The sequence below is a fragment of the Dermochelys coriacea genome, chromosome 7, assembly GCF_009764565.3.
Source record: "Dermochelys coriacea isolate rDerCor1 chromosome 7, rDerCor1.pri.v4, whole genome shotgun sequence".
Taxonomy (NCBI): Eukaryota; Metazoa; Chordata; order Testudines; family Dermochelyidae; genus Dermochelys; species Dermochelys coriacea.
In genome coordinates, this window is record NC_050074.1 from 91,256,637 (window position 1) to 91,390,625 (window position 133,989).

At 41.2% G+C, this 133,989-nt stretch overlaps 2 protein-coding genes across 8 annotated transcripts; one reads left to right on the forward strand and one right to left on the reverse strand.

Annotated features, from left to right (window-relative positions):
• The first annotated feature begins 7,825 nt into the window (after window positions 1–7,825).
• PAPSS2 (3'-phosphoadenosine 5'-phosphosulfate synthase 2) lies at window positions 7,826–46,568 on the forward strand. Its single transcript, XM_043519370.1, has 12 exons — window positions 7,826–7,852; window positions 9,176–9,281; window positions 11,600–11,835; window positions 20,298–20,436; window positions 25,572–25,690; window positions 25,811–25,924; window positions 27,058–27,169; window positions 31,608–31,813; window positions 37,729–37,864; window positions 41,725–41,993; window positions 44,647–44,876; window positions 45,472–46,568. The coding sequence occupies exons 1-12, from the start codon at window positions 7,826–7,828 to the stop codon at window positions 45,641–45,643; spliced, it is 1,866 nt and encodes a 621-aa protein (XP_043375305.1). The 3' UTR covers window positions 45,644–46,568.
• Window positions 46,569–53,758: 7,190 nt separating this feature from the next.
• ATAD1 (ATPase family AAA domain containing 1) lies at window positions 53,759–107,127 on the reverse strand. Of its 7 annotated transcripts, XM_043519128.1 has the most exons (11): window positions 84,198–84,786; window positions 82,297–84,067; window positions 76,132–76,305; window positions 72,255–72,353; window positions 71,681–71,801; window positions 69,045–69,245; window positions 64,344–64,450; window positions 59,839–59,928; window positions 57,901–57,951; window positions 55,462–55,595; window positions 53,759–54,372 (listed from the first exon to the last, which is right to left on the reverse strand). In XM_043519128.1, exons 3-11 carry the CDS (start codon window positions 76,291–76,293, stop codon window positions 54,252–54,254), a joined length of 1,086 nt encoding a protein of 361 aa, XP_043375063.1. In that variant the 5' UTR covers window positions 76,294–76,305; window positions 82,297–84,067; window positions 84,198–84,786; the 3' UTR covers window positions 53,759–54,251. The 7 variants fall into 7 exon arrangements, with proteins under 7 accessions (XP_043375063.1, XP_043375062.1, XP_038266572.1 ...); XM_043519127.1 differs by lacking the exons at window positions 82,297–84,067; window positions 84,198–84,786 and adding an exon at window positions 107,028–107,127; XM_038410644.2 differs by lacking the exon at window positions 82,297–84,067 and having other exon boundaries at window positions 84,737–88,443.
• Between the last annotated feature and the right edge of the window lie 26,862 nt (window positions 107,128–133,989).

Here is a 133,989-nt window from a genome sequence, read left to right on the forward strand (position 1 = left end):
TTAGTCTCTGAAAAACAACTTTCCTCTTCACTAAGTCAAGCAGAGTAGGTATGAACTGTTGCTTCTTCATTACAGGAAGTCAGAAATGGTAGTCACATCAGGCTTGCCATCCAGCTGCAGCATAGATCAGCATAATCACCTTGCTTCACGCTCAGATTCCAGCAGCGTCAGGACATCCCCCTCACAGACAGGCCCCTTTACGTTAGAAGGCAGATATATTAGTCCCAGATTAAGCAGGTCCATTTTCCCTGGATAAGGTAACAGGGGCAGTTCCAGAACAAGAAGGAACTTGCTGGAACAAATTCAGGCAGGCAGGCTAATTAGGACACATGGGGCCAATTAAGAAGCTGCTAGAATCAATTAGGGCAGGCTGGCTAATCAGGGCACCTGAGTTTAAAAAGGAGCTCACTTTAATTTGTGGCCTGTGTGCAAGGAGCTGGGAGTAAGAGGCACTAGGAGCAGAGAAGAGGAAGGCATACTGTTGGAAGACTGAGGAGTACAAGCATTATCAGACACCAGGAGGAAGATCCTGTGGTGAGGATAAAGAAGGTGTTGAGAGGAGGCCATGGGGAAGTAGCCCAGGGAGTTGTAGCCGTCGCACAGCTGTTCCAGGAGGCACTCTAGACAGCTGCAGTCCACAGAGCCCTGGGCTGGAACCTGGAGTAGAGGGTGGGCCTGGGTTCCCCCCCAAACCTCCCAACTCCTGATCAGACACAGGAGGAGCTGACCTGGACTATGGGTTCCACCAGAGTGGAAGGTCTCTGGGCTGTTCCCTGACCCACATCGTGGATCAGCAGAGACTGCGGGGATTATTCTCCTTCCTTTTCCCCATGCTGGCCAGTGATGAGGTTAGCTGACTGAACGGCAGGTTTGAGCCACTGGCAAAAGTGGCCAAACTGAGGGCTGCCATGAATCTCTGATCCACCAATAAGCGCAGGACCCACCAAGGCAGAAGAGGAACTTTGTCACAATGCATCACCAGTTACCAATTATGTGTAAAATATATCCTTACAAGGTTGATACTTTTTTCTCCCAAGATAGATGCACAACTAATGTGGTGTTAATATTATGCTGCAAAGAATATTTCTCTGCTGGCCTAGTTCTGGAACAGCTGTGTAACATATTTTCATGAGGGAGAGCTTATTTGGAATAGATTTTCTTAGACTGCCACTATTGTCTGGATCCTTTCCATGCCCTGCACATGAGCCAGATATAACATGCTGAGATATGCAGAGGGGTGTTACTGTTGGAATGAGGGAAATTATAGAACTGTTCCGCATTTTTTTTTAAAAAAAAATCCTATCTCTCTAAACTAATGAGGGAAAAAAAACAAACGTTTTCTAATTACAAATATTTTCCTTCCAAAATGAAAAGGATTTTTTCCTCAGAAACACTTGTGCTTTTTAGGTAACTAAACCAATATTGGATTTAGGATTTTGCAATGGGGATGGTGGACAGAGAGATGGGCTCACTATGAGCCCGGTTATTTCTGACACTCTGACTCCCATCGAATAGTATCTTTCTTTGAGATGGGACTTCTCATGAAGAAAGGTACTATTCAATGTGATTAAGGATGGCAGAAGCGGGCCCTATGCAGATTAGTTTGTGAAAAACCAATTATGCATCTAATGCTTCTCACCAGTGATAAGCTTCCAGGTCCAGGCTGCCTTGAAAAGCAGCTAATGCATTTTCTTATGCATCAGGTCAACTCTCAATAAATATCAGAGGACTTGTTCAAAGATCCTCAGATATTGTAGGTGTATTAATCATTTGTCAGTGAAGAGTATAATATTAGTCCATTTTCCCTACTCATATGCCAAGTAGAAATTATCCTTAGCAGTATATGGATATTGTACAAAAACAAAAACAACCCAGGAATGTTACCTGTCTTAACCATTTTGTTAAAAAGAGATGGTAGTTTGTTTTGGGGACATGAGTTAAGAAAAAAAGACTCAAAATAATCAGTCTGAAATCAGCCAATTCTCAATTGGCAAACTAGCAAGTTCACTTTTAAAATCTAAGCCCACAGACATTTGAAACTTTGACATCATACAGTTTCTGCCAGTGGCTTCTTGTAAATGTTAAATAGAATGGGAGGAGAAAATGGAGCCTTATGGGTCTCCCCAAGTAAGCAGTTTGGTGACAAAAGAGAATTTGCCTATTGGCACTCTGCAGTCTAACTAACGCACCATGAAACCAACGATACACCTGAGATACATCAATGATATTTTCAATGCTATGTTTGTGTTAGCTAACTCAGTTGTTTGCAACATTATGCAAACGTGGTAAAATTGTTTAATACAGGCAAGGCCCAGATAGGCTGTGTGTCTTCAGGTCCCAATATTGGCTCCTTGCGCTCAGGTCTCCTGGGATTTGAAGTGAAAGGCTCAGGTCCTCAATCCTGCCTCCACTATCTAGACTGTGAAATAAATGTTTAACGCCACTGACATAAAATTGTCCTCCTGCAGTAGTTAGAGTTCAGAGTTAACACTGCTTAGAGATGATGGTTGGAAGTTCATGCCTCTCCTACACAGTTATTGTTTTGGGTGCGTTTTCTCTCTCTCTCTGTGACTCAGCCTGCACTGCATAGGTTACCTCCGAGTCTCATTTAAAAGATTTACTTGGCCATTTTAAGAGCTAGAAATGAAAGTGTTTTAAAATAGCTTAGATTCTCATTAAACTATCTCTCTTCCCCACCCCCAAGGTGCACCACTGACCTGAACATGAGTGTCAAGAAACCTTTTTTTGTCAGTGTCCACTTTCTGTGGCTAAGAATTTGGGTTTAGAATCTTTTCAAAAATTTGTTCTGAAGATGTCAATGTTTGACTTCTGGCGACGACATTCTTGGTTTTGCTCTGCTTGTTAATGTTTCAGATCTGACTTCCCAAGCCAGTTTTAAGATGATGAATCATTCTGAATTAAATCCAGTATTTCCTGGTGAACAGTCTGTCTTGTCATGTCCTCTCAATCTACCCAACTAGGAAAAGTTTTGTATTACTTTACTGTACTTGTGCTGTATTTATCTTCTGTATGTTTGACAGCAAGAATTTTACCCTGTGTGTGTTGAAACTCCAGAGGGAAGGATTACCAAGGGGGACTTCGGGAGGGGAGATGGGGGAGCTTTTGAATTCTCTCAATACATAATACAGTTTCAAAAGTTTTTTTTTTCTCTTTAAGAATGAGTCAGCTAAACATGAACAAAAAATATATGCAAGACAAAGTAAAACAGGATTTTGGTCTCAGGCTGTAATTTCCTGTATTTACTGTAAATGGGCTGCAGAATTTTCCAAGTACGTTTCATGGTGCTTTGGGTACACAGTTCTTATAGAATCTTGGGGAGCAAAGAAATGCTGTTTGATGGGTATGCAGTAGAGATTACTAGCTCACCAACAAGCAATTTTCCCTACTTTTTGTTCTTACTTATATAAGATGTCCAGGAATCTACTTTAGTTCTTGAGCCTCTGTGAAATATAGTCAAGGTTTGTCTCGAGCAGGATCGTTCTACCATATTAACATGCTGAAAAACTATTTTATAAAATTTTGTGTAACAGACAAGCTGTTACTAAAGAGAGTGGTACAAAATTCTGAAGAACATATTCTATTTTGCAAAGATAGTCAACATATTTTTTCCTCACTTACCTTTCACATGCAAACAATCTGTTGTGTGTCCTTCAGTCTGCAAACAATCCTTCACAATATCTGTACTCTTGTTTTGGTGTAGGAGTGTTTTGAAGTCTAGGTGTATGTAACAAGCTGGCAGACTAGGGCTACATCTGTGTGTGATTCCCTGCTCACGCACATGCTTGTGGTAGCTCTCATTTGAGAATGCTAAGAATAGTGTAGTAGCAGTAGCATGAATAGTGGCACCAGAGGCTAGCTGCCACAGAGTTTTTGGGGGGTTGTACTTCAGGTGGCTAATCTGTGCCACTGCCTGGGCTGACATGGCTACACTACTATTTTTAGCGTGCTAGCACAAGTCTGTCTGTGCGAGCTGGGAATTGCATCCAGCTCCAAGTGTAGACGTAGCCTATAAGACACTGTATAGGAGTGCAGGGTTTTTCTGTTGAATGACCCTAGGCTCTGTTGCTAAGTACAATTAGATGCAGCGAGGATGTGCAGGTTGTGGGAATATTTCTTTTTGAGTAAGAAGAAACTAGGGCTCTAGAATGGAGGAGGTCCTGAAAGGAAACCATACTAACAGCCTGGCTTGAGGAGGAAGCATCAGCAGAGGTTTATGTTCTGGGTTTTTTGTTTTTTTTTCCCCCTGGGTTACCAGAAAAGCCAAACCCTAGAAAAGGGGTTTCTTTGGACACTGAGAGTCTCTGTGTTCTGTAGGGTTAGTCATTAGCAATTTGATTCTGCATTTTTAAATTATGCTACATCATAAATACTGCTTTTTATCTTTAATCATTCTGACAGACTTCTCTCTTGAATACTCTGATGCCATGTCCATTTAGCACTTGCTCAAATGCTGCAGCCTGAAGCTAAGGGATGACCAAAGTTGCACTGCTATGATACATTCTCAGTACTGTCAAATGTTATATATTCACAAGTAAGGCCCCAAAAAATCGTTCAATTGGATTAAAAACCAGGATTTTAAAAAATACATTCTGAGTTCTTATATTTGCCTTAATTACACTCAGGTTACAATTTTCAAGCTTTTCTCCTCAACCATGAGGGCTAAGAATGTGGTTTAGAAAAATGAAAACCTAAGATTCTCATGCATTCACATGACTCCAGCAGCTGGGGCTCTAAAGGAAAAAAAATAACTTTTTATGAGACTCGTGCTAAAATCATGAGAGTTGGTGAAACTGCTTACTACAGTATTGCCAATCCCAGGTGTTTAAAGATCATGAGTCAGGCTGCCAAAAATCATGAGGTTGGCTTAGAAATCACAAGATCTTTAAAAATAAAGATTTATAATTTTTTTTTTTTAAACTTCTGGTTTCTGGGCTTCTTGGGTACACTCGGATCAGTCACATCTTCGTGCTTTCCTCCTCAACTGTGAGAGCTAAAAATTTAATTTCTTTTTAAATGAAAGCCTAGGTTCTCACGTAATTGCCTGATAATAGGAGTTTGGGCTTTAAGAAAAACACCTCATATTATTAAACGTGTGATAAAATTGCAAGAGTTGGCAACACTATGTCTGTGTTTCAAATGCTGCCTCACCTGCCCAACTAACAAGCTCAGAATAGATCAATCCATAACTGACTGATTTCACTGGTGCCTTTGTACCCAAAAGCTATGCTGAACTGATACTCGCGTTCCAGGAGATGATGCTAGGTGAGGGCCTTATTTTAGAGCAACTAATGTGTGTCAGTGTAGGGGGAACCAGTGCATTTAATTTGGCCAGAAGTTGGTTCTTGTCAGATGGTGGTGCTTGCTCGTTTGTCCCTACCATGGGAACATAATAGCAGCAAAGAGCTGCTTTTAAAAATGGCAAATGTACTTAGGCTGAGTAGTAGCAAAAAAAAAAAAAAAAGAACCTATCCTAACCAATGAATGATTGCTGAGTCAGTCCCTGAGAACCACTCTGGCAGCAGCAGCAGCAGTTAAAATGAGAAGTGGGAGTTGGGGCTGTGGATTCCCAGAAGGGATAAAATGTATCACCTGCTGTGGTTGAGACAGGAGCCCTCAAAACTTTTTAGCTTTGGGATTTCCCATCAAGATGTGATGGTGACATGGATGCAAGAATGGGAATTTATTACTACTTGTAAATCTGGAGAATTTTTTTTTTTTTTTTTTTTTTTTTTTTTTTTATAATTGGGCCTGACTTTCAGCTCTGCTTACCTTGGGCTGCCCTATGTGAGGCTGCAAATAAACTTGGGGCATTTTTAGATTCACAATTGCACATACACTCAATTATTGTCGCTGGGATATTTAAGTACCTAATAGTACATGAAAATCAGGTACCTGGAGATCTCGGTTTCCATAAGTAAATGGGAGTACAAACTTGCAGCCACAGTTTTTATACACAGAAATAGAGCCCAATTTTTGAAAATTTAGATCAATACTTTTAAAATTAGCATGAAACTTGGAATACAGTAACTAAGTGTTTCTCTGTGAGGATGATCTCACTGGAAAGGCTGACCTGTCCCGTGGAAGGCAATAGCAAGAACAGGGTAGCGTGAATAATTTTTCACTTAAAATTCTACAGAAGCCAATACCTCAGTAGTTTAGTAAATACTGATTTTTTTTTTTCAATACATGCTTATTTGTTTGCTGAGTCCCAAGAATGTTAATGACCCAACAAGCAGGAACAATAGACAGACTGCCTCGCCAATATGTTTAAAATACTCTTCCCATTTTATTCTCTCTCCCATTCCTAGTTTTTTTTGTCTTCTCTTACAACTTTTCTAGGGCAAGTGAAATATTATTACTTCCCTTCTCTAACCTCAGGAAAAGAGTAAATATTTTATAGCATGGGGTGGAATGCCATGGCAAAGTTTAAGAACCCTCTCATAAACCCAGCTATCATGCAGAATTTGTTTGGGCAGAAAATATTTGTACTTTTTTTCCTATCAGACTCTTGAAGCCATTCTTCAGCTGGATCAGTAGGAAACCAACCGTTCTGAGACAGCAAAGCTCAGTGGTATCCAGACAGTTGTTTCAAATCTATTAGTTTACCATGAGCCAATTAATAGAACAGCAACAAAGCAAGTTTATACAGAGGATAGACAAAGGCCTAGTTTCTACAATGGCTGCAACATAGCCTCTGACTTTTGGTAGAAGGATAGTATATGGACAGGAAGATGTTCTGGAATCCAAAGCCCTTTTTAGTGGGAGAGACATGTATTTTACACACACACACACACACACACACAAACTATGTCAAAAGACTATTATTAAGGTTGCAACGTCAAGCACTCAAATGTTAGAAAATGCCAGAACTAAGGTTGCCAGTACGACTAATTTGTACCTATGCATTGTGATAGTGTCTATAAGTACATGATCAGATACTATTTTTTTTCTCCTCAGGCTTCTCATCCTAGTCCCAGAGTGCTTGCACAACAAGTTCTAGTCTCCCCACTCTGGATTCCCCATCCAAATCTCTGTCTTCCTCCTTAGTCCCAGTTCCCATTTCATTACCCTCTTTCCTCCCCCTCCCACTGCCTCTTTGTCCCCAGTCCTGTTACTGTCTAGTTCTAGTTCCAGTATCCCCCCCGCTTCCTCCTGACTCCTCTCCAATCTGACTCTGACCCCTTCCTGAGCTCCAGTGTCACACCCACACAAACACACACACCCATGCCGTTCCTCATCTCCACTTGCTTGCAATCCCAGTTTCCATCCCCAGGCTCTTTGTCCAATCTTCACCCCTCCTCTACAGCTTCTTGTCCTAGTCTCTTTGCCCAGCTGGTCCAGGTTCTTCCCCCATACCTGTTCCTCATCAGATCTGGCTACCCTCCCACTACACCACCTTCCCCCCTACTCCACGGCTTCCTATGCATGGAAAATGTGATCCTAAATGATTACAGTTTGGCAAAGTTATAAGTAACTGGAAACAGGTTCATATAATAGGAAATGTCAAGCAACTTTAATAACAGGCAGTAGTACCAACCTATAATCACTACCAGCAAAAGGCAGTTTATTTTGCGTGTGCACACGTGTGTGTGTGTGTGTGTGTGTGTGTGTGTGTGTGTGTGTGTGTGAGTGAGAGAGAGAATGGGTGATGTGAAGTGAAATACTTCTGCAATTTAACCAAAACTTGAATGTATGAACATTTCTAAACCACAGTTTAAGTATAAATGTGATTTACGCAAAAATGAACATTGCTGTTCAAAGTAAAATCCACCCTACCCTACCCTCTGAGCCTAGATGATCCTAAATGCAACACAGCCACCAATATTCCATGGTAAAGTGGGTGCAGACTACGGAGAGGCTGAGCAAGAGAACTCTTGACAGTGGGAAAAGGGGGTAAAAGCATGGCCAGTGGCTTCAGAATTATGCAGAGACACTGGCCAAAGAAGCGGCTCCTCTAGGGCTGAGTCGAGGAGGATTCTCTCCTTTGACCTTAGCACAGTAAAGTATTATTTTAATTGTTTACATAATGTAAACCATTTAAAGCTGTCAACTTACTTGATATGAGTGTTAACAATTTAAGCTGTTTAAGTTTAACACTCATATCAAGTAAGTTGACAGCTTTAAATGGTTCACATCAGGGGTTCTCAAACTTCATTGCACCACTACCCCCTTCTGCCAACAAAAATTGCTACACAATCCCAAGAGAGGGGACCGAAGCCTGAGCCCTCCCAAGCCCTGTTTTCTTGGGCAGGGGAGCCAGGGCCAAAGCCAGAGACGCTCCGCTCTTGGCGGGGGGCCTAAAGCCGAATCCCAAGGGCTTCAGCCCCAGGTGGGGAGGCCTGTAATCTGAGCCTTCACCACACACACACACACACACACACACACACACACACACACACACACACGCGGTTGAAGTGCTTGGGCTTTGGCCCTGAGCAGTGGGGCTCTGGCTTCAGTCCTAGGCCCCAGCAAGGCTAATGCCAGGCCTTGGAGACCCCATTAAAACAGGGTAGTGACCCACCGTTTGAGAACTGCTGGTTTACATTATGTAAACAATTACAAGTGTGCTTTACACATGCACAGAATTTGAGAACTAAGAGAGAAAACATGGTGAGTGTGTAGTTTGCATCCACATTTCCTTTTTTGTATGCAGTGCATGTGCCTGAGGGCAAGTTAGCCACCTCAGAGTGCCCTGTCTACAACAATTCATATGCAGATTAAATTTCGTATCAGCTTTAACAGGAAATTCCTTCTATACTCATAGTCGGAGGCAACATATAAAAATGCACCAGTATGATAGGCTCGAAATGAAGGGTTCAAAGATAAAAAGCAACTTAAAGAAGAATTGAGTTACAGATCTTGGAAAAACAATTGTATTGAATTAAGTCCATCTGAAACCAAAGACAGCCATCTTATTTGGTTATTTGTCCCCCTTTTCGACCAGTTGCTTGAGTTCCATGTAAAGCTATCCACTGTTTGTTCAGAAACAGGTAGTACTGCAAACATACTTCCTTTGTGCTTTACTGTAAATAACCTCTTTTTATTTTGAATCTTTTGAATTTGAATTTTCTCCTCTTCTCAGTTCCCCTTGGATTTTAATATTCTGCAGTATGAAACAAACTTTTTGTTTTGTTTTTTTGTGTCGAATATCTAGAGAGCCACTAATGTTGTATATCAAGCTCATCATGTCAGCAGAAGTAAAAGAGGCCAAGTTGTGGGTACAAGAGGTGGATTTCGAGGCTGCACAGCCTGGCTAACAGGTATTTTAAGCCTTATTGAGACTGCAAATGGATGTGTGAAATGTGTTGCTCACTGGTGCTGGATGAGCATAGCTTGAAATTTATTTGTGTGTCAATAATCCAAGTAGAGCTTAGTGCAAGGTGTAAAGCAGGGGTGGGCAAACTACAGCCCGCCAACCAGATCCAATCCCTCAGGGCTTTGGATCCGGCCTGCGGGACTGCCCCCCATGGCGCCGTGGGCCCTGCACCGCTCTCAGAAGCGGCTGGCACCACGTCCTGGAGGGGCGGCGGAGAGGGCTCCATGTGTGCCTCCAGGCACCCGCCCCCCCGCAGCTCCCATTGGCCGGGAATGGGGAACCACGGCCAATGGGAGCTGCGGGGGAGGTACGGCAAGGGCAGCTCTCGGGGTGTGGTGTCAGATTCTTCCCGGCGTGGCGCGGAGCCAGGGCAGGCATGCAGAGAGCCTGCCCTGGCCCCAGTGTGCACCACTGCCACCCCGGAGCCGCTTTAGGTACGCAGTGCCAGGCTGGAGCCTGCACCCCAACCCCTTGCCCTGAGCCCCCTGTCGCATCCTGCACCCCTCCTACACCCAACCCCCTGCCCTGCACCCCATCTCACCCCACACGCCTCCTGTACCCCAACCCCCTGCTCTGAGCCCCCTCCCACAGTCTGCACCCAACCCCCTTACCTGAGCTCCTTCATACTCCCTGCACCCCTCCTCTTCCCTGAGCCCCTTTCTGCAAACCCTGCACACTATCCCGCACCCCAGCCCCCTGCCCTGGCCCTGCATACAATTTCCCCACCCAGATGTGGCCCTCAGGTCAAAAAATTTGCCCACCCTTGGTGTAAAGAGATCTATTTCAACTTGACCTGCATAAACTGATACTAATGGGACCTAGGAAACTCTTCTGACGTGGATACACAGATGAAATAAGTACAGTTTCCTGGGATTTAAAATATCTTTTTATATGATATAACAGGGTGGACTTTGTATATATAGAGAATAAATAATGCTTACAACATGAGTCACACTGTATTCGTTTCATGAATCTTTGGGGAAGGGTTTACTTTTCCCCCTTTCTTCCAGGTTTTCTCTCTCCAGGGCAAAACTTCCCTCACAGGTTAGGGTAAGTCACAACCACACTCCATACACTGTTCCAGTTATGTTTACACAATTCTCTTACATGATAAACAAGTAGCATGTTTGCTTGGTAACTCTTGGTATATTTTGTTTGGCAGCTGGAATATGGGAAAACACACATTCCATAATGTTTGGAGAACCACTTTATCTTACGATCATATCAGCTTGTGTGCTGACCATTCTATTAAAAAAAGTTTAGTTTTAAAAAAGTTACTCAATACCAATCATTTAGGTGAAAGACTAAATTAGTTTAAAGTTATTCCTGAAGCTGTTTATTCCCTTTCATATATAATTTTATATGTACTGTATGTGAAGCATTTTAATTTCATTTGGTGACATTTCTTCTTTGAAATATATAGGGATCTTACCATAACTTTATATTTTAATTTTTAAAGGATTAGGCAATAATGAAAGTACATTTGAGGGTTTCTAGGTAACTTTCCTAGATCATCAGTTAATGACTAACTTTGTTGTCTTACATAAATTGAAGTGCTCCTGTCCCTAGCTAGCCCTCCTGTTCTGATTCCGTTCCTGGAGCAGTCTCCAGTGCATGGATCTGAACCTTCCTGGAAAGAAAAGAGGTTTGGATGCCTCCACAGAACTGTCTTTCCTCCAACACAGACCTCATGGACTGCTCTTTGTGCAGTCTAAGGTCCGTGCAGGGGATTGGGACATGAGGTATGGCCAGTAATGGGAGTATGATCTTGGCCCTTTGATTTTTTTCAGAAGACAGCAGGCTCCCAGGCTCTGTATCCCACCAACTGTCACAGCCCAGTGAGGGTACAGGGGTCTCCACATGATGGCCTGGCCCCCAACATATCCCCTGGGACTTGCCAAGTTTGTGTATCTATTTCACAGGAGAAAAGAGGGGACCAAACCCTGTGTTCTCCCCTGAGAGAGAGATGTGAGAGTCTCCATGAGGATTTCCTCATGGAATTAGTCTGCTTGCAAAAAAAAATCCCATTCTTCAGCTTCAGTACAAGAGATTAGCAGGGCCTAGGTATGCAACTGTTCTTCTATGGCTATTGTTGTCTGTCTCATGCCTCTAATCTACTTCAAATATCTAATCTGTTTTCTCAAATCTATATTTATATTTTAGGAGCTGACGTTTAATTACTTGTAACCAGTAATTAATTGGATTACTGTTAGTTAATACTCCGGATGAACCTCGGTATGCCTTACTTGTCCTCTCTAACAGGTCTTTCTGGTGCTGGTAAAACAACTATTGGCTTTGCTCTGGAAGAATACCTGCTGTCTCGTGGCATGCCTTGCTACTCGCTGGATGGGGATAACATTCGGCATGGTCTGAACAAAAACCTAGGTTTCTCAACTGATGACCGAGAAGAAAACATCCGCCGTGTTGCTGAGGTTGCCAAACTGTTTGCCGATGCTGGTCTTGTTTGCATAACTAGTTTCATTTCCCCTTTTGCAAAGGTAAACCTATTTAAGATTATTCTGATATTTATTCAGCAAAATTGGGTCTCTGCAGAGAGTCCATTGGCTCTCTCACTACCAGAATTTGTTACTAGAATTTTTAGGAAAAAAGGCGCTTTTAAAGAGTATAATTTATATCTCGTATTTCAGACACTATGGTTATGGAGTGTACTCGCCACCAGCCGTATTTCAGGGTCTGATGCTACTGGGATGTTTATCTCTGGAGTTCCCTGCAAGCCATCTGTCTTTACACACCATGTAGCCCTCCAGCTGAGAACCAGCTTGTTGAACCCTTTCTGTGGGAACAGATCTCACATTGTAATCTAAAGTCCCCAAGAATCAACCTCTCTTCTGGGTCTTGTGTGCACCCCCTTTCCATTGCCTCTCCTCAGCTCTGGTATCAAACACTCTTGATCCCACCAAAGTCTTACTAAGGCCTCCAGCCCCCAATAATCTCTGGCACTTCAGCCCTTCACAGGAACTTTCCTTCCTATCTGCTCCCTCTAGCTTCCTACTTCAGATTAAACTCTTCTCCCTTTTATAGGGCCTGAGTGTCCATTAAGTTATCACCTGATGCCTCCCAATCCTGCCCCCTGTGGCTGAGAAGCAGCTAATTAGGTACTGTGACAGGGTCAGGCCAGATGGCTACAGGAGAGTGTTCCTATTGAGATCCGGGAAGCCCGCACACTGCTAAAGAATTCCCCCACCCCCGACTAAGAGGGGGATCCACAGGACCTGGACACCAAATAAATATGGGGGACAACTAATGAAATAACAGGGACAGGAAAGTGTGGTCAACGGGTCAAACGAAGGGAACCAGACGGGGACACTGAACAGAGAACCACAGACAGCACCCACTGCTCCTCAAAGGCTTCGAGAGTCAGTGGACGCTGCCTAGAGGAACTCTGCCCGGATACATGAACGGACCGAGGATCGGAAATAGGCCCCACAGTCACGGGAGACTCCATCAGCCAACCTCCTCACTCTGGTTTTATAGACAGCCATTTTAGCTAGGGCCAGGGGGAGGCTGACCAGGAGATCCCCTGACTTTGTGGGACCACGGATAGGTAGTGCATAAATAAGAAGGTAAGGGGAAGAGTGCAACCAAAAACATAATAAAATATTCGTGAGGAGCCGGAATAGGGGCTGCAGCCTGGCACACTCCAAAAATGTGTGTGCCAGGGTTTTCTTCATGCCACAAAAGGGGCAGGTGTCTGGGATGGGGTGAACCGCGCCAAGAACATGCCTATGCTCATGGCTCCATGAAGGAGCCACCAACTGATATCCCTGACAGGCCTTGGGACTAAGGTGGAATATAGGCTGGTCCACCAGGGCTCCTCCCCCTCCAGAGGTGGCAGGAGGTCCCACCATTTTGTATCAGGGCAGGACGTGAGGGTGAGGACGTGAAGGATGTGAAGCATGAGCGTGTACAGATGTTTCCTTGGCGCGGTCTGGAAACAGACCGGTTGCAGCCGGCTCACAGTGAAGGGGTGGGGGTGGGTCAGTTGGGTCCACGGGGCAGGGGCCCAATTAAAAGGTCCGGCGGGCCTGGGGTGGAGCGTGGGTGGGGTGCATCCTTGTGCAGGTAAAGGAAACCCGAGCAGCGGGCGGCAAAGCGGCCCTCACCTCCTGAAGTACGTACCGGGAAGTACCAGGTCTGGAGAGCCCCATGTGCTGAGCGAGTGTCGGGGATCCAGCCAGGCTTCCTGGTCGTAGTCCAGGAGGTCTCCAACTTTTGTGACTTCTGCCAGGACCAACCTCTGGCATACTGAAGGGGACTCCGCCACCTGTACGCGAAGCTGGGGGTTGTGTAGCAGGTGCTCCGCAAGGAGATCTGCCCCCTCAATGGCCGCCAGACCCGGTCACTGAAAGCAGTTTCCAGGTCCGGAGGAGGTCCTGGTAGAAGACCGGCAGACCAGAGACGTCTCGTGGAAGACCTCTCGGATGGAGATAAAGGAGCTGCCGGTCGTATCGGAGCCCTTGGAAGCGGTGCAGGAAGGTGTGCGCCAGTATGCTCCATGCTGGACTACCTGCACCAAAAAGGAGCCTCTGCAGGGCCTGGAGGCGGAAGACATGGACCTGAGTGTGCAGACACTTCAGGCCCTGCCCTCCCTCTTCCAGGGGTAGATGGAGAATCCCTGCAGGGACCCAGTGAAGTCCTGACCAAAAGAACTCCAGAATCGATGTCCGAAGGTTGGTCCCCAGGGCCGGGACCAGGGTATTGAGCCGGTACCAGAGCATGGACAGGACTAGTTGATTAAGCACCAGCGTTCTCCCTTGAAGGGAGAAGCACCGGAGCAGTCCTCTCCATTTCCGGAGCCACTCTATCACCCTGTCCTCTAAATCGTGCCAGTTCTCCGGTGGAGAGGGATGCGTAGCAGAAAGGTAAACACCGAGATAGAGCAGCAGACCCGGGCTCTACTGGATGGCCTGAAGCGTGGGTGGGAGCTCCAGCTGTCCCTGAGCACCAGGCCAGAGCTTTTGACCCGGGCGGAGGAGGCTGCTGAATAGATTGCCTGGCAAGCTTCCACCTGTGCCAAGTTGTCCAGGTCCTGGACTACGAGGAGCATGTCATCTGCGTATGCAGACAGGACCAGCCGCAGCTCCGGCTCCCACAGCACCAACCCTGTCAACCTCCTGCAGAGGAGACAGAAGAAGGGCTCGATGGCCAGAGCATACAGCTGGCCCGAGAGGGGTACCTCTGCTGTACTCCTCGCCCAAAGCTGACCAGTTTGGTCAGGGTCCAATTGAGCCTGACCAGACACTCTGTGGAGGTGTACAGCACCCGGAGAAAGCCCACAAACTGGGATCCGAAGCCAAACGTTTGCAGAGTGTTCAGGAGATACTTGTGGTCCACCCATCAAACGCCTTCTCCTGATCCAAGGACAGGAGGACGAATGACAGATCATCCCTACACTCGAGTTCCAAGAGGTCCCAGACCAGATACAGATGCTGCAGCCTGGGATGGTGTAGGTCTGGTCTGGATGGACCACATCCGCGAGCACGGACCCTAGCCATAGCGAGACTGCTTTTGCCACGACTTTGTAGTCCGTGCTGAGGAGCGAGACATGATGCCAATTTCTTAAATCGTGGAGGTCCCCCTTCTTCGGCAATAAGGCGAGCACGGCTCACCTGCACAAAAGAGGGAGGACCCTGCTCTGCAAAGACTCGGCCCAGACAATGATTAGGTCTGGGCCGAAGATGTCCCAGAACATGCAGTAGAACTCCATGGTCAGCCCATCCAGGCCTGGAGATTTATTAGTGGGCATGCGACAGAGGGCTTCCAAGAACTCTGCCAGAGTGAGAGGCAGCTCTAGCTGGTCTCGGTTGCCTGCGCTGAACGTAGGGAGCTCCTCCCCAGAGCACTCTGCAAGCATTAGGATCGGTTGGATCCGGGAGAAGGCTTCCGTAGAAGGCTCTCGCCCTCCCTCACATCTCCACCAGATCCATGACGGGGGGGGGGGGGGGTACCGTCTTCTGCCAGAAGGCAGGTAACGTGTTTCTTGGCCTCCCTCCTTTTCTCCAGGGCGTAGAAGAAGCAGGAGCCATGATCCGTCTCCCGCAGGAGACGGATGCGGGATCGAACAAAGGCACCCGAGGCCCAATGGTCCTCGAGGGCCCGGAGCTCCTCCCACTTCTCCCAGCACACTCCATCAAGGGGTGGATTCTCAGTGCTGGTGGCCAGACGCCTCTCCAGCTCTATCACTGCATCCCTCTGTCGGCTGGCGCTCTGGGTGTAGTCGCGGCAGAAGAGCCAGGCGCGCACCTTCCCCAGGTCCCACCACTGCCGCGCCGAGGGAAAGGTACGCCGCTGCCCTTGCCAGGTGAGCCACAACTCCCGGAAGGATGTCAAGAAGCCCACATCCTACAACAAGCTGTTGTTGAAATGCCAATAGGCCGGCCCCGGCCTCTCCGCGCAAAGGGAGGCCGTCACGGTGGCTAAATGATGGTCAGAGAATGGGGCCAGCCGGATGCTGGAGAAGTGGGCTAGTGAAAGGTGGAAGCGTGATAAATAAATGCGGTCCAACCGGGAGTGGCGCGACCGATGGGCCTCCACCCGGACAAAGGTGAACGTGGAAGTGTCATCCGGGTGGTGGTCGTGCCAGACGTCCACCATGGAGTGATGTTACACTATCTTCCGGAGGATGTCCACGGCTCAATGTCGGGGCATAGACATTAACGAGTTTGACCACGAACCCCTCTGTACGGACCCGGAGGTGCAGCAGGTGGCCCAGCACATCCTTGGCGACTCCCCCAGCACCTCGTGCTGTAGGTCGGGGGAGAACAGGGTCACCTCTCCAGCCATACAAACTGTGAGATGGCTAAAGTAGACCCTCTTCCCCCCAATCCAGCCACCAGCTGTCTTTGGCGGCCGGCTCCGTATGGGTCTCCTGCAGGAAGACCACAGAGTACCCCCCTTCCCCGAAGGAAGGAGAGCACCTGGGACCTGTGGAGACCCATCCTACAGCCCCGGGTGTTCAATGTCGCAAAGATGAGCGGTGCCATGAGGAAGGCTGGGGGGAATCCTCGCCAGCAGGGTTGCTCGCGGCCCCCATTGGGCCACGCAGCAAACCGTGATCTACCCCGTAGGTGAGCAATGAGCTGCGGACCCGCTGGTAGGCTGCAGCAGCCTGCTTCCCGGTCCTTTTACCCTCCCCCATAAGGACCCTTGCGGCCTGGAGGATCTGATGGAAGTCCCCCCCATTGCTGGAGAGCAAGCTGTACCTTGTTGCGGGAGCCATGGACATCTTCTAAAAACTCCCACAGCTCCTCTCGCAGTGCATGGGGGGGGGGGGTGGGATTATTAACCCCTGATCATCCTCTAGGGGGGCCCCTGACACAGCCCTGTGGCCAACCGAGATGGGCAGGCAAGATGCAGGCCCCCAACATGCCACCCGATGGGCTGGTGCCATGCGGCCCACCTCAAACCCTGGGTCAATAGGGGGCGGCGGAGGGAAGATAGCGGCCTCTAGTGGGTTGGGACAGGGAAACACACAGGCCCCTCCCTGGGGGTCATTTGCTGGAAAAGGGAAGGAGACAGCCCAAGGGGCGGCAATAACATCGCAGGAGGTGGAGGGGATAGGGACAGGGTCGGCATCAGGGGCAGGGCTGGGGTCGGGGACAGGCAGAGGTGAGAGTCTGGGTTCCAGAAGCCAAGCAGCTGGGTGGTGGCACCTCCCAGTCAGGCTCAAGGGTTCAGAGGGTGGGGAGGGGGCTCTCAGCAATGCCGGGCGCAGGCTCTATGGAGCACGGCATCAGGAGGTGGACTATCTTCTATAGGTCCCCCACCCAGAAAGGAGGTCGATTGCTCTACACCAACGAGGGGTGCCCCTGGTGGCTCGGGTCCTGGCCGCGTGGCACTGGCTGTTGCCTCAGCAGGCTCGGTGGCTGTCAGTGGGGTGCCTTCTGTGGCCAGGTTCATGGAGGAGTTTTCCAGGGGGCCTCCGCGTCGGATGGGAGGAGCAGACCTCGAGCCTTTGGGGTGCAGTGAAGAGGGTTTAAACTAAAATGGGGAGTGGTATAAGTGCATGGGTGCAAGGGGCTAAGCGGGCTGGAGTTAGGGCAGGGAAACCAAGGGGCTAGCTTCAGAGGCTGGACAAACAAAGGCTGCAGAGGGAAATGAGTGGGGCAGGCAAACAAACTGAAGCTAGTAAGGGGGGCTGGGGTAAAAAGGGGGGGAAGGCTGCAAGGGGCAAATGGGGCAGGTAGCAAAGGGCAAAGCTGTGGGGTGGGTAGTCCGGCGGGGGGGGGGGGTGCCTATGTGCGCTTGTACAAAGTCAGTTTGGGCTGGCTGCTGCTTCTGGCTGAAATGGTGGAAATAGGGCGTAGCAAACCAAGCAAGCAGCTGAGTCCAGAGGCAGGAGCTGAGGCAGATGGTAAACAGCCAGTGGGGGTGGTGGAGAGGGCAGCAGTGATGGTAATGGTGGGGGTTGGGGGTGACACAGATGGAGTGGGGGGTAGCTCCACGTTATACCCCCATGTCCCTACAAACACAGTCAAAACCCCCACCAAAAGAGCACAGTTTGAAAGTTACTCAGTCCGTGATAGCCCCCTCCACAGTGGTCTGCAAAGTCTCTAGGTGCTCCCCCACTGGTAGATGGTCCTCTTCTTCTCCTCATAGCTTCAGCAAACTCCACAGCAGCAGCTCCAGGAACTCCAAGTGATGGTCCAGGCAGGCAGAAAGGACCCCTCTGAGGTGGTGGTGGTGGTGTCCACAGCAGCAACGGCTGGGGCTGGGGTCCCTCACTCCCCTCCTCTGGGGAGCAGGCCAACAGGCCCCCACAAGGGGCTGCAGTTGGAGCAGTAGCAGCACCCGAGGCTGGGGGATCCAGCAGCCAGGTAGCAAAGAAGTGGGGGTGGTGTCTGGCCCAGCCAGAGAAGCAGCTGGAGGGAGAGCCCAGGGCCTATCAGGAGCAGCAGCCCTCTCCCTCCTTCTCTCTCCAGGCCGGACAGCTACAGGAGAGTAGTCTTACTGGGATCCGGGAAGTGGGCGGGCGAAGCCCGTCCACCGCTAAAGGATCCCCCCCCAGCCTAAAAGGGGATCCCCCCAGCCTAAAAGGGGGATCCACAGGACCTAGATACCCAAAAAATTCCAGGGGACAACTAATAAAATAACAGGGACAGGAGTGCAGTCAAAGGGTCAAACGCAGGGAACCAGACAGGGATACGGAGCAGAGAACCCCGGACAGCGCCCACTGCTCCTCAAAGGCGTCAAGGGAGTCAGAGGATGCCGCCCAGAGGAACTCTGCCCGGATATGTGAACATACTGAGGATCAGAAATAGGCCCCACAGTCACAGGAGACTCCATGGGCCACCTCCTCACTCTGGTTTTGTAGATGGCCATTTTAGCTAGGGCCAGGAGGAGGTTGACCAGGAGATCCCATGACTTACAGGAGAGTAGTTGAAGGTAGATAAATTAGTTCCAGGTTAAGCAGGTCCCTTTTCCCTGGGTAAGATAACAGGGGTAGTTCCATAACAAGAAGGAACTTGTTGGAACAAATTCAGGCTGGCAGGCTAATTAGGACACCTGGAGCCAATTAAAAAGCTGCTAGAATCAATTAGGGCAGGCTGGCTAATCAGGGCACCTGAGTTTAAAAAGGAGCTCACTTCAGTTTGTGGTGTGCCTGTGAGGAGCCGGGAGCAAGAGGCACTAGGAGCTGAGAATAGGAAGGCATACTGTTGGAAGACTGAGGAGTACAAGTATTATCAGACACCAGGAGGAAGACCCTGTGGTGAGGTTAAAGAAGATGTTGGGAGGAGGCCATGGGGAAGTAGCCCAGGGAGTTGTAGCTATCACACAGCTGTTCTAGGAGGCACTCTAGACAGCTGCAGTCCACAGGGCCCCCTGGGCTGAACCTGGAGTAGAGGGTGGGCCCAGTTTCCCCCAAATCCTGATCTGACACAGGAGGAGTTGACGTGGACTGTGGGTTCCACCAGAGGGGAAGATCACTGGGCTGTTCTCTGACCCACATGGTGGATCAGCAGAGGCTGTGGGGATTGTTCTCTTTCCTTTTCCCTATGCTGGCCAGTGATGAGGTTAGCTGAGTGAACAGTAGGTTTGAGCCACTAGCAAAAGTGGCCAAACTGAGGGCTGCTGTGAATCTCTGAGGTGAGCAAATCTGCCAATAAATGCAGGACCCACCAAGGCAGAGGAACTTTATCACAGTACATACATTGTATCTGTTCCATAATTATTAACCCCTTTCCAGCCTGTGATGGGGTTTTACCACATCACACACTCACTTTATTTTTTCCCCTATTCTTCTTCTTTTTTTTTTTTTTTTTTTTTTTTTTTTTTTAAATCACAAGTATATTAAAATAAGTTCCCTTGGTCTCTTATTGCTCAGATGCAAACTGGCCTGACACATTGATGTTCAAAAATGTGTAGAAAACTAGGTTTCAGTTAATATGTGTTAAAAGTAAAAATTTCACTCAAGAGATTCATAATCACTAGTTCCCTGAAAAATAGAAAACTGGAGGAAGGCAGGCATATAGGGCTTTAGTGGTATAATTAAGCTGATAAATGCTGTTCTAAGAAGTTTTGATATCCTGTTATACTTGTGATTTGGTTTGCTTCATAATAATGACAGTAATCTGCTAATATCAGGTCAATACAATTGGTTATCAATAACTTTTTGTTTCAAAGCAAGGATTAGTTAATAGTCATTCAAAGTATAAGATTCTGCTAGCCTGCTAAGTGAAAATAGATGTTCTTAAACTGTTAAGCTGAATCTAGATCAAACTAGTAATTTTTATTAAATATTATGTGAAAAGGAACTTTTTCTTAGTAAGAATATATTTGGAATAGGTAACATTTTACAATGGATGAATATGGCTTGTACCCTTCTTTTGGAAAAAGCCAACTATAGGCAGGTGTTGGTGACCAGATAAAACATTTAGCAACACCCCACTGAGAATTCAGTTGTGGAATTGCTTATGATTTCTCCCCTTGCTTCTTGCAGGATCGTCAAAATGCAAGGGAAATTCATGAAATGGCTGGTCTTCCTTTCTTTGAAATCTTTGTAGATGCTCCTCTAAATGTTTGTGAAAGCAGAGATGTGAAAGGCCTTTACAAAAAAGCAAGGGCTGGAGAAATCAAAGGTGAGGTTTGTTTAATGATATCTCAGTATCTTCTTTTTATCTGCCTTCCTTTTCTCTTCTCATCAACAGTGAACAGTGCTAATGAGAGCCAGCATTGCTGCTACTTTAAATAAAAGGGAAAAAAACCCAGCTATCTCTTGGAAGGTGGTGGAAACAAGGGGCATAGAAACAGACTAATTTCTGCGCTTTTAAGTGGTACAAACCCCTTGAGTATGTTAGCAGTATTCACTTACACAGAAACTTCTTATAAGTAACCATTTCAAAACTGTCAAAATGACTTAGGGGCTAGATACACAAAGGGGACTTAGACTCAGCATCGCAATGCCTAAGGTTTAGCCACCCTGCTGCCTTGGAGCACCCAGAGTCCTGAGTTAATCACCCAGGCTCCCTATAAAATGCATGGGGAGAGTTAAGCACCTAAGAATGGGATCCACAAAAGCGGGCATGATGAGCTGCCCAAGTTAGCCAGGAGGAAATGCCAAGGAGAGGAGTGAGGCCTAAGCTCTACACTTCAAAGGGACTTAGGCCTGGTCTACACTTAAATTTAGATCAACATAGTTGTGTCACTCAGCAGTGAGGAAAAATTCACACCCCTGACCACCACAGCTATTCTGACCTTATCCCCAGTGTAGATGTGGCTAGGTCAACGAAAGAATGCTGCTGTTAACCTAGCTACCACCACTCTGAGTGGTGGATTGTCTACAGCAATGGAAAAATATCCTTTGTCGTTGTAGGAAGCATCTACGTTATGGTGCTACAGCAGCACAGCTACAGCACCACAACTATGCCATTGTAGCATTAGTAGTGTAGACATGGCCACGGACACCTAAACCCAGGCTGCAGGGAACACCTCCTACCAGTTTTGGATTCACAGCTGTGGAAATGGTGTTGGTGATATACTAAATAGTCCAATAGTTAAGGCACTCATCTAGGATGTGGGAAACCTGGGTTCAAATCCCCCCTCTGCTTCATGTATGGCAGGGGTTTGAACTCCAAGCCTTGCTATCTCCCCTGTTGAAGCTGTTCTGCTTTTTTTTTTTTTTTTTTTTTAAATATGTATTGGATCAGGGTCTTGAAGGTGGGTCTCCCACATCCCAGCCAAGTGCATTAACCACTGACCTATTGAGTCATTGTCATTCATTCTCTGACCCAATGACTAATTATTTATAAATAGAAAAGGAGTACTTGTGGCACCTTAGAGACTAACAAATTTATTAGAGCATAAGCTTTTGTGAGCTACAGCTCACTTCATCGGATGCATTTGGTGGAAAAAACGGAGGAGAGATTTATTTTTATATATATATATATACACACACACACTTTCCATCCCACCATCAACCTCAGCCTGGACCAGTCCACACAAGAGATCCACTTCCTGGACACTACGGTGCTAATAAGCGATGGTCACATAAACACCACCCTATATCGGAAACCTACTGGCCGCTATTCCTACCTACATGCCTCTAGCTTTCATCCAGATCATACCACTCGATCCATTGTCTACAGCCAAGCGCTACGATATAACCGCATTTGCTCCAACCCCTCAGACAGAGACAAACACCTACAAGATCTCTATCATGCATTCCTACAACTACAATACCCACCTGCTGAAGTGAGAAACAGATTGACAGAGCCAGAAGAGTACCCAGAAGTCACCTACTACAGGACAGGCCCAACAAAGAAAACAACAGAACGCCACTAGCCATCACCTTCAGCCCCCAACTAAAACCTCTCCAACGCATCATCAAGGATCTACAACCTATCCTGAAGGACGAGCCATCGCTCTCTCAGATCTTGGGAGACAGACCAGTCCTTGCTTACAGACAGCCCCCCAATCTGAAGCAAATACTCACCAGCAACCACACACCACACAACAGAACCACTAACCCAGGAACCTATCCTTGCAACAAAGCCCGTTGCCAACTCTGTCCGCATATCTATTCAGGGGACACCATCATAGGGTCTAATCACATCAGCCACACTATCAGAGGCTCGTTCACCTGCGCATCTACCAATGTGATATATGCCATCATGTGCCAGCAATGCCCCTCTGCCATGTACATTGGCCAAACTGGACAGTCTCTACGTAAAAGAATGAATGGACACAAATCAGACGTCAAGAATTATAACATTCAAAAACCAGTTGGAGAACACTTCAATCTCTCTGGTCACTCGATCACAGACCTAAGAGTGGCTATACTTCAACAAAAAAGCTTCAAAAACAGACTGCAACGAGAGACTGCTGAATTGGAATTAATTTGCAAACTGGATACAATTAACTTAGGCTTGAATAGAGACTGGGAATGGATGAGTCATTACACAAAGTAAAACTATTTCCCCATGGTATTTCTCCCCCCACCCCACTGTTCCTCTGATATTCTTGTTAACTGCTGGAATTAGCCTACCTTGCTTGTCACCGTGAAAGGTTTTCCTCCTCTCCCCCCTCCCCCGTTGCTGGTGATGGCTTATCTTAAGTGATCACTCTCCTTACAGTGTGTATGATAAACCCATTGTTTCATGTTCTCTGTGTGTGTGTGTATATAAATCTCTCCTCTGTTTTTTCCACCAAATGCATCCGATGAAGTGAGCTGTAGCTCACGAAAGCTTATGCTCTAATAAATTTGTTAGTCTCTAAGGTGCCACAAGTACTCCTTTTCTTTTTTGCGAATACAGACTAACACGGCTGCTACTCTGAAACCTCTATTTATAAATAGTGGAACAGCTTCAATAGGAAAGATTGAGGGGAAACCCAAATCAGAGTATCTTATAGCCCAGTGGTTAGAGTACTCACTTGAGAGGTGGGAGACTTGAGTTCATATAGCTGCTCCACATCAAGCACAGGGAGGATTTGAATCTGGGTCTTCCACGTCCTGAATGAGTGCTCTAACAACTGGGCTATTGAGTATAACAGGGCAATAGTATCACCACCACCCTAGTCATCTTGTGTGAGAACTTATCCATCGGGTCCAGTGACATAGGTGAGGAAACACCTAGTGTGAGGATCTCTGAGGTTTAGGTGTGAGCTAGCCACCTGAGTGTCAGGAGGTTGGTGGCTGGCTGTGTGTGTGTGTGTGTGTGTGTGTGTGTGTGTGTGTGTGTGCCCAATGGCAGATGCCTAGGCCCCACGGGGACTTCACTAGCGGAAATGTAGGTGCTTACAGGGTTGGCAGCAGCAGGTTAGGGGGATCTAAATTTTGGACTTGGGCACTTTAAGTGCCCGTTAGGTTCCTAAAGGCTAGATCCACAAAGGGATTTATGTGCCTAAGTCCCATTTTCAGAAGTTACCAGGCACTTACACACATGTCTCTTTAAACTGAATGGGACTTAGTCTTCTAAGTGCCCAAGTCACTTTCAAAAATGGGACTTAAGTTCCTGAGTCACTTAGGTGCTTTTGTAAATTTTAAAATTCAAAAATTTAAATCCATTCAAGCATGCCTGCTGGATTTGATAATGACACTTTGGAAGAAAAATATGGACACATCCTTTAACTATTGAAATCTATTGAGCTAGAAGAGGTGCCTTTTTAACTTTTAATGAAGAAACTGGTAAATATTTCACTGAAATATATGTTTCGGGGAGTTCCTTTCACCTTAATTCATCTAGTCAATGTTAAAATCTTTACTTACCAATGTACTTATTCCTATGTTCATTTAATGCTGGGTGAAGTCACACAAGATGCATTATAGCTAGTGTGATTGGGAATCTGCAATATTTTGATAAACTAATCTGGAACACTTTTAAAGTCTCAAAGTTCTAACTTTCTTTTTGAACTCCATCCTTCTGTGCAGGGTACAGGAGAAGCTCCAGAGCAGAGATGCTGGAACTAGAGGTGCTGTCGCACCCCCTGGCTTGAAGTGATTTCCATTATATCCAGTGTTTACAGTTTGGTTCAATGACTCCTAGCACCCCCACTATACGAATTGTTCCAGCATCCTGCTCCGAATGGAGTAAAAAGGGGGAAAAGACAATAAGCCTCTCCCCAGAAGGAGAGATTCTCTTAAAGTGTGAGGCTTTCCATAGCAGGACAAGAAATCACATAATATCGCACCCTACGTAACATCTGTGCTTAGAGTGAGGTTACTTTTTTTTTTTTTTTTTTTTTTTTTGTGGCAAAGAGACTATTGTTGAATTGCCCAACAATAACATGCTGAGGAACAGAAATGTAGGAGTGAGAAGGGTGAACAGGGGTGAAACATAGAACATCTGCATTGGGAAAGAGACCAGTACTGAAAACAGGTAGAATTTCTACCTTGTACTAAAGGAATATCCACGTAGTCCAAACTTAACCTCTTTCTGGGGTTTGATTTTATTGCTATCTCAAATAACAACCAAATGTAAACCTCAGCCTTAGCTTTCCCTAAGTTTGGTTGTTACTACAGCTTTCTCTCCAGGAAATTTCTGTCCAAAGAAGGATTCCCCAGCCTCTCTTCTTTCTTGATTTGAACTAAGAAGATCCACCTGCTAGTATGATTCAGTTACACTTGTACTGCCCATCATTCAGCGTTCAGGTATATGACATGAAGATTATTCAAAACAGGAGTTGTGCATCTCTATGCAGCTTGCTAGTCTTCCACCCAGTTACAACTATATATTACAAGCCAGCTGAATCTTCTCTGCAACAACACTGCTTGAAGGCCTGAAAAGTAAAGTTAATGTTGACAAGCTTCTGTATAAAAGTGGGCATGCCAATTTTTTGAAATGGCAAATACATTCCCTTCCTACCCTAAACAACTGCTCATGGACCCTAAACAACTGCTCTTGGACTCTTGTTATTTGGAGACCACCTTCTTTGTTGAGCTTCTTTAGCCCTCGCTCTGATAGTAAACACATCCCTTTTTTCTCTCTCTGGCATTAAGGGCTGTATAAATGGTATTTGCAGTGTTGCCATCAACGCATCCCCATAGGTGGGCAAAGGAAGGTTGCTCCTGTAACACAGAGCATCTTATTGCTATAACCCTATTGTCAAGTCCATTATTGATGGACCAAATAGGAAGTCTCAATGCCATTTCTGAGCATGGTTTCTCTGAATGAAAGAATGTTTTCTTGCCATTTGTACACTAGCTAACTATTTTATTGATCCGTAGGCTGTTGACTATTACACTCACTAAATTTGGCTTGGGTTTAATTGTATATAGGATTCACTGGGATTGATTCAGAGTACGAAAAACCAGAATCTCCTGAACTAGTGTTGAAAACAAACATTGCTACAGTGAATGAATGTATCCAGCAGGTTGTGGAGCTGCTACAAGCACAAGTAGGTAGTTTTATACCAAAAAACGCCTGCCGTTTGTAAAGTATAATTTCAAATGTTAGCCTTTTGGTATATTTTGTTTAAAAATTAATGTGGCAACTGGGATCTTTCTTTTCTTTTTAGAATATTGTTCCCAAAACTGTGATTAAGGATGTTCTTGAACTCTTTGTACCTGAAAATAAGATTGACCGGGCCCAAGCTGATACTAACATGCTGCCTATTCTAGAGATTACCAAGGTGGGAGAATAAAGAAAATGGCATTGTATAGTACCTTGATTAAACCCTTTTATCAAAGTACTACATAAGTTACAATAAGACCTCTCCAAAGTGTGTGGAACCCTGTTGCTTTCTGATTACTGCAAGCCCTAATACTACACAAATATCAATGGCTCAAGAGTTACTATGAGTTAAAAGCAACACAACAGCAACATGTAAACTATACAGTACTATCTGTACAACATTTTTCCATTCGTTATTTGCTTTTTGACATTAATCATGTACCACTAATGTTGCATCATTAGTGTTTGGATGCCTTGCTGTAGGACTCCTTGTGAGATGAAATTGAGGACTTTGAAATCCAGATTTAGTCCGTTTGTTCTGATTAGCATTCTAGAAGTGATTCTTATGGTAACTGTACTCCAGTCTTAATTTTATCTTCTGAAGATTGTAAAATGTCCTGGGAGGCATGTACTAAATGTAGAAATATAATTTTATATTGCCACCTAACTGCAGTAAAACACAGTTAATTAGACTTTAAAAGAACAGCATATATTTCATCCTCTAAAAGTTTAAAAATCACTCTATTAATATTTATAGCCAAGATTCATACAGTCTTTGAAATAAAATTGAAAAATTGGTTGTCTGTAATAGCCTTCTCTATTGACTTATTTTATATTGAAATATAACTGAGAGATTATTTTAAGGAATTTACCCAATGGACAAATATTTGTGAATAGCCTTTATCAGACCATACAACTTGCTGTGTTTGTGCTATGGCCTATGTGCAACATGAAACTTCAGTAAATACTGTGGCCAAAATTTTCATCTGGGCTCAGCTTGGTGTCTTACATTGGATGCATTTTGTCTCTGCAAAATTGCACCCATTCCTTTTGTGACTTCAAGTGGAGTACAGGTGCAAATGTTAACAGCATCATTAAGGTGCAGGGATGTAAGAGAGGTGAAGATTTCTGCTTAACAATCTTGAAAAGAAACACTTTTTTGGAATCCTTCTGAATGAAAGATGTTTATAAATGTACTATATTAAAGTGGTACACTTGTGTACAAGATTGTGCTTAGATTTCTTTAGCCTTCAGTTCTATCTTTGAAGCATTATCTGGAAATACAAGTAATATCTGATTCTCTTTTTTCAGTTGGATCTACAGTGGGTCCAAGTCCTGAGTGAAGGCTGGGCCACACCACTGAAAGGATTTATGCGTGAGACAGAATATTTGCAAGTTATCCATTTTGGCACCCTGAATGATGGTATGATTCCCTGCTTCAACATTTTTTGTTTTAAAACTTCCAAACAGACTTAAAATTGTTTGAAACAATTAAATGAAATATGATTGTCAATTATATACCAAAGATTAATCTACACTTAATGAAAAGGAGTACTTGTGATGCATCCGATGAAGTGAGCTGTAGCTCACGAAAGCTTATGCTCTAATAAATTTGTTAGTCTCTAAGGTGCCACAAGTACTCCTTTTCTTTTTGCGAATACAGACTAACACGGCTGCTACTCTGAAACCTACACTTAATGTTTGAGTTTTTTTAATTCCTCTCTTGATGGATGTGCACCTGAGTAAATAGCCTTATAAAGAACCTTGAGAATAGCAAGTGGATGCATTTAACTGTGCGGAAGAATATGAAAACTGACAGTCTATTTTATTATGGAAGGGCTCCCAATGCCACATGCACAGATTCCATTAACTGGCAGTTCAAATATTTTAATACCATTATGTAAACTTTCCCTGTTCAATTGTACTCAATTAAATATAAATGCAATATCAAGGCCAATGCCTAAGGATATTGCCAGATTGAGTTTGTAGTCCCCTGTAGGAAAGAAGACCTGTACATTGGAAACAGAAGCCTGTATATGTCTTCAGATATTTTTAGGTCGTCTTTCTTAAGGCTTAAAAGCATAACTATGGACCTGAAATTTCATCTCTCATTAGCAATATACTGAAAGGTTAACCTTCCTTGGTTTTGAAGAAGGTAATCAAAGAGATGATGGTGAAGGAACTAGAGTTACATCTTGGCCTGGGAACAGTAGACGGTCCTGTCCCTGATTTTAGTTATGGGTTTAGTAGTCACTTCCTAACCATGCTTGCAGTTAAGATGTCCATGTTGATTTTGTTAGGTCTTTTAGCAGCTGTTTACATAACTGACCATAAGGTTTTGTTTACTTGCTTTTGGAAGCTTGAAAGAATGGCTGGAGATAGTGAATTTGATCTTTTGTGTCTGAGGCCCAAACGCTCATGTAGAGTAATAACTCACTTTCGCTGACTGAGATTACTCGGAGTAAGGTATTGCTCAAAGTAAATAAGGAATGAAAAATCAGACCCAACAGACTAAAAAGGGGGCTAATTAATTCTTCCACTGTAAAAGCTTTCCTCTGTAGAATTCTGTACTGTCACCACTCCTGTTCAACATGTACATACCACCAACATTTTGACTTGCAGCATTGCTAACATGCAGGTGACCCTCAAAACCATATCTCCTGTTCATCAAATCCACAACTGTCATCTTTTTGCTGATCCCAGTGCCTGATAAGCTAATTTGGTCTCATCAATCTTTATATTTAACCTCATGAGACAAAAGTGTTGAAGCTGGGAACAGGGCAAGTGTAGCTTTGTCAATACATTTTGAAGTCTAAAGATCGCATTGCTGTAATCCCTGCTTTTGGATTCCCAGGTGGCTCTTGTGGCCCCAAGCGCCTTTTGACAACTGCTGGCCTGGTGGTTGTAACTCTTTCCCTCTGATGCAGACTTCACGGCAATAATCCACACCTCTAACTTCCAGGTTAAACTGCTGTTTTGTTGCTACACTTGAATATCACCATGCAGCACCATTTGGATCAGATTGCAGAGGTTCATCACTTGAGCGGGATGCCCCATGATGAGTTCACAGCACCAGTGCTCTGTTTCTTGTACTGAATGTCTTGTTTTGTGTTTTATACTGTTGGTTACTATGTGTAGAGCCCTAACTGGCCTGGGACCCACTTATCGCAGCACTTGCTTTTTTTCATTGTGTGTGAACTTCTCCACAACGGGCAGCAAAGGTATTGTCAGTTGCAGTCCCATGCCACTGGCATCTGCTGTCCCTGATGGTCTGAGTTTGGTGGTCACTGTGTATCTGTTGGGCTGGCTTTTGACTAACATTTCGAGAGCAGGAAGTGAGGTTCTCTGGCTTTCATAGCAAAGTCCTTATTTCTTTATTAGTGGTTGTATTTAGTGATGTAAAGTGGTTAGGTGCAGAGGCAGTGGACATCATTATATGTTTGTTTGGGACTGGACTTTCTTAAAAAAAAAAAAAAAAAAAAAAAAAAAAAGCAGGCAAGTCATCCTGTCTGATTAGCTTAGAGTTTGAACCCTCAGCCTAGGACTGACCAAAAAATAGTTATGTCTTGAAAGGATGCAATCAGAATAAAGTGAGCAGTAGAAGCATTGGCACTTAACTATCCAAGTTCATGTTACCAGTTTTTACTAATAATACATTTTGAGTCCCATAACCTCTTAATAATAAGTCACACTTACATTTTAGTAATTTGGCTATGTTCAAAACCCCCTGTCTTAAATATGTTCCACTGTATCTGTAGGGTATACTGAGGTGCCTTGTAAAGTATGTAACCTCTCCTGTGGAACAAGAAGTCACGTGTGGTAGCATAAGAGAGACATTCCAAACATGTAGAAATATCTAATTTAATTTTATTTACCTTCAAATGGCTCAAAAGGTATACAATAAGATTAATTAAATCCTTGCCACACAGATTTATTGGGTGGTACTGTTCTCCCCTTTAGAGATGAGAAGTAGTGTGCTCCAAAATTATTAGGCTAGAGTCAGAAAATAACATGACTAATAGGGGCTGGATGAAAATTTTCTGTCAAAAGTTCTTTGACAGAAAATTGGGCTTTCAGTTAAATGAATTATTTTGTGACGCGTGTCTGCTTTCTGTGGAAAACAGGGTGTTTTTGTTTGGTTTTTTTTTTTTTTGAAAAAACAAGTTTTTAGTTGAAAACATTTGGTTGCGGTGTGGTGTGGTTTTTTTTCTTTTTGTTTTTTTTTTTTGTTTTTTGTTTTTCGATTTTTGTAAATGCAGAACTAACCCCCCTCCACTTCTCAATCAGTTCTACTAATGAATTCTTTTGAATGCATGCAGCTGGCACACAGCACTTGGATTGTCTTACCTGTGTGTGTATATATTTTTCTGACTATTTCATTATGGAGAAACTATACACATTCAATAGCTTTGGGGTGAAATAAGTGTTATGAAAATGTAGCAAATTAAATAAATAGCACTGAACCATACAGAGTAACATTTAGTTGATAGCAAAAGAGGGGAAAAAAATAGTCTTGACAGTGCAAGGAAATATCCAAACTAAATTATGCAATAGCTGTTTGAAGTTTCAGATTGATTTAGTTCCTGAATCTATTACTGTAAATTTTTTATTTTTGGGGAAGTTAAAAACCATAGGTGTTTAGTTACATTTTTATTCCCCTAGGAAAGGGTAGAGTTGGTAACTCTAGTTAGTATGTATTTAATTGTTTTCCAGATACTATGGAAATAATTACAATTAGAGATTTTAACATAAATTATATAAAATGCCATAGAAAAATAAAATTGATTACTGGAACTGGCACCAAGCTGTTTATGATCCAACCAGTTATACATAATACCAGACCTCCAATACGCCATTAACTAGGTTCATGAGAATACTAATCATATAGCTTTGCAAGTTGTATTTGCATATATCAAAAGTGACCGTTCTTTATATTTGCAAAAAGAAAAGGAGTACTTGTGGCACCTTAGAGACTAACAAATTTATTAGAGCATAAGCTTTCGTGAGCTACAGCTCACTTCGTCGGAAGTGAGCTGTAGCTCACGAAAGCTTATACTCTAATAAATTTGTTAGTCTCTAAGGTGCCACAAGTACTCCTTTTCTTTTTGCAAATACAGACTAACACGGCTGCTACTCTGAAACTTGTTCTTTGTATTGTAATTAAAGCTGGAACACCGTAACCCAAATAAACCAAAATGATTTATTTAAAAAATTATTCCATGTTTTGTTGCCACATTGGCTTTACTAATTGATCTGAGTATTGGTTAGTATTATCTAAATAAATAGACCTGATATGAGGTTGCACTTTTGACTTTTTAAACACACTTCTGAATTTGTGAAATCATGTTTCAGTCAGGAAAATTTAAACAAAGGGAAATTTACCTGGTTGGATCACACATGACTACATTTTAAGTACCTGATTGTGCTTGAAGCTAATTTACAACTACTGCACATAGATGAATGACAAACCATTTTATAAAAATTGAAATGAAGAATGGCAAAATCTACATAGTGTTAAAATCATCACATGAAAAATCTCAAGATGCTAAATCAGCAGAATATTGAAAATTTGTCTTAGATGGCCACATAATCACTGTCACAGTTACAACTGCCAAATTGTTTAATGATTCTAAGAATTTTAATTCTTGTAAGGAAACAAGGAGGAAAAAACCTAACGCTAGAGTAAAATCTGTATGGTCATGTGACTGAATGAGGTCTTTAGACCAATTGATCCAGCATCTACGATCATTCATTCAGTCCTGGGTTAGGACTTCCTCTTTCAGAACACTTTCATAAGAGCTGTGTGTGTGATGCTTTAGCCATTTTAAGTATATTAAAATATGATGGTGGTCTCATCACAGATGGCATTATAAACCTGAGCATTCCCATTGTGCTCCCTGTTGCTACGGAAGATAAGAACCGGCTGGATGGCTGCACTGCATTTGCACTTGAGTATGATGGCCGAAGGGTAGCAATCCTCAGAAACCCAGAGTTCTATGAACATAGGAAGGAGGAACGCTGTGCGCGTGTGTGGGGGACAACTTGTGTGAAGCACCCACATATCAAAGTAAGTGTGTTAGTAATTTCCTTGTTTGCAATAATAAGTCTTCAGGAATTAAAAACTAAGGCAACCTGTAAAGTAGAGAGCATGGAATAGTATGTTAGGAATATACATGGTGTTTTCTGTATTCAAAGTAAAATGCAAGGAACCATTCACTGGAAAAAATTGCTTTAGGATCGCAAAGGAGAATTGATTTCTTGATTTGTAAACAGTCTCTGAACATGTTTGTTGGTTAACAAGAGAGCAATTTATTCCATCAAGCTCCTGCAACTCAAAATCAAATGCGTGGGGAGAGGGTGGATATAGAACACCACAAAAAAGCTGGAGAGTTTTTTCTACAAAAGCTCTTTATATACATAAGTACAGTTGTTGGGGGGAGGGGGGATTTATATAGCTAAAACATCTTCACATTTATCCAATACTTTTTCACTCCCTAAATTTCCATGTATCAGTGTTTTAGTTTTCTCTCTGATGCGATTCAACATTCTAGCATGCCAAATCACTGGCTGAGAGCTAGAACTTGAGGCATGAAACAAAACATAATTAAAATGAACTTTGAATGGAGCTTTATACTACTGTCTACTAATCATAGAAGAATGTTGGGATTTTTTTTAAATTTTTTGCATCTTTACCTACCTCTGAACAAAAACACTAATAATTTTTCATTAGTATGTGGTACATACTAGTTAGTGTCTTTGCTTAAAATGAGTAGTCAACTTTGACTGTCTACTTTCAAAACCAGCAGTCATGTCAATTCTGCTTATGCATAATGAAAACAAGGTGTGTTCTGATACTGCTGTGTTGGTTTGTTTGTTTTATTTGTGGGAATTGGTGTAACAATGCCAGTGGCTGTGTGGACCACTGTGAAATCACCACCAAGAAGAAAAGAACCCCATGAATATTAGGCATTTAATGCAGAAAAGAAAAACAAAACATGCAATATGAAGGCCAAGATCCAGAACATCAGCTGATGTATAGCTGTATTGGGCCCAGTGGAGCTACCCAGTTGATACCAGTTGAGTGGCATTTGTTAAAAGAACAACAAGATACTAGACAAATACATGCTAGATCAAAGACTACAATACAGCACAATTCCTAGGCATTTTAAAGCTGCTTCAGTGGCATATACATACGTTGACTGACACTGTTGTTCATCTTTTGGGTTAACTTAAGCGTGCTATATCGGTCACATTTTGAGCTCTAAAGTCTGTTATGAACTCCCTAGGCATCCTATTGGCAGGAGTTATGTGAAAGGACCCACGGAATGGAAGCATTTTGGGTCACCCTTGCAGCAGCCCCTCCCCAGCTAGTGCTGTGTGCTACTTGAACTTTGCTGGAGCACTACACTTCCCCACCCAGAAGAAGGAAAACTGTTTGTTTTGTTTTCTGCTTTTTATTGCTGCTTCTTTCCTCTCCTGGCAGACTTTCCACTATCAAGTTGCATGGAGCGTGAGGTGCATTTAACCTTGTCTGTTACATTTATGTAGTGTCTTATACCCTGACTTTTCCAAAAGAAAATGTATCCAGTAATTTAAAAAACAAGGAAGATTAAATATATAAGCAGAATCATGCCTAAATAAAATGTTTTTGAAAGTATCCTACACTAATTGGGTGAAAGGGATCATGAAAGCTATCATTTCCTCATCCTAAGGAAAGGAAGGAGTAAGAGCAGCAGAATAAAGACAATGGACTTCAAAAAGCATACTTGAACTGAACGGGTAGATATGTTGCTATCCGAAGAAAATCTAAGGGAAAAAGGAATTCAGAAGAGCTGACCATTTCTTAGAGACCATATTACAGGCCCACCAGCTAGGAAGAATAGTAAGAGGCCAATGCGGCTCTATCAGGAGCTGTTTAATGATCAGAATATCAAAAGGCAATCCCACAAAAAGTGGAGACATGGACAAATTGCGGAGGAGGAGTACAAAAGAATAGCACAAGCGTGTAGCGACAAAATCAAAAGGGCTAAGCCCCAAAATGTGTTACACCAAGCAAAGGACAAAAAAGGCGATAAGAAGAGGATCTATAAATACAATCTGAGCAACAGAAAAACAAAGGGAAATGTAGGTCCACTACTTAGGAGGGAAAGAGGGCTGATAACAAATGACATCAAGAAAGCTGAATTGTTTAATGCCTGTTTTGCTTCAGCCACCATTAGAATGGTTAACCGTGACCTGATACTCAACACATTTAATATTAACAACAAGGGGGAAGGAACACTAGCTAGAATAAGGAAAGGTTCAAGGACACTTGGATGTATTCAAATCAGCAGGGCATGATGAAACTCTCCTAAGGAACTAGCTCATAGGTGGGAAAACTACACCCCGTGGGCCACATCGGGCCCTGGGAACTGTCCTGCCCAGCCCCTCCCCTGTTCCTCCTCCTCCTCCCCAACTTTAGCTCACTGTACTGCCAGCACCATGCTCTGGGTGGCGGGGCTGTGAGCTCCTGGGGCAGCACAGCTGAAGAGCCACGGCCTGACCTGGTGCTCTGTGTTGCGTGGCACAGCTGCCTGTCCTGGTGCAGCTGCGCCGCCAGCCACCGGTGTTCCAGGCAGCGTGGTAAGGGAGCAGGGGGCGTTGGATAGAGGGCAGGGGAGTTCGGGGGAGCAGGGTGATCAGGGGTGTGGGTGGGGTAGGGGTCGGGGTAGTCAGAGGGTGGGGAATGTGGGAGGAGTTGGATGGGGGGGCAGTCGGGACAGGGAGAAGGGGTAGTTGGATGTGGCAGAGTTCCGGGGGGGACAGTCAGGAAGGAGAGGGGGTTTGGATTGGCCGGCAGAGGGCAGTTAGGGCCGAGGGGCCGGGGGCGGTTAGGAGACAGTCAGGGGCAGAGAGCGGGGGCTGGATGGGGCAGGGGTCCCTGGGGGGCTGTCAGGAGTGAGAAGTGGAAGGGGTCAGATTGAGCGGCGTGGGTCAGGTCATGCCTGGTTGTTTGGGGAGGCAGAGCCTCCCCTAACTGGCCCTCCATACAATTTCAGAAACCCGATGCAGCCCTCAGGCCAAAAAGTTTGCCCACCCCTGAACTAGCTGAAGCAATACTGTAACTATTAAATGTTATCTTTGCACGCTCATGAAGGATGATGCAGGACCCAGACAACTGGAGAAGGACAAACATTGTATCTATTCTTAAAAAGGGGAACAAAGAGATTCCAGGAATTATTAACCAGGCAGCCTAACTTCAATATCCGGAAAGATATACTGAAACAAATTATTAATAAATTTGTAAGCACCTGGAGGATAATACAGTTGTAAGGAAGAACCAGCATGGATTTGTCAAGAACAAATCATGCTAAACCAACCTATTTCTGTCTTTTTGACAGGGTTACTGGTCTATGGATTGGGGGGAGCTAATAGACACGATATATTTTTATTTTAGTAAGACTTTTGACACAATCCCACGCCCACTTACCATTCTCGTAAGCAAACTAGGGGAATGTGGTCTAATTGAACTTATAATAAGGTGAGCGCATAACTGGTTGAAAGACAATAAGTAAAAAGCAAAAAGAAAAGGAGTACTTGTGGCACCTTTAGAGACTAACAAATTTATTTGAGAAGCAGTTATCAATGATTTGCTGTAAAACTGGGGGACCTATCTAGTAGGGTCCCTTAGGGGTCTGTCTTGGGTCTGGTACTATTCTATACAGTAACTCCTCGCTTAAAGTGTCCCGGTTAACGTTGTTACGTTGCTGATCAATTAGAGAATATGCTCGTTTAAAGTTGTGCAGTGCTCCCTTATTATGTCGTTTGGCAGCCGCCTGCTTTGTCCTCTGCTTGTAGGAAGAGCAGCCTGTTGCAGCTAGCTGGTGGGGCTTGGAACCAGCGTGAACCAACAGCCCCCTATCAGCTCCCTGCTCCCCTAAGTTCCCTGTGTAGCCATGTGCTGCTCTTGCCCTCTGCCTTGGAGCTGCTCTCCAGAGCCTCCTGCTTGCTGGTGGGGGGGGGGGAGAGAGGGGCTAATGTCAGGGTGTCCACCTCCCCTCTACTCCTGCACCCCACTTACCCCATATCCATAGAGCTGGGGGAAGGGACGGGGGCATGATGGGGATCAGGATGGAGGGAGCTTCCCGGCAGCAGCTGCTGAGGTCTCAGCTTGCTGATTAACTTAACAAGGTAATGTACTTAAGAGTGGTGTCCGCATACTTAAAGGGGAAATGCACATCTCCCTCTCTCACACAAGGGGTGTCTCTGTCTGCCATGCTGTCTCCCATCCCTCCATTCGTGCTGCCTTGAAGTGTGTGAGGCTACATTAAAAACGAGTTAACCCTTGAGGGCTCAGCCAATTGTTAGTTCATCATTTAGCAGTAAGGCATTCCCTGGGAAATATCCCATCCTCTGACTCCACCACCTCAACCAAGCGTCACAATCATCATCGCTGTGTACAGTATTAAATTGTTTGTTTAAAACTTATACGTGTGTGTGTGTGTAGTCTTTTGTCTGGCAAAAAAAAAAATTTCCCTGGAACCTAACCCTCCGCCATTTACATTAATTCTTATGGAAAAATTGGATTCACTTAACATTGTTTCGCTTAGTCGCATTTTTCAGGAACATATAATGTTGTTAAATGAGGAGTTACTATATTTCCATTAATGGCTTGGATAATGAAGTGTAGAGTATGTTATGAAATCCACAGATTACACCAAACTGGGAGGGGTTGCAAGCACTTTGGAGGACAGAATTAGAATTCAAAACAACTTTGACAAATTGGAAAATTTGGTCTGAAATCAAGAAGATGAAATTTAGGGCTTGTCTATATTGAAAACACTGCAGCCAACACACCTGTACCATTGCACCTGCACCACTGTATAGCTTCAGTGAAGATGCTGCCTACTCTGACAGGAGGGGTTCTCCCGTCGGTATAGGTAATCTACTTCTCCAAGAGGTGGTAGCTAGTATGGGAGAATTCTCCTATCGACCTAGCACTGTCTAAACTGGGGATTAGGCTGATTTAACTGCATTGCTCAGAGGTGTGGCTTTTTCACAGCCCTGAGCAACATAGTTATACCAGCCTAATTTCCTAGTGTAGACTAGGCCTCGGGAAAGTACTTCACTTGGAAGGAAAAATCAAATGCACAACTACAAAATAGTAAAATAACAGGCTAGGCAGTAGTACTGCTGAAAAAGATCTGGGGGTTGAAGAGAATTACAAATTGAATATGAGCCAACAATGTGATGCAATTGTAAAAAAGTCTAATATGCTGAGTTCTGTTAACAAGAGTGTTGTATGTAAGGCACAGGCAGTAATTGTCCTGCTCTGCTCAGTCCTGGTGAGGCCTCACCTGCACTACTGTGTCCAGCCTGGGCTCCACACTTTAAGAAAGATGTGGACAAATTAGAGAGAGTCCAGAGGAGAGCAACAAAAATGATAAAAGGTTTAGAAAACCTGACCTCTGAGGAAAGGTTAAAAAAAACTGGACATGTTTAGTCTTGAGAAAAGAAGTTTTGGATTAGGGGCAGAGAAGAAGGGGACCTGATTAGCCTTTAAATATGTTTAGAGTTGTTATAAAGAGGACTTATTCAATTGTTTTCCATCTCCACTCAAGGTAGGACAAGATATAATGGACTTACTCTGCAGCAAGGGAGATTTAGGTTAAATATTAGGAAAAACTTTCTAACTATATGGATAGTTAAACACTGAACTAAACGTCAAAGGGAGGTGGTGGAATCCCCATCGTTCTGGAGGTTTTTAAGAACAGGTTAGACAATCACTTGTTCGTATACTTGGTCCTACCTCAGCCTAGATGACCTGGCAAGGTCCCCTCTAGCCCTGCATTTCAAGGAGAGAAACACTTAGGTTAGATGCAGCCACTGATAGTTGTTCTGTGGAGGCATTTAATGAAAGATAAAATTAATACAAATGTTTTAGTATTTAGCAGATATCCTGTGACTAATATATGTATATGTGTGTATATTTATGATTTATAGATGGTGATGGAAAGTGGGGATTGGTTGGCTGGTGGTGATCTTCTTGTGTTAGAGAAAATAAAATGGAATGATGGACTGGACCAATACCGCTTGACACCACTGGAGCTCAGACAGAAGTTTAAAGAAATGAATGCTGGTGAGCATATGACTGTGATATTATACCCTCTTCACAATCTCAGGTGGTCTAGTGCCTAATTATCCTTTGTCTCCCTCTAAAAGATCCTCACTTTGAGACAAATAACACACGACTAACTACAGTAAAGTGGAGCTGAAACTAGATCATTTCCTGCTAGGTAATTTTCAGCATGCAAACTACCTGAAAAAATTCTAATAGATCTGTTCCTGTTGCACGTGTGTGATGTGAAAATTAGACATTTCACAGACTTCTAGCATTGAATTATTTTGCTGAGGTTGATCAAAAAGTATGTGAATATGTGAGGTTGCGTTCTAAATGATTTTATAAAAATATGCTAATAAGTGTGAATATAATGTAACTGGAATATGCTTCATGCAAAAGGTCTCTTGTAAGGTATCATTACAAAGCTTATAATCTACTGAGTGTGGTCATCCTATTTGTATAAATGTATCACTCTTGTATCTGAAACTACAAATATGAAATATAAATCTGAGATCCTGTTGTAGTTATGCAAAGCGTGGGCCGTTAATGATGGTTTGGAATCTTAATGGTTCCCATCAACCAGGACAATTGACTGTGAATGGCTCTGTTTGCAGACAGGCCTTCCTGTGAGTCAGGCTGGGAGGAATGAAGGCTTGGGGTTTTACAGTGACATGTGATTATGTCTCCTGAACTGGAATCCATCTTTAACCTGGTGTCCTTCCATTGAGAAGGAGGGGTGGGAGCCCAGAGGGACAAAGGATTCCCGCCTCATGCAAAAGATATATAAGTGGGTGGAACAGAACAAAGGGGCAGGAGGAATCATGAGGAATCCCCTAGCTACCACCTGAGCTGGAACAAGGGCTGTACCAGGGGAAAGGATTGTGCCCAGACTAGGAAGGTGTCCAGTCTGTGAAAGAAAATTATTGAAACATCTCTAAGGGTGAGATTTTCTGTATTCAGTTTTATTACTGTACTAGACTTAGACTTGCGTGTTTTATTTTATTTTGCTTGGTAATTCACATTTTTCTGTCAGTTACTACTTGGAACCACTTAAATCCTACTTTCTGTATAAAATCACTTTTTATTTATTAATTAACCCAGAATATGTATTAATACCGGGGGAGGGGAAGGTGCAAACATTTGTGCATATCTTTCTATCAGTGTTATAGAGGGTGAACAATTTATGATTTTACATTGTATAAGCTTTATACAGGGTAAAATGGATTTATTTGGGGTTTGGACCCCATTGAGAGTTGGGCATCTGAGTGTTAAAGGCAGGAACACTTCTTAAGTTGCTTTCAATTAAGCCTACAGTTGTTAGGGGACGTGGTTCAGACCTGGGTCTGGGTTTGCAGCAGGCTAGCGGGTCTGCCTCAAACTAGGTAGGACACTGAAGTCCTAAGATGACAGGGCAGGAAAGCAGGAGCTGAAGTAGTCTTGGCACATCTTGTGGCAACTCCCAAGGGGTTTCTGTGATCCAACTCGTCACAGAATAGTTAATAGTTCTCTTTATGATTAGCCCAAAAATGAAATAATATTGTAGATCTAAATATAAGACTTGGTTTAGTCTTCGCTGCTAAATTTCTGTGTCTAATAATTAACTTCAAGGGCTTTGCAGTTTTCTCATCATAGTATAGATAGAAAATATTCTTATTAATATGAATAATAATTTGAGTATATTAGTACTATATAGTTGAAGCTTCACTGGAAATCACAGGCTTGTCATGGAGAGGCATGCTATTTGTACCAAATTCAGTCTGATTTTCCCCTATACGTGCCTCCCTAGTTAAACAGGGAGCACCATAACAGCTAACCCCACTTTCTTCCTGCCACTGGGATCTGTTGCCCCCCCCAAGTAAAAAGGGTGAGCGGATGGAACCTGTGATACCCACAAGACAGGACTTTCTGGGCAGATGAAGAGTGTTGCTATATTGAAGCTCCAGTGTGTTAGTTCCTGGAAGGCTTCACCAACATTAGAGAGACTAGATGGGTGAGGTAATGTCTTTATTGGACCAACTTCTGTTAGTGTAAGAGACAAGCTCTTTTACACAGAGCTCTTCATCAGGTCTGGGAAAGGTTACTCAGAGAATATGTCTACAGTGTATGACTGAGTCGGGCTCATAGGGCTGTTTAATTGCAGTGTAGATGTTCAGGCTCGGGCTGCAGCCTGAGTTCTGGAACTCTCCCACCTCGCAGGGTCCTAGAGCCTGAGCTGTAGCCCAAACCCAAACACCCACATCACAATTAAACAGCCCTTGTCCAAGCCCGCGAGCCAGAGTCAACTGGAATGGGCCAGCTGTGGGTTTTTAATTGCAGTGTAGATATACTCAGAGTGTCACAGCTAAATACAAGGTGGAACAGATTATTTAGCATAAGTAGTTAACACATATCCTAAGGGGCCATTCAAGATGAAGTGGCCCATTAACACCTCTGTAGTCATTGGACAAAAAATAGGGATTAGTAGGTTACAGATGGTTGTAATAAACCATAAATCTGGTGTCTCTCTTCAGTCTGTGATTTTTAGTGTTTACCAAAATTATTTAGGCTCCCAGACTCATCTTTTGAAAGTGTTGGGCAGATTTGAGAGGGCAGATATGGAGTGATCATTTTGTGGAAAGAGTTCACCCCTGAGTGATAGTGTTTTTGTCTTTTAACATTTTTCTGTGTGAGTTCATTTGAGAGCATAGTGTTCGTCTCATTTTACCCACATAGTTATTATTGGGGCATTTAGTTCAATGGATGAGGCACATCACGTGTTGTGATATGCATGTGTAGAACCCACGGAACTTGAAAGGTGTGTTGCGGGGGGCGGTGGAGATCGATCATCATAGCAGTGAAGATATGTCAGCAGGTTTTGCATCTGTTGTTCGGCAGGGTGTGGTGCTGCTTTGGGTTGTGTCCTGGTTGGTGGGGAACTTGCATTTTATGAAATGCTTGTTGAGGTTGGGGGGTTGTTTGAAGGCCCAAAGAGGAGGCTCAGGAAACATTTTTCAGGATGTAGTCCCCATCAAGTGTGGGTTGTAATTGTTTAATTACAGTGTGGGGTACAGTTCCCAGTGTGGGGGTACCAAGTGACAAGTTGGGGTGTGTGGTTAGGGGAGTTTTTTTTTCTCTTTATTGAAGCAGGTTCTCTTGGGGTATTTGGGTGGCCTGTTTCATGATGCAATCTACTTTTCTGATGGTGTGTCTTTGATTGGTGAAGGCAGGTTTAAGTTTCTTAAGGTGCATATCTTGGGCTTTTATCCTGGGACCAATCACCAAAACATGTCCACACTGGGGAGAGAAGTTCCACAAGTCACCTACAACTCTGCATAACACATTTGACCTTGTTTTAGAAGGCAGAGGGTTCTTTTATTGTAGATTTTTCCAAACTCCCTAAGCATTTTATTGAACTTTGAAAACAAACAAATATTTTCAGAAGTGAAGTTTAGAGGATGATTGGAAATACACTTTCTAATGAGAAGGTGAAAAATACATTGGCCACAGAAGGATGATATAACCAAGATCAACCTCAGAGAAAATGTGCACAATGAAAAGATTTCACAGAGCATTTAAGAGGAATAATACATATTTAATTTAAATATTGTAGCAACCATTCCCATGTGAAGATAAAGTTGCTTATTTTGTTTTCTTCTGTGTTTGTGCAGCACCTAGCACAATGGGATCCTGGTCCATAACTAGGGCTCCTAGGCACTATGGTAATACAGATCATTCATACAAATAATAATATCAGGGAACTTAAACAGTAGAGGTTGTCACAATTTGATGTTCATGACTTACATAGTGTATAAATGTACTTCCTGTTAGGTGTTCAGGTTAGTGCCGTTGTTAATCATCTTATCAGACTTATGACACTGTTCTGAATCTTTCTTTCTTAGATACTGTATTCGCATTTCAGCTGCGCAACCCAGTCCACAATGGTCATGCTCTGCTCATGCAGGACACCAAAAGCCATCTGCTGGAAAGGGGTTATAAACATCCTGTGCTTCTGCTTCACCCTCTGGGAGGCTGGACCAAAGAGGATGATGTGCCACTAGCGTGGCGAATGAAGCAGCATGCAGCCGTGCTTGAGGAACATATCCTAGACCCAAAGTCAACTATTGTTGCAATCTTCCCCTCTCCCATGTTGTATGCTGGTCCAACAGAGGTAATGTATTTCTTAAGTAACAACCAACACCTTGAAGTATTCACAGAATTTTAAATCCATAAATATGGCTTTATTCAGAGAACTGACATAGAAAGTGACATCTGAGGTACCCTATTCATTCTTCATCAGTAGCTTCCATATCAACTCTGCTTACAGTACAAGTCGATAAAATTTGCTAATTGACAGGATTAAAAGATCAGACCAATATCTGAAAAAGTCTAGCTGTAAATTTTGCTTCATACATCATCAGATTAGATTTTGCTGTACTGGGTCTTCAACCTGGTAATCTTGGTTCTCGGCATAACCTAAACACACATGACTGAAAAACAGGGAGTACATAAGAGCCATTTTTATTGAGCTATGTTTCTGGCAATCATTTTTATATAGTTACTTACATTTTTCCCCACTTGTGCTGGTCTATGTTGTAGCTGAATTTGATACAAATATAAATACAACTTTTTACCAAAGTAATCTAAAAGCAGACTTCCTAAATGATAAAACTGTCTCACTCATCTTTGAGAACCTGTGCTATCTCCCAAAGCATCAGTGAAAGAGGGACTTTTTAATAGTCGTACAATATGTTTACATATTTCCTTCACTGTTCACCACATGAATGCACCTTTGTTGTATCATCACATTAACCAGGGGTTCAAATTTTAAAAAGGCTAGACCTCACAGAAATACCAAGGTCTGCCATCTAGGCCTCCATAAGTACTGGCAACTTGTTAAGTCTCCCATGAGTTTTCCCTCCTTCTACCCTGAGCCATCTGAATTCCCCCAGTAGGTCTGTTCTCATTCCTACCTGCTTGCAGGGTGTAAATTCTTTACTTTGTAGTGCCCACCACTCAGTCTATCTGCCTTCCCTTCCTGCTTCCCCTCTCTACTCATTTTGTGCTGGACACTTTATTTGGAGGCAGTGGAACTGCTATAGATAAACCCGTGGCACTATCTCCTGAGTGGTCCACGTTGGCAGTGACTGCTTATAGAACCAGCCTGTGCTGAAGGTGAAGGCTACACAAGGCATGGTGGAGATGTAATGGATAACTTGGCTTTTGACTCCTTATTAATTTCCACTCCTTTGGGAGTTTCTGGTCATGGACACTCATTATTTCAATTTTCCCCAGTAATTCTTTCCCTAAAGCTAAGGAATAAATATCCTGAGGTAGGCAAGTGTGGAGGTTAGGATAAAAGCACGAAGGAATCAGAACTTTCCTCACAGTTTCATCTGCTCGTGCAGCATATACCTGTCTCAGCTGGGCAGTCACTTGACTGCAGTGTAGGAACCTTCAGCCTCTTCCTTTCACGTGAGCTTTTACAAAAGTTTGTGTCTCGTGGCTATTAAATAACTAGGAAATAGAACTACAATATTATATAAATCCTGAGAGAAAGGAATAGTAATTTATTTCTGGGAGAATTACTTAGCCTTTTTAACTAGTAATTTCAGTAATACTAGCATTATTTACACAGCACCCCAGGGGTGCAGGACATTTGGTGGTTATACATTTTTTACTGAAGATGGACTGTCTCAATTTCTATTTAAATATTGAGAGGGTGACAAAAGGGAAGGGAATGTAGCTGAGCAGAGACTGTGTACAGATTGTGAGGCACAGAGAGTGTATATATATCCAGCCACATTCTGTGCTGCCCCTTGCAGGAGAGAGAACTCAAGAGAGGTCTGAGATGCAAAGGTGGCTTTACTTTACCTTTGCACCTCTGGGATTCTAGGCCTGGCTGGGATGATCTGTCTGGCCTCCTGGAGAGGCTGGGGCAACTCTCACATGTAATCAGGACTATGGCAGTCAGTTCTTGGTGGTCCCAATAGAGAGAGGAATTAATATTAAAGTAATTAAGGATGCCCTAGTCTTTCCCATTTCACAAGAGGCCCCAATTATCCAGCCAGCCATACTTAAGTTATGGCATATATTCAACTATTAGTAAATAAAGAGATTTGTAAAGTGTTCACTCTTCAGCCTTTTTCAGTTATGGCCTCTCAGTTTTCAGGCATCATTTCATTTAAGGAGTTCTGTGATCAGACAGAGAAAGAACAAATGATCTCAGGTTTCAGAGTAGCAGCCGTGTTAGTCTGTGTTTGCAAAAAAGAAAAGGAGTACTTGTGGCACCTTAGAGACTAACAAATTTATTTGAGCATAAGTTTTCGTGAGCTACAGCTCACTTCATCAGATGCATTCAGTGGAATGCATTTTCCACCGAATGCATCGGATGAAGTGAGCTGTAGCTCACGAAAGCTTATGCTCAAATAAATTTGTTAGTCTCTAAGGTGCCAAAAGTACTTCTTTTCTTTTTTGCAAATGATCTCATGTACTCTTACAGCCGTAAAAAAACAGAACAAAATCAGTTTCTCTCTGTACAATTTCCACTAGATGCATCCTTTGCAGAAATTTAATTTTAGACCTGTTTCATTTTATTTAAGTAGAGGAAGTGAAAGCAGTGGTAGATGAAAGTGAAGTGGGTAAATCTATAACCAGAAACAACAAATAGCCTGCTGAAGAGTGTCATTCTTTTCATGCTTGTCCAAATAAAGACATTGCCTAGCTTTTAAACATTTTTTATTAAAGCAAGACAAAAATATTGACATGCTATGTCAAGTGTCGGCCTGCATTTAAATAATTGTATTTGTGTTGCACCTTCACAGGTTCAGTGGCACTGTAGGGCTCGAATGATTGCTGGAGCAAATTTCTACATTGTGGGCCGAGACCCTGCAGGCATGCCCCATCCAGAGACCAAGAAAGACTTATATGAGCCCACACAAGGAGGGAAGGTCCTTAGCATGGCACCAGGCTTGGCCTCTGTGGAAATCATTCCCTTCAGAGTTGCAGCATACAATAAAGTAAAAAAGGCCATGATTTTTTACGATCCAGAAAGGTAACACAGTGAATGATGATCTGCTTTAAAGTAGCCCATATTATATTTAAATAATATTTAATATTTAAAGGATTTCTTAAGGGTTGAAGTTTAGCAGAAGAAAGGAAAAGTTTTGTAGTATTTTAGATAACTTGGCTGTAAATGAAATAAGAGAACTAAGGGATGAAAACACCTATGTGAAGGAGTCTGTTTGCCTACCAGCACAGGACACAACACCCAGATGAAGGAGTTAGCGCATATGAAATTAACGCTATGCTTGATCTTCACCAAAAAGATTAAGAAACAACAACATTTAGGAAACAGAAGAAATACTTCTCCTTATTTTAGAAAAGTATTTTATATTTAATAATATAATGTAATAGTGAAAATAGAGGTCCTTTTAATAGAGGTGCCATTGCTTCTTATTGCTGCTGATAAATTTGCACATGTAGATAAAGATTTGTGTCATTAGTGCTTACAGAGTTAGTGAAGACATCGCAATTTTCAGATTAAATTCTGAGGATAGCAGAAAAAAATAAATTTGAAAAGATTTGACTTTGATGCACTTAAGGAGACTAAATTTACTGATTTCATCCATATATCTGTTCTGTGGTAGGCACGATGAATTTGACTTCATCTCTGGAACGCGCATGAGAAAGCTTGCTCAAGAAGGCAAAAATCCACCTGATGGGTTCATGGCCCCAAAAGCTTGGAAAGTCTTAACTGAATACTACAAATCACTGGAAAAAAATATTAATTCTACTTTTCCTCAGAAATATGGGTATTAAGAGTGAGCGATTGATTGATTGATTTACTGTATTACAGATCACTTAGTTTGCATTTTCAATATCCTAATGATAGGATAGAACATTTTCTAATAGGGCCAAATTGTTTTTGAATGTATGTATTTTGGGCCTGGCCCTTCTCCCTCTAAATTATTGGGAATTTTCCTTTCAACCTCAAAGGGAGCAGCAGCCAGTCTGTTATTTATTTGGATGATTGTCCAAAGCCATATTAGGATTGACCAGTTGGACATCTTTAGTGATGACATAGTGGTACACCAATCCCCAAAGGAACACAGTTTGACCTTATAGCCATGATGTAGTTACATATCCCTTATGCTCTTTAAATCAGTTACAAACCGGAAATAGGAAAGAAATGATTTAATATACTTCCCTTATTCCTTAAGAAGCCCATCTTCTGCAGTGGGCAGAAGGATTTTCTTTAGCACATATATGGGTTTCTGTTGTCCACCACACACCGCTCTCTTTCTAATGCCTCCTACTTAAACTTGGACTTTTCAGTCAAGAAACTGAACTAAGCTTTATTGCAGCTCCAAGTTTAGCTTTCTACATAAAAGACAAAAATTAAAGCAGCCCAGCTTGAGTGCCATGGTGAGGTTGGGAGAAGTGGTGCTTTAACTTTTGAGTCCTGCATTGAGGGCTCACAGTGGCACTTTCCCTCCCCACCTAGAACTGCAGGAGAGCTGGCCTGCTTTGACTGCAGGAAGCTGTACGAAGAGATGCATGAAGCCCTTAGACTACCCTCACTTCATCTGTTTTATACCAGTGTAATTCCACTGACCAGAGTGGAGTTATTTCTGATTTACGCTGGTGTATGTGATTTGAGAATCAGGATCTGAGTTCAGCTTATTGAATAAGGAGGCCAAGTTTAGGTGGGGACAGTTTAAAATAGTCTCTTCACACCCTAGAATGTCAAGCTAGCGCCTCTTTCTGGCCACTTTCTACCCTCTTTTCTATTATAAAAGCTAATTTAGTCCAAATATAATGCTTCCAGTTTCCAATAGAAAAAGGAAATAAACTGGCCACAACCTGTTTCGGAAAGGCCATTTTGGCTCCAGGAGGTTTGGGAAAGGTGTCATTGAGAGAGCTAGAAAAATTGATTTTGCTATACAGTAAAAAATGTTAGATGTAGTGTTTAACACATGTTCCCTTGCTTATGCTTTCCATATAGGAAGGATAGTCGTCCCCCCCACCCCGACACACACACTTTGTCCTTCTGAAAGATTAGCTTTAAACATTTGTTTTTCAAATTATGCATATTTACTGTAACTGCAGTAAACCCCCCCAGGCCGTGCATTAACAGATTATGGAAGAAGACACTCTCCCATCAGTTTCATGCCCATAGTGTACAAAAGTCATGGATCAACAGCCTATTAATGCCCATCATGTTGCAGCTTACTGCTGTTCTAAAGAGGAAAAAAAATAAGACCCATTCGTTTTATCACTGTCTGCCAGAGATTGGGGCGTGGGTGAGGAACAGCTGGCTGAAGCTCTATCTAGAAAAAACAGTAATGCAAATGGCAGATGGGAAAATATGGTGAATTGTACATGCCTCCTTAATGGAGAATGTGTGTGTTGCCTGTTGTTGCTTCAGGTGGTAATCTGGGGGCTTGGATCTCCAGGTGCTATTGGACTGGGATGTCAATGGTTTTTTCCCCCATCTGTATCTGGCCAGGAGGGTGCAACAGTTTCTTTTGGACATGGGTCTGGCTTTTGTGATCACTTCTTGTTTGCCACCTTGTGATTACTAAAGTGAACTCTTCTGAGAGCTGCACCACAAATCCATCTGGAAACATAAGCTGGTGCAGGATGTGGCTCTCACTATGCACACACTATACTAGTCTTCCAATCTGCATTAGCTGCCATTGTGTTTTTGGGTAATGTTGAGGTTGTTGGCTTTCATCTTCCCTGCACCTGCCATATTTGTAGTCAACAGAGGCATTGTGTACACTGGAGACCCCTCAGTCTAGAAGAGAAGGAACTGTTAGCAGGTTGTCTGTGTAGGGACCCAGGCCTAGACTTTGTAACTCACTACAGTAACTCCACCAAATGCATCCGATGAAGTGAGCTGTAGCTCACGAAAGCTTATGCTCTAATAAATTTGTTAGTCTCTAAGGTGCCACGGGTACTCCTTTTCTTTTTGCGAATACAGACTAACACAGCTGCTACTCTGAAAATCCTCACTTAAAGTCATCCTGGTTATCATTGTTACATTGCTGATTAATTAGGGAACATGCTCGTTTAAAGTTGTGCAATGCTCCCTTTTAATGTTGTTTGGCAGCCACCTGCTTTGTCCACTGCTGGCAGGAAGAGCAGCCCCATTGGAGCTAGCTGGTGGGGGCTTGGAATCAGGGTGGACCGGCAGCCCCCCAGCAGCTCCCCACTCCCCTAAATTCCCTGTGTGGCAGCTGCCCAGCAGGCTATCAATTGCTGGGCAGTTCAGCTGTCCCTCCCCGCACTGTCATGTGCTGCTCCTGCCCTCTGCCTTGGAGCTGCTCTCCAGGGACTCCTGCTTACTGGTGGGGAGGAAGGGGCGGCTAATGTCAGGGTGTCCCCCTGCTCCTGCACCCCACTACCCCATCTCCATTGAGTGGGGGGGGACACACAACAGGGCTCAGGATGGAGGAAGCTTCCTGGCAGCAGCTGCTGTGGTCTCAGCTTGCTGATTAACTTAACAAGGTAGTGCACTTAAGAGTGGTGTCAGCATACTTAAAGGGGCAATGTGCATCTCTCTCTCTCACACACAGGGTGTGTCTCTGTCTGCTATGCTGTCTCCCCTCCCTCCATTTGTGCTACCTTGTAGAGTGTGAGGCTACATTAACAACAATGGTTTAACCCTTGAGGGCTCAGCCAATTGCTAGTTCATCATTTAGCAGTAAGGCAATATCCCACCCTCTGACTCCACCACCTCAACCAAGCTTCACAATCATTGCTGTGTACAATATTAAATTGTTTGTTTAAAACTTATACTGTACGTGTGTGTGTGTATATAGTCTGTCTGGCAAAAAAAAAAAATCCTTGGAACTATCCCCCCTATTTACATTAATTCTTATGGGGAAACTGGATTTGCTTAACATTGTTTCACTTAAAGTCACATTTTTCAGGAACATACTTAACTTACAATGTTAAGTGAGGAGTTACTGTACTTCCCTAGTGGCTCAAATAGGCCCAAATCTGTTGACTTAGGCTTTGGAGCAGTTCTATCTACTTTCATGATCTTCTAGGAAGAAGAAAGCATATGAGCTGTTGAAATAATGGTTGATATTTACTGGAGACTTGTAGGAGCTTATTACCTCCATGAACATGATATAGTGATTCATTTTCTAGGAAAAATATACACAGTTATTGTAGGAATTAATGTGAGTGATTTCAGTCTCTGATCTTGCAGATTTATTTATATATCTATCTATCTCAGAATACTTTAATGGATGTCCAAAAACTGGTTAAAAGGTGTTGAAAATGTAATTAATAGCATTTTTCTCATTTTGCAGTTTTAATTATAAAAAGATCTATAGATAGTAAAACAATCATGCTTCTGCTTGTAATTTAGTTTAGTAAAATATATAATTAAGTGAAATTATTTTGCTGTGCCCATTGTGCAATGCACATAATTACAGAAGCAATTCAAAATGTTATTTTAAAACATTTTATTTTTCAAATATTTCCAGCTTCTTCTTGCTTTTAAAAATCTAGAGTAAGGAACCAAAAGTTGCATTATACCTCAAGAAATTAAATGCTACAAATGTAACACAGGAAGCTAAAAATATATTAAACAATAGTGCCTTTTATAGTTAGGCCCTCTGGCAGGGACCTGAAATACTAAAGTAAAACTGACTTTTAATGAATATTTGATATTTTAAATAGTGGTGTTGCATTTTTTTTTAACTTTAAAACAAAGAAGTGGTCTGTGAAAAAGCAGTAAACCCAAATGGTTACAGCAAAACAATTTACTACACTATTTTAAAGGAATAATTTTTTGAGTCCATTCGCTAATATTTTTATAGTATATTTATTAAAGACAAGATTGGAATTTGTGCCTTGACTGATGCATCTCATGATTCATAATATATTCTGAACTTGATACTGTTATTAAACATTCACTTTTAGTACAAATATATATTTCTATGTCTAAATATTTGCTTGTCATTTTGTGGATTTTTTTTTACAACCATTTTTTGCTTTCTAAAATGTATTCATACCGAAACTTACCTATAAGGGAATGCAGACTGTCAGCATTAAATTTACATGAGTTCTCCACTGCCATGCTACTCCTGGCCTTCTAATCTCCAGGGGTTTGGCAAGCATGGGAGAGTAGCCACTGAAACAATGCTAGAAACTTATTGGATCAATACCAGCAGAACCTGTTACAGCCAGTTTCCTGAACTATCCATGCCTTCTTATAGCATGGTTCTGGCATGAGGATTAACATAGGTATGCAGGCATTTCATTTAAAAAATATCCCACACATAGGCCACACTATTTCCAACTTCTTAATTACCAACTACATCAACCCCACATCAGATATAAAAAGCAATTTGGGGTTATCTGGTTTGCTCAGTTTTCAGACTCTAACCTGCGAGCACCTACATGATGCTGGGATCCACTTCCCTATAAAGCAGGAATAAAATGGAGCAGTGGAAATCTTCACTCCCTTCTTGTAGAAGTGGCTGATGTGAAAAAAAATTGCTAGCACCAAGGTGAAGGAATCAAATAACTTGGATTCAAGTGAGGGTCTTATACCACCCTCCTCGTTGTTCCAAGCACCTTTCTGTAATAAGTTAAATAATGTAACCAATATCTGTCACATGTGCTTTGTTCTCACTCATCCTGTACCGAGCAGTTGGGCAAAATTGTGTGTGCAGTGTAGTGTTATGGCACTTTGTTTTAACGTTTTACCCTTTTTAATATTCACATTAGTGTGTGTAACAGGAGGCACGTCAAAGAAGGTAGCTTGAAGTAGTGCACCTTGCCGTGGTGAGGTTTGTGATGATCATTTATGAAAGTTCATTCTAGTCTAGGACTGGCCCCTGAGAAAGTTTGGTCTCCTGCATGCATGAACTTTACCCTTATGGTGGACAACTCCATTATGGCCAAGGAACAGTTGTAGACTACAGTTCTCCTGAAGCTTTGGGTACCTTTAGATATCCAGGCCCAAGATACTGAGTATATTGAAGAAAAGGACTAAAACCTTCAACTTAATATTTTATGGGAAGCCACTGTAGAGAGCAGAGGCCAGGTTTGATGGGCTTAGAATAGCCAGGATTACTGAGGAGATGCCCTGTACCACTGTGTGCTAGATGGAGTTTCCTAAGAGCTTCATGGCCAGCTACAGTGTATTGCGGTAACCTAGACAGGAAGTGATGATGTAAGTGACGCCAGGTCATCATCTGCCAGGAGAGGATAGATTTTTCTGGCCCACCAGGTATGGTAGAAAGCATTATGCACAGATGCAGGTGTGAGTTTAGAAGTGGTGAGGAATCCCAAAGTACCCCTACCCTGAAACTGACCAGCTGCAAGTGTGTAGCTTCACCTAATGAAGGCTGAATGGTGGCTGCAGGAGTATCATTGGTCATGGCCACACAAGAGAAAGCTCTGATCTCAGAGCTCTACTTTCTTCCTAAACAGGCACACACAGACATAGAATTGCTCCAGTCAGAACTCAAGTGGTATTTTGCCCTCAGAGCTGGGTGAGGAAAAATCCCACCCACAGTCATGAAGGGCTCCCCTCTAGGTCATTAAATGCAAATTTGTGCTCATGGCCAGATGGTGAAGTACTCAGCACCAACCACAGGAACTAAATTTTCAAAAGTCCTGGTAAGTGAACGGTTAAGAGAAAACCACTTTCTGCTCAGAGGATGAGCTGATACACTTGAGGCACTATAATCCCCTGCTTATTTGTGTACCTAGTCTGGGTGAATTGTTGTCCCTATTCTTATTCCCATGTACAGGAGGACAAAGCTGAAGTTCAAGCATACTCTGAAAGAGAATCTTAAATAGCAGAATGGCAATTCAAGTGGTGTTCTCCAGAGATCTATATCAACAATTTTCACTCTGTGGTCGATGGAGCCCTGGGGCTCCATAGATTGTTTAAGACTTCCAAAGGGGTCCACACCTCCATTTGAAATTTTTTAGGGATCTGCAAATGGGAAAAAAAAAAAGTTGAAAACCACTGATCTATATGAATCCTTCACTGAATAGCCAGGTCCTTGTGAAAAGAAGACACCAAGATTTCTTCCTAGACTAGATTATTTTGATCAGTCTTTTAGCTACAGACTACTGCAGCTATGATGGTTACTGAGTGGAGTAGGAAGAGACCTAAATGAAATCAAACATCACACAGACAAGGTAGTATCATGTTCAGGGGACAGGGGAAAACAAAAGGGTCCAAAAGGGATCCAAAAGGGCCTGGTTCAGCAGAAATATATAATCGTGCTTAACTTTAATTGAAATCAATGGGACTGCTCACCTATTTAGACTACCCAGAGGTTTAAGGTTAAGCATGTATTTATTTAAGTGCTTTGCTAAAATAGATTACTAATGTAAGTTTATCTACATTTAATAATAGGCAGTCATAATAAATGCAATTTGAACTGATTCTAAAACCACCAAAGTTAATTTTAATATGCTGAGTGTTACTGTATGTAAGGTAATGGAGGTGGGGAGGAGAATCACAGTACCTAATGCTTCACTAAAACTATATTACTTCTGCTGCATTTTCCTCATCCACAAATTTAATCAAAATTCAAGAACTAAATTTGCCTGTCATTTGTTCCTTATAAATCCCTGCTGCTTCTCCTCTAGATGTTTACAAACTCTCTCACTGCTGCTTCTGTTTTTTTTTCCTAGGGACTGAAGAGCTCCCCTTCCTGTAGGAGGAATTCTTTTAGAAAGGATAGAATTCTGTTATTGGATCTCCTCAACTATTGTTTAAGATTTTTCTATAGTTGAAATACTTGAGATTAAAATGCCAAATACCCCACATTAATGTTCTTTACTGTGACATAATCTCATTTCCCTTTCCCACTATGATTGAAAGCTATGTGCATTTACCCTAGAGCTTTCCAGGGTCAAAAAGGAAACCAACATTAGGCTGGAGAAAGGCAATCTTTGAGAGGAGGGGGTGGGAAAATGAGTTGCTGAGTCAAAGTAACATCTTTTGAACAGCTGATATATAACAGAGTTAACTGAAGAAGTTCTCAGAGAAAAGGGACTTTTTACATATTATAAAATACAGTGATTATAAACTTTTGATGGAATTTCCATTTTTAGCCCTTTATATCCTAGGATGGCTGGTTCAAATTTCTTCATCTTATTTTCAGTGCTTATTTAACTTTCCTCTTATCAGTAGCATATGTTGGTTGTCCATAACATACTTAGGTCTAAACATCCTGGCTGTTAGGTTAGGAAGTATATATGCACTTAATTAGTGCACAATTCATAGTGCTGCTATAAAAAAAAATGAAGGTACACTTTGTTTAAACAATATTAAGCTTGGAAAAGTTTTACATCTTACATTATCGATCTCTTATATAAATTTGTTCTACTGTTTGTGTTGGCAACAGTTTAACATTGCTAATTCACAATGACTGGGAGACCCAGGTAGAGTTTCTCAGCTTTGCAAATTAGTGTTTGAAGAAACAAAGAAAACCACCACAAAATATACTTCCCCCTCCAAGTTAAAATAAAACTTGTGATAATTCATAGCATCCTGTAAAGATGTTAGAATATATTTTCTAAAGAAAATGAAGTCATAACAACAGAACCCCTGACTAGTGTATAATAAATCAGAGCCACATTTTTTAGGGAATTAGAACATGGAGGGTTTAATGAAAGACCAGTTAGCAAGGTTATTCACTCAACTCAGGCTTTTTTTTTTTTACATTTTTCCTCTCTAAGAGCAGGATTTCATAAAAAATGAAAAATATTCAAACATTTATGCATTAGTTTTCTACCTCTACTGAATGTAGACTTAAAACATCAATGTGAAAGTCACCAATACTTCAAAGTTGTAAAATAAAATCTCAATTCAAACAGAATTTCTGCCTTTTGTATAAGTTGCTAAAAGAAAAAAGGTAAATGTGCATTAAATACAACAGAGTCTTTTAATCTATACATCTGATTTAATTTCATTCAGTAATTAAGTAAAAAAGATTTTCCATATTCAACTTATCTACAGATTATGTCTATATATAAAAAATGTGTGGATATATACACTTAATATAAACACACACACGTTCATACATATATACATGAACTGGTATTCAATCATTTTCCACTTCCCCTCAAAAACATGCACCACCTTAGAACCTACTTTAAGGCCACTACAATGTATTGGTAATTGGACAAAACACAAGCATTCACTCTTGGACTGGACTATATTGTTCCACTTCATGAGCTGTAGACCACATCTATTTCTGTAAAATTACCAGATTTCAATAATTTAGAATCCAGTGTAAAAAACCCCTCTAGAAATGAAACATTTAGCTCCCTTATTGAAAGAATTTCCCTCCCCCCACACTCGTTTTAACTAACTGATTACAGCACAAGTCACCAAACTAGGCCACATCAGAAACTGCAGACACACTGTTTAGTCTTAGTCTAAACTAACATGCATCAAAACATTCTGAAGTGTTGCATCTTTTGACTTCCTCATCTTCTCAATTGCCCTGTGCAGATCCTGCTGTTGCACTGGCCGAATTTCATCTTCATCATTGCTTTAAAAAAAAACAAAAAAAACCCCAACAGTGATTCATATGTTACATAATTAATCTAATTTACATGCTGTAAAATAATCTTCAGCTATACATAAAGTGCCAGAAGCTACTGAACACTCAATAGGTAATGGCTGGCTATATCAATGGATGTAACTGACCTAACCAGGGGTAGGAGAGAAGTGTTCACAAGAGCTATTACTTGCTGCAAAGTTCTGGAATTACAAATGTAACACACGATCAAGGTTTATGCAACACAAGGGTGTGTGGGTTCCTCTTTAGGTACCTTACTGTATTGTTAAAAAAAGTTCTGAAGTTGTGAACACTAAAATAAGGAACTCATTCAACAGGAAAGAAACCCATTTGACAATCTAGTTTGGCTCTTATAAAATGTTTAGCTGTAATTTTTTAAGGAAACTCTGGACTACTTACAGTTCACTAATTTTTGGTTTTGATATATATGGAGAATTAGTTCTCCAACTAAACACATCAAATGATTTTTGTTCACTTTTCAGTACTAAACCATGAAATGTAGCACTCAAGCTCACCTTGGATTTGGATTTAAGAACATACAAAAGTAAGCTTGAGGACAGTGATTCTGTAACAGAGGCAATGGAGCCTTTACATTAGAATGTATGGTTTAGCGCTTTGGGAAATGCAGGGGGTGCATGACTGGAACCTGTATAATTCAAGTAGCCACATTTACAGCCTATGATTACACACGGGGACCGATCCTCCAAACATTACACACAGTGCAACTTTATGGACATGAACAGTCCCATTAAAATCAATAAAGTTATGCCCCATCTTGCGTGTTCATCTTTTACCGTAATATTTCCCAATAGTACTGAAGTAATTTTCAACAAAATTCTGATTACATCCATAACCAAAATGAAGTGATTTATTCACTGAATTTGTGTGTGTGGAGTGAGGATTGGTGTAGAGAAAAACCACCATTGGTTTCCATCATTTGTTTTGTTTTTAAAGCTCCTTCTTAACATTAAAACTGAAGACACAATTATTTGTAGAGTGTCTAGCACAAAGGGGGCTCAGTCTCAGTCTCGCAGCCATAATACAAACAACAAGAAGCACCTTTCTTCACATGTAGAATTAACATATTCCCTGACGCACAGGAGTGCTGCATCACGACACATTTCTTTCAAATCACTTCCTGAAAATCCATCTGTTTCTTTAGCAATTTGCAGGAGGTCCACGTGCCTGTCCACCTACCAGAAAATAAAGAAAGGGGCATGAAAACTTCAAAGTCAGTAAGATATTTTACAAAATATAGAAAAGAAAGTCACTAATAGAGACTTACTGTCTTTAGATTTTATTAGGGTTTTGCCTTTGAGGAACTAAAAGGAAATGTTAGCAAAATATAATCACAACATAAAATAATTACTTTCTACCTGGGAAGCAACGAGGTAATTAGTAAAACTAAAGTTTCACTAACAAAACTTTGTAGTTACTAAAAAACTGGCAGCCACTAGAAGGCAGTAATTACCTTATTATACTTCATTTCTCCTATACAAATTTAGAGTACTGACAGCTGAAGAGGACAGGATCTCCCTGGCACAAAATCTTGAAGAGCTTCTATGACACTTTTTAGAGCTTGTCTTTACTAGCAAATTATGTCATGTTAGAACACAACTGTGAAGAGTTCTAAGTATCAGCTCGGTGTTAAACATGACTTAGCACTATAGACAACATCCTGTAACTACTAGTGGATACAATGGAATCACAGAAATGGTGATCCAATTCTTCTACACCCACACTCCAACATTAGCCTTTCTTTACAAGGGGCTGATCCTACAAGGTATTTAGTGCACTGAGGTCCTTATATATGTATAAATAATACAAAACAAGACCTAGACATAGGCCTATAAGTATTATTTTATTTTATTACATTTTGTTTATCAACACACAAATTTATTTCTCAAACATTATTAGAAAGTGTACATTTAGCATTGACGTTTCATTTTAATAAACATTTTTGCCACTTCACACACAAAGTCTGAAAAATCAACTGACATTAATATTTTCTGTTGGCACCTTTCATCACAGAATATCAAATTAAAACCAATTAATTTTAATAGTGCTATTCTGAGGTGGTGAAGAATTATATCCAGGTTACAAATAAGAGAGCTGAACCACTGAGAGGCAACATAACTCATCTAAGTTCATGCACCAAATCAAGCAGAACCCAAAAGCAACCCAAGAGTCTTGACTCCCTCTTGATAGTTCTAATCAGGATCTCCCAACTTTAAACAAATATTTTCCATCAGAAAATGGTGTCTTCTAGAAACTAATCTTTTTATATAGATGCATCAGAAAAGCAAGTGGAATTTTTTTTAAATTTCTTTATAGACAAATTAAAACTACAATGTTTCAAGTACATAAAAAAAGGTCAACATTAAGGAACATGTTCAAATAAAAGGAAAAAATATTTTCTGAAAAAGGAACAATCTGCATCTAGAAGATTAGCCTGATCTAAGTCTAGAGGCTTTGATATGACCCATCACATTCCTTTCAGCCCTAATGTCTATAATTCTATGGATTTCCCAATACTAAATCCATCAAACTTAAAATCATCAAGTTTCAGCCTTCCTCTAGAACTCATTTATGTTGACACTTTTCTTTTAAATATCAATTCTGTTTTCATATCTCTAGTGCTCACTTATTTTGCTGGAAGGACCTTATATTCTTACTATCACCTGCAAGCAATCTTGACAGTTCATGAAATGTTTTCCTTCCTAATGCTTAGCCATTCATAGCGATCAATTCCCATATTATACCACTAAAATTAATTGGATTTAAAATAGGTTTTACTTCTGAAATGTATTTGTTTTATTGTACAGACATTAATCTAGGAAGGTTTGTAAACTAATACAGGAATTACTAATATGGTGGATCTAAATCCTGCAAGTTCTCCATGCACAGAACCACTATCTTAAAAGGGAGTTCCATACAGAAGCTTGGCAGGACCAGACCTTACATTTTGTCAACAGCAACAGTGGTAAAATTGTGTAAAAATACACAGATGTTCGAAGTCTCCTTGTTCCTTCTCTAGGCTGTGACATGAACCCCATATAAAGTACTGAAGATAAATGTGAGGCAACACTTTTTCTTCCTGATGAACAAGCAGGAGATAAAAGCAGCACTGTCACACATTGCTACTTCACAGCTCAACTAGAGAGAATGCCATTGACAGAGAGATTATATAATTTGCCCTAAACCACAGTGAACATTGTCAAAACTGATATTAGAAATCTAATTTCTCTAAAGACAGTTTCATGCTTAATCTATTAAACTACTCTACCTCTGAAATCTGAGGTCACACCCAAATCTAGAAGCTTCCCAGTCATAAATACACTGCACTCAAACACTGTCTACCAGCATGTTTCTGATTATAATCCATACAATGGTCAAAGATGGTTGGTTCGAAAACATGTTTTTCAACTGCCCTGAAGGTTTCCACCCATGGCCATGATAATGCATAGAAATATTTTTTTAAACAAATATGTTACTTACATTTTCATTTTTCAAAATCAGTTTCAAAATCGCCTCTCTCTGTTTCAGAGCCTTTAAATAGAAACAAGATTTCAGTTATTATGGAACAAAAAGATACTGATAGAGTGTGACATTTCTTTACCTATTAAAATAATTCAACTGTACATATTTATTTTGCATCTTCCGTGCCCTCCAGAAATACAGGTTGATCCCTTGAAATGAGAGGTCAGTTTCCTAGCATGTACGCTACTGATGGCAATGGTGCTATTCAGCACAAAGATATCAAGTCTACTTTTTATCCCTCGAGTCCAGGTACAATATTTACATTAATTATAGGGAAAGAGAAAAAACTAGCTGACAAATACTTAAAATCTTACTCTTCCCTGAATGGGACTTGAACCCATGTAACTTTTAGGGTTTTCTGCACCCATCATCCATAACAGAGGACTGGTCCCGCTGGATCTAAAATGGACACTATATATTTAATATACTTTGTTAATCACATAAGCAACAGGACAATCACCATTGCTGCAAATGCTGTTTTCAAAAGTCACGTTGATTCTAAAGATCATACTTGAGAAACTTTCTTAAGCAATATTAGTCATGCATTGCAATGAAGTTATTGACAGAAGATGGGTAAACACTGAGCATGGTTTTACTGAGACCAAGATTGCAAAATGTAAGTGTTGAAAAAACTGATTCATATGTGCTAATGAACAAGTTTATGCCATTTAAATCCACTTCCAATTATAAAAATTGAATTGATTAAATGCAAATTGCGGAATACTTTATTATATGCTTCAATGCCTACTTAGGAGTTTCTGGCTGCTGCATCCCCAAGCCCTACAAACACCTTTTTCTTACCTACAGAGTGGCCTTGGGTATTCACAGCTGCCAATTCCCCTTGTTTATTTTGGATTAATAAGCTACCCCGAGGGAAAATAATTACTTGCCATAGTAACTGTGGTGCTCAGAGATGACTGTCCATACTGAACCGCACTCTTGAGGTAAATGTACTCTGGCAAAAGAACTTGGAATTTCCAGAGTACTCTCCACTGTGATTCACACATCATCCCAAACAGCATTTTGATGGAATCAAAGGGGAAAACGGCCCCAAACATCCTTTGGTTTCTTTCATTAATTAAAAGAATCCTCTACAAAAGACTGAGATGATTGCCCACATGGATCCACACTTGCTATTCACCTTTCCCACTTCAGAGAACCACAGTAAGTAACTTATTCCTGTTTCAGAATCACCCGTATGGATCCCGTCTCCGAGGTTAATGGGTAGTAGTAACTTTCCAGGCTGGGCATCAGATGAAGAAACCAAGTTGAAGGAGTTAAACTATGTGAGTACAGAGAACACAAGAGCCTTATTTATATCAGTAACAGGAACATTGAGTAGGCATCTGGTAGAATTTGAGTGTTCTCTGATAGCTCTAGGTGGCTGAACAGCTGCCAAGTCTAACCATGATGGAAACATAGTCTGATATATTTTGACAACCCCTGAGCTAAAATATGCTGACCTTTGGTCTTATAGTCAAAGATAACTGGCAACAACTTCAAGAAAAATTGAACAGAAGTGTACATAAATTTGCATGCAGGGGTATCAATGCTTTTAGTTGCTCTCCCCTTGATGTGGATGGGCAGAATGGAAAGTATGCACCAACTCCATTGTACAGGATGAGTGCAGGAAATGGGTTTCGAAGCTGCTGGTGGCACAATGAGTTGGTTCCAGCTAAAATGTGTACGTCTTGAGTTTCTCATGGGAAATTTCACCCTAAAAAGCAAAAATTATCTGTACTTGTGAGAAACTGAAAACAAACCTTAACAATCCTCTCTGGTGCTGTTTGCCTGGGCAGTGAAGACGTAGGTCTCTCATTTGGTACAGTACATACCTATTGCTAATCCACTAGGCAAACGACCCAACATTATTTAAGACAATTTGCTCTGACTCACTGGTTGGTTAATGTGAAACCTCGTAGGCATTCTTCTCATAATGGCAGAGTCAAGATCCTGAGGGCGATTGGTAGCTCCCATCACTATCACCTTAATACAGAAAAACAGAAAGATTAAATAGCAGAGAGAAATTATTTCAAGAACCATCATAATGTGGGTTCACAAAACTCACAAGCCAAATTGGGTAGCTGTTCTACATTCCATCAAGCAAATCAGCCTACAGAGAAGTTGTGTCAAGCTTTCTGACACTTGCTCTAGCAGCAAGATTTAAACAAACATATTATGAGATTATTTTAAACAGCTGGAAGCAGACTAGTTAGTTCAAAGTATTTTGAGCCTTTCACCTCTAGTTTGCAAATTCAAATTCAGTCCAAGTCAACAGGCAGAATATAACAATTTTGGTCACTAACATTTGGACTCTGTGGACAAGTTCTCTCCAGAACTAACAATGGGAGGCATTTTGGTAGGGTAGCATGAGGAAGCACTCTCTCTTTTGCTATGTAAATAAAAAAGCAGATTGGATTCCAGGACTAGCAATATAGCATTTTTCACAAGCATTAAATTCACTAAAAAGAATGTCTGATTTTTAAAAAAACTAAACAGCTGAAAAGCCAAAATAAGCTAACTACTTTTGTATTATTAACTGGATGTGAAGCTACAGGAAGCTTTACAAAGGTTTCATTTAATGTAATATGAATGCATCTTATTTTATAATCCATATTTAAGACAGGAACAACATTTACATCTTTGGACTACACCTCGACTGTCATTTTAAAAGCAAAGTTACCTATAGTGTACACATATCATTTTCTCACTTGTTATTGTAAATTATGTACATTGCAAATGCTCACAAAAAACATAAATGTCAAAGAAATTAATCCCATATAATTTTAGATTCCTAAAAGCCTGTTGTTTTTAGCTCTCTCATTTTGGATCTTTGCCCCACAACTTGTTGGCAAGTTGAGAGCTATGCATCAGAGCTATGTTGCTTTCATGGGTTAGGGTGATGCTGCCATCTAGAGGCACAAAATTGTGGCTCAAGTTACCAGACAGCAGTCTCTAAGGTGTCACAAGTACTCCTTTTCTTTTTGCGAATACAGACTAACACGGTTGCTACTCTGAAACCTGTCAAGATGGTAAGGAGACATTAAAAAAATTATTCAACAAAATTATTCAATTATTCAATTGTTCAACAAAATATTGTAAGCGAAAGGTTCATTTAATAAATGGTCCAACAATATTTAGTAGACCACATATAGAAGTAGATAAGGGGTCAGATTCTCTGGTCTGCACATGACACAGCATCAGGAGGTGAAAACCACACTTATTACTTGTTCCTGGGGCCAGCCAGATGGCAGGCCGTACCTTTGCAAAAGTCAGAGAAGCTTGAAGTTGGATCCAACAATTCTCTCTGCTGGTGGCTCCAGCGGTCTTTTTGGCAGCAGGCAAACCACCTGGGCATACAGGTGCCCTGGCCACATCACCTTTCCTCTGGGAACACAACAGATGCACAACATAGCCACTAAATCAGCTCTATGGCATCTGGATATTTTCCTTACACAAGACAAAAAGATGACCAGATCTGGCTGCTTTTTTCTGAGGCCAAAATCTAGCCTCATATTCTAAGTATGAATATAAACATATCACCATTCATGCAAAGGGAAGCTTGGGGACAGGCTGAAATCAATATAGATTTTTTTTTTAAAAAAAGTAAAGTTAATTAGAGATTACATTGTAAAGTTCAATAACTACTCTTTTCTCTTCTGTGTCCCTAGAGAAACTCTGCCCCTTTCTTACAACATAGCAGATGAACATCTGTTCTAACAGCAGGAATGACAAAAAAAGACTTCCTCCACTTTCAAGACAGGGAATGTGATGTCATCTGCTGCCTCCCCCTCATCTAAGGATTCCCTCTCCCCCTCAGAGAAGTTCTAGGGCACAGGGCAGTGAAGAAGACAGGCTGCAATGGGATCCTTCTTGTTCTGTACTGAACCACCTGATGTCAGCACAGGGAGAGACTGTTTCAGTGCAATCCAACCTACTCCAATTTTGGAGCCCTAATAATTCCTTGCCATCCATCTTCCCTTTCCTGCTTCCTCATGCAAGTGGCACAATGCATAGCTTTCTAACTCCTGAAGGGAGTTTTAGATCACCACTACTGCTTGTATCTCCATCAGCAAGGGAAAACGTACAGACAATCTGCTGCACACAAAACTCAAAATTTCAAAACTAATTTCTGAAATAAGTCTATAATTTAAAAACTATTTAATTTCAGTAAGACAAAAGGCTGTACATTGTGCACAATACTGTTCCTTCTCAGGTGCACTTGAAGCAGGAGTACTTGTGGCACCTTAGAGACTAACAAATTTATTTGAGCATAAGCTTTCATGAGCTACAGCTCACTTCATCGGATGCATCCAATGAAGTGAGTTGTAGCTCACGAAAGCTTATGCTCAAATAAATTTATTAGTCTCTAAGGTGCCACAAGTTCTCCTTTTCTTGAAGCAGGAGGCAACTAACAGGGTCTACATGTTGCTCATCACGTCCAGCTGTTTATGTTACTGAGACTTCAGTACATTTTCCTCACAATGTTAAGAATTTTACAGCAATAATAAAAGCTGGAATGAATCCTTGCTATCAGAGGGAATTTTGTTTAGATCCAGACACAGCATAACACTCCCAACTACATATTTACCAGTAAAACATTTTGAAGAAATTGTTATGGTCAGCTCTCAAAAAATATGGGGCAGTCTCTAAAAGTGCTTTGGACATTTCAAAATCATTGTTTAAAGAAAGATTTTTCTGAACAGTATGAAGTGCAATATGGGAAGAGCCTGAAAATGGACATGTCCAATAATTCTCAAAAATATTTTAGATATATTTTCACAACCAACTCACAAAACTCTCCAACCAGGTGTTTTGTACTATATTTTACTCTAATGGGGCTCCCACTGTGCCAAGAAGTATTAGTGAGGGGCCACAATGACTTCTTCAGGCTCAGCAGTGGAAGCACAGACCAGATACATGTTTTATTGAAGGAAAGGAATGCTTCATTTCACTGTTTCCAAGGTACTTTCACAATGTTTAAAGAGGCATCGTGTTAAAAACATTGGGAAGAATCTGTGCCTTAGGGAACATCAGGTTACTCACCCTTAACTTTAAGTTCTGTGTGGTGTAGTTATTAGCACTAACATCCTATTGACATATTGTATAGTTCTGTTCATTGCAAAGCAGCTGGTCAACAGCTATACTTAGCCTATATGTCTTTGAATCATAGTATGAAACCTCTGCTATAAAGTTACTGGTTGTATTCAAGATGCATGAGAAGCTGGATTTTAAATTTGACTGCCATTCTGACAGATTTTAAAGTTATAAACTATAAAAAGATATAGTTAAAACCAGCAGTGAAACAGAGAAAAGAAAGCTTGTCTAATCGGGAAGAGTACTCTGAGGCATTGGATAGTTCAGGGTCCTCTTTATGGGATACAAACAGTTCTACAATGCCAAATTAAGTGCAATCTGATTGTGATTACCATCCAATGCTTGGTGGTCTATGTGAAACAAGTACTGTCATCTGTCTAGTTCCTAATGGATTAATTTCTACATGTAAAACTATCACTTCAAATGGCATCTTGACACTCTGAGTACAGAAGTCAGGCATTTAACAGACATGGAGAGAGAACTCCCCTCTCAGCCTTACAAGGTTTCTCTGAGTAAAATTTGAGAAATGTTGATAGGATGGTGTGGGGTCATGCTGCCCTCTCACTCTCCAAGTGCTCTAAACTACAGAATTTCAGTCTCTCACAAGTACTTTTTACAAGCAGCACCAACTATTATTTTCTAATTTGATATTGTTACCAAAAGTTAGATGAGAAACAAAGGGTTGGATAAATGAGGCAAAATTCCTGCTCTGGTAATATCAGCTTCCTGAACTTTTAAGTTTAGCCCAGTAAGCGTAAAGATTATGCTTCTGTTGGAGAAGCAGCTGGGCCCGTGGAGGGAGGATGTCTAGGCTTTTCTATAATGAGTATTGATATAATAAGGGTCCTGGCCTCTAAGATTTAGGAGTCATGCAAGTGAATTTCAGAAGGAACAGTGTGGGTTTATTTCCTTGCCAGTTAGACAGGCCAAGAGTGGTTTGTATTTGTCTTAGCCATTAAGTTTAGCCTGAAACAACTGTTCATGTGATTTTGTTTCAAATAATAAAGCTTCAAATTTAAATAATCTCAAATCTTGTGGTTGTATTATTGGGGGGAAAACTTCTTTTTTTTTTTCAGTGTCTATAATTTACTATTGTCCACAGTAACATGAATGCACGAAGTGACTATTAGCATAGGGTTCTTGTTCCGACACATTCTGCCATCCAGCAACAAAATAGAGAAATTCCTCTGGTAGCTACTATGTTCAATAGACTATTTTTAACTAGTTCCTAAATGGAGAAAAAAAATTATTAAGTTTCTCGGTGAGAATTATGGTAGTTTTTGTCTTATTTTTTTTAAACTCACTTGGCAACTATAGTCAGTGTCCAGACCATCCCACAAACTCATGAACTGAGCTTTCATCATAGCTGTAGCTTCATGATCAGAACTTGAACGGCTTCGTAGAAAGGAATCTAAATGAAAGAGATTCAATGAGCATTATTTACCTTCACATTCAACCACAGCAACTATTATATTTCTCAAGGGCAAATTTATAAGATTGTAATCACAAAAGAAAAATAATTTAGGACCAAGGAGAGAGAGCTGAATATCACTGAAATTTTAGTCAGATCTTCTCAGTTACATTATCTAAGCACTATGTAAGTACATGAAATATCACATGAAACCATCTCAAATTTTGTGAAATAATCCCAAAATATTGCAGAAAACCTAGAGGAGAAAAATCTGCATTTGCCAATGTTTTACTTTATCAGGCATCTTACTAGCACTTCCTATATATAATTAGTATCTTAGGCAGCTTCTATTCCTAGATATGTGAAAAAATGAATTTTCATCCTTGCTCCTCATGCAGACTATCATGCTCCCTCTGAGAATACGACAAGCTAAGAAGCGATCAAAAGAGAATATTACAGCATAGTTGCATGTTTAATGTAAAGTGGCCCACTCACTTTTCATGCAGCGTTCTAGCTCTACTAATCATCTCCAGAAGCATATACCGTTGTTAAAAGAGTTAGTAAGAGTGCTTCCAGAAGGAAAATAGATTGTCTTTGCAAAAAAGACTCCACCATAAAATGAAGTTGGAGAAAAATGGAAGTTTCACTACATGTTTCACAGTGAATCTTGTTTCTCAGTGTCCCATGTGTCATTTTAAGAAGTGCTTGGTGAAAAAGAGAATGAGCAATTTTTAATGAAGTGTTCTTGTTTCACTTTGGTATGGATTCATGACTTCAAAGTTAAAAAGACAAATCCTCATGCTCCTAATAAATAGCACCTCTGCTTTCTCCCTAATCCTTATATAGATTTTTGGTTTTTTTAAACTTTCTTCTTCCTTCCCCATTCTCATTTGTTCTGTTAATTCTTTAACTTTATTTTTATTGTTTTTTATAAAAATATATATATATATATATAAATACATGCACAGGATGGAAATAGCATATAAATAACAAAAAATTCAGCGTTCATTATTTGCAAAACTTGGAACAAACAAAATCACAAACCAAAACTGAACCCCTAGAGGTCATATAGGGCATAACCTAGGAGTATCAGGGACTAATACATACTAAACTGCAAAAGTATTTCATAGTTTCACGTTTAGCATAACTTGCATGTAAATACCTTCCAATGCCGGCTACAAAAGTGCCATGCAAATGCCTGTTTTCACTTTCAGGTGACATTGTAAATAAGAAGCGGGCAGGATTATCTCCCATAAATTGTAAACAAACTTGTTTGTCTTACTGACTGAACAACAAATAGGACTGAGTGGACTTGTAGGCTCTAAAGTTTTACATTGTTTTGTTTTTGAGTGCAATTACGTAACAACAACAACAAAATCTACATTTTTAAGTTGCACTTTCATGATATAGAGACTGCATTATGGTATTGTGTGAGGTGAACGGAAAAATATTTCTTGTTTATCATTTTTACAGTGCAAATATTTGTAATAAAAATAATTATATATAGTGAGCAGTGTACACTTTGTATTCTGTGTTGTAAGTTAACTCAATATATTTGAAAATGTAGAAAAACTTCCCAAAATATTTAATAAATTTGAATTGGGATTCTATTGCTTAACTGTGCGATTAAAAAAGCAACTAATTTTTTATTTACAATTTTTTTGAGTTAATTGCGTGAGTTAACTGCGATTAATCGACTACCCTAATTTTAAGATGTATAACCTTACTCTAAAGATACGTATGTCCTCACTGATATTGTAATACCACATCTCTAGGCTATCATCTGTGTTTATACATATTAAATACTGGTTAGTTTTGAATGAATTTTTGCCTTCAACTGAACCTAAGAGTGACAGGTATACAAAAAGATCTAGAGTTAAATATGTGTCTTCCAAAGCATATTTGTAACAGAAAACAAAAAAACTCCACAGACTTAAAATAAGCCAATGTGGGCATGTTCAGATCCCTGACTGCTTCAGTTCCCTCTGCTCCTGCCTGTCCTATATTATCTAATAATATTCTAAACACAAATATATTTAAGTAATTTGCTAAATCAAATAGAAATTATTACAAAATCTAAATAAATATAAAAAAGTTTCATATTAATTGTATGTCAGATGCCCTGCACATATTGAATAACTAGTGCTCTTTAAGATTACATATCAGGAGTATGGATTCTTCCAAGGGATCTGTGATTACCATAACATGATCCATCAGTGAAGAGGTTCTAGTGAAGAGGTTCTGTCTAGCTGTGCAAGTTGTGACGATCAGTGCAGATAATACTACAATCAGTAGATAGTTCTATATCACCCAGTTTAGTGTTAATCTGTTACTCTCTGCAGTGCTACACAGTTGCTACTGCTCAGTTCCAAAAGGTGGTCAACAGAAGAGTTCAGCCTAGCTGGTTATCTGCTCGAAATTGGAAGATTATATAAGTGAATATTAGCATATTCACAAGGATACCTAGGAAAACAAACTGATTTCTAAATTTGTTGAGGTACGCTTTTCATGATGAAAAAAAAAATCTGCTATTTTTGGTCAAATCTGGTTTCAGTCCGCCAGACTTGAAGTGTCTGCCAAACTTCAGAGGAGCGTTTGCAAAATCTTGTGAAGCCTGCTAAATCCACAGTGAAGGTGAATGGGTACTTGATGCTGCATCTGACAGTAATCCCCCATAGGATCTGCTGTATGCCATTGAATGTAGGGCTCTTTTTACTAAGATCAGAGGAGAAGTCAGAAAAAAAGAGAAATTTTGTGGCCCTTATACATAAGGTTTTAGCTTTTCTGGCAGCATTCATTAACATTATTTTAACCTTGAACTTCTGCAGCTTGAAGATGATGGGTCTGGGCCTGTCAGACTCCTGCCTTTTAGCACTAGGCATCTGATGGGCCCTTTCAATATCTAATGGCAGATAGCGTCCATGGTGATGTCCACCCCACACAAAGCAGAGCAGGTTAAGTGAGGTCAATTAACCTGATAGGCTGCACCTGGGGGAGAGCCAGTGCTTGAAAGGCTGATTGATGATGGAGCCCCACTGACAAGGAACATGCAGGGTTGATATAAAGTCAGGAAGTTGGCAGTGAAAAGGGGCTGAAAGTGAAGTGAGGTGTTTTGAAGCTACAGAGCTAGGTAGTACTGCCTGGAAGGAGGGAGTTTGGGTTCCAGTCCCAGGACTCTATGTCAGCAACTATGGTCTGTTTGCTATTTACCTGTTGCTTTTTCCCTGGACTCCTTCCTACTTCTCTTGTGACTCCCCTGCTCTCTGGGTTTACTAGACCAGAGAAGCAGGCTGGGCCAGGTTCCTCTATCAGCCATTGGGAAAGTGACACAGAACCTGGCTGTGGACTGGAAGACTATCTGGAGCAGATGAAGACAGCTGATCCAGTGGGGCTTTGACAGCCTGGAAGGGAAGGACTACATAGTGACCTTGGCCAGATGGTTGAGTCATGAAGAGGGAGCACCCGAGTTCCAGAGACAGAGAGAACAAGAGGGGAAACTGTTTGAGCCACTATCGAGAGGGGGGGCAACAGACCTGGACCTAATCTCCAGAGCAGCCATTAGCCATGGAGCTAATCCTCAGAGCAGCCTCATGGTGAGTGAACCCCATTACAGGGGCCAATTTAAATATGGTATGGAGCAGCTTCTAAAGTGGATACTATCTTTCTCCTGAGTGAATCATTGGGGATTTTATATCCCATACATCTTTAGAGAGGACACACATATCCATTGAGATAGAACTTAGCAGACAGGATTCATTCAGTGCTATGATATCCTGGGCTAGATTTTGTTTTGCTTCCCTCTTCAGCTGCTTAGGTCTTTTGTTGCTTCTGACTTTTTCATTGGAAGCAGTCTGAAGTTTAGTCAGGAAATTAGTTTACATTTATGACCAACTTATTCCCAATTTGCTAGGAAAGTAATTATAAGAGACGAACGGATATGTGGGGAGGTCTGGGACGAGGCAGCTGTCTTTCTCATAGGTACCATACAACTGTTCTGTTAATTCTAACCACCCATTTCTTTGCAGTCTTCTATTTCCAAGCCCTTAGCTTCCTCAACATTCTACCAGTAGAAGGGCTAGTTTAATCTGCCCAGGCCTTCAAAGATAACTAGGTATTTCAGGAAAGCCTTTCCTCTCTAAACATGAGCTTCCTAAAGGTCCTACTTAGCCCCGTAGAGAGAGAAAGAACAGTGGTGCTGTACCCCACCAACATGTATTTCCAGAATTGACACTCAAACTGGGAATTTCCATTCACTGTCTTGTTTCTCCTATAACTAACCCCAGGTGTAAATTCACAAACAGTAACTACTACTGCTGGATAAGCTTTTAAGGAAAGGCTCGTTATGAAAGACATTATATAGGGATAACTTAACTTAAAATTTAAGTCTTATCATAGGACTTCTGCAATATGAGACATTCTACTTTGCCATGGATGCTCTTCAATACTATTTACGCTATTAAATCTTGTTTTATTACCATTTTATTCTGTATGCTAATACAAATGTTTTCTCAGAATTAGTGTCATCAGACACATCAACTTACACTTAAAGTTTAATGTTGCATTTCTATGACTAAGAAAAAAGCATGTATGTTACCTATTTCATCGATAAAAATGATGGAAGGTTGGAGTTTTATAGCAAGGGAGAAGACAGCAGCAGCCAGTTTCTGAGACTCCCCATACCATTTATCAGTCAATGTTGAAGGCTGGAGATTAATAAATCGACAACCTGCTTCCTTTGCTGTAGCTTTGGCAATCAGAGTTTTACCACAACCTGGAGGGCCATAGAGAAGTACTCCTGAAAAACAACAGTATTAAAGTTTTAGGGTCACTGAAAGGAAGGAAAGACCCCAGTGTGACTAACATAGCCATGTATGAACTCTTATTCTATCTAGATTTCCCTAAGGCTAGCATCAGAGTACCTTTCAGTAACTACCACCAAACTCCATGTACATAATTGTACTACAATTACTATATTGTCTTAATATAAAAAAGCAATAATTTCAAATTATTCAAGACTGCTTTACCTTCTATTCTTAGTGAAGAGTTAATACATAACAGCTCATTTTAGAAACTTAAACATCTGAAGCTTTGTTTTGTGCCTATTATCAGTTTATTAGTTACACTCTACATTACTGAAAAGCTAGTGGGCAAAGAAGATCTTTTTCAGTTTGCTTAATTGGGGCATTTGCTAGGGCTTTGTTTATAGTCACTCTACCTTCCTGAAAAGTCTTATGAAAAAAAATCTGTAATGAGGTAGGGAAATCCATAAAGGTTATTTTAAAAGCATTTTTAAAAATTCCATGCATATTATTTAGAAGTACATACACTAATTTTCTTCCCCCTAAAATTAGTCAAACAATTCATTAGTTTCCTGTAGTGAATACGTTTTCTTATTTTGTTAGACGTAAATGGGTTCTCTATAAACACAGCTGCAGAATCTGGTGAGTGAGTTTTTTCTTAATTTAAATATTTTTAAGGCTTTCTACATCTACATAAGGACAATTACTTAAGAGATGCATCTCCCATCTTCATGATTTAAATGACTGATAAAATTAAGGAGCGTGGTCTGTTTGGAAGTTCTACATAAATAGTCCTTTCTTCATCTTACTGAAGCACATGACCGAACACCAATTTTCCAGCCAAGATGAACTTTTAACAAGTGGACAATATTTTGTATAAAACTGAAACATTTATTTCCAAACAAAACAGAATTGAATGTTTTAAGGGTACAACTGATAGATGTACACAGTAATTAATTATACAAAGAAGGCTTTCATATAATACAAAGAAAAGATGGAAAAGATCTTGTCAATAGAAAATAAGCCTTGTACTCTTGTCCTCCTATCTAACAATTTAGATCCAAAGTTTGCTTTCGTGTACATGAGCATAAAACAATTGTGACTAAGAACTTCAGTGGAGACTCTTCAAATTTACAATACTATAAATAAGAGCAGATTTGACCTTTTCTCTCTCAGGTTGTGTTGAGTTGGCAGAGAACTTATCTAGCTAAACACTAGAGAAGGAGGGATGAAGGATCTACATATTCACACTTGCATTCCCTTATTGCCTGGATTACTGGAGATCTGGGTCCAGAACAGTCAAAAGGGACCTGCAAAATTAGCTTGCAGTAAGTCTTCACATTTAAGGCCTTTGTTTCTATCAGTGCAGTGGTATCCTTATCAAAGTGTGGAAACATTTCCTAGCGTATACCATAGAGCTATATCTGATCTCCTCAAAAAGAACAAAATGAAATGTAAAGAGAAGAAAACAAGAAGAAATCCAGAATTAATGCACAAGTTGGATGTCTCTTGAAAATGTGTATTTGGATTGGTAGAACATGCATGGATACGACTTCAATAAAAATTGACATTATACCAGCGTTTCCCAAACTTTTTTGGCCACAGAACACTTTTTAGCCTATTACAGAACACTTGTAATATTATTTTGTAGTCGTTTTCTTTTCAAATAAAAAATTGCGTTATTTATGCTCAAATATATTTTATAAAACAAAGCAAAAATACAAATTTAAAATAACTTGAACTGACAATTTCTAACTGGAAAGCACATACAAAGTAGTACAAAAATCAATTCTAGATTCTTTCACGGAACACCTATTCACATTGTGCGGAACACAGTTAGGGAAACGCTGCATCATACAATAACGGAGAAGACTGTTTGTGAAGTAGTGCAAAGATCTTGGCCATTTGTTTGTTTTTAGTTTATCTCACAAAATGGCAATAAGCAATGAGGTCATTCTATAATGTCGATCCTCATAATTAAAGTGATAGACAAATACCATTCTGAGGAATTATACTTTAAATATCAGGTTGCGATTTGACCTTTCTCCTTAACACAAGGTACATCATTACTAATATCCAACTTGTCTGGAACAGTCATCTTGAAAGCATAAAAGTAAAATTTTTTTTTTGTCCTAGTCATTACAATTTTCTTTAATAAAAAACCACGGACAAATTATATCTAGAACAGTGGTTCTTAAACTTTTGTACTGGTGACTCCTTTCACACAGAGCCTCTGAGTGCGACACCCCCCCCCCCCCAAAAAATTAAACACTTTTTAATATATTTAACACCATTATAAATGCTGAAGGCAAAGCAGGGTTTGGGATGGAGGCTGACACTTCACGACCCCTCCATATAAAAACCTTGCAACCCCCTGAGGGGTCCCAACCCCTAGTTTGAGAACCCCTGATCTAGAATGCTTTCTCCTTACCTTTTGGTGGCTGCAAGAGTCTTGAATTCTCAAACAAATGCTTCTTCTTGATAGGTAAAATGACTGTGTCCTTCAGATCTGTAATGACATCATCTAAACCTGCAATATCACTCCAGGTTACCTGATGTACAAAAACAGTATGGGGGGGAGGGGGAGTTAATGAATGTATCATACCCACAGCCAGCAAACATAACCCTGATTCCTAGATGGCCTCCAGGGAATCTTTTTTTAAAAAAAGAAAAAAGAAAAAAAGGCAGTATGAAATCTCAGATTCAAGACCATGTAAATTTAATTAAGTTTATGAATAATGTAACAAAATGCAGCTCTCTCTATGATGCTGTTAAGATTTCCTGGTGGAAAATTATTTTCCACTTGGATACATTCTGACAATGATGAGCTTTTAACGTTTCAAAGTTCTACATTTATGAAAATATAATTCCTAGTTGAAGGATAGATTTGACTACTAATGACACTTAAGAGCTTCCATGTTTCACTCTGTTTTATACACATATAAAGTGCCATATTTATTATAGGAATAATAGGGGGAAAATGAACCGTGAATATAGTGTCTTACATGCATGCTAAGAGGGTCTACTAGATGTGCGGCAATGCTCATTTCATATTCAGTAAGCTTGACATTTTTCACCCCAATCTGCTTCATTAGCTTTTCTGCCTAGAAAGAGAACAGAAGCCATGAACATTAGAAAAAGAAAATGGTTAAATAGTTTAAAATCTGTTTTTAAAAAGTTGCTATTTTGGGGGTTGGAAGTTAGGAGCTAGAAATGAGATAGGAAGTCATTTGTTGAATATGGCTTGAGTCCTTTGCAATAAAAAGGCATTACTGTCTATCTACTCAGTGGCCTATATGAAGCCAATTCATGGTCTCAGTTTCTGACAAATGTCACATCAAAAAATTACATTAAAAATACTCTGAGTGTCAGTCACAGCAGACACATCCAAGACTGAAAAGGCATAAAGATCCTGCTCTCTCAGTCCTTCAGAACAGGGCTGAGGCACATTAATGGGTGGTGGCCACAGCTCCCATTGGCCGGGAACAGGGAACCATGGCCACTGGGAGCTGCAGGGGGCCATACCTGCAGACAGTCAACCTAAACAAAATGTCTCGCAGCTCACCTTCAGATTGCCCTGATGGACCACATGCTGAAGGTTGCCGATGTCTGCAGTAGGGGGTACTCCTCTCTGTCCTGTATAAAAGCACTGCCCCAGCATAGGACTATAAAGAACTTTGCATTAAAGATGAGGTCTGTTAAATGATGCTAGAGAGTGGTCCTGACCACTTGTTATCAACACAGAACCCATGAAGGGAGTTAACTCTAATTAGTTTGGTCAAGACGCTGGGGTAAATATACTCCATTTATCTAGATATCCTTTGCACCAAGGCAGTATGTAAAATACAAAGTTTCAGTTGGATATGCTAGTGTTCACTTCCTGTCTTAAACCAGGGCTTGAAAAATTTATCTACCTACTAACCAAAAGACTAAACTTTAGATAGTGCAAGAGACTTAGGAGGGAGGGAATGAAATACCCAGGACCAGGGCCAACACCTTGATAAGAAACCAAAATCCACTGCTTCTCAGAAGTACCTGGAACAGGGGAGGATGTGGGACTGGTACTAGGGTACTATCCACAGATTCTGCTTGAAGACTATCAGCCTCTGGTTAGTGACTGAAATTTAAAACTCCAACCACTCTACCCACTGAGAAGGCTTTTGTCTCTCTTCCCCTCTTGTCCAGAGCATCTTAGCTGCTCTAGAGAATCATAGAAATGTAAGGCTGGAAGAAACTTCAAGAAGTCTTCAAGTCCAGCCCTCTGAGTTGTGGCAGAACCAAGTAAACTCAGACCATCCCTGACAGGTGTTTGTCCAACCTCTTCTTAAAAAATCTCCAATCATGGGGATTCCACAACCTCCCTTGGAAGCCTATTCCAGATCTTAATTACCCATCTGGTTAGCAAATTTTTCCTAATATCTAACCTAAGTCTCTCTTGCTGCTAAGTAAGCTCAGTACTACTTATCCTAACTTCAGTGGAGATGAACAATTTATCACTATCCTCTTTATAACAGCTTTTAATATACCTGGAAGACTTATCAGATCCTCCTCCCTTCCACCCCCCAAATCTTCTTTTCTCAAGACTAAACATGCTCAGGTTTTTCCTCAAAGGAAACCTGACCTAAATCTTTTATCATTTTTGTTGCTCTCCTCCTGATTCTCTCCTAAAGTGTGGTGCCCAGAATTGAACAATACTCCAGCTAAGGCCTCACCAGTGCTGAGTAGAGCAGGACAATTACCTCCCATGTCTTGTGTATATGACACTCCTGTTAATACACCCCAAAAACCGATTGGTTCGCAGCTGCAACACAACATTGATTCAATCAGTGATCCACTATAACCCCTGATCCCTTTCAGCAGTACTTCCAGGTAGCCAGTTATTCCCCATTTTGGAGTTGTGCATTAGAGTTTTTTCCTTTGTAAGTGAACTACTTTGCAGTTGTCTTTATTGAACTTCATCTTGTTGATTTCAGAACAATTCTCCAATTTGTCAAGGTCATTTTGAATTATAATCCTGTCCTCCAATGTGCTTGCAACCACTCCCAGATTGGTGTTATCTGCAAATTGTATAAGCATACTCTCCACTCCATTATCCAAGTCATGCATGGAAATACTGATCCAGAACTGACCCCCCTGTGGGACACTTCTAGATATGCCGTGCCTCCTCCCCCCATATGACAGCAAACCATTGATTATACTTTTTTTTTTTTTTAAAGTCCTTTCAGCCAGTTGTGCACCCACCTTGAAATCATTTAATCTGGCCCACATTTCCCTAGCTTGCTTATGAGAACGTCATGAGGGACTGTGTCAAAAGCCTTACTAAAATCAAGACCTATCATAGACAGCTTCCTCCCTATCTATCAGGCAATAAACCTGCCAAAGGAACAAAATTAGGTTGGGTTTGGCATGGCATGATTTGTTGACAAATCCATGTTGTTTATTCCTTATCCCTATTATCTTCCAGGTGCTTATGAATTGATTGTTGAATAATTTGTTCCAGTATCTTCCCAGGTATCGAAGTAAGGCTGGTCTGTCATTCCCTGGGCCCTCTTTGTTCCCCTTTTTAAAAGTTAGGTACTGTTTGCTCTTCTCCAGTCTTCTGGGACCTCACCCGTCCCCCAGAAGTTCTCAGACGTAATTGCTAAGGACTCCTAGATTGCTTCAGCTAGTTCCTTAAGAATCCTAGGATGAATTTCATTAGGCTCTGCAGACCTGAATACATCTATCATATCTAAATGGTCTTTAATCTGGTCTTTTCTATTTTGGCTTGCATCCAGTCTCCCTTGTTGTTGTTAATATTTCTTGTGTTGAGTATCTGCTCACCATTAACTTTTTTGGGGAAGACTGAAGCAGTCAGCATTAAACACCTCAGTCTCCTTGATGTCATCTGTTAACTCTTCTTTCCCGCTAAGTAGGACTTACACTTTCCTCCTCCTTTCTCGTGCTCCTATGTATTTAAAGAACCTCTTCTTATTGCCTTCTGTCACTTGATAGGTGTAACTCATTTTGTGTCTTAGCCTTTCTGATTTCATTCCTATGTGTCTGTGCTATTCTTTTGTACCCCTCCTTAGCAGTTTGTCCATGCCTCCACTTCTTTGTAGGATTTGTTTTTGATTTTTCAGGTAATTAAAGAGCTCCTGATGGAACCATACTGGCCTCTTATTATTCTTCCTATATATCCTACATCTGCTAGGACTGTCTATATTAACTCAAATTCCCCAAAAGCTGCAGCAGTAGCACAGAATTAAACTGTTTTAGTTTTTACAGCTGCCCACAAAATTTTAAACAGCAGCAGTGAGACTGATGAGTGTATTAATTTCACCCTGCTGCTAACTAAGCAAAGCTATTAGCAGCATAAGAGGTACTGGAGCTGTCTGCAGACTTGAAGACAACATTGCATCACTTTACATTTGGAAGGTTTTCATAATCAAATGAGCTAGAAACTTGATTTTAAACTAAAGTTTAAATTTTGCAGAGATTGACAGCTTAGGCCATGGGCTCTCAAACTGGAGGGGTCAGGACCCCACAGGGGGTCATGAGGTTAATACATGTGGGAGTTGCAAGCTGTCAACCTCCATCCCAAACCTCACACTGCCTCCAGCATTTATAATGGTGTTAAACATATTAAAAGTGTTTTTAATTTATAAGCGGGGGGGTCACACTCGGAGGCTTGCTATGTGAAAGGGGTCACCAGTAAGGAAGTTTGAGAGCTACTGGCTAAGGCCTAGATACCTGCCAGAGAAATGTTCCCACCCATTTCTACTGAGTGGGTTCTTTCAATCCCTGTCCTAAATGTGCTTCAGCAATTGGTGAACTGGCTTCTGCGCATATACAAGCGTTCTTAGAAAGTAAAAAAAAAAAAAAGTGAAAATTTGGTCTTACCTGTTTCTGGGCTTCTACTTTTTGCTTCCTGGTTGGATCAATTGCATCTACCATCCATTTAATGGTAAAATAAGTTACCGCACCAAATATCGTCAAACGGAAAATTAAACCAACAACTTCATTACGACTCAGGGGACGAGAAAAGGCTTCAGCATGAACCATTTTGATTTAACACTAAACAGAAGTCAGAGGATAAAAGCTTTAGACTTGAAAAATATGCATTTTATTTTCTTTTAAAAAACATTTGAGAAATATTTATCCACTTAACAGTTAGCCTATTTTCTATTTTTACAGTGGTGCCACAAGCTCATACATAACTTCTTGCTAAACTAATTAACTAGCTGAATCTGGAACTTAACAACTAAAGAACACATTTATAATTGATCATATGTAAACTTATGATCATCCTCAAACTGGAAACAGAAGCACAAAAAATAGAGTGCAAAGGGTTAAATGCTTAGTCAACATCTGGTTTCATTTTCACCTCTGTTAGAGTACAAAACCAGTTGAATCCTTGCTTCTATATTTTAATGTATTCAACAAGGTCCTCATTTCAGAACAGTTGTTCACTAAAAAATTTTGCCTTCCTTTCAACCATACAATACTTTACTAATAGGAACATGCCACATTTTAGTTCCAAGTTTAGCCCTTTCCTGTTCAGGCCTGCTGCTTTATTGCTGTAATTTAACAATATCAAAAATGTTGACTCAAAAAGACCAGGAAAAAACTCTCTGTTAAAGAAAGATATATAACAGTATTTCAAACTTCTCCCTCTACTACTTGTCACATTTTTAAGACCTCTATTCCACATTTGGGTATTAGAAAGTAGAGAATTGTAGTCTGGATCCATTACAAGACATCGGTAGTCTTAATCTGTAGAGTTCCCCAGAAGGTTGTAAATGTTGGCTTTGTAGCGGACTTAACTATCTTCTATCCTTGTCTTCTCTTATCCCTTTATCAAGGGATAAGCCAACCCTTATTCCTTGATAAAATTCCTTTAGGCCATGCAGCCTCCATAGATGTGACCCCATATGGAGAAGTAATTAATTCTCCTGGTCCTAAAATCTAAAAAAAACAGATTAGGAATCTGGGGGTCAGTGGAAGGATACAATCTATGGGTATGTCTACATTACAGCAGCACAGCTATGGTGCAGCGGCTATGCCGGTGTAGTGTGGATTCCTTCTGCATAGACAGAAGGAGTTTTTCCATCGATGTAGGTAATTCACCTCTGAGAGGTGGTAGCTAGGTGAGTAAAAATTCTTCTGTTGACCTAGCTGCTTCTCCAGTGAAGGATATCTCAACCTAATGGCATCACACAGGTTGCAAAATTTTTCACAGCCCTGAGCAAGGTAGCTTGGTCAATCTAATTTTTAGGTGTAGACCAGGACTATGTGCTACTGAACTAGGAGGGTCTCAAGTCTGAAAACTTTCAGCGGCCTCATTCAACCACTGACTGCCTTCCTTTTTAGGTCTAGGGCAATGGTCACCAACCCGTCAATTCTGGGGACTCTCCCAGGCAATTGGAAAAGGAGGACATGGGGCACCTTAGAGACTAACAAGTGTATTTGAGCATAAGCTTTCGTGAGCTACAGCTCACTTCATCGGATGCATGCAGTGGAAAATACAGTGGGGAGAGTTATACACAGAGAACATGAAAAAATGGGTGTTATCATACACACTGAAATGAGAGCGATCAGGTAAGGTGAGCTATTAACAGCAGGAGAGCAAGGGGGGAGGAGAAGGAAACCTTCTGTAGTGATAATCAAGGTGGGCCATTTCCAGCAATTGACAAGAGTCTGAGGAACAGTACGGAGGAATAAACATGGGGAAATAGTTTTACTTTGTGTAATGACCCACCCACTCCCAGTCTCTATTCAAGCCTAAGTTAATTGTATCCAGTTTGCAAATTAATTCCAATTCAGCAGTCTCTCATTGGAGTCTGTTTTTGAAGCTTTTTTGTTGAAGAATTGCCACTCTTAGGTCTGTAATCGAGTGACCAAAGAGATTGAAGTATTCTCCAACTGGTTTTTGAATGTTATAATTCTTGACGTCTGATTTGTGTCCATTCATTCTTTTACGTAGAGACTGTCCAGTTTGGTCAATGTACATGGCAGAGGGGCATTGCTGGCACATGATGGCATATATCACATTGGTTGATGTGCAGGTGAACAAGCCTCTGATAGTGTGGCTGATGTGATTAGGCCCTATGATGGTGTCCCCTGAATAGATATGTGGACAGAGTTGGCAACGGGCTTTGTTGCAAGGATAGGTTCCTGGGTTAGTGGTTCTGTTGTGTGGTGTGTGGTTGCTGGTGAGTATTTGCTTCAGATTGGGGGGCTGTCTGTCTGTGAGCAAGGACTGGTCTGTCTCCCAAGATCTGAGAGAGCGATGGCTCGTCCTTCAGGATAGGTTGTAGATCCTTGATGATGCGTTGGAGAGGTTTTAGTTGGGGGCTGAAGGTGATGGCTAGTGGCGTTCTGTTGTTTTCTTTGTTGGGCCTGTCCTGTAGTAGGTGACTTCTGGGTACTCTTCTGGCTCTGTCAATCTGTTTCTTCACTTCAGCAGATGGGTATTGTAGTTGTAAGAACGCTTGATAGCGATCTTGTAGGTGTTTGTCTCTGTCAGAGGGGTTGGTGGTATCGTAGAGCGTGGCTTTAGACAATGCATTGTGTGGTGTGGTTTGGATGAAAGCTGGAGGCATGTAGGTAGGTATAGCGGTCAACAGGTTTCCGGTATAGGGTGGTGTTTATGTGACCATCACTTATTAGCTCTGTAGTGTCCAGGAAGTGGATCTCTTGTGTGGACTGATCCAGGTTGAGGTTGATGGTGGAATGGAAATTGTTGAAATCATGGAGGAATTTCTCAAGGGCTTCTTTTCCATGGGTCCAGATGATGAAGATGTCATCAATGTAGCGCAAGTAGAGTAGGGGCATTAGGGGACGAGAGCTGAGGAAGCGTTGTTCTAAGTCAGCCATAAAAATGTTGGCATACTGTGGGGCCATGCAGGTACCCATAGCAGTGCCACTGATTTGAAGGTATACATTGTCCCCAAATGTGAAATAGTTATGGGTGAGGACAAAGTCAAAGTTCAGCTACCAGGTTTGCCGTGACACTATCGGGGATACTGTTCCTGTCAGCTTGTAGTCCATCTTTGTGTGGAATGTTGGTGTAGAGAGCTTCTACATCCCTAGTGGCTAGGATGGTGTTTTCAGGAAGATCACCGATGGATTGTAGTTTCCTCAGGAAGTCAGTGGTGTCTCAAAGGTAGCTGGGAGTGCTGGTAGCATAGGGCCTGAGGAAGGAGTCTACATAGCCAGACAACCTGCCACTGTGGTGCAGCAGGGCTGCCTGCTGCAGCCCCACATTGCTCCTGGAAGTGGCCAGCACGCCCCAGCAGCCCAGGAGAGTGTCTCTGTACACTGATCCTGCCTGCAAGCACTGCCCCCACAGCTCCCATTGGCCGGGCACAGAGAACTGTAGTCAATGGGAGTTTTGGGGGCAGTGCCTGCAGAGAGGGGCAGCGTGCAGAGCCACCGTTCCCCCTGCCCCCATCCAAGGGCAGAGGCATAGTGGCACCTTCTGGAAATGGTGTGGAGCCTGCCTTAGCCTCACTGCACTGCAGACGGAGGTAAGTGCCACCCAGCAGGAGGCTGTATCTCAACCCCCAGCCCTGAGCCCCTCCCAGAGCCAGCACCCTGAGCCCCTTCCTGCACCCCGAACTCCTGCCTCAGCCCTGAGCCCCCTCCCAGAGCTTGCACCCCTCACCCCTCCTGCATGCCAACCCATGCCCCAGGCTCAGCCCAGAGGCCCCTCCCACACTGCGAACCCCTCATCCCCAGCCCAGAGCCCACACCCCCTCCCAACCCTCTACCCTCTGAAAGTGAGTGAGGGTGGGGGAAAGCAAGCAACAGTGGGGGAGGCCTTTGGGAAAGGGGTGGGGTTGAGTCCAGGTTGCCCTTGGGTTACCCTTAAAAACAGACAAAGTTATCTTGGGCATAAAAGGTTGGAGACCACTGGTCTAGGGTGACTGGGTAAGAGATCCTTTGACAACATGAACCATTTCTCCTCCATGGCTGACTTCCAAACTGAGCTGACAGCCAGGGCCCAGCTGGATGATTTAGAATCCAAGTACCCTTAATTTTTTTCCCCTCTTGGCTAACTGCTATTCAGTCATACATGCAAAGATCCTGCAGTCATGTTAAAACAGTGATGCCATTCTGTTCTGCCTGAATGCCATACATGGATTGAGCAGACTGGAGTAAAAGAGAACTATAGTTCAGTGCCTATCAGAGGACTGCTAGAGCTGGCTAACGTGTGCCAATACTGATCACTAAAACTTTTTTTTTAAAGTAATCTTTCTTTATTTTTAGGAATATTTTACTCTTAAATTTCCAATGTATACTTACACAAGGTAAAGCCTGCCTTTTTAGGAGTTCAATTAACTAATTAGAATTATGTACACAGTTTGCCGATTTTGTTAAACCTGGTTTGTTGAAGCAAAGGGAATAAATATATTCACCCAACACCAAAGAATCTCCAATAAGATGCTTATTTAGCAATCCCTGCATGATCAAATCACTTGTAGTGAAATACTACACTATAAGAAAAGCTTTTAAGATGAAAACTGGCTCTTTTGTCAATTTTTCTAAACTATTTTAAGACTTTGCTCTATTTATTTTAATGGATTTTTCTATAGTTCACTGAGAAAGTTGAGTCTTTCATTAACTGCCCTAAAAGTTTTGTCTGACCAATGGTTGCATTTTAATTAATTTTTTTGTTGCACCATTCTACCTGCTTGTACAATAGCCCTCCACAAGCATACAAAACTGGGCAGCTGCTCCGGTTTCTCTTTCACTCCCAAGGCATACTTTGCTTATTGGATCATTAAAAAATTCTTGACTCTCCAGACATCCAAGCAAGAGCAAACGCTACTCTTTTCAATATGTAAGCATAGATAATAGAGTGCTTTTATTCAGGGACCTTCCCTTTCTTCTATTTGCTATATTTTCCTGGTAAATTATAAACACTTAAGCTCAGGGACTATCTTTTTGTTGTATTGGTACAGTACCTAATACAACAGGGACCTGATCCATAACTGTGGCCTCTGAGCTGCTACCACAAAACAAAGCATACTGGCAAGCACCTCACCTCAAACCCTTTTAGGCATTTCCTCCTCCTCATAACCTGGCTCCAGTGCACACCATGGATTAAATGAGGGGGCTCAAATATCTTCTCTTGGAATTCCATCATCCCCTCTTTAATGAGCAGGTATGAGTGCCAAAATCATTGGTAATCAAGTCTTTGGAATCTGTCACAGTAATACCAATCACCTCAATACAGCCCCTGGCTATCCTAAATTCTAATCCCTAAACAGGCCCCCCGGCTTTCTTATAATCTAAGTCTTCTTTAAGTTACACATAGTTTACTTATATAAAGGTAAAAAAGGTACTAAGAAAGTGAGTAATTTATCCTTCCAACTGTAGTTTCATTTGCTATAAAAACACTTTTTATTGTGGCAGTATTGTCTGAAAAGAGTCAGACCACACCAAGGACATCAGGAGGTCACAAGATTGAAGGAGAGGTTGCAGCATGCCTTCTCTGCTTTTAAAACATCCAGTATGTCTCATGGGACTCTCCCCAAATAATCGGCCCAATGTCAAATGCATATAAAGACTATAGGATATATACTAGAGGGCAGGTACAGTAGCACAAACTAACATTCCATGCAAAGAAGCACTGCTTTTTTGCATGAGCACTTTAGTCAGTGAGGAAAGGGTTTAATATCATAGAAAGCTCTGCCAATACATGTTAAAAACATGCTCCACAGGAGAACTGCTTCATTCAGCATGCCCCGTTTGGAAGCATCCATGTGCATTAAACAGTTAAATTAGCTATAACAATTCTGCTTAGACTGTCAGTAAAACGTGCTAAAAAAGTTGAACAGCCCCATAGTACAGCACATAAGACCATGTTGAATTTTTAATCCTAAAAACTCAATCAAAGCAAAACATTTTTCATCAGAATCTTTACAAACATTTTTAACTAAAGCCTATTTTCCTGCCAATTCCAGCTTTCTATCTCCCTGCTGTTAGGGCACACTTTTTTAAAAACAACCCAGAGAAAGAGATTTGTTTTTATAATTGGTAAATTTATGTTCCCCGCACATCTCCTCATCTGGAAACTGTCAAACCACTTTTTGTTTTACACATGCCCAAGATCACCAGTTCACCTTCAACCAAAGTCTAAACCCAGAATATTTTGACCTAATACAAGAAAGCCTGACAGTGTTAAACAGGGGGGTTTATAACTGGGAAACAGATGTAACCCAACATGCATACAAAATAGTAGTCCTAACGTTTGAGCTACAGTACAGAACATACTGTCAAATAGTTGTTGGGATACTGGACTTCCTTTCTCTCTGAGGGCAGATGGCATCAATTATATATGGTTTAGTCCCTATTGCAAGTTAATCCAAAAACCATGCTATAAATTTGTCAGAAGCTCAGAGGGAAACTGTTTTTAAAAAAAAAAAAAAAAAAAAAAAAACCTCCAACCCTTTTCTTTAGTATTTGGGTGAGCTAAAGAATTCTCACAAGGAACATGTAGCTCTTCCCATCAGGGTGGATTTGAGTTAAATCACTTGTCAGGAAGACTCTATTTAATCATGGATTTCTACATAAAAATGCATTCTTGTTGGTTATAACCTTAATACATAGTATTCACAACTCAGAGATAGATGAGACCCAAACTGGGTCTCTTTTAGTGCCTCCTCTCATTATAGGTTTTCCTTTCTATTGAGATCTACCATACCATTTTCTCACATCAATGAAGGCTACACTCAAAGACCTCAAGACTTCTGGAATATGTGGCTCAAACAGTTTCACCTTTGTTTCCACTGCCTGTCCCTCCCTTCTCACATTTATCTTCAGACTTCTTCTCCTTGTCCAGATCTAGTCCACCCCCAACCATCTTCTAGTCACTTAACTTTTTGAAACTTTTCACTTTTAGAGAGAGGTAAGGGATTGACTCTGTGTACACAAATTTGCAAAGGAACAATAGAGTTGAGGTCTGTTTCTCACCTCTCTTTTATTTAAAAACATTTTTGCTGTTAACAAGCATGTTATCCCACACAAATCCACAGTTTGAGAACTGCAAAAATAAGCATCTTGGATGGTATCTTCTAGACCAGGGGTCAGCAACCTTTCAGAAGCAGTTGGCCGAATCTTCATTAATTCACTCTAATTTAAGGTTTTGCGTGTCAGTAATACATTAACATTTTTAGAAGGTCTTCCTATAAGTCTATAATATATTACTAAACTATTGTTGTATGTAAAGTAAATAAGGGTTTTAAAAGGTTTAAGAAGCTACCTTTTAAAATTAAATTAAAAGGCAGAGCCCCCTGGGCCGGTGGCCAGGGCCTAGGCAGTGTGAATGCCACTGGAAATCAGCTCGCTTGCCATAGGTTGCCTACCCTGTTCTAGACTGAGCACTGAGTCCCACTGGATAGATAAAAAGATTAACCTAAATAATCTATACAGAAGCCCCAGGAACCCCATAAGATTGGGTCCCTAATCCATGAACTATTGGAACTCATTTACAAAACTTTTCTGAAACATTACATGAATATATTGTCTCATCCTACAGAATTAGAATTTATAATCCCTATTCCATGATGAGAGATCTTTGAGCTATAATGTATCTATCTTTTGAGGTTTTTCCCCTCAAAAAGCATTTTATCAAAAAAAATCCAATTAAAAAAAAATGGGATTTTTTTATTTAAAATCCACCCTGCTTCCCATCAAGTACCAGCATCAGCGGCTGATCACAAATCTGGGCCTATGCTGTCCATGCACACCACAATCAGTAAACTAGAAAAACATGGAAGTGACACAGTCGGGAGACGTTAGGTCTATTCCTAGCTCAGCTGCAGACCTTCTATGCATCCGATGAAGTGAGCTGTAGCTCACGAAAGCTGATGCTCAAATAAATTTGTTAGTCTCTAAGATGCCACAAGCCCTCCTTTTCTTTTTGCGAATACAGACTAAGACGGCTGCTACTCCGAAACCTATGCAAATCGTTCAATGTCTACAGGCTTCAATTCCCTATCTGCAAAACAGGAGTGACATGGGGTATTGGGACGATTCAAGCATATAAAGTGCTTTAAAAACTGAAGCTAGAGGAGACTAGGGGGCACGCTATTATCGCCAGCCACTGAAGGGCAACAGCGCGGGTACCTCCTGAGCAGGGTGGCTGCTCACTCAGGAAGCGGCGCTGACGGGCCCCCCGGGGCTGCCGCAGGGGCAGGAGAGGGCGCGGAACGACCACTGGAGGCCTGGCGGGGGCAACGGCGGGCGAGAAACGATGCAGTAGGAGGGCAGGGACTGGAGCCCGGGGCGAGCGGCGCAGTGGCGGGGGAGGCAGCCCCGGTGATGGTGGCGGGCAGGAAGCACCGTCCCTCTCTTCCCCCCCGCCCGCCCGCCCTCGAGGCGCCGGCTGCTCCCCAGTCAGAGCCGCGGGTCAACAAGAAGCGCGAGGAAGTGCGGGAATCCTCGCCTGTGCCCTCCCCGCTGCTCCGGCCCGGCCCGCTCCGCACGCGACACTCACCCCCAGCCGGGCGGCAGCGTGAGGCGGCGGGTCACGGGCGGCGCGCGCCAGCAGGAAGGAAGGAAGGAAGGAAGCAGCCGGCCCCGGCGGCGAGTCCCTGTTAACTCCCTCCCCCAGCCCCGCCGCAGGAAGCCCCGCACAAAGGTTCCGCCTTGGCCGGCCGCGCACGGCGCAAACGGGGCGCGCGGTGGGCAGCCGGCGCCGCTTCCCTCCCTCCGCTGGAAGCTCACGCAGACCCGGCTGCTGCCCATGGGGCACTGCCGGCCTCAGGGATCCCGGCAGCTGAGCGCCGCCCGGCCCGGCAATCACCCACGGCCGGATGGTCCCGCCGCTGCGGGGCTCAGCACCGCCCGGCGCGACAACCTTGGACTGCCAAACGATGCCTGTCGCCTCCCCGCCAGCTCACTCTGCAGCCAGCGCGGAGCCGCCGCGCTGAGGGTGAATCCGCCCCGCCGTGGCAGCCTGCTGCTGTTACCGATTTGGACAGGTATCTATACACCGGGATCGCCGTTCCGCTGCAGGTCACCGTGACAGCCCTCAAATCCGTACTCCCTGCTGTGCCTTCGGAGGTGCCCAAGTCTTCCTGCTCCCAGTTACCCATTTTTTAATACAAAAATCATTTAAATCTAAATCTTGTGGTCAGATTTAAATAGTACAAGTCCTGCTGTAATAAGTAAATAATTCATTTTCATATGTAATTTTAAATGGTACCTGGAACTGGTGCAGAATTTAGCTCTGACTTGCTGCAGAACACACCCGGCCTTGATTACTATCCATATTTTACAGATTAAAAAATGTAAGCACAGAGAGGTAAAACTAGTTGTTGAAGGTCACACAGGAAGTAACTGACAGGGCTGGGAATCTTCTTTCCCAACAATTCTTTCCTAGTCCTCAGTTCTAGCATCTATATACCAACATACTACTTTCCTAATGCAATACAGATGTTTTCATACAGCCAAGTGCAAGTTACTGGATATAGATCAATTAATCTACTGAGAACAAGCAGTTAGAGGTATATAAATTATTAATGATTATGTCTCTGATCCTGCAACACTTATACACATGCTTAACTTTATGCACAAGTACTCCCATTGACTTAATTGGTGTTTCTCATGCTCATGATGTTAAGCATATACATAAATCTTTTTAAGACTGGGACCTATTATATTTGAGTTGTGTCTTATCACATGGAGACAGATGGATTCCATAAGCATGCTTCAGCTAACTGGCTTCCCAAATAATATGGGACAGATCCTTAGCTCATGTATCTTGTCTTAGCACCACATCACAATTTACACCAGATGAGGATTTTTCCCTATTTAACTTCTAATTTAAAATTGACTGAAATGTTATTCCAAGGGACGATATAGTAGCTTTATGCTAACAGTACAATAATTGTATTATTACAAACAAACTATAATAATCCAATAAATAAAAAGTTAAAAATGTTATTCCAAGTACAGAAAATTTGTATTTTAGTTTGTCACCAACTTCACTTCTAAGGTTTGACAGTCATCTGTCAGATTCTTCTAACATTACTTTTCCATCTTTCATAGACATCAAATTGTTTTGATTCTCCTTCCACCCAAAAAGTAATGTGTCCATATGGTTCACTCCCAAATCCATCAGTGGCACTTTTAGTATTAGGCGTGATGGGATGAGGTTGCTTGTCAAGAGCAAGATTATCCCTAGGGGAGAAGCATTCTGCTTCCAAAGTATTTCTATCTCCTGCTGGGTCAGAACCCAAATTCACATTGCCTATTTGATAACATAATTCAAGGCTGGGCACATTTGTTGTTGTTAATATTATCTTCATTTCTCTGGTTTTGATAAAGGGAAGAGACTTGAAAAATGTCTTCAGTTTTCTGACAATAAAAAAGGACAGTTTTTTATAGAAGGGGTACAGCATCAAATCTAAGATTTTTATACAGCTATTGATATATAAAATTTAAGGAAACTACTTAATCAAGAAACATTTATTATTTGTTTTTCAATTTACTGCCTCAGCTGTCTGATTACTGCAGGACCATCCACTAGTTTAAAAAAAGTAAGGGTAAAAAGTTAAGATTTTACTACACTTACCTTCTATGTTAGTAATATATGCTAAATAAACCTAAAAAGAAAAGCCCGAGTAGGTCTTGCCTTGAGTAAAATGTCCATGCCTTTTAGGTACAGTTGCTGTGCAATACTTTGTGAAGTCTGAAAGATGAACTAGTGAAAATTATTTGTTTTCCTTCACTCTCCTTCATACCCCTACCCCACCCCAGCCTTTTCTTCTGGTCCAAATCTTAAATTTTGTACAATTGTTACATATTGTATGTCTAACCAACAGCCACATAAATACAAGAGGTGTAAAATCAACAAAGTGCACATATTAAACAATAGGTGCCTGACCAGCACGTGCATAATAATAATACAATAGCTGTCTGACTAGCAAAGCCATAATAAAATAGTTGTGTGACCAGAATGCATATCAAAAACAGTTTAACACTTCAAACACCTTATTAGTCTAAAAACATTTCTAAGCCTTAAGTGGGATATTCAATGCTACATATGTAAACAATTCTATTTTGGTAATACAAAGCTTTTACTAGCAGAGAACAAATAATATTTAATGTCATAATGAACAAACAAACTTGTGTTTATAGCTTATGTATCTCAAAACTTACTTGGTTTCATTCAAAGTTTCCAAAAAAAAATATTCACCTTTGTTCAGACACACACTATGAGAAGTATCAGTTCAAAAGCATTTTTGATAGAAGTTGAGAGGTGGAAACAGGGACTTGCAATAGAATGTTTCTTACAACCTTAACAATATATATTTCATTATTACCTTTTAATTGAAAAGACAACATAAGTGAGAGTTACCAAAGATTCTTTAGTGTCACCTTCACAAATATCTCTCCATATTGCTTTGGGGGTGGAATAATGACCTCAGATCTGGGATTCATCAGTCATGAAGTAAGGAAGTATGGTTTGAAATGTTAATTCTCAATTCCCATAAACGCAGATTGATAGATGAGGCAAAAAATGGTTCCAGATGCTACAGTTTCCAAACTATTCATCTGTGCTCACTTTTCTCTATCTTTATAACCTGGAGCAATTTTACTGTAAGTAGGCCACCTGCATTCTCAGATTTATCTGAATATGGAAAAATGCCCTTGAATGTGTTTGAAAAATGGAGGGTTGACACTTATCCTCATTTCTAAAAATCTGAAAAAAGCTGGGTTTCTAAACCTAATAAGCAAGCAGCTTGACTATGTGATTCATGCAAATATCTATGAAAAAAATATTTTTGGAAAATACCTCATTAAATAAAATTGTCATGACAAGTTACAGGATCTCCACTCTTCCGTTTCAGAAATACTCTGTTGGAAGGCAGACTGGAACCCTTTCAGTGTAATTTAAATAAAGGAAAAAATGGTCTTGCAGCAAAAGCACAGAACAGTGAGCCAAGAGATTTTGGTTCTTTTCCTGGTTCTGACCTGATGTCTTGTGTGACCTTAGGCAAGTCAGTAATCATCTTTTCAGCTTTAGCCTCATCTGCAAAGTGGTGATGAAGAGATCTAACTTAGGGGTCTTGTGATGCTTAACTCATTAATGTTTGTAAAATACTTTGAGATCCTCAGATGGAAAGTGTTGTTATATAAATACATGGAAAGTATATTTATTAACTACAGTGGGAGAAAGCTTTTCCTTTAGGAATTCATTTTAAAAAAAACCAAAATAACCATTAGAATACTTACCCCTTAATGTCTCATGTCTCTCATGGAGCCCTGGGGACCTTCTGATTTATTACAGTGCTTTTCACCAACCTTCTACTTTCAATGCCTTATGTCATAATTCTTCTGCTCAAAAAGAAGTATATGGAACTTCCTTTAGAACTGCAGCTGCGGTAAGGTGCTCTTCAGGACTGGATCAGCACCCAGTGGCCCAAGGAGCCATAAAAATGTTGCTTACAGCTTTCTTTGCAGCCTCTTTCCCGCCTCCAATCTACACTGGGCATCAGACAGCCAGTCCTGAAAATGTGGACCTCAGTTGTTATCTGCAGTCAAACACCTGTTAGAAATTCAGATCTTTTTCCTTGGTTTCCTAGGTCTTTAAGATATTCAAACATTATTCATCCACCAAGAAGCTATAGTGGCAGCTCCTGCTATTTATTCTTGTATCTTATTCTTGGGTATTATTTTCCCAGTTGACTCCAAATTTAATTATTAAATTTCCTTTCTTACTTATATTTTTTCTTCATGTGACCTGACTCTGCAATTAGCTCTTAATTCTTCTACTTTACTTTACTTGTGGTTACTTTGTGTCCTTCTCATGTCCACTGTATCTCTCATCTTCACACTCTGCCCCGATAACTCCCCTTGAGCTACTTTCCCACCCTCTCAGCCCCTACATCTAAATGTTGTTTTCCAAAAGACTTTTCCTAACAAATGCCTAGTTGCCATGGTACATCCTGATGGAATGTTGCCAGAAGCCCCAGCCACCCAGCTCAGAATCTTGTTTTAAAGGAAAATCATATACTTTACTATTCAACTTTTCAAACTTTTTCATATCGTGTACCACTAATAGACTGTCTCATGTATCACTTTTTCTCACATTCACAACTGCATGAACCACCTCTCCTTCATGATCATATAGGCCACTTCCCCTCCATTTCCAGATCACATTACATCCCTATGGCAACTACAGCAATTGCTTACATAGAAATGTAATATTAGGAAAATATTTAATATAATTTTAGCTGTCTTTTTGTATAATTTAGAGCTAGGAACAAGCAGGAGAACCAAAGCCATTTGACCAGTTAGCTCTTGATGGACAACTAGGAAATGCTCTGTGGACCACAGTTTGAGAACTGTCATGATATTTTTCACTTCTTGTCCTAAATTACTATATAGCATTTCTATGTGCTGATAAACAGTTGGCCCAATTCATCTCCAAAGTGGTCAGTAATGCAATTCAGAGGTGAATAATGCAATTTCTGAAGACAGAGAAGTTTGCAAATCCCATTGAGATATCTCATGATGAAAGTCACATAAATTGAAGAATTAAAATTTTGCTCCCTCTGAGACATTGAGGCAATTCTCTTTTAATCCCATCTTCCTATTTTCTTTCATTTTATATTATAATTTCAACAATAATACAAAATAGAAAAAGTTAAAGTTAAAGGAGAATCTTTGTAATGAATACAAACTCTGAGGTTTTGAGCCACTTATCTGATATTGTCTTCAATAAGTCTGTCCTTGCATCAGTTTAATTTGTTTTCTTCAGTGTTTTAAAACTAGCCTCTCTCTGAGATAGAGCTGTGCAGCTCCATTTTGTCCCTACCTAGAATTTCTCATGTGTTGGAAAGGGGGTTAGTACCTCAGTCAAAACAGCCACTGACTGACTTGGGATTCTCTTTCACTTTGGCTATGAAAAGATAGGAAGTTTATTACAAAGTTAATAGTTTTATTATTGGATATTATTAAAAATCATCCATGCACAGCTGTATCCGAAGCTGGAGGATTCATCCAACCTCTCCCTTTTACTAAGAGTATATCTACATTGCAAATGAAGGTGTGATTGTAGCTAGCTAGCACGGGTAACAATGGCAGTATAGATGTGGTGGCATGAGCTTCAGCATAGGCTAGCAACCAGAGTACCCAAGCGTCTCTAAGGAGTATGTCTACGCTACAAAGAAAACCTGGGCTTAGACTCAGGTTTAAGCCCAAACGCGCCTACTGTCCACACATGAAGCCTTCTGAAATGCACCAGAAACCTCTGAAGACTCAGGCCTGCAGACTTGCCCAGGGGTATGGGTCCAAGCCTGAGTCCTGTTGTGGATCAGATTCAAGCCCATCCATTTTGCAATGTAGATGTAGTGGGAGCCCAGGTCACCAAGCTCATGTTCAGAGAGTCCACCAATTTTGTCCCATGATCTCCTAGGCCTGTGTTTCCTGGCCCTTCTTTGTCCAAATTTCCCACTCTATTCCCAGGAACTGGAAACAACCTCCTAGCCAAAATATAGCTGCTAAACATTTTAACCCTTCCTTTCCACATGGACTGCTCAACTGTAAACTATGGCCAGCACTAAGAAGAAGTTCTAAGCTAAGCATGCTGCTAGCTGGCCAGAGGAATACAGCCAGACTCGGGTAAATCTGTCTTGTGAAGAGAATAAGAGCCATGACTTCAGCAAGAGCATAAAAAAGACCACCTATACACAAGAATCTTGGAGAGGCTCATGGCAATGGGAATCTACCAGACTCCCAATCAATGCTAGGAGCGGGTCAAGCACCTCAAGATTGCCTACTGCCAAACCATGGATGATAACCACGCCTCAGGGAACGCCCCATCTACCTACTTCTTCTACGAGGAATTTGATCAAGTGCTGGGAACTGCCCCCCACACAGAGACCACAGCGCTGCATGACAATCTCCTGAGCAGGTTTATAACCCCAGAATTAGAGGCACCACTGGTAGATAGCCTGCAGCCTCTGGATGAACCCCTGCCTCCCAAAATAACTCTGTTGCTGGTACTTGTCCTGGATCAGGCTATGCCACTGGAGCAGCTTCAGCACATCCTGGGGCCATATTCAGAGAAGCTCTTTGGGGACGGTCCTGAGGAACAGCCCATTGCACAAGAAGCACTAGCACCTGTAACATGCTCCTGGGAATACCCAGAGTTGTGAGCCACTGTGTTACTTCTCTGCCTCAGCAGGAGTGAGCTTTGCTGGCGATTAGACTTTGTGTCAGCTCCCTGCCATTCCGGTCTGTCTTCCTCACCTGCAAACTCCTTGAGACTCTGTCAGTCTTAACCTTGCCTAGCAGGTAACAATCAATGAACTCTGGTCTCCAAGGTTCTCAGAGATGTCTCTCTGCAACGCACAGCACATATCACTCAGTGTTTCTCAAATGTGGCCACAGTGGCCGCATGCAGCCACCAAAGCCTTTTCTTGTGGCCACAGCCTTCAGGGTGGTTATTCAGGGGATGGGGGGCAAAGCAGCGGCCCCTCTCTCTGGCGACACAAAAGCTGGAAGAGCAGGCAGCCAGTGAATTCCGCACCTTCCCAGGGATGGTGGGGTCTGGCTTCCATTCTGGGGTGGCAGATGGCAGGCTCCAGCCATGGGGCTTTGGGCTCTGTTCCCTGAGCTCACCACCCCTCCTATCACCCCAGCTCCTGCTGCCTCCCTACTGCCCCACTGCCCCTGGCTCCCACTGCCTTTGTACCCACCTCCCAATCCAAGGCTCAATTTGTCCCCGGGATTGCCAAGGCTGAGTAAGTCTGCTGTAAAAAGTGATATTTGTGTGTTAATATCACTTTTCACAGCAGACTTAATAGCTAGCAAAACTTAAAAAAAGGCAACCAAAAAAGCAAAAGAAACAATAAGAAAAAAGACAAGAGCTGGTGGCTGCACACTGAGGCCACCAAAACTTTTTCGTGAGAACCACTACTCTACATTCACAGAAGATACTAAGTTTGCTGCTTTTTTAAAGAGTCAGTACATTACAGCTTATTAACTTAACACCCTTCCCTTCAAACACAGCACTTAATTAGTTTATTGATCCCCTGGGTTTCAGTCTCCTCTCTCCCTTGGCTGGGGATGAAAAGATGCTGGATGTGTTGGCCAAGGCCATTGAACAGCTTGGCTATCAGAGAAAGAAGGACAGAAGACTAAAATGAGAAAGAGGCTGCCCAGCATGAGTAGAAATTGGCAGCAAAATTCCTGGAGCACGATCCTAGGAAGATGGAGCACAGCAGAAGGAGTTTTTTTTTTTTTTTGAGAGGCTGATTGCTGTCAGGGCCATCAGGCTACAAGCTCTAGCTCCAATCCCTTCACACTAAGTCTCTTAATGCTACCAAGTCCCGCAGCCTATGCAGCTTTTGGACAATCGAGGGGTTGACTGCTTGATGGCCCAAGCAATGAACACTACTTGAAACAGTCAAATATAACTTGTTCATTCCTCCTTGCCTGTTCAGCCACAACCCTTGTGTGCAAAACACACCAGAAGGACCAAGGAGAATGGGAACACAGGGAGGACACAATTCCAGCAACAGTGAAACTGCAATGGTGGCAATGTTTGTAGTTGGGCTGTTCTGCACTTTTGTTTGTTTGCTTTCTTAACATGCACTGTTTTTGTTTACTGTCTTTTACATCTTGATGACAGCTGGTCTGCCTATAAAGATTTTAAAATTATAATTTTTATGTACGTGCATGTTTAAAAGAAAGTGTCTAATTTGCAAACAAGGCTACATGAGCAGGTTCTATTAAATTAATTAAAATGAAACTTCATCAGAGTAATCCACGAACTGTGTGTTGAGGTATATAAACAGATTTAATAAAATGCATAATAAAATTCATTTAAAAAAAAAATCTTCCTGAGCTGCCCCATCCTCAGCAATTGTGTGATTAATGGGCATAATTTAAGTGTGGAATAATTATGCTATGTCATTCACCTTCATCCATGTCACCCTGCAAACGTATCATGTGGGCACAAAAAGCATCTCTGATTTCCCTTATGTGTGTGGATCCTACCCCAGTAATGACAGGTGCACTTTCTGATTGCTTGCACCATTACAGCAATTCAGCAGTGTCTTGAGCCCACTTCTGGTGAAATGGCTCACCTTTGGCCTCACAAATGTTGTGCAGTGCATCACAGGCCACAGTAATGCACAAGACATTGACAGCATTGACATCCAAATGGTTCTGAAGGCACTGCCATGTAGATTTCAGTCTGCTAAATGCACACTCCATCCTACAACTACTAAGCATGTTGTTAAACCTTCTTTGGCCAGGCCCTCTGAGATCAGGATACAGTTTCATAAGCCATGGGCAGAAGGAAATACCTGGTGTCCCCTAGAATAACAGTGGGGGGACAGTGACTTCATTTATAACAATGTCCTTTGGAGGAAATAATGTGTGAAGCTTGTCTATAAAGGTAAAGTCATGATTTCCAGGAAACCCTGGCATCATGCACCTCGCTAGTACATCACACATTGGTGCCCATGAACCTGCTTTGTGGGCAACTAGGGCCTGCATAATGATGGAATAGTACTCTTTCTGGTTTATGTTCTGGTGCTCCTTACAAAGGGCAAACTATGGTCATTGATAGCCCCAGCGCAGTTTGGGAAGCCCTTCTCTCAAAAACAGCAATTATTTCAGGGACATTGTTTGTTTATGTCCCCAATCTTTGGAAAAAACAATGTCCTGATTGCCTCGCAAACCTCCACCACCACAATCTTCATAGTTGACTTGCCAACACCAAACTGGCTAGCCATGGTCCTGTAGCATTCTGGGATAGCCAGCTTCCAGGTACAATAGAGGTCCGCTTCTGGACTAGCATGGCCTCCCTCTGTGTGTGGCCTGATGCTGGCGGATCAGGGCAAGCTGCTCACATAGCTCTGAGAATGTCTGCTTCCTCATGCGAAAGTTCTGGAGCCATTGCTGGTCATCCCAGGTCCCTGTGATCCCATCAGTCTACGCTCATGTCAGTAATCCAAAAGTTCAAGTCTATATATGGGGAATCTGCACTTATGCCAGAGCAACATCAGCTGGGTCATGGATGCTGTCTGTGCCCCCATTTGAGGGGTGCCTTTGATAGGACAAATACTGTTGCCAAATTGTTCACCAGCGCCTCACAGATGTTCTTCCTGATTCCCAAAACAGGAGTGAAAGCATGAGTAGAAGTTCTTCATTGGCACTGGAGCCATGTTGCTGGCTCCAGTTGCAGGGAGCATGCACACCTAAAAAATGTCTTGGCTGATTGTGTTGATGGCCTAAGAGTACTTCGGGTCAAGTGCTGTGGGATGGATGGACAGGTTTCCCACAATACACCATGAACCAAGCCCTAGAGCAGCTTTAGCTAGTAAGGGTGCAACGATCCCTGAGATACGCCCCAAGAAACCACAGCATCTGACTCGTGTGTGCATACTGCAGTATGGATGCATCAGCTCAGATATGAGGCTCATGTATCAATGCTATGTGTATGTTCAAGTGCGAGCTTGGAAAGAGTGGGTCTGTAAGAGGGGGACAACATAGACCTGGATTTAGTATGCAGTGTAGAGCTTTTACTAAGGTTCCTAACCTATGCTGAATCCCATGCCATCACATCTACATTGCTATTGTTACCTATGCTAGCTAAAGTTGTGCTACATTCACACCTTCATTTGCAGTCCAGACGTACCCTAAAGGTGAGACATGCAGAGGCTACTTTGACTATTGGATTACAGTAAATTCTGAAGAGCAGGTCTGTTACTGCTCCATGATCTGTGTGGGAATATTCCTCTCCACTTCCAGTCACTCTGCCCAGCCTCCACCTTCACTACTCAAGCCCAGAGTTTGATTCAGAATTTGCCTGATATACCTCCCATTGAAATAAATGGAATCCTTTCCATTGACCTTAATGGACTTTGGATTTGTTCATGGGCATGAGTTTAATAAAACAGATTGTGATTAATGAATTCTGCCACTAAATTCGTGCACTGGTTTTATGAATAATTTATTCAATTATTCAAATTCTCAAAATTAGTTTAAATATGTATTGTACTTGGTAGCTGATTTGGCTCCATCTGTCCAATAAATATTACATACATAAAACTCCCTGTAATAGTTGTCTCTATCAAAACAACTACAGACTGATTCCTTCAGAGCTATTATAGTTTATCACTTTATATTTTGTTGCATACTTTTATAGCACTACATAACAAAAATGTATTTAACCAGGAAAATAAGTACTACATAATGTCTGTAGTGAGGCAGAGTGGCATCCCTCCGAGCCTGACAAAGAGGGACCGCTACACTCCCCCTGGTGGGCAGAGCCAAACCAGCCCTGTCCCTGCGGGACAGAAAATATAAAGAGAGCGTCCCACAACTCAGTTGGGATGGAGGCCAATGTCTCAAGCCCTCCAGGACTCCGGACCAGGTCCTGAGCCACTCCCCATGCCCTGTCACCGAAGGGGACTGAGGATGGAGAGTAGTTACTGGGATTACTGTTGGCTGCCTACCTATAAACCGCTGAGGACATGTGGCCGATGGAGCCATGCCAACGAACTGCAGTAAGAAATAGCCCAGAGGAACCAGACAGTCTGGTTGTGCTGCCTGGAAGCGAGTCAGTGTGTTTCAGTGGGATCCCTGCTGACCCAGTGGCAAAACTACCTGCCACTGTTAAGGCCCTGGGCTGGGACCGGTGGAGTAGGTGGGCCAAGGTTCCCCCCCCCCCCCGGGGTGGTAGCTTACTCACCCCAGGCTGGAGGACTTGTGCCTGGTTCGTGGACTGCTCCAGCCAGGAGGCCGCAGGCCCCTAGACTATGAATTGCTGTCTGCCCCTTCCAGGAGGCTCTGGGCTAAAGACTGTGTTGTGTGGCCCCACACAGAAGGCCAGAGCCTCTAGACCGCTGATGGGCTGTTTGCTGTCTGACGCAGTGAGGCAGAGTGGCCCTCCTCTGAGCCTGACAGGGAGAGACCATGACAGCCTAAATATGCATATCAGTTTACACAAGACCATCCTTTTTCAGAACTGCTGCTGTCTCTAAGGGCAAATAAACTTATAATCTAGACAACATTTTCTTTCCTGTTTCTTTTTCAAAACCTCAAAGAGCACGGTCAAGAGAATCAACATAAATTAAAAAAATGTGATGCTAACAGCTTGCATTACTAATTTACTCCACTTTATCCTATTTACTTTTTGTACTTGCTCATCTTGAACAGGTTTCAGAGTAGCAGCCGTGTTAGTCTGTATTCACAAAAAGAAAAGGAGTACTTTTGGCACCTTAGAGACTAACAAATTTATTAGAGCATAAGCTTTCGTGAGCTACAGCTCACTTCATCGGATGCATTTGGTGGAAAAAACAGAGGAGAGATTTATATACACACACACAGAGAACATGTCCCATTGTTTCATGTTCTCTGTGTGTGTGTGTATATAAAACTCTCCTCTGTTTTTTCCACCAAATGCATCCGATGAAGTGAGCTGTAGCTCACGAAAGCTTATGCTCTAATAAATTTGTTAGTCTCTAAGGTGCCACAAGTACTCCTTTTTATCTTGAACAGTGAAACTAAACTGATCAGTTTACTTTCTATGTTTTGTGCACTAGCATAATGGCTGTTGCGATTGGTTTACCAGCACGCAGAAGAATGTTTAGGACTCTTCCCTGTTTCACCTCTCTCCCTCTCCCCTCCAAAAAAAAGAATCTGTTTGCTGAAATTAAGAATAAATTAAATTCAAACATACACATTTAAAAAACAAAACAAAAAAAATTAGCTCTAAAAACCAAATCTAAAATCCAAGTGGCACTAAACTGTTTGGCCACTTTGGCACTAAACTTCACAGATAAAGAAAAGTTTTTGAAGAAGTACACAAAGAAAAATGATAGAATTGTTTCACAAGCCAACAAATGTCAGTTCAAAGTTAAGGTTGATAATGTTTTATGCCACACAAAATTGGGTTGTGCGTTGATTTCTGCCACAAACTAAACATTATTTATAACATTGTTTTTTGTACAAATATTTGCTGCCTTACTGAAGCAAAATCAGTTTAATGCTTTCTATATCCTTGGAGGCTCAACACAGGACTTTACAATTTTAGGCCCTGATCCTGCGAGTGACTGCATAAGGACTGGTCCCTAAAATCAGTGAATCTCTGCAGGTCCACCCACAGATCAGCATGATCAGGGCCTTAGATTTAAATCAATATCTTCAAGTAAAATTCTCCTTCTGAAAGGGATAAGGAATATATTTGCTGGTATATATTCTGATTTATGATTTATACAGAAAGAAAAGTTGTTTATAGACTCTGCACTCTCATCCCTTAGTTTCTCGCTGTTCTTAGCTAATATTATGCCAAGGGTATTGTGAATATAAAGGTACAAACTAGGGCTGTCGATTAATCACAGTTAACTCATGCAATTCACTTAAAAAAATTAATTGCAATAAATTAATTGTGATTAATTTCAGTTTTAATCACACTGTTAAACAATAGAATACCAATTGAAACGTATTAAATATTTTTGGATGTTTTCCTACATTTTCAAACATATTGATTTCAATTACAACAGAATACAAAGTATACACTGTTCACTTTGTATTATTTTTTATTACAAATATTTGCACTGTAAAAAAGATCAAAGAAAGTGTTTTTCAATTCACCTCATACAAGTACTGTAATGCAATCTCTTTATCGTGAAAGTGCAACTTAAAAAATGTAAATTTTTTTGTTACATAACTGCATTCAAAAACAAAACAATGTAAAACTTTAGAGCCTACAAGTCCACTCAGTCCTACTTCTTGTTTAATCAACTGCAAAGACGAACAAGTTTGTTTACATTTACGGGAGATAATGTTTTCCACTTCTTATTTACAGTGTCACCAGAAAGTGAGAATAGGCATTTGCATGGCAGTTTTCTAGCTGGCATTGCAAGATAATTACATGCCAGATATGCAGGGCTGGTGTAACCATTAGGCGAACCTAGGGCGCCAAGGGGTTGGGGGCGGCCAAAAGCGCGCTCCGGGGAGGCAGTGGAGCAGAGGTGGGCTGGGCAGGGGGGCGTGGGAAGGGCCATCTGCAGCAAGTAACGGGCGGGCGGCGCGCAGGGGAACTGCTCCCCTCCCCAGCTCACCTCTGCTCCGCCTCCTCCCTGAGCACGCTGCCCCGCTCTGCTTCTCTCTGACCCAGGCTTGCATGCCAAACAGCTGGTTGGCGCTGCAAGCCTGGGAGGTGGGAGAAGCGGCAGCGGTGGCATGCTCTGGGAGGAGCCGGAGCAGAGGTGAGAGCTGCCATACGGCGGAGAGCTGCCGCACAAGGCTCCCCGGGCTGAGGGGAGCTGCCGCAGGGAGGGGGCCGAGGGGAGCTGCCATAGGGGGGCCCCGAGGAGAGGGAAGGGGCCAAGGGAGCTGCTGCAGGGACGGTGCCTCAGGGCGGGCGGGGGGGCAGGGTGCTGCCGCAGGGCTCCCAGGGGTAGGGGGGCGGGCACAAGGTGGAAGTTTCCCCTAGGGCGCAAAACAACCTTGCACCAGCCCTGCAGATATGCTAAACATTCATATGTCCCTTCATGCTTTGGCTACCATTCCAGAGGACATGCTTCTATGCTGATGATGCTCATTAAAAAAATAATGCATCAAGTAAATTTGTGACTGAATTCCTTGGGGGAGAATGGTATGTCTCCGGCTTTGTTTTACCTGCATTCTGCCATATATTTCATGATATGTTAGTCTTGGATGATGACTCAGCACATTGTTTGTGTTAAGAACACTTTTGCTGCAGATTTGACAAAACACAAAGGAGGTACCAATGTGAGATTTCTAAAGATAGCTAGAGCACTTGACCCAGGGTTTAATAATCTGAAGTGCCTTCCAAAATCTGAGCGGGACGAGGTGAGGAGCATTCTTTCAGAAGTCTTAAAAGAGCAACAGTCCGATGCAGAAACTACAGAACCCGAACCACCAAAAAAGAAAATCAACCTTCTGCTGGTGGCATCTGACTCAGATGATGAAAATGAACGTACATCTGTCTGCATTGTTTTGGATTGTTATAGAGCAGAACCCATCATCAGCATGGATGCATGTCCTCTGGAATGGTGGTTGAAGTATGAAGGGACATATGAATCTTTAGTGCATCTGGCATGTAAATATATTACGACGCTGGCTACAACAGTGCCATGTGAACGCCTGTTCTCACTTTCAGGTGACATTGTGAACAAGAAGCAAGCAGCATTATCTCCTGCAAATGGAAACAAATTTGTTTGTCCGAGCAACGGGCTGAACAAGAAACAGGACTGAGTGGACTTGTAGGCTCTAAAGTTTTACATTTGTTTTATTTTTGAATGCAGGTTTCTTTGTACATAATTCTACATTTTGAAGTTCAACTTTCATGACAAAGAGAATGCACTACAGTACTTGTATTATGTGAATTGAAAAATACTATTTCTTTTGTTTTTTACAATGCAAATATTTGTAATCAAAAATATAAAAAGTGATCCCTGTACATTGTAATTGAAATCAATATATTTGAAAATGTATAAAACATCCAAAAATATTTAAACAAATGGTATTCTATTATTGTTTAACAGTGCAATTAATCGCACAATTAATTGCGATTAATTTTTTAAATTGCACGATTAATTGCTTGACAGCCCTAGTACAAACATTAGAAAATTTAATTTTTCAGTTTTAATTTTTTTCCCCTAAAAGACCCACATCCTAACCCCAAATTTTGACAAACAAATGTCCAAAATATAATTCTCCAATCCTGCAAACATGGATATGTTTAACTTTACTCATATGAGTAGTCCCATTGAAGTCAATGTCTTTGCTGCATTTTATATTATAGCTTTCTAAACACATAGGGTCCAATTTCTAGGACCACTCCACCTGTTTGGTGCCATTCACAAAGCAACCATAAAGTTGGATTATCCAGGTCCCTAAAGACTTCATTTGTTTAAGGGGAACCCATACCTTACACAGAGCTAGCATAAGTGGCTCTATCAAATGCCCAACGTAACCACGTGGAAGAAAAGAAGTGCAAGTCAGGTCATCACCAAGCTAGTGGCAAGCCATAGCTGTTAGAATATACCCTTTGTGTTGTGGGCAGTTAAGAGTAACTGAAAGCAACATCCATGTTACTCCAGGGCCCAGACATGCCCTTGGCAGATGGCAAGATCAGGGAAATGCAAAGATGGCTAAGAGATACCCCAATTGTTGTCACCCCAAATGTGTTGACCCTATGTCAGCCCATATGGTATACTTCCAGGTGAAAGATGTGTTTAGAAACCAGTAATATAAATGGAAACTGATTTGGAACACTTGCTGGGTTATGTTTGTTTGTTTGTTTACAGGGGAGAAAGGGAACATTTCTGAAAAATAAATATAATACATGCAATAAATGTAAGTGCTGATTTTGAGCACTTGCATTGAACAACAATAGGGAGGGCATTTTTCACAACTGATCAGTTGTTTGGATTAAAAAATCCTAGTGGAAGAGATACAAGTGACCTGACCTCTCATTAAACAAGGTAAGGTAGAATACACATGGTATGATACTGTTGCCCCTTCTACTACTAGTACGTTGTTATGTGTGATGTCTCTGATGGGCTTGATTCTGCAACCACTGAAGACAACTGGGGCTTTACTAGTGATTTCTACAGGAGCAGGGAATTGGATCCAGCAGTAGAAGGGGGATGGAATGGTGAAAGAAGGTTCCATAGGAGTTGGAAATGGGAAATCAGCGAGGACCCAGAGGGAGGGAACAGATAGAGAAGGAAGATTAATAGAAAGCAAGACACAGTGTGTGAGAAGGGGAGAAGAATCTGAAGACAGACAAATCAGAAGTTCAAAAGAATAACTGGCAGAGGTGAGAAGAACAGTGGAAGCATCAAAGAAAGAAAAATGGATCGAAAAACTCATCTGATGTCTCAGTTACTATGAGTATGGTAATAAAAATTTTCCTGGATCAGCAGGTTGCTGTGTGGAGCATGCTAACTAAGTAGGATTAGTCAAATAGCTGCTACCATGCTGGTAGCATGTCTGCATTCACACAAGTGTTGATTAATCTTGATTTCTTAAGGTTTGGAGTCATCATGAAGATCACCACCACAATTCTGGCTATAAGATGGCCTCAGGGTCTTGCTGAGATGATAGCCATCCATAGCCATTCTTTAGTTTAGACTGGTTTTCAGTATCCATCTGACCTGGGATCAGGAGCCCAGGACAGGGACTTTGTTCTAAGGCACCTGGTCTTTCCTGGAACAACAGCTATTAAGAAATATGCATCATCCTGAATACTTAAAGGAACTACAGAAATCTCACTGTGAAAGATGGTCTTGATTTGTTTACTATGGTTACATACACAAAAAAGTGTCGAGGGGGAGAGGCAGTCTCATGATTTCTGAGTCAAGGGCCCTGTGAGTCTGCATGTGGACTCTTGTCGTGAAAAGTGTTCACTTTGTCTGTTCCTAAAAATGTATAGATTAAGGTCAAAAGGGACCACAATGACCAATTAGTCTGATCCCCTGCATAATGCAGGCTACAGCATTTAATCTGGTGAATTCTGAATACAAACCAAGAACATGTAGTTGAACTAGAAGTAAGACTTTTAAAAAGTCATCTAATTTTTATGTAAATACTCTAAATGATGGAGAATTTAACACATCTCTCAGAGTCTCTAAAAACATATTAATTTCTGATTTTTATTCCTTAGAAAGGGAAGGAAAGAATAATTTCAGGCAGTCTCAATCAATCACTACTAGTTCCCTTTAGGCAAGTGGCTCAGAACACAGGGGATCAGATCTTTTATTGGTGGGGGAGAAAGGAAGAAGAAAAGAGGGTATTCACCTAGTGATATTGGGGAAAATGTTTTGTGAAAGATGCTTTTACAATCCACTGAAAAAGGAAACTTCTGTATATGTTTCTGCTATTAATTTAGGAGCCTATGCTCCTGCTTAGACTCAAGAGAGGGAACAATTCTTGATCCTGATAGCATTATTTTGGCCCAAGCGAATACAGTACTTTAGTTCTTTTACAGACATGGCCAGCGATATTCCCTCTGAACCAAGACACCTCACTCTCTCATCTTGGGAATTCTCTCAGCTACAATGTGCCTCTCTTCAAGCAACAATCCATAGGAACGGTGTTGACAGACAGGTGTTCTCAGTCCTCCTGGCTTTCAAGGAAGGTATTTATCAGAAGGACATACCATTTTAAAGGGAAAGGTTTATGGTGTGGTGCACACAAGGCCTTACATGCCCCTACATCAACAATGTTCCAATCTCCTTTCCATTTGACATCTACTTTAAAGTCTGACTCCATGTTCATTTGGTAGCTAAAAGAAGGCACAACGTTTTGCAACTGTTTGCATCAAGTTATGTAGGGCTTAATGATTTTGGCCCTTCCCCTATATTATTAAGCCACTGGTGTCATGGTATATAAATGTAGTCCTGACAAGGCTGCTTTTGAGCCATTCACTACCTGTGAGTTCAAGTTTCCTGATGATGGATCATTTCTAGAAGACAGTGATTTCACCTGATAGGATAACAGAGATTGAAGCTCTTGATTGATACATATCATACCAAATTTTACAAAAATAAGCAGAATTAGGAATCATCAACAATCCTTTTAGTAAATGTTGACAGACTTCCTTTTATTAGCATATTGCCCATGATGTATATTCAGATGTGAGGGTCCTTAAGGTTTTCCTTGGAATGTATTAGAGGCCTCAGAGAACCAGCTCATATTCAAATGTAAGATACCAATTTCTTCATCAATGAAGTCAATAAGTGGACATGGCTGAGGAGCTTCCGATTGTTCCTCACTGGTTGTGTCCTACCTTGCTTGTAGTTGGAAGGTCTTGTGTAGGTCTGTTGTCTCTGAGGTTTTCATTGCCAGCCTCAGGAACATTACAGGCATATGCACTAGATCTTGGATTCAGCCTTTCTAGGGAGAAATCAAGCTTCCATCTTTCAGGCCTATGTTATCTATTTTTCAGATTGGGGGGATACCCAGGGCCAAGCTCTCCTATTATGATTGATTTGGTCCTTTCAAGAAGTCCCTACTCTGGGTAACTTGGATGTATTTTCTTTTTCAGGTCCATATGGAATCTCTCAAGGGCTCTTGTATTTATGCTTCATTGTTGTTGTAGGTATCTACTGCAGCCTTTTATTTAAGAAAAAGCAAAATAACATAGCTGTTGTTTTTCAATAGGTCTTTGTTAAGAGAGGCCTATTGTGTAGCCTATTTTCATTTTATTTGCACTATCGGTCAAGCTACTTACTGTCCTTACAGGATTGATATGTTTAGAGAGTATCTTTAAAGAAGAAAAAATTACTTACCTTGTAATTCTGCTTCTTTGAAGATATTATCTCAGGATTCTCATTCTCCCACCTAGCTCCCCTAAGTTTGGAGGATGCTGTTTTCAAATAGCGTTTCCATTCATAGTGCTCAGCATTAGAATATCCTCAAGAGTTTGTTTTTGTATACCATCCCTAGTGTTAGGAAATGTATTTTAGTATTAGACAATACTTCACCTTTCTGTTCAAAAAGAAACTCATAATTGATGATGGTATCAATTTGCTTTCCAAGTAAAAAGGCGGAAGTTACCTCTGCTGGTGTGTGTGTGGTTGTGAGAGAACTCTCTCTCTGCAACTTGTCAGCTTTGGGGATTCTAGCTAATCTCATGATGGAAGCCTCTCTCATCTTAATCTGATGCAAAATTACTCCTCCCATCCTCACCCATTTATAGACTCTGGGGTACCTGCTTCTTTTGTTCTGCCTTTTGGTAAGTTTTCAGTGCTCCCATCAGACAAGAGGAGGAAGTGTTTTCTCCCAGCAAGAGCAAACCCATTGTCTGAAGGTGTTTTAGTGTGAATAGACAATCAGTTGAGTACTGATCACTCACCATGGTCTCTGGCCTGGCAGAGACTAACATGGTCCTGCTATCTCATGGTGGATCCACATACATATATAGGCTTCTCATGACACAATAATTTCATGACTCAGTTTAATAAAATCTCAGACAATTCAGAAGCGATACAGAGAAAAACCCCAAATCCTCATGCAAAGCAAGTAATTTTCCTATTTAGATGAGGCACAATTTGGTTCATAGGGGCAATTCCTCAGAACTATAAGAAGTGGAGTAAAAGTATTTGAAGTAGCAGATATGAGAGATTTTTATAATCTACACACTATGCGCTGTTTCCAGTGCTCTTTAGCTATATGTATGGTAGGAATGGTGCAAAAACAAGAAGTACAACTGTGTTGAGTATGGAAGAGGCGAGAAAGAAACAGATAGTTGGTGAATTGCAGTTGTTAATGTACTGCTACTGTGCCCTCTATAGAAGGCTCTCATTCCTGCTCTTTGTTCCTACTGTCTGGTTGGATTGACTCCTCTGGGACCTATGAGGCTGCAGGGGGCAGTAGGTGCCCATATACTAGTTCAGAAACCACCTCTATGCTAGAGGTTATTGTTTAGAAAATTCAAACTAATTGGCATGACAAGTTATAGAAGTGTTGCCAAAATGTAAAGGAAAAGAGACCTCAGCTCTTTATCAGAGGTAGATATAACACATTGTTTTGGTCATTTAATCTCATATACATTTCTCCTTAAGTATCAGGTTGTTGTATAGATTTCATGCTATATTCACCATTATCCTTGTGCACAGGTTTTTCATTATTATTGTTTTAAGTCTTTGATCATTTCTCATAATTGATGAAATATCTCCTTCTTCCCTCCTATTTTAGACAACAGAGTAAAAAAAATCTCTCCGCTTCAGTTTTTTCTGTTATGCTGATTACACAAGCATTCCATTGGGCTTGTGTGTTTCCACTTCTTGTTAGTTATCATTGTATATGTGTGGACAGCATACCTTATCTTTACACATATCTGCATTGTGAGGTATCTGTTATGGTTATGTGACTACCCTGCTTGTGGTTATTTTTACCTTTCTTCTCAGTGTCTCATATATCATGCTTTTAGGTTTTGGTCTAATGTTTTTAGCATCACTCTGTTAGGCTATGTCTACACTGTTAGCACAGCTGTGCCGCTACAGCCATGCCATTGTAAGGTATGCAGTGTAGCCGCTCTTTGCTGGCTGGAGCTCTCCTGCTGGCAAAATAAAACTATCCCCAATGAAGGGCACTAACTTTGTCGGAGGGAGAGCATCTCCCACTGACAAAGCGCTGTCCACACTGGCGCTTTTTGTCCTTAAAACTTTTGTTGGTCATGGGTATGTTTTTCTCACTCCTGACTGACAAAAGTTTTAACAATGAAAGGACAATGTAGACATGAGTTGCAGGCCTTGTGTAAGAAGAGTGTTACAGACAGCAACTATGACCCTACATTTTTTAGAGGAGGAGTTGTGCCTGGTGTATAGGTGTTCCCTGCTCATAGAGAACAGGTGCTGCTATAACCCATGCTGCAGACTGACAACTTACTCACCCTAATTAGAAATGACAATTCTGTTTCACACCAACTTAAAACAATTGTTTTCCGTCTACATTTTCATGAAAACAGAACTGCATCGGAGGAAAGAGGTAGGTGTGTGTCTCGCTCTAACCTGGTGCTTAAGGGTACTGGCCTGGACTACACGAGACACAAATTCGAGTTCTTGCTTTGTTTGATTCAGAGCAAGAACATGAACCTAGGTCTCCCCCACATCCCAGCTAAATAGCCTAACCCACCCACCTATTGCCCAGGACCCAAAAAATTTCCAAATGAAAGTTACATTTAATCTTTGCAAGACAGCATATTTTTCCAAAACATTTCAGCCAGGTGTTCTCACTGCAGCTATTCCTAATATTAGGGGGCTTAATACAAACTTTCTACCCGCCACATATGCTTCCCGCTTCTCCCACACCTGATACAGCCCCCAGGACCACCACATTTGGGGATTGCTCTACTCCCTGCACTCAGCTATCCTGCAGTTTTTCTTCTATAGCACTTGTTCCTCTTTGGAAACAACTCTCCACTGTAGCCAGTACCTGGGAAAATGGTGCATACTCAAGCGGTTCTCATGTTTCCAGTCTCTACATGGTGTTCCCAGCAACTGGGAGCAGCATCTGCATTCAAAGCAGGAACCAATGGACACTGATGCCATCATCAGTATTTTCTACAGTTTCTCTTCTACAGAAGAGCCATTCTCTCCTCCATTCTGATTACATGTTTGCTCCAGTCTCTTCACCTTGGCTTCACTCCTCACCTACTCAGTCACCTTCTCCCACTTCCTTTGTCTTTATCTTTAGCTTATCCCCACTCACTGTAACCCCCTAAACACCTCCCCCAAAATAAAAGGGACAGACATCCCATTTGCTACTATGGGATTGTTCACAACGCTTCCTCTAGCCCATCAGGTTACATCCTATAGCCTTGGGGGCAGGGACCATCTGCTCTGTTTGAGCAGCGCCTAGCACAGTGGAGCCCCTCCTTTATACCGCTCCCTAATACTAGGGAAACAACATGAACGATAGAGGTAGCCTGTAGCGCCAGCACCGCACTGGCCGTACCTGGCCTTACTCCCCTGTGTGTGTGGGGTGGGGAGGGAGCGCGACGGGCAGATGCCCAGATGCAACTACACCCACCCCTCCGTGGGCCAGCCAGGCCCCATGGCTCCCAGGCCCGGTTCTGCCCCAGCCGCACAGCTGAACGCCCCGGAGTAGCCCGGCGGCAGCCCCGGCTCCAGGGCGAGCGCCGCGCCCCCTCGGTGGAGGTCGGTGGAGCGCCGCAGGCAGAAACGGGCCCCGCCGAAGCCCACGTGACTCCACGGAGGAAGTAGCTCCGTCGCGGCGTAGCGTGAACATATCGTTCCGCTTCCCTGTGGCCCGCTCACCGTTTGCTTCCCGGGAGGGATCTTCCGCCCCCTCTACGATCAAAGCGCTTCCCCGGGTGCAGGAGCGCGCTGAGGAGCGGGCGGCGCAGCGGAAGGAGGAACAGCCGTAGTGGGCGGCAGCGGGACGCTGATGTGGCGGGACTATTTCTCCTTGGCGGCAGCGGGCCCAGGGGGCGGGGCCAGGGCCGTCTCTCCTCGGAAGCTGCAGCCATGATGGAAATTTGAGGCGCTCAGTGTCGCTCGGGCGCGGAGGAGGCCGGGGCCGATGAGAGCGGGCGGCCTGCAGCCCCGCACGCACCGCAGCGCCTGAGCCCGCGCAGACCCGCTTCTCCGTGCGAGTTGCAGCCGGACGCGCCGCCTTCTCCTCCCGCGAGGCAGGGAGTGCCCGCCCGCCCGGCTGCGCGGCCCCATCGCGCGGGCTGCGCCGCCGCCCCGGGCGGGGAGGGGAGCGGAGCGGAGCGGAGCGGGACGGGGGGGTCCGACCCGCTGTCACCATTTCTGGGGCCCGGCGCGCTGGAGAGTTCCCCTCTCCGCCTCCATCGCCTCAAAGACGGCGGCGGCGGCGGCGGCACATTCAGGGACCTGGGCCGACTCTAAACCCTTCCGCCGCCGCCGCCGCCGCCGCTCCAGCGCCGCTCGGGGCAGCTGGGGAAGGAGGGGGCCGCCGCCGCCGCCGGGAGCCGCCGCCGCAGGGGGAGGAGGGTTCGCTGCTTCCCCTGTCCGCCGCCTGCGGGCCTCGGGCTGAGCCGCAGAGGCAGGCCCTGTCCACGGTGCCATCCAGCAGTCGCAGCAGCCATTACCCGGTCGCCGTCCAGAGCCCAGCGGCCCCCGCTGCAGCAGCGGGGAGAGGGGAACCAGCCTCAACCAAGGCCAGGGCCATCTGCATCCTGCAGAAACCGTCGCCGCTGCCCTGCTTGTCCTCGCTGTTTCTGAGCAGCCCGCGGCTCCCAGACATGACCGCCATCATCAAAGAGATCGTCAGCAGGAACAAAAGGAGATACCAGGAGGATGGTTTCGACTTAGATTTGACCTGTATCCTTGTCCGGCCCGCTCTGGCGCTTTGCTCGCCGGTCCTCTGGGAACCGTGATCATCTCCCCAGCGACCTGTCGTGTTAATGCTGAGCAGGGATCCGTGTCTGGTCTCCTCCCCTCCCCCTTCCCCAGTGCTGCCATGTTCCTGACTGAATCTGCTTGCTCCCCAATGCAGCCAGAGCCCACTCGGCCTAAACCCTGCACCCAGGATAGAGATGAGATTAAAATGAAAATGAGTGCTGCACCTACAGCTATTGCATCAGACGTGTATAGCAATTACCTAGTGTGTCTGCCTGTGTTGTCTGTAGAGCTAGGGTCGGCATAATTATTTCGAGCAAAATCAAAAAGTCAAATATGTGGCTAGGTTTGTACAGTTATTGTGATTGTAAATTGGTCAGTTTTTAGCAACCGTATTACTTAGTTTTGTGAAAAATTGATGCGGTCTGTTACAGAAAAAGCATATCCCAGGTCGAATGTTGTCTGTCTTTCAGTTGATTGATGTAGGATTAAGCATGAACGTTACCTGCTCCATAGTTGTGTTTTAGGTTCTGGCATATATAGCTCAAAATAGAGATTGTGTAGCTATTTGGTCCCTCATGATGATGTCATGCAGATTATTGGGTATTATATTTAGCAAATGTGATTGCAGAGATTAACACTGGTGCTCATTTGAAATTTAAAGCATTTTAGTGTGGCCTGTATTGACATTTCTCTTAAGTGTCCTGTCCCATATACAGTGATTTCATTGCTCATGTTCAGAATAGTGCCTTTTATCTTGATTGATTTTAGTTCAAATATAAAATGTAATTGTCCTATTGTGCTGCATGGAGTGATGCCTTTTTCAATTAGTAACTTGACTACTTGAATCGGAGACATAATTTTAGTGGATGTGTAGGTTTGATTTGCTGCTACCTGGGTCTTCGTGTAAATACAAAATATGAACTGACAGTGAACAAAGCATACGTTTCCAGTTTTTGACTAAAAATAAGTTCATGTTTGAATATAAGAAAATAACTATCCAGATTAATTTTTAAATCTATTTAAAAACCACTAATTTGTCCATTCAGTGATATTTTATACTGGTAGATCTTGTGTGCATTTATGTACCTATGCCTATGTGTGTGAGGATGAAAATAGGGGATGAGGTTCTTTTTTGTCAGCTGATGTTTTGAATACGTAGGACTCTGAGAAATGTAGTGTTCAGGGATATGTAATCTAACTCTATTAGGACTAAGAAGTCAAACCATGAAACATTAGAACTGCATAGTCCTTTGAACAGATGTATTATAGTAGTAGCAATGGACATGTTTGGCTTTGAATGTGTGTTGCAAAGTTAGTAGTATATAAGGTTGTATTGTAATGTATTAAACAGAACTTAATTCTGATAGCTTATCACATGCTATTAACTAAAAGTAGAATTTGCTATTATGAAGTACCTTCAGTCAAGCACTAAAACTGTCTTAACTATTGAAAATGGTATTCATTTTCAGAAGAAGGTTTGAGTTTACAGTAACATCAAGATAAACTTATTACTCTTCAGAATATGAGCTGAATTGCATCACAGATGCTAGATTTCTTCTGTATGGAGAGAGGGAAGTGTCTGTACTACAGAATATGTACTGTTACATTATTTGGGTCTCAGCCTAAAATTTTGAAGACTATTAGAAAAACAAAATGTGTGATTCCAAGAAGTGACCATTTAGATTTTTAAAACGCTAGCTGCTACTTAGTAAAGCGTTCGTGTTTTTTAGTCAATATTTTTCATTCTGTTTTGGGAACATACTGATTGATTAAAGAATTGCTATTATTTCAGACTTCCATTTTAAGTTCTTTAAACTTTTTATTTCTTTGTGATGTGGATAGTAATACAGACCAGGATTTTCAAGATATAGGTTAATATAAAACCTGCAAGACTAATTTCTTGCTGTAAAATAAAGCTTACAGACTTCAATTTTATTGCCACACTAAATAGTGTACGTACTTATGACTTCTATAATGATGGTAAAAATGGAAAACCAATAGCAAGAAACCTGATTTCATATTTCTCAGGTTTAGGGTTTGTCCTTAAAACACGTTTTCTAAAATGTGTGTCATAAGGACATACTATAACAAAACACAACTTTCTTTTAACTATTCATCTGCATATGCTTATTTTTGGCTTCTTGTCAAGAAGATTCTTGAATTTTAGTTTAATAATTTTCTCACCCAGCTCAGAGTTTTGAATGATGCATTCAATATTGTTACAAAATTTGTCTACTTTGTACTTTGCGGACTTAAAAAAAAAAATTCAGACCTATTTTTTTTTTTTTTTAGGTTTACATTAGAGGTTTGTGAGAAGACAAACTAATTTGGACATTAAAACCTGAAGTTGGCTATTGGTTATTTAAGTTTATGGAAAGATTGGTTTTAGAAATAGTTCAGAGTATTTCATGGAGGATTTACTATCAAAATAGTATGAAATGCTATTTTTAATAAGATTCTGTGTTCACTGTAGAAGATTCTGAACAGACAATGAAGAAGGCTCTATGATACTAAATGACAAAATATAATTGGATGTATTAGAATACGAAACCTGATAAATTTTGTGAGCCTTTGGTTTGGTTTGGTTTTTTTAAAATTACTTTTATGAAGGCTTCACAAGGAAGCCCTTTGACAAAGTTGTTTGTGGGGTAGTTAGTCCTATCCAGTACCTCAAAAGTTGTACTAAGTTCTCTCTCTATAACTTAATCATTCTTTATTCATGTAATCTGCAAATTAATCTTAGTTGAGTAAACTTTTTTGTGTGTCTTTTGTGGGTAGAGAGGTGGCTCATAACTTTGAGAAGGAAAGACTAGATTTTAAATGTGGCACAGAAGGAGGTGTATGATCATATGATCTAAGGCAGGGGTGGGCAAACTTTTTGGCCCGAGGGCTACATCAGGGTTGCGAAACGGTATGGAGGGCTGGGTAGGAAAGGCTGTGCCTCTCCAAACAGCCTGGCCCCCTCCCACTTTACCTCCCTGACTGCTCCCCTCAGAGCTTCCAAACCCCCCTGCTCCTTGTCCCCTGACTGCCCTGCCTCCTATCCACACTCCCCGCCCCCATGACAGGCCCCCCGGGGCTCCCAGGCCCTATCCAACCCCCTCCCCCCGAATCTCCACCCTATCCAACTGCTCCCTGTCCCCTGACTGCCCCTCAGGGCTCAATGCCCCTCATTCAACCCCATGGCTCCCCGCCCCCTTACCATGCCGCTCAGAGCGGCAGGACTGGCTTATTAGAAAGCCTGGGAGGTGGGCGGGCTGGTGCAAGTCGTGCTGCCGGGCAGGAGCAGCGGGCCGGAGCACTCCCTGCGTGGCTGTGGGTGAGGGGCCAAAGGCTAGCCTCCTCGGCTGAGAGCTCAGGGGTCAGGCAGGATGGTCCCACCGGCCAGGTATGGCCCGTGGGCCATAGTTTGCCCACCTCTGATCTAAGGACTGTCAGCTTTTTGGATTTTGATTTTTCTTGTGTTTTTAATGTCAGAAGTCAGGATGTGTCTTTTTCTTTTAAAAACGAACATAGATTTATGTAGGTTACACATTCCTAAACATATTTTAGAGGCCATAAAAAGTCTCTTTTTAACTACAAAATGTTCTTTTGGGGCTGGGTTGAAATTGTGTATGGGTAGTGGTCACATCCCAGGATTAATACCAGAAATGTGTTTATATGTAGATCAAAACATCCTAAACTAATCACTTAACAAGTGTCATACTATAAAATCAGTTTAAATTATTCATGCAGAAAGAAGATTTTAACTTGATTGCACTGATTTGTACACATTACACAGGCTGAACTGCTAAACAGATTTCTTGTACGTCACACTTCAACATGCACCATTTATGAAAGTTTTTATACATCCTGGGAATAGCGGTAGAAAGGGATATCTTAAACATTATATCCATTCATTTTAAAAAAGTTAAAAGTAATATCTCATATTTTCACCTGCCTCTGATTCCTTCTACCATATTTATCTCTACTTCAGCTTGAACGGTGTTAAGTATGCTTTGTGAAATAGGTGGGGGGCAAGGGGCAAATGTAATTTTTTTTATATATATATTACTGGTTTCCCTTTAATGTACAGTGACATCTTAACTTTTTACAATGCTTAATTTTACAATGCTTGAATACCTGGTATATCTGAAACTGTATTCTTAACTTTCATCAACCACACACACACACAAAAAATTAAGTGGTAACAATTGGATAGAACGGTCTCATGTAACTTTGATTGAATGCATGTGTTTTAGATGTAGTCTGTAGAAAGTTACTTAAATCTTTTGTGCAGTTTTCAGTCAGTTAAGAAGTCTTAAAAAATAACAGTATAGTTGGTTGATACCTATATTATATACCAATTCACAACTTTAGGCAAGCAAATTATGATCGCTGCATTTTAGTGTTCATTTTGCACCAAAGTTCCATCCTGCATTGAGATCAGATAGCAATGACACCTGTACTGATCCTGAAGCCGGAATAGGATCCCAGTTGTGTGGATAGTGACTTTTATCCATATTAGTGTCGATGAACTTCTATAAAAGTTCTTACTATTATTACATTTAAAAATAATTGTGCATATATTAGTTATTTAAATCAAAATTCTGAACAGAAGCTTCACAATGTAATTAACTAATTTTTTCCTGTTGGTACTGTCGGAGCAGTGTGCATTTTTGAATGAAATTTAAAAATGATCATATAACTTCACCATAAATTGTTGCTTCTTGGTTTTAGGAAAATCTGAAGTAATGGTGTGATGTCTTAATTATTGAATAATTAAAAATCTAATATTCCATTAAAAATAGAACCACTATTTGTTCAGTCTTTATAACTGAGGCACAATATAGTGATTCTTATTAAATATTTTGTAGTGGAAGGCTTTAATTGATATGAAAGTACTAAAATCCCCTATATTATTCAGGACTCTAAGTGTACTAGTAAATCATTGCATTTACTTAATTTACTAGTGGAAAAAAAATATTCCTGTGTTTAGGTATGCATTATATTGCTTAGCAATATTAAAAGCTTGACAGGTTGGAATTGCTCTCGGAGAGTTATCTAGGAAGTTGCATTTTGATCATGAAAGATTAATTTTGATATCGCTGTGAATTATTCGTATATCCTCTTGTAGTATTGTACCTAATAACTTTTATTTTTAAATGTGCACCAGAAGAGTACTAGGTCACTAGCCTGGGGCACAGGAAACCCAGCTTCAGTTTCCTGGTCCACCGCCGACTTCTTGTGTGAACTTTGGGCAAATCACTGCCTCATTTTCCCCATCTGTAAAATGTGGTGTTAATACTTCCCTACTTCACAGTAGTGTGTGTTGAGAATAAAAAGGATTTTGACATGTCCATGTACTATGGTGATTAGAGGCCATATAAGTACCTAACATAGAAAACAAAGCGCTGTTGGATGTAGAAACTTTTTAAAAAAAAAAAAACAAAAACAAAAAACAACCACTGATTAGGTGAGCCCATATCTTTTTGTGAGGAAGATTATTTATCTTTGCCGCTTTTGTATTATGTATGTATGGATAGCACTGTTTTGGTAACTAAAACCCATACAAAATACGTATTTCAGTAATTGCTTTTGAAAAAATGCATTTTGAGCTCAGCATTTTTGTGCTGCATTAAAAGGGAGACGGTGTATTTTCATTCAAATTATAGCTTGGCTTTTAGTATTTTTTCCTTTTCTATAAATGGTATGATAGTGCCAACTTCATGAGGAACTACTTGATTTCTGCATTGTCTCACTATTTTAGTCAGTGTGCAGCTTTTCTGAAAACTGTTTGCACAAACTAAACATAAAGTTAAAAAAATTAACGAAATACCTGTGTACACTTTTAAATGGACAGAAGCTGCCAACTCTTCCATGTGTTCACTTGTAGCTACTCGTCAAGTGATGTCTATATGTTCTGTTTGAATTCTTCTGCTCAAGTAGGAGAGAGAAATGAATACTGAAAGAGTGAATAACTTGTAAAGGTCTCAGAAATGAATAGTGATTTTTTAAAAAAAGAAATAGGAAGTAAAATTAATTGTTTAGTGAAATTGTATGCTTTCAAATAGTTAAAACAGAATCTTAGTTTAACAAGTAGTTCTGGAATATTTAATGGATTTGCCTAATGTATTAAAAAGGGTACTGTTCTGTAATGTGTAAAATATTGCAGGATTTAATAGAGCAAATGTATATTAAAATTGAAATTTGGTTTAAACAGACTAAGGAAATTTAAACTCAAGGCTGCAACTATGTTAACCAAACATTGACTGTATATTCTAGGGCTCTGTACAAAATTATGAACTCCTTGGAGATAGTTGCAATACCATTTGAGCTGTACGACTAGCTGTCTTAATTCTGACTCTACTTTTGAACAGTTATTAAAGCTATATTACTTTATAGTAGAATTTTTAGAAGTGCTGACTATTGGTGTGATCATTTACTTCAGTAGGAGTACAGTTGGGCCAATACTGAGCACATTTGAAAATCTTACCCTTTAAACCTTCGTTTTAAGGTAAAATGTCAATGGGTGGGTTAAACTTTAGTCTTGAGAGTGTTGTCATCTTTATGAATGTGTACCCTGTCTAGCAATTTGTGGCCATCACACTAATGTCTGAACATTAAGGCCTTAATTCTGTCCTTAGATAGTCACAGGTAACTACTCTTGTTGACCTCAAAGAGAGTATATTACCCATGTGTCTTGGGGAAGAATATAGCCCTGTATATGGAGCTTGTGAAACATTTGAGCTGGTTATTATTGCTGCAGCATGGCATATATAGAAATACGAGCGAGGTCTCTTCATATCTGTTGATTGGTGACTAATAGCTTACTTAGTAAAGTTTTTTGTCGTATAGTTGGTTATTCTCCGTACACTTAATGATTATATAGTAACTATGTTGAAAGTTTCCAAAGTGTAAAGTGTTTGCTGTGTGGGTAGCAGTTACTTTATTTTGAAAAACTTGGTAGTTTTTATTGTGTGTTAAATAATTTGCAGAAGCATCTAAGTACCTTTGATTTATACCAGAGGAAGGCACAATTACATATGTGTTTCTGTATTATCTTGATCTGTGGCAATTTGGGTACAGAAATTCCTCTTGTCTCAATAGGAATATACTAATTTATGGAAGTGGCCTATGTGAATTAATGTATTTCAGGAAGCAAAAAATATTTGAAAAAGGAAAATTTCAGCATATGAGCTAAAACCATATGGAATATATTGCTCTTCAAAATGTGATAAATTAATATTATTCTTAGGCAGAACTTTGTATATGAAGTTTCTGCCTAGAATGTAGTTTTTGTTTGGTACATATTGCTGAACTTAGTCTTTATAATGAAATGACAATTTGCCTGAATCAGTGTTGTCAGGCACCACGTTAATGCAGCACAAAAAAAAAGTGAAATTAAACCACATGCTGGTAAATCTAAAGTTAGTATTTTTAGTCCCTTTGCACTATGTGCAAAGTTACTACATAAGAAATTTTAACAGTAATAGATTGTATCCCTGACCAGTGCAAGGGAATAACAGGTAAGTGGTGTGTTTTGTTTTAAACACTTTATGAACACTCCTGAGGTTCTTTCATAACCCACTCCTTCGTTCTCAGTCTAGTGTGTTGGTTGCTCAGAATTCTAACCTGGTTTATTGTTTTTTTTTTAATATATATAAATCTGCCTTTGTATACTGTTGGTGTTTCATAATTACATTGAATGTAGTTCTGTACATTGGTTTTTTATCAGTGTGTAAATGATACAATAACAAATTGCCCATAGTGGTTGCAAGATGTTTTTCTGTAATGTTTAGGAAGTTACGTAGGGGTGGTCCATTAACTCTGATTTGGTATTGTCATAAATATAAATGTAAGGGTAACCACCTTTCTGTATACAGTGCTATAAAATCCCTCCTGGCCAGAGGCAACATCCTGTTGCCTGTAAAGGGTTAAGAAGCTCAGCTAACCTGGCTAGCACCTGACCCAAAGGACCAATAAGGGGAACAAGATACTTTCAAATCTTGGGGAGGGGGGCGGCGGGGAGGGAGACTTTTGTTTGTGCTCTTAATTTATGCGGTGGCTCTCTTGGGACTGAGAGAGGCCAGACAGAAATCCATCTTCTCCAACCCATCCTAATCCAAGTCTCCAGTATTGCAACCAGTATAGGTAAGCCAGGCAAGGAGGATTAGTTTCTTTTGTTTTATGTGAATTTTCCCTGTGTTAAGAGGGAGGTTTAGTCCTGTTTTCTGTAACTTTAAGGTTTTGCCTAGAGGGGGATCCCCTGTGTTTTGAATCTGAATACCCTGTAAAGTATTTTTCATTCTGATTTTACAGAGGTGACTTTTACCTCCTTTTTTATTTTATTTTATTTTTTTAATTTTTTTAAATAAAATCCTTCTTTTCAGAACCTGACTGATTTTTCCATTGTTCCAAGATCCAGGGGTTTGGGTGTTTGATTTTGTAACCAATTGGTTAGGATATTATTCTCAAGCCTCCCCAGGAAAGGGGGTGTATAGGGCTTGGGGGGGATATTTTTGGGGAAGACATTTCCAAGTGGTCTCTTTTCCTGTTCTTTGTTTAAAACGCTTGGTGGTGGCAGCATACTATTCAAGGACAAGGCAAAGTTTGTACCTTAGGGAAGTTTTTAACCTAAGCTGGTAAGAATAAGCTTAGGGGGTCTTTCATGCGGGTCCCCACATCTGTACCCTAGAGTTGAGAGTGGGGAAGGAACCTTGAGAGGTATTTATACATAGAAATTGCAGAATTGAAATCTGTGTGTATGCAAATAGAATGAAGTTTGTCCATTTAGTATTTGAGTGTAGAGATATGTAGACTATGCAAGAGTGATAGTTGAGATCAAGAAGAGGAACTAGTTAATAGAGCATAGCTGGGATGTTGAATAATTTAATTATTTCCTTGGTTTTCATGGTATGTGTTGGTGTGATATACACCTCAGATTTTTTTATTTTTTTTTTCTGTGTGGGGAATTTTCCATAGGTTTTTAATCTCTGTATAGCAGTATGGATATTCATGTAGTTGGGTATTAATACGTATTGTATTAAAAAACATAAATGCCAGGATTAAGGTTGCTTTTTCCTGTGCAGTCTTAATTCAGTACCTTTTGTGTGTATGCATTATCCTAGTCCTGCCTAACATCACATATGAAGTCCTGAGGTAGAGCCCAGCAATAGAACCCATTTCTCCTGGGTTTTAGAGCTTGTCTGTGGCTTGGTCTACACTAGGAAATTAGGTCATTATAACTAAATCATTCAGGGTTGTGAAATCTACAGCCCTGAGCAACTCAGATGAAACAGCCCCCTCTCCCCCCGTGTAAACAGCACTAGGCTGATGGGAGAATTCTCCCCTTGACCTAGCTCCCACCTCTTGAGGAGGTGGAGTACCTATGCTAACAGAAGAAGGCCGCCTCTTGTTGACATAGGTAGCCTCTTCAATGAAGTGCTACGGTGGTGGTGCTGCAGTGTTCTAAGTGTAGATAAACCCTACAAATGAAGTTTTTCCAGAATAGCTGTTCTACAGTAACTCCATATGTAGGCACGTTTTTATTTGGCAATAAGAGTGCCTTGTTCTGGTTTAGCTTAATCTGCTTTTGTTGTGGATTCAGGAATAGTTTCTGTGCTTTAAATTCACACTGTACCTTGATCTGTATTAACTTCCAAGAACTTCCTTAGTCGATTGTAACATAAGTTAACGCTGTTTCTGTTCTTACAACAGTCTGTTTCCTTCACTGACCATCCTATGAAGTCAGTGGATGAGGTTCAGTAAGAAAAAAGGACATGATCATGCAATTAAACATTATCAGAATGCATATATGCAGGGGATTTGAATAAAGGTCACACGGACAGTTTTTACTATAGGGTAGTCCTGTGATTCAAGTGGTACAAATCTGTGTTGTGACATGTGAGTGCAATGTTCAGACCCTACTAATGTATGATGGGGAGGAGGGTGTAATTTTTTCATCTTTCTTTTAACAAGTTTTCACATGCGATTTCCTAGATTTTTTGTTTGTTTGTTTGTTTTAAAGGAATGTTGTTTAGGTTTCAAGGTAAAGTGCAGAAAAGTTAAATACCAGAGTTATGGCTGTCCATGCATTCTTAACTCTGTTGTCTTGAACATATGTAGCACAATACAGTTTTTAATTACAGGTTTGCATTTTTTTTCTTGCAAGATCCCTATATCATTCACTACACTAGATGGATGCATAAAGTTGCAGAGAATTGTAAATCCTGCATTTCCTAAATTGAGTGCTTGATTTAGCAGCCAAGATACTGTTTTTGATCTAGTATTACAAATGTATCAAAAATAATAGCATTCAGTAGACTTCATTGGAATAAAACAAGTGTATTTCACCCCTAATCTGGTATTGAAGATTGCTTTGCATTCCTGCTTTTGTCTCTGTATTGGTGATCTCCCAGAGGAAGTTATGGTTGAGGATGTTAATAGTAGAAAATACTTTTAATCCCTACATTAGATTTCACAAAACTCTTTAATACAAAATGTCTGTCCTCCAGGCTGATATGCTTTTGTATTTTTCCCTATTTATGGAAGTTTTGGATGTCTTGGGACTTCTATAAAATTATCCTTGCTAAGAACAGTGATTCAAAGTGTGGCTAAATTAACTTGAAAGCAACTCTCAGAAAGATGCAACTCTCTAGCCTAGAAATCCTTTTTGGTTAAGAAGGAATAGAATGTAGCTCACTCTTAGTTGTGCTGGTTTTGCAGGCTAAAATGAGTAAAGAGTCGTAGAACGTATTCTTGAATATGACCTGAAGAGATTCACATTCTTGACTGTACATATGCTCTCTCTTTGTCAGAAACATTTACACAGACTTTGTTGTTGGGACCACATGCATGTTTCCTGGTGGAACTGAAGACTTGGATCTGAAGTTACATATCCTTCTAGCTGCTTTTATGTTAGTTGGTTTTCCTTGTTGAACTATATTTTCCTATAGTTGTTGCTTGGTTTGTTAGACCATTTTTATTTTAATTTCTTATTGCTTGTTTCTTTTGGTGAGAGTCTCACTCACATTCTGTAACATCAGCAACTACTTTTTAGGGAATTTATCAGCCATCCAGAGGAATTCGTGCCATCTTTTTTGTTACCCAAATTTTTTGTGTCCATGAGTCTGTGAAGCATGTTGCAATTAAGAAATCCAACACATCTTTTTTTTTTTTCCAAATCTTTCTCAAGCATCTCTTCTGGAGTAAATCTGACCCCTATGCATGTAGTACTTAAAGTGAAGAAACTGTTGTTGAATTTATGGTTTCCTAATTACTATAAAATAGAACTTGCTTATAGCCTTTATACTCCAATTAGACACTTTTATTGTTTGCATGAAGTTTTGTAAATAGAGGATTTTCTCCCATGCTTATGGTATAGATAAACAGAATTGCTCACTGTGCTTAAATTACATGCTACAAGTTTCAGTTTAAAATATAAAAAGGATTTGAACTGAAAACATCAGATATTAAAAGGTTAAAATGTTACTCCTAAATTGCAAAATTGTCCCATCAGTAAACCACATCTGAGACTCTCTTCTTGTTCTTTAAGTCACAGATGGTAGAGCTGGCAGAGTGCATCTGGTTGACTACAAGGAATCCTCCTTTACTCTCTGAAGAACTTCCTTCCTGTTCATTTCCGTTCTACTTCCTGACCATCCAGAGTCACAGAAAAATAGCAAGCTGATTGTGTCCTGGACCAACTAACGGGAATGCAGACTGTATCTAAATAGGGTGTGTGTGTGTACAGGCTAGTACTGCCAACTGGCAAATGTCATGTGTGCCAGCAGGCTTCTGTAGATGCATGCTCAGTGCATTTTTTTATTAGGAACAGCCAAGAAAACTACACAAGTTATTTGACTCTTGAGGTACAGCCAAGTTTCTTTAAATCTGCTTCAGAAAATGTTTGTAAATGACACTTTAGGGGTGAATCCTGTTTCCCATCTGTCACTGCTCTTGAATCAGTAGGATTTAGTGGTGCAGAGGTTGAGATAAAATTTTGGTAGCTCATGTAGAGGATTTGCATACTTTGTGTACCGTTGAGGTCCAGCTATGCAAACCTGTGCACCTCAAACAGCTAGGATTTGGTGATAGTCATGGAATCTAATGCCCATTTCCTTTACACAGTGGAGGAAGAGAGACATTGAGACTATTCCAACAAATGAGGAATGGTGACGCTGCTGCTGCAGAGAGGTGGCATGAGGATTGACCCCAACACACACTTGATTTGTTTAGGATATGGACTCTGCCTAAGATTTGGGTCTTTGGCATATTATAGCTCTAGTTTCAGTCTGTCTGCAGACTCAGGAAGACAGCACAGCATTGATTACACCAGTTCCATGTTTAAAATCATGAAGGCTAAAAATGTAATTCTTTTTCTAAGTAGAAGTTTAAGATCTGCAGGACTTGGTGAGAGATGGCTTTCACTTGTCAGAAAGTTGCCTACTCTCCATTGGTGATTTGCCAAGACCTGTATCTATCTTAGGATATTTCTGCACAGTAGCTGGGAGGTGTAATTCCCACTATGGGTAAACATACCCATGTTAGCACTTCTCAAGCTAGTGCCTAAAAATAGCAATGTGGCAGCAGCAGCACAGGTGGCAACTCGGGCACCTCCCCTGTGTTACATGCTTGAGCAGTAAGCCAGAGGCGTTGCCTGTGCCAGTATGGCCGTGCCAGTATGGCCTTGCCAGTATTTTTAGGTGTTAGCTTGAGCAGAACTAGCATGTGAGTGACTTTCCACACTGCGAATTACACTTCTCAGCTTCTGTGTAGACATACCTTTAGATACTTCTAGAATGTGCTTCCTGTATGTGTATATATAGAGACTGAACAAAACTTAGGAATCTAGAAAGAATGATGGATTTTCTGTTATCCTATATTCTAAGGAGCTTGTGTTGGAGGATTTTCTGTATATGGATATTTTGTAAATTGACAATTACTTTTTTAAAACAAGTCTGTTTAGAATCATAGAATCTCAGGGTTGGAAGGGACCTCAGGAGGTCATCTAGTCCAACCCCCTGCTCAAAGCAGGACCAATCCCCAATTTTTGCCCCAGATCTTTAAATTGGCCCCTCAAGGACTGAACTCACAACCCTGGGTTAATAGGCCAATGCTTGAACCACTGAGCTATTTCAAAATTAAACTTTCTGTGGGCTCTCTCGTATGGTTTATAAATACCATGCAGAACTTGCCATTTGGTTGCCACTTGTTCCATAGGTAATTGTTGTTACCTGTGAAAGAAAACATTTAATAGTGTATTTTGTATAAAAAAATCATACACCATATTCTTTAGAAAAAAGAAAAGGAATACTTGTGGCACCTTAGAGACTAACAAATTTATTTGAGCATAAGCTTTCGTGAGCTACAGCTCGCTTCATTGGATGCATGAGCTGTAGCTCATGAAAGCTTATGCTCAAATAAATCTTAGTCTCTAAGGTGCCACAAGTACTCCTTTCCTTTTTGTGAATAGACACTAACACGGCTGCTACTCTGAAACATATTCTTTAGGTAATCTAATGATTTAAAGCTCTAATTTTGTTGATTAAAAGAGAATGTTCTCTATTTGACAAGTAAGGCTTTAGTTGTGTATGTTTGCATCTCTCTTGGGAGTGGATTTAAGAGCATCTTAATTGGAAAATATGTTAGGGTAACTTATTAGGCTATTTCCATTATTTACTGTTCCATAACATAAGAATTCTATTTAGTAACTTCATCTGTGTTTTTTCTGATTTAGTTGTAGTAAAACACCGACACGCTAAATAGAACTCCTTAAACAAATGTATTCAAATACTTGAAAGAAAAAATAAATAAAATTATACTGCAAGCCCTTTAATTGTTGACTTATACTCAGATGTAACTATAAAGAAAAACAAGACCACTTTTTGAATTAATTATATATGCTCCTAATTGTTAGATTATTTACGTTTTGTTCCTCTTGAAATAGCACAAATTTCAACTTTTTAAAAATGAAGAATTTTCTTTCCATTTTGGGAATTATTTCAGGGATATGGAATAAAGAAATCTATTTCCTGTCAAATCCAGAAATACAGTTACAAAAGAGTACATTATGATATACAAATAACTCACTTGTATGGGGTTTTTTTTCCGCACTTTATCGTCTGTTTGTCTTGCTGTCAGGGAAGCGTCACTTTTTTTCACTGTAATATTTTCTATTATTGCCAGTATAATTTTGTTGTAGTGTCAGTTTTGATTTACATGTGTCAAATGCTCTCCTGTTCATTCAGGTGATACTTTGGTGTACATATTGAACTTGCAGTATATTTCAGATTTTTTTATACAAAGAAATATGTAAATACTAGGGCTGTCAAATGTTTAAAAAATTCCGATTAATCACAGTTTCAGTTGCATTGTTAATAATAGAATACCATTTATTTAAATATTTTTGGGGGTTTTCTAGATTTTCAAATAGGGGCTAGGGGCCAGGTTCCAGCCTTCCTTGGAGTGCAGGGCTCCAGCCCTCCTCCCTCCTCTGCCGTGGGCATAGCCTCTGCTGCCCGCAGAGCTCCTGAGCTGGGGCTGCTGCCGCCGCCTCCCTTTCTACCTGGAGGTATGCAGTTAATGTGTTTAAAAACAAAACAGTGCATTAATTTTGTTTTCCGTTAATCACAGGCATTAACTGTGATTAATTGACAGCCCTGGTAAATACAATTGTCAAAGCTGAATTTGTTGCTTTTGTAGGTTTGTCAGCGCTATCGTTAGGGAAGTACTTTACTCTTAAAGTCTTTATCAGGTAGCGGATTAGGAGAATCTTTGTTTAGTTATGTAGAGAAGCTTTTATTGATGTCTTGGAAACTTAACTTGAGGCTTACACTACTAATTTTTCTTTCCAAGGTATCCTGATGTTAAGTAGCCAGTGTTGAACTGGAAATGAGAAGAGAGAGCTATGAAAATGTTAATGTTTAATACATCAATATTGATAGTTTTACTGCTTTAAGTCCTGATTCTGCAAACAGTTGCACCAGAATGGATTTCTGTTCTCATGCTGAGTCCCACTGAAACATGAAATAGTGCACTGGGGCCTTTGTTGGCACAAAAAATGAATGTTAAAACCGACATGAGCAAAACCATATGTGGTATACAGGGAAAAATTGCTTTAAATAGGAATAGGGATTTGAATTTGAATTTAATTTAAATGGGTTTGACACTGTAATCTCCAACTCTGTGTCTGATTTTAAATCCAGGGTAAGCTACCAATTGATTAATAATGTAGGTGAGTTGGACAGAATCTCCAGGTGTTGGAGAGGTAGCTCAAGATGAAAACAAGAAGAATCAAATATTGCTGTGGTCATTTTGGATTGTCTCATTACTGAGCCACACAAAGTGAGTCATATAAATTTGTTGGAAAAGACTACAGCCGTTTGAAAATCAGTCCTGACACCAGGATTTTTAACTCTGTGCATGACGACGTATTCTTTTCTTCCCCCCCCCCCCATTGTGCGTGTGTGTTGTTTGGGTTTTTTGTTTGGGGGTGGGGGGAGAAGGGGAAAGGAGTGGAAGCTGGGCAAATAGGCCAAAACCAGAATTTCCATAAAAGCTAGCTTCAAAATAACTTCAGCTGTTGGTTTAAGGCATATTATTTGCCTTCACATTTGTAGCTAAATAAAGTTCCCGATTTTCTTCTCTCCATGCCATCTGAAAAATAAAATCTAGCCCACAGTTAATCTTGAGGATCCAGTAATTTTGCTTTGCAAAGTGGTAACATTTTCTTTGTTTTTGTTTGTTTGTTTGTTTTTGTTTTTAATGCATTTAAACTCAGTTTAGGCCTGAAACTTAAAATCTCACTGCAGCCAACAATTTTTTTAAGACAATCTTTTCTTTTCTTTTTTCTTGAGGGTAAGAGTAAAGAATGTATATGTTGGGTTCAGGAGAGATCTTAAAAATTTTAAAACAAATTGGATACTCTTTTATATTAATCAGTGCATGCAATTTAACTGTTATGCCTTTGAAAAGGAGTCTCAGTAAGATGAAATGTATGAATTTTTGTCTTTGCGCTATTGCCATATTTCAAAATAATCTCTTGTAATATGAGGATGCATTTGCCCAAAGTTATTTGACTGTAACTTTGGCCAGGTTTATTTAGTTCTACTTGTCATGTTAAAAAATAATTGGTTTCTTTAGTATGATGATTTTTTTCTTAGAGGCATTTCCAGAAATAATAATAATCAGGATTTGAAATGTATGAAAGCTTAGTTTCTACATCTTTAGATTCACAGTTTCTCTTCTCAGTTTCTTGAGAGCTTCAGAATTCAGATGGTACTTGGATTGCAATGAATTTCACTAATTTCAAGATTTTTAGGTTTATCAAATCACTTTGGCATGGGAATCTGGCATGGTTTCCCTACGGTGCTGTGGTTGGAAAAGTGTCTAAGTAGTTGAGTATAACTGAAGTTTTAGTAAAATCTGTGATCAGTAATACTCTGCTCATTATGGGCAAGATTCAAATACTTGCGTTACTCCGCAAGTAACCCACTTCGCTTCCATGGGGCTACTTGCATAGTGAAGTATGTTCAACATGAGTAAAGATAGTGGCATTTAGCCTAGAAATGAAAAACTCTGATGTAACTTTTTAAACTTCAATCGGCCATCTTTGCTGCTTAAAAATTGGTTTGTGGCACATACAGTCCATAGTCTTAAAATAAAGGAGTGTTAGATTTGACCATAGTTAATAATGTAAACATCTGTAACTATCTTGGATACTGAAGAAACTTGTACTGCTTGGAAATTGACAGGTTGACCTCACTGCATGGGAGGGTTTTTTAAGTAATGGTGTAGGACAGTAGGAGTGGAGTTTGTGTAAACTGGAAATCTGTAAATGAACTAGTCCAGTTTACAACTCTTTTTTGCCTGTACCTTTGTTCGTACTGTTTGAAACAATATATCCATTAGCTTGCACACTTTAAATATCATTGCTTGGATGCTCTGTTTGGATTGTTTGGTCTGTTCTCTTTATGGCCTATAATTAAGGCTGGGAGTCTGTCACAGATCACGGGAGTCACAGATTCTGTGACTTTCTGTGACCTCCATGACTTCTGCAGTTGCTGGAGCTGGCTCAGGGCAGCAGCAGCAATTTGGGTGTGGGGGAGGGGGCTTAGGGCTAGGGGTGGGGGCGTGGGGGTGTTTACCTTGGGGTGGAGGACTCCTTGGCTCCCACTGGCATGGCCCCCCTGCAGCTCCTAGGCGGTGGCGGGGTGGGGGTCTCCGTGCTGTTTGTACTCGCAGGCTCCATCCCTGGAGCTCCCATTGGATGCGGTTCCCGGCCAATGGGAGCTGCGGCAGCCAGCACTTGTGGCAGGAGCAGTGGAGCCTTTGTCCTGACCCCAGGTCCACCGCTTAGGAGCTGCAGGAACGCAGAGCCAGATAGGAAGCCCCACCAACCTCCCAGCACCAGCAGGGGTCCCGGGCCACCTCCCCATCACCCGTGGCACCCCTGGACAGCCCCCCGCTCAAAAGTTTTAGTCAGGGTGGGTATTTTTAGTAAAAGTCATGAACTGGTCACAGGCCCGTGAATTTTTGTTTATGGCCCGTGACCTGTCCATGACTTTTATTAAACATACCCATAACTAAAACGTAGCCTTACGTATTATCTATTGTTTCATCTGCAGATTACTCCATATAGAAATCCTGGAAAGTAGTTGATTTGTTAATGTAGTTGCATAGACAGAGAACGGTAGTTTTTCATTGTTGGGGATATTTTTCCATCTTGAGAATTATGGCATCATGATTGTGTGGATGAATAGTCTCAAATGTGTTTTGGAGTAGCAAAAACTAGATTTAAAGGGGGGGAAAAAGTAAATTAGTTTGCAAACTATCTGGAAGAGAAATTATTGTTTAAGTACACTGTTTATTCCCAGTTGTAGATACAGAAGAATTGCTGTATTTAAAGTTGTTTCATGCAATATACTGCAACATTGGATTTACTGAATATTTTTATAATATTATGAAATGCTTGTATATACTTGTGAGCTGCAGAAATAGTTGTTTAATTGAAAGCTTTGCTTTTAGTTATGATGTAGCAAAATGACACTTTGATTTTGCATACGTTTCTAGTGCATATTTGGGTAGATTTGATTTAAATCACTAATCAGGAAGACTCTTTAATCGTGGATTTCTTCATAAAAGTGCATTTTTGTTGTTATAACCTTAATGCACGTTCTTCACAACTCTGAGACAGATGAGACCCAAACTGGGTCTCTCTTATGGCCTGCTGCCATTATTGGTTTTCCCTTCCAGTGAGAGAATGGGATGGTAGATCTCAAATCAATGAAGGCTACGCTTAGAAAGACCTCAAGACTTCTGGAATATGCTGCTCAAAAAGTTTCATTTTTGTTTCTACTGCCTGTCCCTCCCTTCTCCCATTTATCAATAGACTTCTCCTTTCCAGAGATATTTTGCCCCCAACAATCTTCTATTCATTGAACTTTTTGAACCTTTGCACTTCTAGCGAGAGGTAAGGGATTGACTCTGTGTACATAAATTTGCAGAGGGACAATAGGGTTGAGGTCTGTTATTTCTCACCTCTATATATTTATTTTACTTAAACATTTTTGCTGTTAACAAGCATGTTATCTCTGGAGACACAAATCCACAGTTTGAGAACTGCAAAACTAAGCATCTCTGTTAGTATCTTCTAGACTAAGCACTGAGTCCCATTGGGTAGATAGAAAGATTAACCTAAATAATCTATACAGAAGCCACTGGAACCCCATAAGATTGGGTCCCTAATCCATGAATTATTGGAACTCATTTACAAAACTTTTCTGAAACATTACATGAATATATTCTCATACTATAGAATTAGAATTTATAATCTCTATTCCATGATATATCTTTGAACTGTAATGTATCTTTATCTTTAGATAGGTTTTTCCTCAAAGCAATTTATCAAAAAAATCCAATTTAAATGAAAGAAATCCATTTTTTTGCATGGGGAGGGGGTGGTTAAATCATTGATTTTTATCCACCCTGGTGCATATGCTTAGTCTTCTTATAAAGGCAGGTATTATATGTTTACATGTTGGCTGGTTTTGGAACAGTGGTTTGTTATAGGTGAACTTTTTAGTGCAGGATGCAGACTATATAAGCATTTTTGTGAACAAAACATAGTTCTCCAACAGGAATCTGGTTTTTATCATATGCTTCTGAAACCTAGGAAGAAGGTAATTGAGTATATTAATTCAAAAGATAGCTAGTTGAGTAACTTACTGTTAACTGCTCAAACTATATCCCTGAACCACTTATCTTATTACATAATTATTAGCTTCTAATTGCTGTAGAGTAAAAATTTAGTAATTACTAACATGGGAGTAAATACAAAGCAGTAGCTAGTTTTTTGTAACTATACTAATTGAACACTGCTTATTACTACTTTTTAATAGAAAGCTGTAGACTGCATGCAGTTCAATGTTCAAGACAGCATGTATTTTGGAGTTTCACGTGGTATCCAACCATGTAAATCTATCATTGGCCTGAAAGAAGAAGAGCTTACTGACTTAAATATTAAAATGGTAAAATTTATTTTTTAACTTTGGCTAAAACTTGAGGTTTAATAAAAGAAAAAGTTAACTAATACATTGTCTATTATACAAGATTGTTGAATTCCAGAATAAATTAGAAAGCATTTTAAAACTATTGGGCATATATTTAACAGTAGATGTCTTGACTATAGTATATTTTTATTAGTACCTGGGAATAAAATTGTTTTAAATAATTCAAATAGATACTGTTCTGTAATATTAGGATTACTATGTATTAAATGTTTGTGTTTTTGTTTAAAGTTTAATACATTAAATTCTTGTCAACTGTTTTAAGACTTTAGTGTACTTTCCACATCTTGTGCAGTATTTTGGTTAACACAGTTTGTAAATACAGAGATCTCAAATGTATTACTTCAGTACAAGCCACATAGACTGCAAATGGATTTGTGGGGAGTTTGGAATGGTTAACTAAAATTACTTAACTGTTATCTTGTAGCTCATGACAGTCTGATCTTTGAGAAATACTGGATAATTTGTGTAAACATATTCATATCTTCAGAAGATGTGGCAAATTGCCATCTCAGTGATTGCTTCAGCTTTTTTCATTTTTCTTTGTATGAGGTTAGTGCTTAGTTTTTTAAAAAAAATCATTTATTGTATTTTATTTAGCTTGATTGTGTACTCATCTTTCTATATGTAGTCTAATAACTGAAGGATTCCAGGAATATTTGGAAATTAAGAAAATATGAAGACACATCAGTGAAATTCATGGTTTAAATTACAGTTCAGTAACTTCTCACTTAACGTTGTCCTGGTTAATGTTTTGTTACGTTGCTGATCAATTAGAGAACATGCTTGTTTAAAGTTGTGTGATGCTCCCTTTTAATGTTTTGCAGTCGCCTGCTTTGTCCACTGCTGGCAGAAAGAGCAGCCCATTGGGAGTTAAGTGGTGGGGGCTTGGAACCAGGGCGGACTGGCAGCCCCCACATCAGCTCCCCTAAGTTCCCAGTGCTGCAGCCGCCCAGCAGGCTATCAGTTGCTGGCAGTTCAGCTGTCCCTCCCTGCACTGCTGTGTGTTGCTCCTGCCCTCTGCCTTGGAGCTGCTCCTGGGAGCCTCTTGCTTGCTGTGCAGAGGGTGGGGGGAAAAGGGGTGCTGATGTCAGGGTGCCCATGTACCTCATCTCCACAGGGAAGGCAGGGGATGGGACACAACAGTGCTTAGGACGGAGGGAGCTTGCTGGCAGCAGCTGCTGTCACCTTGCTGATCTACTTAAAAAGGCAGTGTACTTAGGGGGGTCAGCATACTTAAAGGGGCAATGCGCGTCCCTCTCTCTCTCACGTTTGTCTCTTTCTCTCGCTCTCTCGCACACATGCTGTCTCGCTCTGACACTGTGTCTGTCTTACTCCGCCATGCTGTCTCCTTCCTCCATTCGTGCTGCTTTGTAGAATGTGAGGCTACATTAACAGTGTGCAAAAAGAAAAGGAGTACTTGTGGCACCTTAGAGACTAACAAATTTATTAGAGCATAAGCTTTCGTGAGCTACAGCTCACTTCATCAGATGCATTTGGTGGAAAAAACAGAGGAAAGATTGATATACACACACAGAACATGAAACAATGGGTTTATCATACACACTGTAAGGAGAGTGATCACTTAAGATAAGCCATCACCAGCAGCAGGGGGGGGAAAGGAGGAAAACCTTTCATGGTGACAAGCAAGGTAGGCTAATTCCAGCAGTTAACAAGAATATCAGAGGAACAGTGGGGGGTGGGGTGGGAGGGAGAGATACCATGGGGAAATAGTTTTACTTTGTGTAATGACTCATCCATTCCCAGTCTCTATTCAAGCCTAAGTTAATTGTATCCAGTTTGCAAATTAATTCCAATTCAGCAGTCTCTCGTTGGAGTCTGTTTTTGAAGCTTTTTTGTTGAAGTATAGCCACTCTTAGGTCTGTAATCGAGTGACCAGAGAGATTGAAGTGTTCTCCAACTGGTTTTTGAATGTTATAATTCTTGGCGTCTGATTTGTGTCCATTCATTCTTACGTAGAGACTGTCCAGTTTGACCAATGGACATGGCAGAGGGGCATTGCTGGCACATGATGGCATATATCACATTGGTAGATGCGCAGGTGAACGAGCCTCTGATAGTGTGGCTGATGTGATTAGGCCCTATGATGGTATCCCCTGAATAGATATGTGGACAGAGTTGGCAACGGGCTTTGTTGCAAGGATAGGTTCCTGGGTTGGTGGTTCTGTTGTGTGGTGCTGGTGAGTATTTGCTTCAGATTGGGGGGCTGTCTGTAAGCAAGGACTGGCCTGTCTCCCAAGATCTGTGAGAGTGATGGGTCGTCCTTCAGGATAGGTTGTAGATCCTTGATGATGCGTTGGAGAGGTTTTAGTTGGGGGCTGAAGGTGATGGCTAGTGGCGTTCTGTTATTTTCTTTGTTGGGCCTGTCCTGTAGTAGGTGACTTCTGGGTACTCTTCTGGCTCTGTCAATCTGTTTCTTCACTTCAGCAGGTGGGTATTGTAGTTGTAGGAATGCATGATAGAGATCTTGTAGGCGTTTGTCTCTGTCTGAGGGGTCGGAGCAAATGTGGTTATAGCGTAGAGCTTGGCTGTAGACAATGGATCGTGTGGTATGATCTGGATGAAAGCTAGAGGCATGTAGGTAGGAATAGCGGTCAGTAGGTTTCTGATATAGGGTGGTTATGTGACCATCGTTTATTAGCACCGTAATGTCCAGGAAGTGGATCTCTTGTGTGGACTGGTCCAGGTTGAGGTTGATGGTGGGATGGAAATTGTTGAAATCCTGGTGGAATTCCTCAAGGGCTTCTTTTCCATGGGTCCAGATGATGAAGATGTCATCAGTGTAGCGCAAGTAGAGTGGGGGCATTAGGAGACGAGAGCTGAGGAAGCGTTGTTCTAAGTCAGCCAAAAAAATTAAGTGTGTTAATTAAGCTGAGCCCTTGAGGGCTCTGCTTAGTGCTAGTTCATCTTTTGGCCGTAAGGCATTTCCTGAGAAATACCCCATCCTCTTTCACCCTCTGACTCTACCACCTCAACTAAGCTTCACAATCATCATTACTGTGTATAGTATTACATTATTTGTTTAAAAATTCGGTCTTTGGTGAAGAAAATTCCTCTTCTCCCCTTCCCCCCCCATTTACATTAATTCTTAGGGGAAATTGGATTTGCTTAACATCGTTTCGCTTAAAGTTGCATTATGTTAAGTAAGGAGTTACTGTAATTTAAAATGTAATTAGTGCATTACTGTTTAACCCTACATTCATCTAATCAACATCCAGTGAGGGTTAATCTTTAAATAGCGCGTCCTAAATTTTGTTCAGACAGGCTTTCTGTACTCAAATTCACTGTTCCTTTTCTAAGCTCTTTTGGTTTCATGTATGCATATTATCTCTATCTTTATTGTAGAACTTAATTTTTTTTCTCAGACTAAGATATTGGTTAATATTTCTAATCAGTATCTTGAACCTTAATGCAGATGTTGAGCACTGGTATGGTATGTAGCTGCTCATGCTTAAACATTTAATTTTTCTTACAAACATTTTATTTACACATAAGAACGGACATACTGGGTCATACCATGGTCCGTCTAGCCCAATGTCCTGTCTTCTGACAGTGGCCAATGCCAGGTGCTTCAGAGGGAATGAACAGAATGGATAATAGAGTGATCCATCCCCTGTCATCTACTCCCAACTTCTAGCATCAGAAGCTGGGGGCACCCAGAGCATGGGGTTGCATCCCTGACCATCTTGGAATCCCATTATAATTTTGCCTTCACAGCATCCCCTGGCAATGAGTTCTACAGGTTCACTGTGCATTGTGTAAAGAAGTACTTCCTTATGTTTGATTTTAAACCGGCTGCCTATTAACTCCATTGGGTTGAGCCTTGTTTCTTGTGTTATCTGCAGGAGTAAATGACTCGTACTTCTTTGCTTTCTCCACACCATTCTTGATATTACATACCTCTCATATCCCACCCCACCCCCTTAGCTCTCTCTTTTCTGGCTGAACAGTCCCAGCCTTTTCAATCCCTCCTCATATGAAAGCTGTTCCATATCCCTAATGATTTTTGTTTTCTTCTCTGCACCTTTTTCAATTCTAATATCTCTTTTGAGATGGTCTGACCAAACCTGATCACAATATTCAAGGTGTGGGCGTACCCGTGGATTTATATAGTGGCATATGATCTTTTCTGTCTTACCTATTCCTAATGGTTCCTAACACTTTTAGCTTTTTTGACTGCCACTGCACATTGAGCGGATGTTTTCAGAGATCTATCTACAATGACTCCAAGATCTCTTGCTTGAATGGTAACTGCCAATTTAGTTCCCATCATTCTATATGTGTAGTTCAAATTGTTTTCCAATATGCATTACTTTGTATTTATCAGTGCTGAATTTCATCTGCCATTTTGTTGCTTAGTCACCCAGTTTTTTGTAAGATCCCTTGGTAACTCCTTGCAGTCAGCTTTGGACTGAACTAATGAGTAATTTTTGTATCCTCTCCAAATTTTGCCACTTCACTGATAAGCCTTTTTTCCTGATCATTTATGAATAGCACTAGTCCCAGTACAGATCCTTGTGAGGGACACCACTGTTTACTTCTCTCCCTTCTGAAAACTAATATTTTATTCCTATCCTTTGTTGCCTGTCTGTTAACCAGTTACTGATCCATGAGAGGATCTTCCCTTTTATCCCATGTTAAGCTTACTTTGCTTAAGAGCTTTTGTTGTGGGACTTTGTCAAAGGCTTTCTGAAAATCTAAGTACACTGGATCCTCCCTTGTCCTCATGTTTGTTTGCCTCCCCTCAAAGAATTCTGATAGATTGGTGAGGCATGATTTCCCATTACAAAAACCATGTTCTCTTTCCCCCAACAAATCATGTTCATCTATGTCTAATTATGATTTTTATGATTGCTTCAACCAGTTTGCCTATTACTGAAGTTAGGTTTACTTGCCTATAATTCTCACCTCTGGAGCCTTTATTTGAAAATTGGTATCACATTAGCTACCTTCCAGTCACCTAGTACAGAAGCTGATTTAAATGATAGGTTACATAGCACAGTTAATAGTTCTGCAGTTTCATATTTGAGTTCCATTAGACTCCTTGGGTGAATAACATCTGGTCCTGGTAACTTATTACTGTTTAGTTTGTTCGAAAACCTCCTGTAATAACACCTCAACCTGGGACAGTTCCTCAGATTTTTTTACCTAGAAAGAATGGCTCAGGTGTGGGAATCTCCCTCACATCCTCTGCAGTGAAGGTGGCTGGAGAAAATTGATTTAATTTTTCTACAATAGCCTTATCTATCTTGAGTGTCCCTTTAGTGCTCAATCATCCGGTGGTGACTCCACAGTGTTTGGCAGGCTTTCTCCTTTTGATGAATGTAAAAAACGGTTTGCTGTTAGCTTTTGAGTTTCTTGGCTAGTTCCTCTTCAGTCTGTCTTGTCCTGCATTATTGTTCTACATTTGACTTGCCAACATTTATGCTCCTTTCTATTTTCCTCAGTAAGATTTAACTTTGAATTTTAAAGGATGCCTTTTGCCTCTAAACACTTTTCACTTTGTTTATCTATGATTGCACTTCTTTGGTCCTCTTACCATGTCTTTTAATTTGTGGTATACATTTAATTTGAACCTCTATTATGTGTTTTTAGTAAGTTTCCATGCAGTTTTCAGGTATTTCACTTTTGTGACTGTACCTTTTAATTTCCGTTTAACTAGCTTCCTCATTTTTGTGTAGTCTCCTTTTTGAAATTAAAAGCTACTGTGGTGGGCTTCTTTCATGTCTTCTCCCCCCCGCCCCACATTAGAATAACTATAATTTAATTAAATTTAACAAGTGGTTCAGCTATATTTACGTCTTGGACCAGATTCCTGTGCTCCATTTAGGAATATATCAAGAATTGCCTCTCCTCTTGTGGGTTCCAGCAGCAGCTGCTCCAAGAAGCAGTCAACTTTTTTGAAAGAGGATGCTTATGTTCTTTCCTCAGATTATATGTATGGCATTGAGATAAATGTGTGAATCAGGAGCAGTTCAGACAGAATAGTTTAATGCTGGGGCCAAAAAGGGGGGAATTGGGCTTTCCCCATCTATACCAAAAAGAAATAACTTCATAATCCTTCCAAGATACTGTAAATGCTCATCTGCTGAATGTTGCATATTTAGGACTTCAGACGTAATGCGGATAGAATGCCATTAGCTCTGACTGATGGGTTGCATTATTTATGCAGGGTTGCCAGTTCCTCCTTACCTGAGACATGTATTTCAGTATCTTAAAGTGGAATGTTGCTGTCTAGTACTGAGCTGCCTACTTTAGGATCTTGCTAATGGCTTAAGGTAGCTTTTAGTTAGGAATGTTTTTGTAATTTAAAACTGCGTAGCACTTTTATTTTAAAA

What these genes read in the sequence shown, in the direction of transcription:
- ATAD1 (XM_043519127.1), bottom strand. Translation starts at nt 76,293, where the DNA reads ATGGTTCATGCTGAAGCCTTTTCTCGTCCCCTGAGTCGTAATGAAGTT. An exon ending in TAGACCCTCTTAGCATGCAT is followed by an intron (nt 71,802 to 72,254) that starts GTAAGACACTAT and finishes TTTGTACATCAG; the next exon opens with GTAACCTGGAGTGATATTGC. An exon ending in ACTCTTGCAGCCACCAAAAG is followed by an intron (nt 69,246 to 71,680) that starts GTAAGGAGAAAG and finishes GTTGTTTTTCAG; the next exon opens with GAGTACTTCTCTATGGCCCT.
- PAPSS2 (XM_043519370.1), top strand. Translation starts at nt 7,826, where the DNA reads ATGCAACACAGCCACCAATATTCCATG. An exon ending in TGGAGCTGCTACAAGCACAA is followed by an intron (nt 25,691 to 25,810) that starts GTAGGTAGTTTT and finishes TTTTCTTTTTAG; the next exon opens with AATATTGTTCCCAAAACTGT. An exon ending in TTTTGGCACCCTGAATGATG is followed by an intron (nt 27,170 to 31,607) that starts GTATGATTCCCT and finishes GTCTCATCACAG; the next exon opens with ATGGCATTATAAACCTGAGC.